This window comes from Drosophila mojavensis, unplaced genomic scaffold, assembly GCF_018153725.1.
Source record: "Drosophila mojavensis isolate 15081-1352.22 unplaced genomic scaffold, ASM1815372v1 contig_74, whole genome shotgun sequence".
NCBI lineage: Eukaryota > Metazoa > Arthropoda > Insecta > Diptera > Drosophilidae > Drosophila > Drosophila mojavensis.
In genome coordinates this window covers 26,817,262-26,946,850 of record NW_025318899.1, presented here as the reverse complement: position 1 = coordinate 26,946,850, position 129,589 = coordinate 26,817,262, and the positions used below count along the sequence as shown (strand labels likewise).

The 129,589-nt window shown below is 38.2% G+C and overlaps 2 protein-coding genes and 1 long non-coding RNA gene across 8 annotated transcripts; 2 read left to right on the top strand and 1 right to left on the bottom strand.

Moving 5' to 3' along the window:
* Positions 1 to 18,170: 18,170 nt before the first annotated feature.
* LOC6583662 (cAMP-dependent protein kinase catalytic subunit 3) lies at positions 18,171 to 107,080 on the top strand. 5 transcript variants are annotated; one of them, XM_002009291.4, is made up of 8 exons: positions 18,171 to 18,287; positions 59,419 to 60,040; positions 66,841 to 67,009; positions 104,873 to 104,982; positions 105,050 to 105,280; positions 105,337 to 105,518; positions 106,641 to 106,718; positions 106,916 to 107,080. In XM_002009291.4, the coding sequence occupies exons 1-8, from the start codon at positions 18,183 to 18,185 to the stop codon at positions 107,039 to 107,041; spliced, it is 1,623 nt and encodes a 540-aa protein (XP_002009327.3). In that variant the 5' UTR covers positions 18,171 to 18,182; the 3' UTR covers positions 107,042 to 107,080. The 5 variants fall into 5 exon arrangements, with proteins under 5 accessions (XP_002009327.3, XP_032586833.2, XP_043865421.1 ...); XM_032730942.2 differs by having other exon boundaries at positions 105,035 to 105,280; XM_044009486.1 differs by lacking the exons at positions 104,873 to 104,982; positions 105,050 to 105,280; positions 105,337 to 105,518; positions 106,641 to 106,718; positions 106,916 to 107,080 and adding an exon at positions 87,017 to 87,056.
* LOC122757447 lies at positions 23,336 to 24,619 on the top strand. Its single transcript, XR_006357482.1, has 2 exons — positions 23,336 to 24,098; positions 24,558 to 24,619. It is a non-coding gene; the product is annotated as an uncharacterized LOC122757447 (long non-coding RNA).
* A 13,186-nt stretch (positions 107,081 to 120,266) lies between the features above and the next one.
* Positions 120,267 to 121,749, bottom strand: LOC116804394. Of its 2 annotated transcripts, none has more exons than XR_006357532.1 (3): positions 121,578 to 121,743; positions 120,504 to 120,678; positions 120,267 to 120,433 (listed from the first exon to the last, which is right to left on the bottom strand). XR_006357532.1 is itself a non-coding variant. In XM_044009706.1 (3 exons), exons 1-3 carry the CDS (start codon positions 121,460 to 121,462, stop codon positions 120,308 to 120,310), a joined length of 459 nt encoding a protein of 152 aa, XP_043865641.1. In that variant the 5' UTR covers positions 121,463 to 121,749; the 3' UTR covers positions 120,267 to 120,307. The 2 variants fall into 2 exon arrangements, 1 of the variants encoding a protein (XP_043865641.1); XM_044009706.1 differs by having other exon boundaries at positions 120,504 to 120,762; positions 121,389 to 121,749.
* Positions 121,750 to 129,589: the final 7,840 nt, after the last annotated feature.

Below are 129,589 nucleotides of genomic sequence, written 5' to 3'. Positions count from 1 at the left end.
AAATCGAAGAAAAATGCTACTAAATACCTATATACCATTAAAATACTTTTGAGCAAAATCGGAGCTGATAAAATACCAAAAAGTATTTAAAATACCATATTCGGTCACCTTGGTTGCCACATGCCTAAAAAACAGCTGTCACTGTTAGAAACATTAGACAAGTAGTGTAAAGCGTTTTGCACACTTTTTTTTCGGGAATTATCTCCCAGACTACTTCGAATTTGCTCAGCTCTTCACTTTTAGGTTCGGGCACGATTGAGTGTTAGTAGGTTATGCCATGTATGTTTGTGAGCACAAAATCGACCAAATGCAAATGCTGGGCTTTAAAATTACTACAAGCAGCAAGAGTTACGCACACAGGCCACTAATGCTCATGTTTCCAGAGACTGCAAGTGTGTGTGTCTGTGTGCACACTCGTCGCGAAAGCATTTCCATGAGTATCAACGCTTTCATACCCTTCCCACGAATAACCATACAAACGCTTACATTTTGTTTGCATGAGCGTGACAAACGCCTTTATGATTTAGGTATACCCTTCACTTCAAAGGGAAAGAGCTCGGATCATCGCGAACAAAATTCAATCAGGCTGATTATTTGTTTCCTTAGGTTTCAATACTCATAACCATACTAAGTTTTCGACTTGACAATTAATACACAAATTTTATTTCATTCTACCGGACGTTTCTGACATGACAGCAGGTGTGAGCAGCAGTGTTGCCGTTTTTTCCGAGAAAAAATAGCTGAATCAAGACAAAAGATAAACAAAAATAAGCTTAATCCCAGAAACAATTAGCTGAAAAATAAGCTAATATATTAGAATTGTTTCTTTTTTTATACGTACAAATGTTGTAACAAACATTTCATACTCATAAAAACAAAACGAAAATAATAGGTAATTTAACATTATACATTTTAAATGTTTACATTGATGATAAATTGTTGAGAAAAACTGTAATCAAAATATCATCATCTCGGCTCAATTCGGATGTAAATTTAAAAAAATATTAGTTTCTGTTTTAATGAGACTGCTATTCTTTAAACCTTTACCTTATGGTTGATATTGAGTTTAACGTATCAATGTTCATCCTATTTCTTATTTAATATTTCATTAAATTGACTTGGCTAAAGACCCTTTCTTCGGCATTCCACCAAGGTAACGAATGTATGCGAAGCACAACAGCAACCAATATATGTTAGAGCTGAAAGTATTGTATAACTTGTGATGTTAGCCTTTAATAGTTGCCAGCTTGTTAGTTTGTCTATTAATCGGTAACTAATATCAGATATTAAACAAAATATGTATTAGCTGATTCGATTCATAAATAAACCAGATTTTCCGCTATCCGCGATTTCTAAATTATTTCAGCAATCGCACTTCAAAATAAGCCAGATCTGACCGAAAATAAGCCAAAACGGCAACACTGGCATCTTTATTGATGAAGGTTCAACATGTACTATATTTGAATGTGTAGGTAAATTGGCATAAATAAACAATACTGCTGCCATTCCTGCTGGCATATTGGCTATTTTGGCCATATCATTGCAGCTTTCGAGAGGCGTCTCAGTTCATTCCATTATATACATTGTTGGAGTGGTGGCGTCACCGATAAGTAAAAAGACCGGGTTGTAGTTTCCTCGTCTTTATTTGTAGGATGGTAGCTGTTCAGCTCGTATAAAAGTGTGAAGATATACATATATAAAACACAAGTGTCAATACCAGGAGTGGCAAGAGACCAGTGGAGGGCAGACGAAGTACTCAGCGGGGCGCTAAGTACAGCGAACCAGTAGGAGAACTGGGTTATGTTATTAACTGAGTGGGTTGTCGGAATCTCAAGTTTCGTCTCTCCCGGAACAGAGACTTGAGTTGTGAAGGAGGAGGCCATTTCCGGTGAAGTTCGTGAAAGTGGGCCAGTCAGTACCTAACCGAAAACAGTCTCTAGACCTAGAAGAGATCCACAGATATTCGGATGGTAACCTCCCTGAATAACAGTCGAAAGGATATCCCCACCTATAAGGACATCAATTTCTGAACTCTTGTAGAACTCGGGATCAGCTAGCTGAATATTCGGAAGCTGGTTCAATAAGAGTTGTGGAATTGGAGATCAATGGAGTTTACCGGCAAGTTTTGGAAGGACGAGAGCAGAAGCTTCGATTCGTAGTCGCGGCTTCGAAGCAGAACCAATGTCAAAGCTGCATAGCTTTTGTGCATGATCTGTAAGTGCTTGATTCAAGTTGGAAACTTAAGTCTGCACGGATTTGAAAGGCAACTTGATTTTGCGGAATAGTCGCTCAGAAATGAAAGTTTCTTCGGATCCTGAGTCGACTAAAGCACGGGCGGGATAGATTGCTCCGGAATGGCATATGTTGATTACCGCCGTGCCGAGGAGGACACCTCGCGTGTTGGCAGTCAGATACGCTTGGACGTTGGACATAGGTTGCGTACGAATTGGGGCTATAGCTGTTGCGGATGCAGCAGCAGTCCGAGGAGTATTGTCCCTATGGAGTAGGGTGTTATGTCGCCCTGTTGGTGCAGAACGATCACCTTCCATAACCTCGAGAGCAAGAGCACGCTCGCTAAGAAAGTAACTAACGTCCTGCCAGGCTGGAATTTCTGTTTTTTGTGTCAGTGAATGCTCCCAGAGAGATCGAGTGTGATCTGACGCATCTATGAATGGTGCCATGCAACTCTCTGAGAGCTGAGTCTGATTCCTTGATGACTTTGGAGAGGTTGAGCAGGATTTTAAGCTGGCTGTTGACTAACAGCCGCTTATTCTCGAGCCGTCGTTTGTGAGAGAATACTCTGCGACTAAGGCATTTGCATTTCTGTATATAAATCTCAGTAAAAAGGTCGCGGAATGTTGGCCAGCGCAAGTAGTCGCCGTGGAACACTTCCGTATCAACGGGTGGAAAGTGACAGCCTCCAGACGAGGCGAAAGTAGCGGACATAGGAGCGGGCGGTGTACTCGATGCGGAAAGTGCGTCGATTTGCACCCCCAGGTGCGTCGTACACCGCTCATACACAGTGTAGCAGTTGTTGAATTTGGCCTCAATGGCTTCAACTTCGCCACTGCTCGTTGCTTGGTTCAACGCTCTGGCACAGACCTTATATTGCTGCTCAGCATCAGCCCACAAGGCCCTGACCCGATCTCGGCGGATCTCGAAGGCCCGGAGCTGAGCCGCCTGGGTGGCGCTAGAATCTCCGGGACCGTCAATGCCGGCTTTAAATTTAATTAGCCTATCCGCAGCCGCGATGAGATCGGACAGAGACATATTGACTGGACTTGCGGGCTTCGGACTGGACCGGATATCGACCGGACTGCGCTTGAAAGTGCTGGTGGCCTGTGGTTTTCCGGACGGAATTGGAGATGCGGAAGCACTGTGTTTAATCAAACGCGAAACGGGTACCTTAAGTTGCGTTCGACCCGAACGATCAGACATGGAGTTCTGCTAAGATAGCGCGTTATGCAAATCTTGGAATGTTGACAGCGAAGGCCGGGCTTGATAACCGAACCGAAAGTCCATAGACAAAATAAAACGAGTTTCGCTTTTGAGCACGTAGGAAATAGTAATTTTAAAATAAAAATAATAATAAAGTGGGGAATATAAAAAAGAAATCGAACAACAAGACAATACAAGAAACTAGAAATAATTGGACCAAAAATTTAAAAAAGTGCACGAAAGAAACAAATAAATGAAAATAAAATAAACTATTTATGGCCAAATATTAAATAAAATATACATTAAAATTAAAATTTTTTTTTCAAAATTTTAATTTTTAATTGTAATGGAAAGTTTTATTTAATTTGTTCAACTATCAGTATTATTTTGAATGTACGATAGTTGCGCGCTCTGATCTTTAGTGAACTATCGCAACGAAATGGTGGCGGCTGTCGACAAATGCCGATGTCGATAGTTCTATTAATTTTACTCGAAGTGCGATCACTGCTGCTTGGACACGGAGTAGCAAATTAAATAATTTTATTGATTTATAAGTGCTGTGAGAAATATATATATATATATATATGTGAAATATTTTATTGTGAGTTTATGTGTCAATTATGTTGCTGCTCTGTTGGAACATTCATATGGATATATGTGCCTACGTATGCGTACATGCGGATGCTTGTATGTTCGTGTGGATAGAGGCAAGCGGAGACACAATTAGCACATAAACAAGTAAAATAAGTAGAAATATAGATATAATTTAAAAAATGAAAAATAAATGGATGAAAGAAAAACAAGGAGGTTATTTTTGGTATTTATATTTCTTTATACTATATTTTTGTTTTGATATGGAATATATACATATGTATATATATGTATGTGAATGCAGTGTGAATGTGTATGAAATAGCAATTAAATTTGCATGATCGGATTCAAATGAGTGCGGACGTGAGTTTACTACAAAACAGGATATTGTGTATTATATTTTAGTAAAACGTAGAGTTGCTCGTGGAAGGAAAGTAATTGAACAGCTTTTTAAGTGTCTAAATATATAATGATATATACAGTGTTGCCGAAACTTTTTTAGCAAAAGTAGCATAACCGAAGGCTGAAAGTAGCTAGAAGTAGCCAACTTTCATCTAAAATAGCTGAAAAAGTAGCAAAAAAGAAAACAGTGCTGTTTTTTCATAAAAAGTCAACTTTATTAATTTAATTCTGATAATATCTCATCTATGACCACCAGCTCGTCATTTTCCAGATCTAGCTACAAAATAGCTGATTTGGCAACACTGGATATTTATAAATATATAGGCATGTAATCGGTGAATAAGTCGCAAAATTAGTACATACATATATATGTATGTATATACAAGGGAATATGGCAGATATGTATATGTATGTACTATTTTACGGAAGTATGGGGTACTTATGTCGACGGACGTTGGAATGCTGGTTTGATTGATGTGGATAAAGCTCCGGCTCGAAGGACCAAATGTTGGAGTGGTGGTGGCGTCGCCGATAAGTAAAAAGACCGGGTTGTAGTTTCCTCGTCTTTATTTGTAGGATGGTAGCTGTTCAGCTCGTATAAAAGTGTGAAGATATACATATATAAAACACAAGTGTCAATACCAGGAGTGGCAAGAGACCAGTGGAGGGCAGACGAAGTACTCAGCGGGGCGCTAAGTACAGCGAACCAGTAGGAGACCTGGGTTATGTTATTAACAGAGTGCTGTTTATAACATAACATTATCTGGTGCGGGAGGAGCAATTCTTGTTAATGGGATCTGGTGTTAACATACTTAGTTTCTCTCTTGTATGGTAATAAAATTAGTGAATGACAATTTTTAAGCTATTTACTATTGAAATTTGCTTATATACATATACTTTAATTTGATTGTTTTGGACCACTTGGTAGATTTCTCCTCAAGCGCCCACCAAGCTTCAGCTAGGAAAATACAGTGTGCCACTAAAGTCACCGTACTCTTGTTATATTTGCGCGAATCACCCTGAAACTTGGCCAAATTTTTGTTAAATTAAAAAATTTTAATGCAGGATTATAAACTAATATATTTTCTTCTAAACTAAAAAAGAACAAGTAAGAGGACTCTAGTCGAGACTGCTCGACTAGGAGATACCCTAAACCCTCTAATCTGACATTCACTCTGCACTTCTTTTCGGCACACATACATACACACGCACGTATTAGAACGCGCTCTGCTAACTGCGCAGTAAGCAGCGACTGCGCTTGGGCTGCGCTGTAGTGTGGGCAACATTATAAGAATTTCTTTGTTGAATAATTTAATTTCTAGACGTACAATCTTAATGCAACTTTCAGAACATAATCATAATGTTCAAATGTATGTACATTCCAAAGCACAAGTCTCTAGTACTTGAAATACGTCTTTTACAAAGGTGAGGGTGAGAGGCTGGATATAAGGGTGGGGGGAAAATTACAACAAAAATCGAAATTATATAAAATATATATAAGTCTACATTTAAAATTTGGAAGCTCTAGCTCTAAAGGTGTAGGAGATATAATTAAATAACTAGCATTCGATAAGGTTTTTGATCGATAATAAAATATCGGGAGTAGTTATCGATATTTAAAGAAAAACTTGATATGCGCGTGATATACACGGACCTAGGAAAAAAAATTTCAAGTCTCTAGCTCTTATATCTTCTGAAATCGACGCGTTCATACATACGGACGGACGGACGGACGGACGGACAGACAGACGGACAGGGCCAAATCGACTTAGCTCGTCGCCCTGATCAAGAATATATATACTTTGTGGGGTCTGCCACGGCTCCTTCTGCCTGTTACATACTTTTAACAAAACCATTATACCCTGATTTCCCATTTTCAATGGGTTCAGGGTATAAAAACAGTGAAATTTCAAACCAAACATAATAATATTAATTGAAAACAAGTAAGAAAGCTCTAGTCGAGACTGCTCGACTACGAGATCCCCTGAACCCTTGGAGCAATAGATATTTCAATACTTTTTCGTGACTTTCAGCTTACACAAGAAACACGCACACACACACACACGTACGCAAACACAGGCATACATACACACACACGCATACAGACACACATACACACACACACGCATACATACACAAACGCATACACACACACATACACAAACACATACACACACAAGCAACCACGCATAAATACGCGTGGGCTGCAGTGTGCGCTTACTATGAGAACTTAATTGTTTAATAACTTTTTTTATGGACATACGATCTTCATGAAACTTTTAGATTATGATTATAACATGAATATGCATGTAATTGCCAAAGCACAAGTCTCTAGTAATTGAAATACGCTTTTTACAAAAGTGAGGGTGAGGGGGAGAATTTAGAGGTGGGGGGTAAATTTTAACAAAAACCGAAATTGTATAAATTGCATATAAGCATACATTAAAAATTTGGAGTCTCTAGCAATAAAGGTGTAGAAGATATAATTTTATAACTGGGTTTCGATAAGGTTTTTTATCGATAAAAAAGATCGAGATGAGTTATCGATTTTTAATGATAAACTTGATATGCGCGCTTTAATTACGGACATTTAAAAAAAAAATTTGAAGTCTCTAGCTCTTATATCTTCTGAAATCGACGCGTTCATACATGCGGACAGACGGACAGACAGACGGACAGGGCCAAATCAACTCAGCTCGTCACCCTGATCAAGAATATATATACTTTGTGGGGTCTGCCACGCCTCCTTCTCCCTGTTACATACATTTCAACAAAACCATTATACCCTGATTTCCCATTGAAAATGGGTTCAGGGTATAAACAATAGGAAAGGCAGATATTGGTCTGCCTCAACAAAAGTCTACGTACTCTTACAAACTAATATAAACTTACTAACTATAAGGAACAATCTTTTTAATTAAACTTCAAATTTAATATCTTGTGGGATAATCCTTCATCTTAATCACCTCTCTGAGGCGATTTGGCATTGAAAGCACCAATTTTTCGATATATGTATGTATTTGGGATCTAACGCACACCACTCCTGGTGTAATGCCTCTCGCAGGCGGTTTTTGTTGCTGATTTGGTGCTTCCTTATTTTTTTTTTTTCGAGCATTTTTCAAACAGGCTCAATTGGATTGATATCCGGGCTCTGTGGTGGCGTCTCTAAAAGGTGTGTACGCGAGATACAACCTAGTATTCATTGCTTTATATTTTGGGTCATTGTCCTGTTGAAACCAGAAATCAGACCCAATTCCAAGTTTCTCGGCGCTGCTCTTAAAATTTTTTTTTTCTTAATATCAATGTACACATATTGGTCCATCACTCCGTCGATGAATTCCAAATTTCCGACTCCTGCTGCAGCTATGCAACCCCAAACCATAATACCTCCGCCGCAGTGTTTTACGGCTTTTATTGTATTTTTGGGGTTCAATGCTTCTCCTGGTCTCCTACAGACGCGGAGACGCCCATCTGAGCCGAAAATATTATATTTAGACTCATCTGAGAAGATGACCTTCCGACAGAAGTCCATTGGCTTGTCCACGTAGGCTTTGGCAAACTCTAAGCGCTTTCTCCTAAAGTCATAGGTTTTAATGGTTCTACGGACTGTTTCCGGGTGAACTTCCTTGTCAATTGTTCGACCCAGCTCTGACGCAATCTGCACTACGCTACAAAAAGAATCCTTGTCCACCAGATGCTTTATTGTGCGCTTGTCACGATCGGATAGTACAGGTGGCCGACCAGATCTCTTGTTGTTTTTGATGCACCCTTCATATTTGAATCTACCAATGACAGTCTGTATAGTAGACCTGCTTCTGGACATGATTTCTGCTATCTCTGCATACGACTTTTGCTCCTTTGTGTGGAGATGCAAAATCTTTCCACGAACTTCAAGCGATAACTCTTTTCGTCGCATTTTTACTGCAAAATTCAAATATTTTGTCCAGCTCAAGCAAAACACGCCAACTATTATGAATTTACTCATTATTGAATACATTTTTCGAAAACCCCCGTTATTTCTAAGAAGAACGCTGACGCCAGACAGTGCAAAAAAATAAGAGTACGTAGACTTTTGTTGACGCAAATATTTGGGTATATTTTCATTCGCTGTAATATTATGGAACTAAAATTAAAAGTAAATGTTTTTAGACTCATTCACGAAATGAAAGAGTATATTGGTTTTGTGCAATTACCGTCTTGCTGTCCGTCCGTCTGTCCATATGAACGCAATCTATTTCGGCGCTATTCAAGCTAGTGACTTAAAATTTGGAACACATACTCGTGTATATCTCCGATTTATAAAGTGTTAAAGTTTTCCCGATCCGCCCACTAGGGGCGTGGCAAATCGGAAAATGCATTTTCCGATATACCAGAAATCATGTTTGTTGAAGAGCTAGAAAGCTGAAATTAGGTATGTAGGTCCGCGCCGATCACCCAAGATCACAAGCTATGGCGGATATATCTCCGCCCATTAGGGGCGTGGCAAATCGGATAAAACGGTATCTCCTAAAGTTATAAACCTAGAATGCTGAAATTTTTCAAGTAAGCTGATGTGTTAATTATATGATGGGTTAAAAAATGATATATCTACGCCCACTAGGGGCGTGGCAAATCGGACCTGAAGATATAGTGATTTTTCGAATTCTGCTATATTTTAGGCACTATTGATGCTAGAGACCTGAAATTTTGTATATATACGCGGGTTGACCACCCACGTCCAACGAGCTATGGTAGATATATGTCCGCCTATAGGGGGCGTGGCAAACCGCAAAAGTTTATATCTACTACAGTTTAAGAGCTAGAAGCTTCAAATTTGGATAGTTAAGTTACTGGTAGCCTCCTCTATCGATGCTCCAAAAATAATTTTTGCGCCTCTTTAGGGGCGTGGCATATCGAAAAATACCCTGTAATTTTCACATTTTTTGAGCGTAAGAATTCAAATTTTGCATTTAGGTTACCGATTGCTCGTTCTAAGAACTGGCTAAAAATGAGGAGTCTACGGCCACTAGGGACGTGGCAATCGGCATTTACAGTGCCCGAATTGCGACATTTATATGCGTCAGCCATCTATTTATGCATTTGTACATATAAATAAGCTTAATAGATATTCATAATTCGAAAAGAAACATTTTTATGAATTAAAAAAAATATAAAAGAAGCTAAAATAACAAAAATTTGCAATTTGCAAAAATTGTTTTCCGCGGGATTTGAACTCGCACAAAACAACCCAAACAGTATGTTTGTCAAAATAGCTCAAATAAAGATCGTCGGGGCTTGAGCCTACAGAACCACCGCGTCGTTTCGATCAACAGTAGTTAAAACGAAATCACATTATTGTTATGACGCCACATAGCAAAGAAAAGCCAGTGTACTGGCTGGAAATTCAAAAACAATGCAATGACAAATCAATCGCAACGAGATTCTTAGAATATGCTAGAGTACGCATTTATGTGTGCATACATACACACATACAAATGAGCGCGTGTATAAGGCTGGAATGCTTGATGCTATGCGTGCAGACTTACATAATGTATGTATTTGCGTATATGTATTTGAGGGCTATTTAAGAAGAAACAAATTTAAACTTATAAAATTATTCGACTAAGAAAAAGGAAAGTATTAAGTGCCATTCACTCAAGCTCGCACCTTCCCAATAAAATATCTATTTTATAAAAAACGAAATATGTATGAAAAAAAAAAATGACATCGAAGACGTTCGAACCTCCCCTACCCTAATATAATTTGCGTCGCCCTTATCACCGACGCCACTGCTTTGCTTGATCAGCTAGTTGCTAAAATAGAATAGCTTAATAAGAGAGCGTCATCAAACAAAATTACAGTAACGGCTAGAAAGTCCAGAAATCAATCGAAATTCTAAGAATGTGAGAAAAGGCGCGCTTCTGTTTGTACGCATAGAATAGACGATGAGTGTGTGCACATGTATAGGAAAATCGTGCTGATCTGCTGCTAGCTTGAAGCCGGTATCCAATATATGCATATAAATATATATTAAAAGTCAAAATTGTATAAATTATATATGTAATTTGAATGCAATGATGATAGCAATAGCTATCGATGATATTCCAATTTTAATGGGATCATGCCCTGTTTTTTGCTGCGCATTAGACTTGCAAATTTCACTATATACTCTGGTTGATAGCGCTTGGGCTGTGAATGAGTCTTCTGAAATCGGTATCGCCCGACTGCAACGTTCTTACTTGTTATACCCTGAACCCATTGAAAATGGGAAATCAGGGTATAATGGTTTTGTTAAAAGTATGTAACAGGCAGAAGGAGGCGTGGCAGACCCCACAAAGTATATATATTCTTGATCAGGGCGACGAGATTTGGCCCTGTCCGTCTGTCTGTCCGTCCGTATGTATAAACGCGTCGATCTCAGAAGATATAAGAGCTAGAGACTTGAAATTTTTTTTCCTAGGTCCGTGTATATCACGCGCATATCAAGTTTTTCTCTATATGTCGATAACTACTCCCGATATTTTATTATCGATCAAAAACCTTATCGAAAGCTAGTTATTTAATTATATCTCCTACACCTTTAGAGCTAGAGCTTGCAAATTTTATTTGTAGACTTATATGTATTTTATATAATTTCGATTTTTGTTGTAATTTACCCCCCTTATATCCACCCCCTCACCCTCACCTTTGTAAAAGGCGTATTTCAAGTACTAGAGACGTGTGCTTTGGAATGTACATACATTTTCGCCATATAATTACGCCCTGAAAGTTTTATTAAGATTATACGTCTAGAAATTAAATTATTCAACAAATAAATTCTTATAATGTTGCCCACACTGCAGCGCAGCTCAAGCGCAGCCGCTGCTTACTGCGCAGTTAGCAGAGCGCGTGCTTATTAGTGCATGTGTATGTATGTGTGCATAAAAGAAGTCAAGAATGATTAGAATATCAGATTAGAGGGTTCAGGGTATCTCCTAGTCGAGCAGTCTCGACTAGAGTCTTCTTACTTGTTTTTTATGTTTTTTATACCCTGAACCCATTTTCAATGGGAAATCAGGGTATAATGGTTTTGTTGAAATGTATGTAACAGGGAGAAGGAGGCGTGGCAGACCCCACAAAGTATATATATTCTTGATCAGGGTGACGAGCTGAGTTGATTTGGCCCTGTCCGTCTGTCTGTCCGTCTGTCCGTCCGTCCGTCTGTCCGTATGTATGAACGCGTCGATTTCAGAAGATATAAGAGCTAGAGACTTCGAATTTTTTTAAAATGTCCGTAATTACAGCGCGCATATCAAGTTTATCATTAAAAATCGATAACTCATCCCGATCTTTTTTTTATCGATAAAAAACCTTATCGAAAACCAGTTATAAAATTATATCTTCTACACCTTTATTGCTAGAGTCACCAAATTTTTTATGTATGCTTATATGCAATTTATACAATTTCGGTTTTTGTTAAAATTTACCCCCCACCCTTAAATTCACCACCTCACCCTCACTTTTGTAAAAAGCGTATTTCAAATACTAGAGACTTGTGCTTTGGCAATTACATGCATATCTATGTTATAATCATAATCATAGTTTCATGAAGATCGTACGTCCATAAAAAAAGTTATTAAACAATTAAGTTCTCATAGTAAGCGCTCACTGCCGCCCATGCGTGTTTATGCTTGTGTGTGTATATGTATGTAATTTTTTGTGTATGTGTGTGTGTGTGTGTGTGTGTGTGTGTGTATGTATGCATGTGTGCGTGCGTGCGTGTGTGTGTGTGTGCGTGTTTCTTGTGTAAGCTGAAAGACGCGAAAAATTATTGAAATAGCTATTACTCCAAGGGTTCAGGGGATCTCGTAGTCGAGTAGTCTCGACTAGAGCTTTCTTACTTGTTATACCCTGAACCCATTGAAAATGGGAAATCAGGGTATAATGGTTTTGTTAAAAGTATGTAACAGGCAGAAGGAGGCGTGGCAGACCCCACAAAGTATATATATTCTTGATCAGGGCGACGAGCTAAGTCGATTTGGCCCTGTCCGTCTGTCTGTCCGTCCGTCCGTCCGTCCGTCCGTCCGTCCGTATGTATGAACGCGTCGATTTCAGAAGATATAAGAGCTAGAGACTTGAAATTTTTTTAAAAATGTTCGTAATTACAGCGCGCATATCAAGTTTATCATTAAAAATCGATAACTCATCCCGATCTTTTTTTATCGATAAAAAACCGTATCGAAAACCAGTTATAAAATTATATCTTCTACACCTTTATTGCTAGAGTCTCCAAATTTTTAATGTATGCTTATATGCAATTTATACAATTTCGGTTTTTGTTAAAATTTACCCTCCACCCTTAAATTCACCCCCTCACCATCACTTTTTTTGACTAAGTTGTCCGCTCTGATGGAGCGGCCCACTGCCTCTTCCAGACGACGCCTCTCCTCCAGGAACCGTCCACATTCGAAAAGAATGTGGTTGGCGTCTTCCACATGCCCTCGCTCGCACCAGGGGCACTCGTCAGATTCCTCGTGGCCAAAGCGCTTCAAATAGCTCCGAAAGCATCCATGACCCGAGAGGATCTTCGTAAGGTAGAAGTTAACCTCGTCATGTTTGCGGTTAACCCATTGTAAGGTTACATTATTTTCCAGCCGGGGTCAGAGTCTCAGTCTGCCCAGGGCCATAACTCACAAGAAATTTGTAAGTAGATACGGGACGTATTGAGTTAGAGAAATGGGAGAGGGGGGGAAGCTGTATAGGTTAGGCGACCACGTGGCCTGAGCTCGCCGACCACGCCCACGCCCACGCGTTTGCACGCGGGAGGGCGGCCGCAATCGAGTGGCGCGATCAAGCGCACTCCAGATTGCGGGGGTCGGGGCTGCGAAGGCGTGTTGCGGAATGTTAGTGGGGTTACTACGATCGGTAGACCGCGGATCGAGGAACGCCCAGCGTTGCCGCCGGCGCTCACTCAAGACCACGCGATTTTACTGCCAGAGTTTTAACCTTCTGGCGAACGGGATTTGCCCTCGTTCAAACTACCAGTTAGTGTTAGTTATGATTAGTAAACTAACAAATTGATTATTAAACTAGCTACGAATAAATACGCAACCATCTCTACGTGCATTTCCTTACTTTATTAAACTTGTCGCCTTATAACCTTTATACCTGCTAGTTAGTTATACCCTGAACCCATTGAAAATGGGAAATCAGGGTATAATGGTTTTGTTAAAAGTATGTAACAGGCAGAAGGAGGCGTGGCAGACCCCACAAAGTATATATATTCTTGATCAGGGCGACGAGCTGAGTCGATTTGGCCCTGTCCGTCTGTCTGTCCGTCCGTCCGTCCGTCCGTCCGTCCGTATGTATGAACGCGTCGATCTCAGAAGATATAAGAGTTAGAGACTTGAAATTTTTTTCCTAGGTCCGTGTGTATCACGCGCATATCAAGTTTTTCTTTTTATATCGATAACTACTCCCGATAATTTATTATCGATTAAAAACCTTATCGAAAGCTAGTTATTTAATTATATCTCCTACACTTTTAGAGCTAGAGCTTGCAAATTTCAAATGTAGACTTATATATATTTTATATAATTTCGATTTTTGTTGTAATTTACCCCCCACCACTATATCAACCCCCTCACCCTCACCTTTGTACAAGGCGTATTTCAAGTACTAGAGACGTGTGCTTTGGAATGTACATACATTTTCACCATATGATTACGCTCTGAAAGTTTCGTTAAGATTGTACATCTAGAAATTAAATTATTCAACAAATAAATTCTTATAATGCTCCCCACACTGCAGCGCAGCCCAAGCGCAGTCGCTGCTTACTGCGGAGTTTGCAGAGCGCGTTCTAATACGTGCGTGTGTATGTATGTATGCCGAAAAGAAGTGCAGAGTGATTAGTATATCAAATTAGAGGGTTCAGGGTATCTCCTAGTCGAGCAGTCTCGACTAGAGTCTTCTTACTTGTTTTTTTTTTAATTTTGTCTAAGTACATAGATAATGAAGCTAATGAAGTTTATGGTTTTCCTGTGAATTATTTAATTTAATTGATATTAGTGTTGAATAAAACTCAACATTAAACAAAAAAATTTGTTTTTTGCAAAAAAGTAAATATTTTTAAATATATTATTTATATAAATAGCTTAGTTAGTTATAATAATATTTAACTGTAATGAATCTTAGAGTAGACATAAGAAATTCATTAAAAGCATATATATTTGTAAGATAAATATATTATTTACAAACTTGAATTTATTTTTGTTACTCTTATTCAACTTTATGTATTTAAAAATTAGTAATTTATATTGTGTAGTCTTGTATTATTATAGCAGTATAATAACGGTATTAATTTGTATTATTTTATTTTAATTATTAATTTATTTTAATTATTATTTTTTTTTTTTATTTATTTAAATTATAATTTTCATTATATATCGACTATATCGACTCAGCTCGTCGTCCTGATCAAGAATATATATACTTTATGTGGTCTGCGATGATTCCTTCTGCCCGTTACATACTTTTCACAAAACCATTATACCCTGATTTCCCATTTTCAATGGGTTCAGGGTATAAATATAAATATAGTCTATGTCTTATTACTATTTTATTATATCAATCTACATCTAAATCTAAAGCTATGTCTTATTATCTAGTTTGTCCTTATTATCGAACTTCTGCTTTGCCAGTCGACCATTCTGGACCCGAAAGCAGTTTCTGTTTGTATTTATATCGGCCTTCTTAGTGGACCCTTCGGTTTTTATAGCATCTGTAAATTAAACATTATTAATTTTTTTGTCATTAAAAATACATGTAAGATGATTTATACATACCAGATACTTCCCTTTAAATTTACGTCCGCACGGCTCAACAATATCAGAAAAGTGACGCGCCGCGGCGGGTAAAACGAAAACAGAAATCATCACACATATGCATTTTTCTACCCTGAACCCATTGAAAATGGGAAATTAGGGTATAATGGTTTTGTGAAAAAGTATGTAACGGGCAGAAGGAGGCGTGGCAGACCCCACAAAGTATATATATTCTTGATCAGCGCGACGAGCTGAGTCGATATAGCCCTGTCCGTCCGTCCGTATGAGTGCGTCGATCTCAGAAGTTATGAGAGCTAGAGAGCTGAAATTTGGCATACTTGTGAGTACCATACGCAGTACAAGTTTGCTTTATTTTTTCGATAAATCGTCCGATAACTTTTTTTATCGAGAATAATCGAAAAATTGATTTTGTTTTTTTCAGCATAATTTGAACATTTTTGGACCTGGAGTCTTCAAATTTGGGTTGTATATAAAGTTTATGGATATAAAGATTTTGTAATTTACAGATTTTGGATACCACGCCGCCTTCGCCCCCAATTTGTAAAAAACACATTTCAAGTACTAGAGACTTGTGCTTTGGAATGTACACACATACCATATAATTACGCTCTAAAAGTTTCATTAAGATCGTATGTCTACAAAAGAAATTATTCAACAAATTAATTCTTATTATATGCCCACACAGCCCAAGCGCAGTCGCTGCTTAGTGCGCAGTTAGCAGAGCGCAGGGTTATGCGTGCGTGTGTATGCATGTGTATGTGTGCATAAAAGTGCAGAATGATTAGAATATCAGCTTAGAGGGTTCAGGGTATCTCCTAGTCGAGCAGTCTCGACTAGTGCCTTTTTACTTGTTGAACTTGTATTTACACTCATTAACACTATACACACAAAAGGAATAGGCATAGACAAAGAAACCAAACGAAAGAAGGCACGCATTCCATGCAAAAAACGGTAATGTCCAAAACGAAATTCGGCGATTTCGTCACGACGCAACGAAAGACGAAAATCGTTTGTTGGTTAGCGGGAAAGGGGCATACAGAAACGAAGTTGACAAGAGCTCAATTCTGTCGTATGAGTAGCACTTTTTATTTTGTACAATACAAATGCGCTGAAAAAAATGTTCATAGGTAATGCATTACTTTTTTCTCGTATGTAATGCATTATTTCAACAGACCTCATTCAGGTCGTCGCCACTGGGCTGTTTGCCTGGCTCTCTCTCTCTCTCTCAAATATGTATATGCATCAGTGTTGCCAATTTTTGTTGAACAAAAAAAGCTGTTCTTAGTGGGAAGATACTTTAAAAAAAAAGCCGAAATTTTGTGAAAAAATCGGAAAAAAAGCTGATGTTTTTTGCTTTGATTTGATTGATATTTAAATATATTTTTAACAACTTATAATCATGGCATCATTTCTTCAAACACCGCAAGCCGTATCTGTGAAGTTTTCTATTGACAAAGAAAGCAATGCAAAAGTGGCCAAGTTCATAAATTTCTTATATCCTATCAAACCCTTAGAACACGCTTCTCAACTCAAAACTTTGTAGCGTCTTGAGTAGTTTCCTACTGAATTGGGTAGATGTTCTTATGCATGAAAAGGAATCAACATTTTTCACTATTTGAAAATTTGTCGGTAACCTTAAACACATAAGTTCTTGTACTACACGCTATCAAAAGAGTTGCATACACTTTTTAATCTTTCTGTTTCGTTAACATCGAATCAAAAAGTTCGATATTGTTGTTCACAATAAGTTGATCTGAATTAAATATATATATATATATATCCTAGTTTAGTTAGTTCCATATTATTACCGTTTGGTTCGTTCATTGAAAATTGAATTACTGAACTATTTGGTTTTAATTTAACTACAATGAAGAAAACTTCAAGCTTCATACGAATTATCCATACAAAATACGAAAATTTCTTCAATGAATAAATAAGCGGAAATAAGCAAATTATTCTTTTAAAAAATCCAGAATTCCCGCTGCCCGATGTTTTGGAATTTTTTCCGAGTCGGCTTTTCATAAAAGCCAGATTTGACGGGAAAAAAAGCTGATTTGGCAACACTGATATGCATGTATGCATTAGAGGTCTGCATGAATGTATTCATTTCCATTTTGCTTAAAAATACTGTACTCATTCCTTGCTATACAGTATATTCAACTGTTAAAAAAAATTCTGTACAACTTTTATACTGTTCACATTTACAGTGACTTCCAGTAAAAGCTGTATTCTTTTGAGTACACTTTTGGCTCTTTCCCACCAGTGATGTCATTTCCGCTTTTTTGCCGTCAGATTTGGCTTTTTTAAAGGTGCGATTGCGGGAAAAATTTGAAAACAGCGGGCAGCGGGAATTCCAGATTTTTTAGCAAATTCAAACCGCTTTTTTTCAAAGTAAATTTTTTCTAAATTTGTACAGCTGTTTTAACGATTTATATGTTAATAATATATTTTACGTAAAGTATCGATATTTACTTTAATCGACTAACCTTCTCTTAAAATTTCATACCGATGTGTGGCTGCGGGCCACAGAATTCAAGGATTGGCTAAGGAAGGACCCCACAGACGCTACACGGGCGTATTGCAGTTATTGCAATTGCACAATAACTGCCAAATTAAGTGACTTGCAAGCGCATGTGGCTACAAAAAAGCACGCAGGCTCAATGGAGGGCTATGTGCAAAAAAACAAATTATCTTTTGTTCAATTGCCCACAAAGACAATTGAGCAAGAGGCAGCGCTTTGTCTATTTGACAAGGATATGATTTATGATGTTTAATAAAAATACCTATAGTTTGGTATTCATATACATATGTAATTAGAATCAGCTTTTTTGTCAGCCTTTTTCCCTTGAATCCAGCTTTTTTCAGCTTTTTTTTTTCCTTGATCCAGCTTTTTTTGCTCAGAAAAAAATGACATCACTGTTTCCCACACGTTGTACACCAAACTTCAATATGATTATAGTAAATGTGATTGAGAACAGCTGTAAAGATATTTTGAACTGCTCTGCTACGGCTGCTAATGAAAATTATGCAAACGCAATAAATGCAAATGAAAGTGTAAGTTTTCAAAATATACTATTATATTTGACCTATTAATGATACATTCATAAGAAATGTGTTATTCTATTAAATATTCGTTTCGTCTTTGTATTTTCATAAAGGAAGTGCTGAATGAGTAGAATATCAGCTTGGAGGGTATCTCATAGTCGAGCAGTCTCGACTAGAGCCTTCTTACTTGTTTGAAATAAATATTTAATAATTAAGTGTATATTGGCCATCTGATTCTGATTTTTGTATGCCCCCTTCATTAAAAATAAATATAATAAAAATAATAACTCGCTGTACAGTGTACAGTAAGTTTACTACACACTAGGGCTGCAAAACCATCGATAGATGCTCCCCTCGATAGATTTCTCCATCGATGGAATGAACCATCGATACTATCGATAGTTCCATCGAAAATTTGAAATTCCTAGAAATACAGAAATTCTCAATAGTTTCAATCATACATCCAGCACATTGTATGTAAATGATTCGTGCAATTTTGTATAAAAATACAATACAAAAGTAATCGGATCTTTATGAGATGGTTGTATATCTAATAAAATATATATTTTATTACATATGGATAAATATGTCAATCAATGCAAATAATTAAATTCTTTTTTATATGCTTCAAGCTGTTTTTATTCTTGTTATATTTAAACACTAACCAGAGAACACATAGACTAGACATCTAGAACAAATTTTTTCACCGGCGAAAAAATGCGCTGAGGAGACTACACAACTTCGTATTTGCTCGGCTCAGTCTCTTGAGGCTCAAGCATTGAAAATAAGGCAAGACAAAATCAGTGTGCTGCGAGCGCTGCCACGAAATGCACGCATTACCAAATGAAGCACGGCTATGCGCTCTTTTTCCCTTGCTCACTCTCTCCCTCTCTTTATGCTCTCTCTCTATGGTCTCTCGAATGGCAGCAGCGCACAAAAATTGAAAATTGTTCGCGACGATCTGAGCTCGTTCCTTTTGAGTGAAGGGTATACCGAAATTTGTAAAGCGTTCGCCACGTTCATGCAAACAAAATGTAAGCGTTTCGATGGTTATTCGTGGGAAGGGTATGAAAGCGTTGATACGCATAAACAATATGATTTCGCGACGGGCAAGTACACACACACTTGTAGTCCCTTGCTTCATGTATGAGCATTTGTGACCTGCGTGCGTTACTCTTGCTGCTTGTAGCAATTTTAAAGCCCAGCATTTGCATTTGGTCGGTCTTATGGACTGTCATAACCACTTTACACAGATGTACTATGTATGAACATACATACATACATACATATGTACATAAGTACATTTATATATTATTATTGCTAATCATGTTTATAAATGTGTCTATATATAATTAAAATTATTTTATACACATTTTTAACCGAAAAAATTATCGTAAAACACTACTAACTTTATTAAATGCTTTGCAATATATGAAATACACATGTCATATTATACTCAAGCTTTACTCATTATGCATTATCATTGCATTAAGTCATAATGGCCCATTTGATAGTCACCCTACGATTCAAATCATACAAAATTTACAAAATAATAATTCCAGAGACAATTAGCTTGCCATCCCATACAAGCATACACATACACAAATGTATGTATGCATGTGCTCACTTCACAAGGCAGACCAACGGCAAATTTTGGGCTTTACAATTTGCACAGCCTGTTCTGCACAGAAAGAATACATTTTCGCGACGAGCATGCACACACACATTTACATGGGCATCAATACTTTCAAACCCTGCCGCAGGTAGCAAGAATAGAGTTGCTTACACAAGCACACAAATGATAGCGAGGGACTGACAATGTGTGTGTGTACTTGCCCGTCGCGAAATCATATTGTTTATGCGTATCAACGCTTTCATACCCTTCCCACGAATAACCATCGAAACGCTTACATTTTGTTTGCATGAACGTGGCGAACGCTTTACAAATTTCGGTATACCCTTCACTCAAAAGGAACGAGCTCAGATCGTCGCGAACAATTTTCAATTTTTGTGCGCTGCTGCCATTCGAGAGACCATAGAGAGAGAGCATAAAGAGAGGGAGAGAGTGAGCAAGGGAAAAAGAGCGCATAGCCGTGCTTCATTTGGTAATGCGTGCATTTCGTGGCAGCGCTCGCAGCACACTGATTTTGTCTTGCCTTATTTTCAATGCTTGAGCCTCAAGAGACTGAGCCGAGCAAATACGAAGTTGTGTAGTCTCCTCAGCGCATTTTTTCGCCGGTGAAAAAATTTGTTCTAGATGTCTAGTCTATGTGTTCTCTGGTTAGTGATTTAAAGCAGTTTCGTCTTAAAAATTAAAGAAAAATATATATATATATATAAAAGGTACATGATTTCATTTTGAGATGCCTCTGATATAAAATTATAAAACTATAAAAATTAAATTATTTTATTAAAAAAAAAAAAAAAAAAATTTCTCAAGGTGGTTTTAACTCTATACTAATTTTATAAAAAATAAATCTAGTTCTCCAGCAACCATTGGTTTTTGTTGATAAACAACAGAATATTTACATTTTTGGCCTTAAGAGCAGCTCGTCGTTGCGAAATTATTTCATTAAAATATTGTTAAAAAAGCTAATCACAAAATAAAATATTAGAAAATACTTACATGTGTTTCTTCGCGCATCCAAGTAGTAAATTATCGATGGATGAAAAAATCCATCGATATATCTTGAGAGTTCAAATCCATCGATACTATCGATAGACTCCATCGATGGATTTGCAGCCCTACTACACACCAAAGCAGTGTACAGTGAAAGCACTGTACAATATTTTTTACTGTACTCATTTAGTACTGTACAGCATGAAGTTAAGTGATAACATAAACTGTTCATATACAGTGCTGTACAACTTTTACTAACCAAGGCTGTCATTTTAGCTTTTTTCCCCGTCAGATCCGGCTATATTTGAAGTCCCATTGTGGGAAAAATTCGAAAACGGCGGGATGCGGGAATTCCGGCTATAAAAAAATTAAATTAGCTCTATTTTAGCTTTATTTAATTTTCATTTATTTATTTTGATTTATTTTGTTTATATCTCTGTCAACACAAAATCATGAATACAAGTATATCATACAATCTATCGAAATCATTTCGTGGTATGAGCAACAGGTCTCGTTTGTCAAAAAAAAAAAAACACAAATGTGCACGAAAGTAAAAATTGATTTTGGGCAAACTCCAACAGACACTACAGAGCAAGACATAGCACTTTGTGCAAGAGCACTATGTGGCAAATCACACATTAATTGCTCCCATCAACAACCTAGGTATTCTCTGCCAAACAAAATTATGCGACAGCATGAGCGTTTAGCGATTTAGACTACGCCGTACTAAATGTACAACATAATTAAACATGCGTTGGCTCCTCATTTTCTTGAGGATCTTAGAAATAAGATTGGAAGCGTTAAATTTATTTTGGCTTTGGACAAATCAAGTGACAAAGCGGCTCGGTAAATAACAATTATTTATTAAACACCTGACCACTCTTTAAAAGATTGAATATTTTATAATTTGTATATATGTATATGCATGTATATCTATAATTTTTACGTTAATGGTGTTTAGGTGTCGTTATTAAATATCTCTGTTGAGAGTGGAGTGATGATTTCGACGTTCCTGATTTTAACATTTCTCTTGAAAGTGCAGATTCCTTGTCTATAGTTGAAGGAATCAAACAATTAAAAACAAATGGATAGTCATAAATGAATTTAATAAAGAAAATAGTGTTTTTTAAACCCAGCTTTTAGTTTGGCTTATTTTTTCTGGAATTTAGCTTCTTTTAGCTTCTTTTTTTTTTTGCCAATCTGGCTCTATTTGCTCGAAAAATTATGACAGCACTGACTAGTACTCATTTAATGCTGTACAGGAAAAAAAGTGTGCTCATTTAAAAATGAATGATTTAATAGCCCTTTTGAATGCATCCATGCTAGTATGCATGTGAGCACAAGCAACAGCTCACGAAAATTGAAATTTCTTCGCGTTAGATTCCCGTTTCTTCTCTTCTGTGTGAAGAGTATACCTAACTCTTCAAATCGGTTGACATGCTCATGCGAAATGTTTGCGTTTTCGTTATTATTTGGGGAAGGATATGAAAGCGTTGGTGCGCATAATGTGCATAAATAATATGTTTTCGCGATGAGCATGCACACACACACAATGTCCCTTGCTACATGTACTTTGAGTATGTAATTTTCGGCTTTACAATTTGCACATGCCACAAATACTCACACATGTTTCCAGAGACTGCAAGTGTGTGTGTGCTTGCCCGTCGCGAAATCATATTATTTATGCACATCAACAATTTCATACTCTTCCCACGAATATCCATCGAAACGCTACATTTTGTTTGCAACAAATTTCAATTTTTTTGCGCTGCTGAGTTAAATGATTTGAGAGGCCATAGAGAGAGAGAAAGTAGGACAAATAGCGTATAGCTGTACTTCATATAAGAATGGGACCATTTCGTTTGAGCGTTTGCAGCGCACTGACTTTGTCGTGCAATATTTTCACTGCTCGAACCTCCAGCGACCGAGCCGAGCAAATACGAAGTATAGTGGTCGACCAACTTAACATTTTCTGCTGTAGAAAATTTTGTTCTACATGTCTAGTCGGTGTTCTCTGGTTGGTGGCTATATGTATACTTACATATATGCGTTTTATACAATTTCGGCTTTTGTCAAAGCTTTCCCCCCATCTCTAATTCACCCCCTCACCATCACATTTTTAAAGGATGTATTTCAAATACTAGGGACTTGTGCTTTGGCAAATGTACTGTCTTTCTTTCTGTCCGTCTGTCCGTATTTTTAAACGCGTCTCAGAAGATATAAGAGCTAGAGACTTGAAAATTTTTTTCCTAGGTCCGTGTATAGCACGCGCATATCGAGTTTTGCTTTAAATATCGATAACTTGTCCAGTTATTTTGTTATCGATTAAAACATTATCGAAAACCAATAATAAATTTATAGCTCTTATATCTTCTGAGATATCTGATCAAGGATATATATACTCTATGGGGTCTGTCACGCCTCCTTCTGCCTGTTACATACAAAACCATTATACCCTGATTTCCCATTTTCAATGGGTACAGGGTACAAAAAGCGTATTTCAAAGACTTCTTCTCCAGCGCATGCACGCATTTCAATGTTATGATCATGATCTAAAAGTTTCCATCGACAAGAAAAGTTATTAAAAAATTAAGTTCCCATAGTAAGCCCACGAAAAATTATTGAAATATCAATTCTTAGAAGGGTTCAGAGGATTTCGTAGTCGAGCAGTCTCAACTAGAGCTTTCTTACTTGCTATTTACGTACATAAATGGAAGCGGACGCATGTACATACATACATATGTATGTATGTCATGTTGGCATGCACCACGGCATATTGATCAACGAGAGAGTAACTTATGCACAACAGGCTACGTCATGTGGCAGATACAGGCATACATGTACATACATACATACATATGTACATGTACATATGTTCATAGTTACCAGAAAAACTCGATTCCACAAACAGACAAACTTGTCGCACATAACCAAGAGCAAAAGTTATCAGCATCTCAGGCATCACCTCAAGTAAACTCATCATCATCCTCGCCATCTACGCCAGTCTCCACAAGCGACGACATAATCGGCTACTATAGCAGCTAATGTTTAAATTGTATATTTCAGTTTCGTGAAATTCGTGGAAGTGGCTGGTCAGCTCTATTTTTTGTTACAAATTAAGAAAATATATAAAATTTATACATATATATATTCATATATAGACATATGAATATACATATATTTTTAAGTTTCGTTCATTGGTAAAAATAAAAGCAAAATATTTATACTTCCTTTTAAAATTGTTATTGAAAGTTCCATTTCCGTTTCGAGAAAGCGTAAATCAGTGCATTGACATTAAACCGGATACTCTGGATACCTAAGTTATTGAAGTGGTTGATTTCATCTATGTAATAGGAAGCAAAAATTAATCTAAAAAATATGTGAAATGTGAACTAGATATGAATACAATATGAAAGTTTCTGATATTGTTAATTTAAAGTTGTAATATGTATGTATGTATGTACATACATATGTCTGTAAACCTACACCTATGTACATACATATGTCTGTACAAATGTCTCAGTCTGCCGAACAAAGCCTGTTTATTTTTGATCGTGGGAAAAGAAAATTGCCAGACAAAATAAAAAAGAAAAATCATGCGCGCCTAAGTACCATATTTATTTTTAACTATTTCGTAACCGTTGAAAATTTTATTCCAGCGCAGCGAAAAGAAAATTCGGAACTGCATAGATACATATACTGGAAGCTACTAATAGCAATATAAATAAGTAAGAAGCACTAGTCGAGACTGCTCACCTAAGAGATCCCCTGGACCCATTCGACGAACTTATATTTCAATAAACACACACTGATATTGAATACACACGCGTGGACTGCAGTGTGGGCTTATTATGGTTTATTATTTGTTTCATAACTTCATGGACATGAAACTTTCAGATCGTGAGAGCTTGGGACTCAACTTTTTTTTTAAATGTACGTTTTTTTGATCGATTAAATACTTTATCGAAAATCTCCAAATTTTACATGTAGATTCAAATGAAATTTATACAATTTTTATTTTTGTTCTATTTTGGATGCAACAGTTTTCTTATACGGGTGCACATATATATTCAAACTTATTCAAGCATATTCTTAACTAGTAAGAACGTTTCAGTCGGGCGTTACCGACTGCAGAATAGTCATTCACATCCCATCAGTAATTTAGCAGCTAAGTTTAGCTCTAATACTGTAGAAAATGCGGGGTTTCCAGATTTGTAACGCCCCTACTGGGCGTAGACACCTAATTTTTGGTCAGTTTTTAGAACGAGCTAACGGTACCCTAACTGCAACTACAGGGAATTTTTACCGAAATTGGGAGCTTCTAGCTATTATACGTTAGGAGACATAAACTTTTGTAGTTTGCCACGCCTTATGTAGGCGGACATATATCCGTCGAAGCTTTTTGGTCTTGGGTGGTCAGCCCGAGTATATATACCAAATTTGAGGCCTCTAGCATTAATATAGCAGAATTTAAAAAAACACTATCTTCAGCTCTGATTTGCCACGCCCCTAATGGGCTTAGACATATAATTTTGATATTAGACTTTATAGAATCATAACATTAGCCTACGTGCGAAATTTTATTTTTAAAACTCTAGGAGATACAGTTTTATCCGATTTGCCACGCCCCCAATGGGCGGTTTTGTGCAATGCACTATGGGCGATTTGTCGATTTTGGCGGCATAAAATCTAAAAATAAAGCCAGAAGCCTTATTTTTGTATACCCTGAACCCATTGAAAATTGGAAATCAGGGTATAATGGATTTGCTAAATGTATGTAACAGGCAGAAGGAGGCGTGGCAGACCAAATAAAGTATATATATTCTTGATAAGGCTGAGTCGATATAGCCCTGTCGTCGATTTCAGAAGATATAAGAGCTAGAGACTTCAATTTTTTTTTTAAATGTCCGTAATTACAGCGCGCATATAAAGTTTATCATTAAAAATCGATAACTCATCCCGATCGATAAAAAACCTTATCGAAAACCAGCTATAAAATTATATGCTACACCTTTATTGCTAGAGTCTCCAAATTTTTTATGTATGCTAATATGCAATTTATGCAATTTCGGTTTTTGTTAAAATATATTATTATTATATATTTTCTTTGATTTTCTTCGGGTCTACCTTACTGTTTTGGGCTTCGCTAGGGGTGCATTTAATTGTTGAGTGGTATCTGTCATTATAGTTTCTAATAGCTTGCTGCATTATTTGATTTATTGTCTTACTTGATCTTTCTGTTTTAAAAGCTACCCTAAATTTTTCAGCTAGTGAATTATGTAGTCTTTCTATGTCTGAATTTCCTGTGTGACTGTTTGGTTTAAAATAGATGTAATTCTATTCCTTCTTGAATTAATAATTCTTTGATTCTGAATGAATTAAACTCATTATCTGCTATGATTTTGTTAGGCTTTACTATTTATGTGAAATGTTCTTCCAGTTGTTCTACTAATGTCAAATTATTTCTGTCACTTAATGAGTATGCTGCTGCGAACTTGGAAAACTTGTCTACTGTTGTTAAAAAATGTGTATTTCTTATTACATATGTGTCAATGTGGACAACTTGATTCTTATCAGATGGGGTTTCTGTTTTCATGAATTTGTTTTTTTTTTTTTATGGGTTTCCTATCATATTTAACTTCTTTGCATAAGTCACATTGGTTAACCACCTTTGCACTAATTCTAATAATTTTGGATAGTAAATTCTGTTTTTTAATTGATTGTAAGTCTCCTGAATACCTGAATGCATGCTTTCTCTTACGTGGTAGAGCGATATTTGTTTAACTGCTTCTGACTCGTATTCAATGTCCTGAGCCCTAAGTGTGCATCTTATGAATTCTATTTGCTCGTCGTTTGAAAACATTTCTATTAATTTTTCTTGTACTATGTTGTAGTCATGGTACGGTAGTTCTGAGTAAATGCCAATTTTTCCTTTGCCTATATATTTCTTGAAAATTTCACCCATTGTTGGGAAGTCATATTTAGCTATGAAAATGATTCTTTTGCCATGTATTATTTTCGTTTTCTCTGTTTTACAATTTGTAATTATCCGTGTTTTGTATTTATTGACTATTTCTTCCTTTATAAAAAAATGAGTGTGTACATTTTCTTCCGCCGAATGTACTGTTGCCAATGACGTGTTATCTTCTTCATCTTCTATGTTTGCTATTATATTTATATCTGATATATTGTCGTTGTTTTTGTTTTGTATGTTATCTTATCCTTTATCTGTATAGTCGTTGTCTTGGAGTCTAGTCAAAAAATCTGCTAATTTGTTTTCTTTTCCTTTTAGATAATCAATCTCAAATTGGTACTCTCCTAGTTTTAATAACCATCTTTGATGTATAGGCGAAATGTCTTTTCCCTTATGCTTTGAGTGTAAAAATTTTATAGGTTGATGGTCGGTCAGTATCTTAAATTTTCTTCCATAAAAGTAGGGTCTAAAGTAATTAACGCTCTATAGAATTGCTAAAATCTCTTTATCGGTTGCCGAATAATTCTTTTAATGATTATTAAGGGTTCTGGATACAAAAAAAACTGGATGACCCTCTTGGGATAACACTGCCCCTATTGCATAATTCGATGCGTCAGTTGTTAGTGTAAAAGCTTTATCAAAGTTGGGGAATCTATGTATGGGATGTGAACTGATAATATGTTTCAGTTTTTCAAATGCTTCTACATAAGTGGGGTCTTTTGTATTAATTTTCGCATCTTTCTTAAGGTATTTTGTTATTGGTTGTGCTACTTTAGCATAGTCCTTAATGAATTTTCTGTAATAGCCCGTTATACCTAGAAAACTATTTATCTGCTTTTCTGTTCGAGGTAATGCTAATTTTTATACCCTGAACCCATTTTCAATGGGAAATCAGGGTATAATGGTTTTGTTGAAATGTATGTAACAGGCAGAAGGAGGCGTGGCAGACCCCACAAAGTATATATATTCTTAATCAGGGCGACGAGCTGAGTTGATTTGGCCCTGTCCGTCTGTCTGTCCGTCTGTCCGTCTGTCCGTCTGTCCGTATGTATGAACGCGTCGATTTCAGAAGATATAAGAGCTAGAGACTTCAAATTTTTTTTAAATGTTCGTAATTACAGCGCGCATATCAAGTTTATCATTAAAAATCGATAACTCATCCCAATCTTTTTTTATCGATAAAAAACCTTATCGAAAACCAGTTATAAAATTATATCTTCTACACCTTTATTGCTAGAGTCTCAAAATTTTTTAGGTATGCCTATATGCAATTTATACAATTTCGGTTTTTGTTAAAATTTACCCCCCACCCTTAAATTCACCCCCTCACCCTCACTTTTGTAAAAAGCTTATTTCAAATACTAGAGACTTGTGCTTTGGCAATTACATGCATATCCATGTCATAATCATAATCTGAAAGTTTCATGAAGATCGTACGTCCACAAAAAGTTATTAAGCAATTAAGTTCTCATAGTAAGCGCTCACTGCCGCCCATGCGTGTTTATGCGTGGTTGCTTGTGTGTGTATGTGTGTGTGTATATGTGTGTGTGTATGCGTTTGTGTATGTATGCGTGTGTGTGTGTATGTGTGTCTGTATGCGTGTGTGTGTATGTATGCCTGTGTGTGCGTACGTGCGTGTGTGTGTGTGTGTGTGCGTGTTTCTTGTGTAAGCTGAAAGTCGCGAAAAAGTATTGAAATATCTATTGCTCCAAGGTTCAGGGGATCTCGTAGTCGAGCAGTCTCGACTAGAGCTTTCTTACTTGTTTATAATAGCTATTTTATTTGGATTTGGTTTAATACCTTCCTTTGTCAGAATGTGTCCTAAAAATTCTGTTTCTCTTTTCATAAAATTGCATCTATCTGGATTTTTATACTCATTCACGAAAGTGAATCAGTATATTGGTTTTGTGCAATGTCCGTCTTGCTGTCCGTCCGTCTGTCCGTATGAACGTAATCTATTTCGACGCTATTGAACCTAGAGACTTGAAATTTGGAACACATACTCGTGTATATCTCCGATTTATAAAGTGTTAAAATTTTCCCGATCCGCCCACTAGGGGCGTGGCAAATCGGATGAAAATGTATATCTAAGAGTTTTACAGCTAAGGCGCTGAAATTTTGCACGACAGCTAATGTTATGATTCTATAAAGTCTTATGACAAAATTATAAGCCTACACCCATTAGGGGCGTGGCAAATCGGACCTGAAGTGATTTTTCGAATTCTGCTATATTTTGGATACTATTGAGATCTCAAATTTTGTATATATACTCGATCTGATCACCCAAGACCAAAAAGCTTTGTCGGATATATGTCCGCCCACAGAAAGCGTGGCAAACCTAAAGTATAATAGAAGCTTCAAATTTGGATAGTTGAATTTTTATGACTCTTTAGGGTCGTGGCATATCGAAAAATACCCTGTAATTTTCACTTTTTTTGAGGGTAAACATTCAAACTTTGCAGTTAGGGTACCGTTATCACGTTCTAAGAACTGACCAAAAATGAGGTGTCTACGGCCAGTAGGGGCGTGGCAAATCGGAAAAAAGTGTATTTTTTACAGTATTAGAGCGAAACTTACCTACTAAATTGTTGATGGGATGTGAATGAGTATTTCGCAGTCGGTAACGCCCGACTGCAACGTTCTTACTTGTTAAATTTTTTTCTTCGAAGATTTGGAAAATTTCGGTAATTGCTTGAATGTGTTCTTGCAAAGATGTGCTAAATATTAGTATATCGTATAGATATACAACGTATTTTTTGTTTATGTGATCCTGTAATCTATTACATTTCTGTATTTTCTCTTTCCCGAATTATCTATTTTCTTTGGGATTACTATGAGGGGGCTTGAATCACGAGAATTACTTTTCCTAATTATTCCTTGCCTCTCCATTTCTTTGATTTGGTTCCTAACTTCTTCCTCATGTTTTGGAGGGTATCTATATAATTTGGAATTTAACTGTTCATCGGTAGTCGTTCGTATCTCGTGTTCTATTTCTGTCGTGCTAGTCAGGTTGTCACCCTCTCTAAAAAATAATTTTGCAAATTTTTCGATTTTTTTTGTATTTCTTTTCTTTCTTCCGTATTTAGATGTCCCAGTTGTAAATTTTCGAACGTCGTGTCTGTCTGTTCTAATGTACTTATTTCTTCATATACGTACGGATTATTGATAAAATAGCTTTCTTTTTTTATACCCTGAACCCATTTTCAATGGGAAATCAGGGTATAATGGTTTTGTTGAAATGTATGTAACAGGCAGAAGGAGGCGTGGCAGACCCCACAAAGTATATATATTCTTGATCAGGGCGTCTGTCCGTCTGTCCGTATGTATGAACGCGTCGATTTCAGAAGTTATAAGAGCTAGAGACTTCAAATTTTTTTTAAAATGTTCGTTATTACAGCGCGCATATCAAGTTTATCATTAAAAATCGATAACTCATCCCGATCTTTTTTTATCGATAAAAAACCTTATCGAAAACCAGTTATAAAATTATATCTTCTACACCTTTATTGCTAGAGTCTCCAAATTTTTAATGTATGCCTATATGCAATTTATACAATTTCGATTTTTGTTAAAATTTACCCCCACCCTTAAATTCACCCCCTCACCCTCACTTTTGTAAAAAGCGTATTTCAAATACTAGAGACTTGTGCTTTGGCAATTACATGCATATCCATGTCATAATCATAATCTAAAAGTTTCATGAAGATCGTATGTCCACAAAAAAGTTATTAAGCAATTAAGTTCTCAGAGTAAGCGCTCACTGCCGCCCATGCGTGTTTATGCTTGTGTGTGTATATGTATGTAATTGTTTGTGTATGTGTGTGTGTGTATGTGTGTATGTATGTGTGTTTATGTATGCCTGTATGTGTGTGTGTGCGTGTTTCTTGTGTAAGCTGAAAGACGCGAAAAATTATTGAAATAGCTATTACTCCAAGGGTTCAGGGGATCTCGTAGTCGAGTAGTCTCGACTAGAGCTTTCTTACTTGTTTTGGTTAAGTGTTATTATTTTTCGTTCTAAATTGATAAAAGTGTTCAAATAGTTTAATAGATCTATCCCTATTATGAAGTTATACTTTCTGCCTTTCAATGGTGCTATTTTCCATCTGATTCTAGCATTTCTAGGTAAATTAAACTCTCTTGGGGCTGTGGTATGTATCTCATAGTTAATTACTTCTCTGCCTGTTATGGTGCTATATGGTTCACTTCTGCTTCACCATTGTGAGGTCTGGTTTGTTCGTAGTTGGAAACAGTTCGTCCGTATTGATTGTCTTCGTATCTGTGTTATGTGTTATGTGCTTCTACGTTGTCTATTTCCATTGGTACTACCTAATTTGATCTGAAATTCCTACTCTGTCCGGAACCTGATCTTTGGGTCTGCGTTTGTTGATTATTATTGCCTTGATAGTAATTGTTATTCTGTCTACTTTGCACTATGGGTCAAAAGCCCGATTTTTTGGAAAAAAGTCTTATTTTCAAGTTGAAAAAATTTACAAAATTTTAATGCCAATCCATTAAGAATACCCTATATGTAAATGTTACATACTCAGAATTTTAACAGAGGCGCGATCTGCTAACTAAACTGCTGTTAAACAGAGCTGTTATGCATGACACGCACATTATCATTTTGTAAAAAACTTTCTATGAATTTCAATCGCCAATTGAAATCAAAATAATGACAATTAATTTAAAATTTTTGGTGGAAAATACGGAATTGGGCTTGTTCTTTATGTTTACGTGTTTGTGTTGTCCAAAATCTGTATGTAATGTGAAGTTTTATGTAAGTCAAAAAACTGTCTTTGACATCATTAAAAAAAAAATTTTTTGTCTTTGATAAGAGAAAACTTGCGTTTGTAGCACTTTGTAGCAATGAAACTACGCTCATTTTATAGAGTATTCAATTCTGAACTAACACCTATAAGTTCAACATGCACTTTTGCGCACTTTTTACGCAATTTAATTTTTCAGCAACTAACCTCGTCGCAGACGAGGAAGAGGAAAAAGCCATTTCCGAAAGGCAGGACTTTTAAAATTTTGAGGTGTATGGCATGCTAGCTTCAGATAATGAAGAATACGATGATTAACAATAAAAGAGATATATTTTAATGTTATTTGTGCTTAAAATCATAAAATATAACCTTTTATTCCTTGAAAAAATTTTTTGTCAACTTCTACATACAAAAACTATATGATATAGTTAACCGATTTTGATAATTTTTTTACAGGATCTTTAAAACATGAAAACACATCTAATATGTGAATTTGGTGTAAATATCTTAAAAAGCAAAAAAGTTATGACAGCTAATAATATGAAAGAGAGGCGGTACCACACCCATTTTTTCACCAAAAACGAGTGATGCGAACGAAAGTCAAATGCAAAAAAACAAATTTAATTATCTTGACTAGTTCAAAAGTTATTAATTAATTCCAAAAAATCGGGCTTTTGACCCATAGTGCTTTGTCTGATTGATTTCCCTTGAAAAGATTTTGCTGCCTTGGTGTCTCTTGATATCTCTGAGGCCTATTGTTTTGATTGAACTGGTTCTGTTGACCGTAATTATTATTTTGTGGCGGAACATTATTCCTATTGTAGCTATAGTTATTATTTGCTTGGTTCTGATTGCGTCTACCTGATTGATTATTTTCGATTGGAGTCTGATTCATTCGGTTTTTCCTATATTGATACCTGATACAGCTATTTTCAAACCTCCTGCTTGTCATAATTCTCATAATGTTCCCTAATTCTTTTTATACCCTGAACCCATTTTCAATGGGAAATCAGGGTATAATGGTTTTGTTGAAATGTATGTAACAGGCAGAAGGAGGCGTGGCAGACCCCACAAAGTATATATATTCTTGATCAGGGCGACGAGCTGAGTTGATTTGGCTCTGTCCGTCTGTCTGTCCGTCTGTCCGTCCGTCCGTCTGTCCGTCTGTCCGTATGTATGAACGCGTCGATTTCAGAAGATATAAGAGCTAGAGACTTCAAATTTTTTTTTAAATGTCCGTAATTACAGCGCGCATATCAAGTTTATCATTAAAAATCGATAACTCATCCCGATCTTTTTTTATCGATAAAAAACCTTTTCGAAAACTAGTTATAAAATTATATCTTCTACACCTTTATTGCTAGAGTCTCCAAATTTTTATACTCATTCACGAAAGTGAATCAGTATATTGGTTTTGTGCAATGTCCGTCTTGCTGTCCGTCCGTCTGTCCGTCCGTCCGTCTGTCCGTCTGTCCGTATGAACGCAATCTATTTCGGCGCTATTGAAGCTAGAGACTTGAAATTTGGAGCACATACTCGTGTATATCTCCGATTTGTAAAGTGTTAAAATTTTCCCGATCCGCCCACTAGGGGCGTGGCAAATCGGAAAATGCATTTTCCGATATACCAGAAATCATATAAGTTGAAGAGCTAGAAAGCTGAAATTTGGTATGTGGGTCCGCGTCGACAACCCAAGATCACAAGCTATGGCGGATATATCTCCGCCCATTGGGGGCGTGACAAATTGGATTAAACTGTATCTCCTAAAGTTGTAAACCTAGAATGCTGAAATTTTGCATGTCAGCTAATGTTATGATTCTATAATGTCTAAAAATAAAATTATAAGTCTACACCCATTAGGGGCGTGGCAAATCGGACCTGAAGATATAGTGATTTTTCAAATTCTGCTATTTTTTGGACACTATTGATGCCAGAGATCTCAAATTTTGTATATATACTCGGGCTGATCACCCAAGACCAAAAAGCTTTGTCGGATATATGTCCGCCCACAGGGGGCGTGGCAAACCGCAAAAATGTATATCTTCTAAAGTATAATAGCTAGAAGCTTCAAATTTAAATAGTTGAGTTACTGGTAGCCTCCTCTATCGATTTCCCAAAAAAATAATTTTTACGCCTCTTTAGGGGCGTGGCATACCGAAAAATACCCTGTAATTTTCACTTTTTTTGAGAGTAAGCATTCAAACTTTGCAGTTAGGGTACTGTTATCTCGTTCTAGAAACTGACCAAAAATGAGGTGTCTACGCCCAGTAGGGGCGTGGCAAATCGGAAAAGCCTGTATATTCTACAGTATTAGAGCGAAACTTAACTACTAAATTGTTGATGGGATGTGAATGAGTATTCCGCAGTCGGTAACGCCCGACTGCAACGTTCTTACTTGTTTATGTATGCTTATATGCAATATATGCAATTTCGGTTTTTGTTAAAATTTACCCCCCAACCTTAAATTCACCCCCTTACCCTCACTTTTGTGAAAAGCGTATTTCAAATACTAGAGACTTGTGCTGTGGCAATTACATGCATATTCATGTTATAATCATAATCTGAAAGTTTCATGAAGATCGTACCTTCATAAAAAAAGTTATTAAGCAATTAAATTCTCATAGTAAGCGCACACTGCAGCCCATGCGTGTTTATGCGTGGGTGCTTGTCTGTGTATATGTTTGTGTATGTGTGTGTATGTGAGTGTGTGTATGCGTTTGTGTCTATGTATGCATGTGTGTGTATGTATGCCTGTGTGTGCGTACGTGCGTGTGTGTGTGTGTGTGCGTGTTTCTTGTATAAACTGAAAGACGCGAAAAAGTATTGAAATATCTATTGCTCCAAGGGTTCAGGGGATCTCGTAGTCGAGCAGTCTCGACTAGAGCTTTCTTACTTGTTCTTCATAGATTTTGTCTAATAAGGCACCCTGCGTCATCTCCTTTGCGGTATTTACTAAAACACTTTCTACGTTGCTCAAATCTATAAAATTATCATGCTTATGATATACAATTAATTCATCTGTCTTATATTTAATATTTTGTAGCTCGATGGCCAGCTCGCTCACCGTATTCACTTTCAGATGACAGATCCTTTGGTAGATTTTGTGCGGCTCCGTGTCTGGTCTGTAGCTTAGCTTTTATCATTTCCCAATCGTCCGGGGCTGGTATATTGATGACGACATCCTTCGCTTGTCCTTGAATAGTCTTGTAGTATATTGATCTGGTCGCTTCTGTTTTTAGTTCAGGGTCAACTATACTCCCTAGCAAGTGTTCCACACTGCTGAAGAATGAGTTGATAGTTATGTCCCCAGTGCCGGTAAACGTCGCCAGATGGTTAATGTTTTTGAACAGCTTTTCTTTCTGCGCTGTGTCCATTGTTAGCCTGGAGTTGTACATATGCTTGTTGCAATTGCTCCAGTTGGCGCTCCCTGATGGCCAGTTGTTCCAATAACTCTGCCTGAGGAATTTGGGTGTTGTTCGTTGCCATTCTTGCCTCGTTGTATCTCTGAGCCCTCTGTAGTTTCCTCAATGCCAGGTTGGAAATTGTTTATATTGGCCCTGCCAATTTATTTGTAGTTGGATTTTTGTGTATCTGCACTGATTTGTAGTTCACAGTTGCACTTGCCCACTTATTTGTAGTTGGATAGGCACTGATCTGTAGTTGTTCACAGTAACATTTGCCCACTTATTTGTAGTTGGGTTGGCACTGCACTGATTTAAAAAAAAAATGATTTTCCGTCGGCCGATAAATATATATATTTATGGTATTATACCCTGAACCCATTTTCAATGGGAAATCAGGGTATAATGGTTTTGTTGAAATGTATGTAACAGGGAGAAGGAGGCGTGGCAGACCCCACAAAGTATATATATTCTTGATCAGGGCGACGAGCTGAGTTGATTTGGCCCTGTCCGTCTGTCTGTCTGTCCGTATGTTTGAACGCGTCGATTTCCGAAGATATAAGAGCTAGAGACTTCCATTTTTTTGAGTATAAGTGAATCAGTATATTGGTTTTGTGCAATGTCCGTCTTGCTGTCCGTCCGTCTGTCCGTCTGTCCGTCCGTCCGTCTGTCCGTCCGTCTGTCCGTCTGTCCGTATGAACGCAATCTATTTCGGCGCTATTGAAGCTAGAGACTTGAAATTTGGAACACATACTCGTGTATATCTCCGATTTATAAAGTGTTAAAATTTTCCCGATCCGCCCACTAGGGGCGTGGCAAATCGGAAAATGCATTTTCCGATATACCAGAAATCATGTTTGTTGAAGAGCTAGAAAGCTGAAATTTGGTATGTAGGTCCGCGTTGACCACCCAAGATCACGAGCTATGGCGGATATATCTACGCCCATTGTGGGCGTGGCAAATCCGATAAAACTGTATCTCTTAAAGTTGTAAACCTAGAATGATGAATCTCTGAGCATTTGTGGCCTGTGGTCGTAACTCTTGCTGCGTGAGCAAATTGTAATGCCCAAAATTTACCGTTGAGAGTAAGAGAGACTGCAAGTGTGTGTGTGCTTGCCCGTCGCGAAATCATATTCTTTATGCGTATCAACGCTTAGCAAATATGAAGTTGTGTAGTCTCCTCAGCGCATTTTTTTGTCGGTGAAAAAATTTGTTCTAGATGTCTAGTCTATGTGTTCTCTGGTTAGTGTCAGTGGGCAAAATGGGATGCGATTTTCGATCCCTAGCACCCGTTCATACATGTACATACATATGCAGTTGCATGCAAGTAAAAAAACTTAGTTAGTCAGCTACTTAAATATAAGCGCGCCTCTTCAATTAAAATCCAAAATCGTTCACACCATTCTAAGTTGTGGTAGGCACACGCTAATGTTCATTTCCCATGCATACAAACAAACACATACACACACGCACATGAAAAGGCACACAGGCATACAAATGATTCTGCAAGTGATATCCCATAATTGTAAGCATCACATCCCATGCGTACACACAATCAAATGTATATACATACATACATACATACATACAATATGTATGTGAGCACTTCACAAGATCGACCAAGTGCAAATGCTGGGATTTAAAATTGCTATAGGCAGCAAGAGCTTCGCACACAGGCATACAAATGCTCATAGTACATGTAGCAAGGGAGAGTGTGTGTGCTTGCTCGTCGCGAAAACTTTTTCATTATGCGCACCAACGCTTTCATACCCTTCCCACAAATAATAACGGAAACGCATGGCAAACGGCTTGAAGAGTTCGGAATACTCTTCACTCAGAAGGGAAGACATGGGTTCTCGCTGCGAAGAAATTTCAATTTTTGTGAGCTGCTGCTTGTGCTCACATGCATACATACATACATATACATATTGGAGAGAGCAGAGAGCATTGAGAGAGAGAGAGAGAGCAAGGGAAACATTGAGCACAGAGGGATCTTTTGTTCAACAGTCGACCATCTCGGCCGAGCGCATGAAGCGAAAAGATTTTGTGTTCCCATATTTTCGTTGCCCGACCCGAAAAGTGAGGAGCCGAGCAAATACGAAGTGGTCTGGGAACTAATGCTCGAAAAAAAGTGTGCAAAACGCTTTACACTATGTTGAGCTATCGAGATTTTTCGAATAGCTTTACATTATTAAACGATTGAATTTACTTAATGATTAGTTTATTAGCGATTATTAGAGTTTACAGAGTTTATGTGATAGACGCGAGCAAGCGCCTAGGCTGTCGTGCTGTCCGCTACTATGTTTGTAATAGTCAATCTAACACTGCATCTGCTCTAAACAAGAGTTAATTGCATACTAACTACAATGTACGCGAGCCGGCGGATTAAGCTGAGCCGGTGCGTGGGTGAAAGAGACAACGCAAAAGGGAGAGCGTGTTACAAATTCTCTTAAATGATAACATATTCTATGAACTGCCGCTCTTAATTACAATGAAGCGATGATTGCTGAGCCCAACATCCTCCCCCCGTTGAAGACTTAGTCTTCAACAGAATATTTAAGGGGCAGCAAGCACAGCTTATTTGTAGCTCTTCTAATCTCGCCGGCTTCAGTTTTTAATAGGGCTACCCGTGCAACGCCATCACTTCCAGGGATAAGTTCGATTATTCTGGCTAGTGACTACTTAAGTGAAGGTAGATTCTCATCCTTTACAAGGACTATGTTGCCAACAGCCAAGCCAGGCTTGGAGGTTCTCCATTTCGCTCGATGTTGTAACAAGTTGAGATATTCTTCCCGCCAACGAGTCCAGAACACCTGCTGGAGATAGCTTACGCGCTGCCAAGCATCCAAACGATTAAAATTGAGCCCTGTCAGGTTTGGCTCACTGAAGGACGAAGGAGGGCCACCGTTGAGGAAATGCGTTGAGTCAACACATCTATGTCTGATGGGTGCTCTGAAATCGAAACTAAAGGGCGTGAATTAACGACAGCAGCGATGTTGCAAACCAGTGTGCGAAGTTCATCGTAAGTTAGGACGGAGGACCCAACACATCGGTAAAAATGATGCTTCGCTGTCTTCACTGCAGCCTCCCACAAGCCACCAAAGTGAGGCGATCGTGGAGGGATGAAATGCCATTCGATTGAGTCTGCCAAACAGAAATCCTTCACAGCCTTCTGGTGGGTGTCTGACAGAAATAGGCGCTTCAACTCCTCAAGCTGGTTGCGGGCACCAAGAAAGTTTGTGGCGTTATCCGACCAGATTTTACTTGGCTTTCCTCTGGTGCATATGAAACGTTGAAGTGCATGCAAAAATGCCGCGGTAGTTAAATCCTTGACTAACTCCAACCAAATTGCCTTCGTAGCAAAACAAATAAACACACAAACGTAGCATTTCACAGGCGCCTTGTTTCGTGCCTCAGGCTTGTAAAAGAAGGGTCCGCAAAAGTCGACTACAGTCACTCCAAAGACCCGATAGCCGCCGACTCGATCCTTGGGTAGATCTGCCATTATGTGTTCAACGAGTCGAGGCCTTGCACGAAAGCAAATTACGAATCTACCTCCAATTGGCCAATATTGGGAACGAACCAACGCTAGCACTGCTCGGGGACCAGCGTGCAAGTTTCGCTGATGGAAATGCATTATGATGGCTCTAGTTACTGGATGAACTTTGGGCAAAATAATTGGATGGCGACTATCGAAGTTTAAAGTTGAGTTTTTGAGACGACCATCGACACGTAGCAGCCCAATTTCATCAAGGAACGGTGACAGCGAGGCTAGACTGCTGGATGACGGAACCATTCCTTTATTTCGAAGAGCATTTATGTCGTCTGAGAGATGTGTCCGTTGAATCATTCTTAACAGTATATGCGTGCCGTTCCGGATGTCTGCTGGGGTTACTCCTGGACCATGACTTTTTTTAATAAACTTTGATACGTATGCCAACGTACGCTGCAAGCGGCTGAAAGAATTCACAAACTTGCAGTCCATAGAGACATCATGGACTGCGTCCTTTACAAAAAGCACAGTTCTTCGACGCTCAATTGAAGTTCTTTCTGGAAGTGCTGAGACTGGCCACTGAGATCTGGGCTTACAGAGGAAACCTGGACCGTTGAACCAATGTAATGATGCATTTAAATCCGAGGGCAATGCACCCCGAGATAATATATCCGCGGGATTCAGTGTTGTAGGTATATAGTGCCATTCCATTGCTGATGTGAGATCTTGTATCATGGCGATGCGATTTGAAACAAAAACGTTAAATCGTCCAGGTTCGTCATTGATCCAAGAAAGCGCAACAATAGAGTCAGACCAACAATGAAACTCGCCTGCGAAAATGCCTAAGCGAGCCACTTCATCCATTAGACGCGCAAGCAACTCTGCCCCGCATAGTTCCAGCTTGGGAACCGTGAGCGTTTTTAGAGGCGCAACTCGAGACTTAGAGCAAAGTAACCTGCTGATGGTATGCTGACTTCTGGATACAATATAAATGCAGGTTCCGTATGCCTCGATGCTGGCATCGCAGAATCCATGGACCTCAACCTTCGATCCTGGTATTAATGATAGCCTGGGAAATGCACTACTAAGACCATTGCCAAAGTTGCTGCAAATGTCTAGCCATGCAGTGTGACATGCAGACGGGAGACTCTCGTCCCAATCAAGTTTATGCCTCCAGAGTTGTTGCAAGAAAATTTTAGCCTTCGTTATTACTGGGCCGACCAGGCCGAGGAATTTATAAAACCGAGCAATAGACGAGGGAACAGAGCGCCTGGAGGGCTTAGAGGCTGAATTCAGGGCTAGATATGAGAAAAGAAGTTGATCAGATGCCGGATCACAAGGCCAAGTGTCTTTGTAATGTCGCTGACATCATTGAACCTAATGAGCGATTCCTTGTCGCAGTCTGTTACGCCGTCCAGTACCATGGGATGGCTTGAACACCACTTTCTCAATTTAAACTTCCCACATGCCAAGATTCCAGCTGTCTCTTGCATAACAAGTCTTGCTTCTTCGACTGAATTTCCTTCACTAATCAAATCATCAACATAGAAATTGCGAAGCAGTACGTCTGACCCGACTGGGAATGCGTTCCTTTCATCTACGGCAGGCTGATGCATGGCGCGCACAGACAAAAATGACGCTGGTTTTGTTCCATATGTTACCGTATCAAGCCTGAAAACCAACTCATCATCTGGCGAATTCCTCCATAAAATGCATTGTAGATAGCTGTCCGGCTCAGGTACCTTCACGCAACGATACATTTTGCAAATATCGCCGGTGAGTGCAACTGGATAAGATCGGAAGCGCAATAATATGTCGACTAATTTTGGCTGAATGACGGGACCTGACATTAGAATGTCATTCAACGAATGCCCAGTTGTTGTAGATGCAGATCCATCAAAGACGACGCGAAGCTTGGTGGTTGTGCTATCATCCTTCAGAACGCAGTGATGAGGAAGAAAATATCTGCATAAATGGAATGAATTTAGAGGAACGTGTGACATGTGACCAAGTTCAAGATACTCTTTCAGAAATGCTGAGTATTGAGACTTTATATGCGGCAAACGACTCAATTTCTTCTCCAAATTGAGAAACCGATGTCGCGCTTGCTCATAAGAATCTCCAAGAAGCTCGCAACAAAGCTTAACAGGCAGGCGTACTGTATATTGGCCACTAGCCAATCGATTGTAATGCCTCGCAAAATGCGTTTCGCAGTCTGAGTCTTCCTTGCTGAACTTTACAATGGAATCGCTGCAGCGCTCAACTTCCCAAAAGCGACGAACGAGACTGTCCAACTTGATATCAGCACAGGAGTCTGTAATCGGATCCGAAGGCGCCTTTGAAGCTATTAGCACGGAGTTGTGGTTGGGAGCCTCGCCACCTGATACAACCCAACCAAGACGAGTCTTCTGTAACAATGGAAGTCCAGGCATCAACTTGATTTGTCCCACACAGAGCAAATCATAAAACAGGCTAGCTCCGATAAGCAGATCTACTCGTTGCGGCCTATGGAAAGCAGGATCCGCCAGCACTATATTTTGCGGTATGCTCCAATTGCTCGTATTCACATTAGAGCTGGGCTGCCTGCCAGTTATATTTGTAGCTACCATAGCCGTTATGCTAGTTGTATAGTCAGATGCATGAGCTTGAAGAGTGAGGCAAATGCTGCTTCCATCCATGGCAACATTGGAGTCGACTACGCCGCTTACAGATGCAACCGATTTTGTTCTCTTAAGTTGCAGGAGATTCGCAAATCTGGCTGTAATGAGATGTAGTTGAGAGCCTGAATCTAAAAGTGCACGACAAGGAACAAGTACGCCAAACCGATTCCTTGCCAGAACCACTGCGGTAGCCAGGAGCACAACATCGCTGTGCCGATCCTTGGATAAGAGAGTAGTGGCTGGTGCTGAGGGTTTGCGAATCTTGGGCATTTGTAGACTTTGTGCTCAAGATCATTACAAAAACTTCAACTGTGCGTACTGTGGCCGGTTATTAGAAATGCTGATCTGCTGGTAGCAACCTTACTGCAAGAATTCATCGGCTTACTTGACGAATAGTTTGTAAGAGCAAATTTCATCGATTCCAAAGTACGGCAACGAAGCTCAAGAAACGAAGAGACTTCTTCATATCTGGGTATCTGAAGAGCCATCTCTGAGTTGTCCAATTTCTTTTCCCATTTAGCTTGTGAGGCCTCATCAAGCTTCTGTAGCAGTATCTGAGCAATCATGGCACTGGCTATCTGCTCTGTTGTGCCCAGACTACTGAGCGCACGCATATGAACATTGAAGCTGTCAGATAGCTCACGCAGCTTGGTTATGGATCCATTTTCTACTCTTTTGAGACCTAAGATCTTTACGATGTGATCCTGGAAGATTAAACGTCGGTTATCATATCTCTGCTTCAATAAATTTATGGCAATTGTATAATTATCAATAGAAATTTCCAAAGAGCGAACCGTATCCAACGCTGCGCCATCGAGGCAGGACCGGAGGTGCTGAAGTCTTTCCATATTGCTGATTTCTGGCCGACTTTCAATGATTGTAGAAAAAATTGAGTTGAGTCAGCCCAATTAGCATATCCACCGCTGAACGTAGGTAGCTTTAATGGGGCAACGCAGGTGCGGCCTGCAATCTGGGAGCGGATGCGCGAGGAGGGTCACTTGGACGACTGATTGTGGAACTATGATGCACTTGAGCAGTACGACTTTGCATTTCGGACATTATTGTTGACTGCATGACCATTATTAAATCATCAAAGTCAGTGCGCAAATCGCTGGACATCTCAGTAAAGTCGAGCTCCTCTAGACTTTCATGGGCCTTGCTAAAGGAGTGGCTTAGCTTGTCGATATGCTCCAGTAGAACATTTAGAGTGTTGTCACTGTGATCGGCAAGAACATCTGAATCGACCTTGGATTGTAGCTTTTTTACGCGTTCAAACACCGACTGTACCTTGAGCTTATAAAACCGCACGCGATCTTCGGGAGCAACTGCACTAGCATCTAAATTCGCCATGACGAGTACAGCACAAGAGTAACACGATAGAGTTCAAAGTCGTTGGTGCGAGCGCGATTGCAAGAGTAAAGTAAATGTATGTATGCTATAGCGCAGACACAAAACTTGGAATAAGTCGTATTTGTTGAGCAGAGCACTTGCAACTTTAATAAACTGCCAAAGAATTATATTATGGTACTCAAATAATATACACGTATGAATTGTTGCACACCGGTACGATTATTATGGACGCGCTCGTATCGCAGCCGTGGCGAAAGAGTGCAATGTCAACGAAGAATAACGGCAAGCCTGTAATTACACTGTGCTTATGCAAACTTAATCACTTATAGATTGAAGCTATAGAACTTACAGTCACTAACCATAGACATAGTTCAGAAATTAGCTGATTCTTTATTAGATTGTCATTTGCAGAAGTTTTCGCATGTGCACTATTATGGGCGCCAGTGTATTGCAGACCGAACGAAAGAGTGTCTGGCGAATTGGCAAAGTAACGGCACGCAACTAATCGATATATACACTGCTTATGTTCACGGGTGTATGTATGTATGTGATGCTGTCAATATATATATATATGTAAATATGTAGAAAGAAACGAAAGATATCACGTCGGGGTCACCAAATGTTGAGCTTCGAGATTTTTCGAATAGCTTTAAATTATTAAACGATTGAATTTACTTAATGATTAGTTTATTAGCGATTATTAGAGTTTACAGAGTTTATGTGATAGACGCGAGCAAGCGCCTAGGCTGTCGTGCTGTCCGCTACTATGTTTGTAATAGTCAATCTAACACTGCATCTGCTCTAAACAAGAGTTAATTGCATACTAACTACAATGTACGCGAGCCGGCGGATTAAGCTGAGCCGGTGCGTGGATGAAAGAGACAACGCAAAAGGGAGAGCGTGTTACAAATTCTCTTAAATGATAACATATTCTATGAACTGCCGCTCTTAATTACAATGAAGCGATGATTGCTGAGCCCAACACACTACTTGTCCGGTCTATGTGTTCTGTGGTTAGTGGTAATACCCAAGTACCTGACATTTGGTTCCCATTTCATATATTCCGAGCCCAATCTGATGTCAGTTGTTGGAACGTAGATATCTTTTCAGTCTTGGCCTTTTCTGGGCAGACTAAAATTTTCCATTGGGAGAAATATGGATCTAAAGAGTTTCTAGCTATGTCAGCGGAACGAATTCCTCCACAAAGAATTGCCGTATCGTCCGCAAAAACCGAGGTGGTGCATTGGGGTAATGTTGGGAGATCAGATATATATTATAAAGAATAGGCGACAGACATGAGCCTTGGGGGCAGCCTGCCGAAATATTGACTGCTGTGGATGAAGCATTTCCCAAATATACGAAGTAGGATCTGTTTTCTAGATAATTTTAAACAATTTTTATGGTCGCAAAATGAAAATTAAAATGTAACATTTTGTGAATTAGGCCGTCGTGTCAAACTGAGTCAAATGCGGCTTTGACGTCCAGCAGGACCATTCCCAATGACATAGATCTACCAAAATTATTTTTAATAACTTTTTTAATTCTACAAAGCGGCTGAACAGTATTTTGTTCGCTTCTAAAGCCAAACTGATGACTTGGAAGGTTATTATTATAATCAATAAAATTAGTTAATTTATCTTTAATATTCTTCTCAAGGATTTTGCTGACTGCCGACAAGAGACAAAAAAGGCCTATAGGAAGAGAGACACTCGACAGGCTTATTTTGTTTTAATATAGGAACAACTTTGGCACATTTCCAGACAGACGGAAAATAACATAGCTCTAGGCATTTATTGACTATGCAAGTAATAAACCTTATAACCTTCGGAGGTAGGGCTTTTATGCATAGATTGTCAATTTTATCAATCCCTGGTGACTTCCTTTTTTTTAAGCCTACTCAGTATGCCTTTTATAACGTTGATGCTAACAAGGGAGTCATTTAGTGGCCCTATAATTGTGCGACTAAGGCATCGGCTGCTGCATTAGTTACGGGATCACCAAGCCCAGCAGATATCGTATGGTTTAGTTTAAAGGATTGAGCTAACGCCTCGGCCTTATCTTCGTCCGACGAGCGACTGATGTTATTATTGACTAGCGTTGGAATGTTTGGGTGTTTCTTTCTAATAATTTTGCAGAGTTTCCAAAAAGGGGAAAAACCTTTCTCTAAGGCTGCAAGAGTAATATTCCAGGACTTATTTCTAAATTCTAGTATTGCTTTGGTGATCAACTTATTTAGTCACTTGACTAGGATGAGAGTGAGTGATCAGAATTTAATGTGTGTAACACTCGTTGGCTAGATAGATAAACGGGACGATTGGTAAGGAAAATGTCTAGAGTTGAGGGTCGCCCGTGACATCCTGCGGGGTAATATGAATGCTCTGAGGGATGCATTAAATAAAAGTTTCTGTCTACCTTGTATTTTAGTAAGTTACCCCATGAGCTAGTCTAGTCTAGAGCATCCCCATGACTGATGTCCGCAATTAAAATCCCCTCCCTGAACGAATGTTCCATTTGCATTTCTTAACTTATGTATGTCGGCTTAAAAAGGCTGTTTATACCCTGAACCCATTTTCAATGGGAAATCAGGGTATAATGGTTTTGTTGAAATGTATGTAACAGGGAGAAGGAGACGTGGTAGACCCCACAAAGTATATATATTCTTGATCAGGGCGACGAGCTGAGTTGATTTGGCCCTGTCCGTCTGTCTGTCCGTCTGTCCGTCTGTCCGTCCGTCCGTCTGTCCGTCTGTCCGTATGTATGAACGCGTCGATTTCACAAGATATAAGAGCTAGAGACTACAAATTTTTTTTTAAATGTTCGTAATTACAGCGCGCATATCAAGTTTATCATTAAAAATCGATAACTCATCCCGATCTTTTTTTATCGATAAAAAACCTTATCGAAAACCAGTTAGAAAATTATATCTTCTACACCTTTATTGCTAGAGTCTCCAAATTTTTAATGTATGCTTATATGCAATTTATACAATTTCGGTTTTTGTTAAAATTTTCCCCTCACCCTTAAATTCACCCCCTCACCCTCACTTTTGTAAAAAGCGTATTTCAATAACTAGAGACTTGTGCTTTAGCAATTACATGCAAATTAACTTCTTGGCTTTGCAAGTTGATAAAAAAATAATTTTATATTTAGTGAACTTAGTGTTCTTTTATTAAACTCCAAAATTGAACTGATTATAAGATATGATCTTATGCTGCAAGTCAGCAAATGTTTATGCTAAAGCTTCCCTCATTAAAGCTCAAAGCTCAAAAGCTCCCAAGATTGGCTTACGTGATTATACTCATTCACGAAAGTGAATCAGTATATTGGTTTTGTGCAATGTCCGTCTTGCTGTCCGTCCGTCTGTCCGCCTGTCCGTCTGTCCGTCCGTCCGTCTGTCCGTCTGTCCGTATGAACGCAATCTATTTCGGCGCTATTGAAGCTAGAGACTTGAAATTTGGAACACATACTCGTGTATATCTCCGATTTATAAAGTGTTAAAATTTTCCCGATCCGCCCACTAGGGGCGTGGCAAATCGGAAATGCATTTTCCGATATATTAGAAATCATATAAGTTGAAGAGCTAGAAAGCTGAAATTTGGTATGTATGTCCGCGTCGACAACCCAAGATCACAAGCTATGGCGGATATATCTCCGCCCATTGGGGGCGTGGCAAATCGGATAAAACTGTATCTCCTAAAGTTGTAAACCTAGAATGCTGAAATTTTGCATGTCAGCTAATGTTATGATTCTATAATGTCTAAAAATAAAATTATAAGTCTAAACCCATTAGGGGCGTGGCAAATCGGACCTGAAGATATAGTGATTTTTCAAATTCTGCTATTTTTTGGACACTATTGATGCCAGAGATCTCAAATTTTGTATATATACTCGGGCTGATCATCCAAGACCAAAAAGCTTTGTCGGATATATGTCCGCCCGCAGGGGGCGTGGCAAACCGCAAAAATGTATATCTTCTAAAGTATAATAGCTAGAAGCTTCAAATTTAGATAGTTGAGTTACTGGTAGTCTCCTCTATCGATTCCCCAAAAAATAATTTTTACGCCTCTTTAGGGGCGTGGCATACCGAAAAATACCCTGTAATTTTCACTTTTTTTGAGAGTAAGCATTCAAACTTTGCAGTTAGGGTACTGTTATCTCGTTCTAGAAACTGACCAAAAATGAGGTGTCTACGCCCAGTTGGGGCGTGGCAAATCGGAAAAGCCTGTATATTCTACAGTATTAGAGCGAAACTTAACTACTAAATTGTTGATGGGATGTGAATGAGTATTCCGCAGTCGGTAACGCCCGACTGCAACGTTCTTACTTGTTTTATATCGGAATTGTGAAATTAAGATTTGTTTACATCAAAGCTGGGTTGCCGGCTCTATGGGCTCATGGAAACAACGCAGGGAGATCTTATGTTTATATTGAGGCTAAAACTGCTTACTCTGTGGGAATAGTGCAAGAAGCTTTTATGTCTGGGCTGAGTGGCGTGATACTATAGAGGGAATTATGTTATTTGAAAGTTGTTTACATTTGTCATAAGATTTGCCTGAGTTGCGTGGTGATAACTCCCCCCTTTCTTAAGAAGGATCGTCCTCGATTCTTAACGATTTCTCATTAGAAATTCGATTTGATTATTTATGGCATTTAGTATATCAGAATTTTGAATATTTTGATTATTTGACGGGTTTGAAAATAAAAATGTAATAGGGTTGAAATTGTTCCTTGAACAAAATTTGAGAAGCTTTATCATAATGAATGTAAAAATTATTAAAAATATAATGAATGTTATTTTTGTGTGGTTGTTTTCTAATTCTATTACAATTTTTGATAGAGTGTTAGTATTTTCTAATCGTAATTCGGTGTCATTAGAGGTTTTATATTCAGTAATTAAATAATTTGTAAATTTGTTATGTTTTACATAATTAAGCAGTTTCTCTTTTTCGTTTGTGTAAGTAATATTGTTTATGGTTACAATGGTTTTGAAAGTTATGAGATAAGTGCCTGTAAGCCAGGTGTTATTAACGCAATTTTTTCCTGATATTAAAATTGCACCATCTGTAATTACTTCTATTGGCTTATTTTTTTCTGATATTTTTGTGCAGCTTGTGAATTGCTTGTTAACTAAATCGATGAAGCAGTTCTTTTCGTAGACAATTTGAGCAAAGGTATTATAAATTTCGGCTTTAAAGTTTTTTATAAGATAAAAAGTGTTCTTACATTTAGCGATCTTATCGTCTATAAATAGTTTTCCATCTGATTGGGAAATTGCTTTAGCATGGTATAACTTACAATTATGGTTAATGGTTGGATATTTTATGAAAACTATAATTAAACCTTGGTATGAGATAATTGAAAAAGAGGATACGTCTAGGAGGTCAATAAGAGTAATATTGAATGCTTCGTGATTAAATATGTTTGTCATGTCTTGTTTATTTAAAATTTTTGGGTTTATTATGTTGGCTTTTGAAAATGTAATAGTGTCGAGCAGATTTTGTAGGTCAAGTGATAATAGTTTTAATCGATATTTTTTCAATAATATTTCTTGATTGAATTTAATATTTTCTAGAAGATTTGTTATTTTAGTAACTTCTTTAAAAATTGCAGAATTAATTTGATTTTGTATATTATTATTTTCAATGAGTTCGTTTATTTTATTTTGAATTGTTAACATGTCATTATGGTCTGGTGTTCCTGTAATCCATTTAAAAATAGTACCTAATTCATTGATACTTCGCTTAGAGACTCTATGGGGTGTAAGTTGAGAAAGAAGGGTTTTAATTAAATTTAGTTCCATAGTTATTTCCCAGTCAGTAGAGTTACTTCTATTACTAAAAAATATTAGCTCTTTTTCAAATATGTCATTATAAAAACTTAAATTAGTAACGTGGAAGACTTCTCCGAATGTTTCGTATAATAAAAAATTGTCAACGTCCTCAAGTAAAACGTAGTCGTCATTGGAGTAGTTTATGATATCGGGGCGGCAGAAGGGCAGTAAAGTGATTAGTACATATAAAATGGTCATGCTAAAAATTAAAAAAAAATTGTTTTATTAAGATCTTATATTATCTTTATGAATTATGCGGTCTCTATTATTTATTTTTACTGTATTTCCTAAATCTTCTTTGACTACTTGTTTTTTATATTTCGGCTGTAATTTATTTCTTTCGCCATGTTTTTTTTCATAAATGACTTGACCTACTTGATAATTTTTAGATATCCTTTTTTTGTTATGGTATTCTAGCATTTTGGATTGAGCTGATTCTAGTTTTTCGGGTAATTCAGAATGATTTTTTTTTGTTGAATAGAATTTCGCATGGTTTTTGCTGGGTTGTTGATTGTATTGTGTTATTATATTCTTTAACTGCGCGGTATATGACTTCAGAATAGTTAATTATATTAAATTCTTCTTGGATGCATCGAGAAATTTCAATAAGTGTTGAGTGAACTCTTTCTACTTGACCGTTACTAAGGCTGTGTCTGGGGTCTGTATAATAAATAGTTATGCCTGAACGGGACATTGTTGATTTCAAGACTGCAATGGATTCCTGTAGTTATATTTGGCTGTAGAAACTCTTTAAGTATTGTGATTAGGTTGTCTAGTGTATCATATTCTATAATATGTCTAGTTTTATTGAATGGGTTACATTTTTCGTGGATAGTGAAACTGTTTTTTGAAATTAGTAGTTGCTGTTTAAATTGGTTTAGTGGTTTTTTTGTTTCTTCTAATATGTAATCATGACTGCTGTCGGCTGAATGTATGGTTTCTATATCGGATGAAGATTCATTGTCAGACGAGGGTTTGTTATCGGACATTTGATTGTTTTCAGTGGAGATGTGGTTTATTACTACTCTGGATAATGCGTCAGCAACAACATTGGTTGACCCAGGTTTATAGAGAATGGTTGGGGAAAATTCCTCAATGAAAGCGTGCCATCTTTTCATTTTTATACCCTGAACCCATTTTCAATGGGAAATCAGGGTATAATGGTTTTGTTGAAATGTATGTAACAGGGAGAAGGAGGCGTGGCAGACCCCACAAAGTATATATATTCTTGATCAGGGTGACGAGCTGAGTTGATTTGGCCCTGTCCGTCTGTCTGTCCGTCTGTCCGTCTGTCCGTCTGTCCGTATGTATGAACGCGTCGATTTCAGAAGATATAAGAGCTAGAGACTTCAAATTTTTTTTAAAATGTCCGTAATTACAGCGCGCATATCAAGTTTATCATTAAAAATCGATAACTCATCTCGATATTTTTTTATCGATAAAAACCCTTATCGAAACCCAGTTATAAAATTATATCTTCTACACCTTTATTGCTAGAGTCTCCAAATTTTTAATGTATGCTTATATGCAATTTATACAATTTCGGTTTTTGTTAAAATTTACCCCCCACCTCTAAATTCACCCCCTCACCCTCACTTTTGTAAAAAGCGTATTTCAAATACTAGAGACTTGTGCTTTGGCAAGTACATGCATATTCATGTTATAATCATAATCTAAAAGTTTCATGAAGATCGTACGTCCATAAAAAAGTTATTAAACAATTAAGTTCTCATAGTAAGCGCACACTGCAGCCCATGCGTGTTTATGCATGGTTGCTTGTGTGTGTATGTGTTTGTGTATGTGTGTGTGTATGTGTGTGTGTGTGTGATGCGTTTGTGTATGTATGCGTGTGTGTGTGTATGTGTGTCTGTATGCGTGTGTGTGTATGTATGCCTGTGTTTGCGTACGTGCGTGTGTGTGTGTGTGTGCGTGTTTCTTGTGTAAGCTGAAAGTCGCGAAAAAGTATTGAAATATCTATTGCTCCAAGGGTTCAGGGGATCTCGTAGTCGAGCAGTCTCGACTAGAGCTTTCTTACTTGTTGAATTAGGATTTCGTGCAGAAACCGCGAAAGAAAGTGGTTGATGGTCTGTTTGAATTTCTAGATTTGTAATACCATATAAGTAATTACGAAGATTTTTTAATGCCCAGACAATGGCATATAATTCCCTTTCGTTTGTTGCATAATTATACCCTGAACCCATTTTCAATGGGAAATCAGGGTATAATGGTTTTGTTGAAATGTATGTAACAAGGAGAAGGAGGCGTGGCAGACCCCACAAAGTATATATATTCTTGATCAGGGTGACGAGCTGAGTTGATTTGGCCCTGTCCGTCTGTCTGTCCGTCTGTCCGTCTGTCCGTCTGTCCGTCTGTCCGTCTGTCCGTCTGTCCGTCTGTCCGTATGTATGAACGCGTCGATTTCAGAAGATATAAGAGCTAGAGACTTCAAATTTTTTTTAAAATGTCCGTAATTACAGCGCGCATATCAAGTTTATCATTAAAAATCGATAACTCATCTCGATCTTTTTTTATCGATAAAAAACCTTATCGAAACCCAGTTATAAAATTATATCTTCTACACCTTTATTGCTAGAGACTCCAAATTTTTAATGTATGCCTATATGCAATTTATACAATTTCGGTTTTTGTTAAAATTTACCCCCCACCTCTAAATTCTCCCCCTCACCCTCACTTTTGTAAAAAGCGTATTTCAAATACTAGAGACTTGTGCTTTGGCAATTACATGCATATTCATATTATAATCATAATCTAAAAGTTTCATGAAGATCGTACGTCCATAAAAAAAGTTATTAAACAATTAAGTTCTCATAGTAAGCGCACACTGCAGCCCATGCGTGTTTATGCGTGGTTGCTTGTGTGTGTATGTGTTTGTGTATGTGTGTGTGTATGTGTGTGTGTATGCGTTTGTGTATGTATGCGTGTGTGTGTGTATGTGTGTCTGTATGCGTGTGTGTGTATGTATGCCTGTGTTTGCGTACGTGTGTGTGTGTGTGCGTGTTTCTTGTGTAAGCTGAAAGTCGCGAAAAAGTATTGAAATATCTATTGCTCCAAGGGTTCAGGGGATCTCGTAGTCGAGCAGTCTCGACTAGAGCTTTCTTACTTGTTTTTCTCTGTTTTATTTAAAGTTTTTGAAATGAATGTTATTGGTTTATTTTCTTGTGAAAGGACGGCGCCTATAGCGATGTCGGAAGCGTCTGTAGTAAGAACGAACTTTTTGGAATAGTCTGGTTGGGTTAATTCAACCTTTGTAGCTAAATGTGATTTTAAAGTTTCGAATGCTGAATGGGCTTCGTCGTTTAGAGATATTTTTGTTTTTTTCGACATGTGTTTTGAAATCATACCATTATGTCCTTGTAGCAGTTTTGTCAGTGGCTTGGCTATATTTGCGTAGTTTTGTACGAATTTTCTGTAATAATTAGTTAGACCTAGAAAGCTTCGTAATTCTCTCAAGTTATTGGGAGGGGGATATTTCAAAATAGTTTCTATCTTTTTGGGGTCGGTTGCGATAGTGTTATGAGATACCATATATCCTAAGAATTCGATTTCTTTTTTAAAGAATTTAGATTTTTCTAGAGATATTTTCATATTGGCTTTAAATAATATTTCAATGATTTCTCGTAGGTCGTTGAAATGTTGTTCGATATTTTCTGAAAAAACTATTATGTCATCTATATAGATGTGGCAAGTTTTGCCAATTTTGTCGCGTAGAATATTGTCCATTGCTCTTTGGAAAATGCTAGGTGCGTTCGCAAGTCCAAATGGCAAGCGAAGAAATTCATATTTTCCATTATTAATGGAAAAGGCGGTTTTTTCAATGTCTGCGTTTTTCATCAAGATCTGATGAAAACCAGACTCTAGATCAATAGTTGAGAAGAACTTTGCTTTACCTAAATTAGATAGTATTACCGAGGGATCTGGCATCGGATATCTATCAGGGATTGTATTGCTATTCAGTTTTTTATAATCAATAACCAACCTGTGTTTTGGTGTGCCATCTTCATTAAAACCCTTTTTTCCTACAACCCATACTGGAGAGTTATAAGGGCTTTTACTTGGCCTTATTATATTATCGTTTAGCATCCTATTAATCTCTTTATTAACGAAGTTATTAACTGAATGCGGGTAAGGGTATTGTTTACTATAGATTGGAGTATCTGTTACCGTTCTGATTTCACCTCTTATATCTGTTCTAAAAGGAAGAGATATTTGTATTTGGGAGTGTTTGGTTTTAATTTCCTGAATGATTTGTTCTTCAAGATTTGCGAGGTTAACCATTTCATCAATGGAATGGTTTACTTTGCATATAGAAGTACTTGTAGAGGATACCGACAATTCTTGTTGCCTGCTCTTTTTAGCTTTCTTCATTTTATGCTTATTTCTCTTGAAGTTTAGTTTGGGGCAATCAGAGTCACTTGATGACGATGATTCTATGTCAGATACATTGAATAATGAATCGGATTTGAGAGTTTCATAATTTAGATAAGGAATGGCACAATGCTCCTTATCTAGATTTGAATTTACTAAATTAATTTTTTCCGTTTTATTATTATACTGCAAGGAACCTTTTGATAGGTCAATTATTGCATTGATATCTTTTAATAGATTATAGCCGATTAACAAATCAGCTTCTAGGTTACTGATTTCATAAAATCTATAACGTTTGCCAAAAATATTTATATTATGAAAGTGTGTTATGATGCTGTATCCGTTTACAGTTTTTACTCTTTTTTTAATAGCTAGCTCCTCTGGGTTATCATATATTCCCTTTTTAATATAACAACATGTAGCACCTGTATCTATTAGTACTTTTAATTGTTTGTTTATTTTTTTATCTATTCTATAGATGAATGGGAGGTCTCCCCTTGCTCCTCTAAAAAATGATCCTCCTGAATATTATTTACGCGCATAACCTTTTTCGGTTGTTGAATTGTTTGTGAAGAGAATCCTCTTTTATTGGCTTGCTCCAAATTTGGATTCTGTTGAAAGGACGGGTTTTGTATTTGAATGGATCTATCTACATCCATCGGTTCTTGAGGGGGTTGAGCGTTTGGATGTTTCTGATTTTGCGAGCTTTGATTGAATCGCAAGCGGTTATCATATTTTTTATAAGGTTGATCAGATTTGTTTTGCTTCGTTTGTTCCGTTTTATTCGCATATGATTGTTGCGAATTAAAGGAATGGTTATAAGCGAAATTAGCTCTTTGATGATTCGCTTCTAGTTCTTGAGCTTTTGCTAAAGCATTTGGAAGGTTTTCTGGGTTAAGAGAAAACAAAATGTTGGATAATGAGCCGTTAAGGCCTGTAATGAAAACTCGCAAAGCGTTATCCCTATTTTTAGTATTTAATTCGTTAATTAAATTAGCTTTATCGCCGTATGTCATGATAGTTTTGTTTATTATCTGAGTTAGTTTTTTGTTGACCAGATTGTAATAGTCAAGAACTGATAAGTTACCCTGTCGTAATACGCTTAATTCTTGTTCCAAAATATGCATCGGACGCTTGTCACTATATGCAAAATCTAATCTAGCAAGTATCGCCTCAAAGTTAAGTACGGTTCCATGATTGGTTAGGACATCGTTTACCCTACCAGTGACCTTGTTTCGAAGTATTGTTAAAGCACCTACGTATCTTCTACTGCCTTCTTTATACATTCGCATAGCGCCGCAAGCTGCTTCACGCCAGCTTACATACGCGTTATGGCTTCCTGAGAACTCAGGTAAAGATTTAATTATATCAAACGATTCATCGCATCGAATCGCTTCATTGATAACTGTTGCTCTAAACTCCTGTTCATTAGTAGATGATAGTGTTAATTGGGATTTTAATTCTGAAATTTGATCTTGCAGTGCTCTAGTGTGAGTCGCTATCAGTTGAGCTATAATATCTGCTGTCAGATTATTGGCCATTTTTGAATTATCTGTAGTCACCTTTAATTTTCCTAAATTTTCAATTAACTCGTCCAGGTTTAGTACAATTTTAAATGAATGTTGGTTTAGTACAATTTTAAATGAATCAATATTTTTAATACTATTTCTTATTTAAAAAATTCACGATCGCTCACGTAGTAGTGCTTCTTTCTGGGGGTTTCAGCAAATTGGGTAGGTCGTCCTTCCTTCCTTCCTTCCTTCTTAATCGTCTTTTTGGTCGCAGATTTTTGTTGTTTACTTTTAGTTTTTGGTTTGGCCACAGTTTTTTGTTGTTTACTTTTAGATTTTGGTTTGGCCACAGATTTTTGTTGTTTACTTTTAGTTTTTGGTTTGGTACTTTTACACCTTGTTCATTGAATATTCTATATATTAATAATCGATTCTTTAACTTTTGTTAACGTTATGGTTTTTTTGGTAAGCACAATTGTTTTGTTCTTTTATCAAAACTTTTTAATGCACTTTTTGGTTGAGTTCCAGAAACCTTTTGTTTCTGTTGGGTTTAATTTCTTTAACACTTTTTAGTTCACGTTTAAAATTTCGGCGGCGTACGATTACATTAAAAGGTTTTTATATTCTTTCAATGTGTTTTCTTATTTAACGTAGGCCCCACGTTGGGCGCCAATTAACTTCTTGGCTTTGCAAGTTGATAAAAAAATAATTTTATATTTAGTGAACTTAGTGTTCTTTTATTAAACTCCAAAATTGAACTGATTACAAGATATGATCTTATGCTGCAAGTCAGCTAATGTTTATGCTAAAGCTTCCCTCATTAAAGCTCAAAGCTCAAAAGCTCCCAAGATTGGCTTACGTGATTTTATATCGGAATTGTGAAATTAAGATTTGTTTACATCAAAGCTGGGTTGCCGGCTCTATGGGCTCATGGAAACAACGCAGGGAGATCTTATGTTTATATTGAGGCTAAAACTGCTTACTCTGTGGGAATAGTGCAAGAAGCTTTTATGTCTGGGCTGAGTGGCGTGATACTATAGAGGGAATTATGTTATTTGAAAGTTGTTTACATTTGTCATAAGATTTGCCTGAGTTGCGTGGTGATAACTTGCATATCCATGTCATAATCATAATCTGAAAGTTTCATGAAGATCGTACGTCCACAAAAAAGTTATTAAGCAATTAAGTTCTCAGAGTAAGCGCTCACTGCCGCCCATGCGTGTTTATGCTTGTGTGTATATGTATGTAATTGTTTGTGTATGTGTGTGTGTGTGTGTGTGTATGTGTGTATTATGTGTGTGTATGTATGCCTGTGTGTGCGTGCGTGCGTGCGTGTGTGTGTATGTGTGCGTGTTTCTTGTGTAAGCTGAAAGACGCGAAAAATTATTGAAATAGCTATTACTCCAAGGGTTCAGGGGATCTCGTAGTCGAGTAGTCTCGACTAGAGCTTTCTTACTTGTTTTTAGATGGATTTTCGCGGCCCCCTGGGAAATAGCATGAGAAAATGGACATCTCTGTATCATCGTTAATAAAGATTTTTACGCCAATTGTTTCAATACCTTTGGTATTTGGGAGAGGAAGCAATGAGTGGCGAATATTTCCTTTAATGAAGATTGCTACCCTCCCCTTCTGCTAATCGTACGATCGTTCCTGTAACAGCTGCAATTACGAATCTTAAAAGAGGTCTCATTTTTTAGCCACCTTTCAGATACAAGGCAAATGTCGATGTCATAGTCAAGCAGACATTGACAACATTTTTTATACCCTGAACCCATTTTCAATGGGAAATCAGGGTATAATGGTTTTGTTGAAATGTATGTAACAGGCAGAAGGAGGCGTGGCAGACCCCACAAAGTATATATATTCTTGATCAGGGCGACGAGCTGAGTTGATTTGGCCCTGTCCGTCTGTCTGTCCGTCTGTCCGTCTGTCCGTCCGTCCGTCTGTCCGTCTGTCCGTATGTATGAACGCGTCGATTTCAGAAGATATAAGAGCTTCAAATTTTTTTTTAAATGTCCGTAATTACAGCGCGCATATCAAGTTTATCATTAAAAATCGATACCTCATCCCGATCTTTTTTTATCGATAAAAAACCTTATCGAAAACCAGGTTTAAAATTATATCTTCTACACCTTTATTGCTAGAGTCTCAAAATTTTTAATGTATGCTTATATGCAATTTATACAATTTCGGGTTTTGTTAAAATTTACCCCCACCTTTAAATTCACCCCCTCACCCTCACTTTTGTAAAAAGCGTATTTCAAATACTAGAGACTTGTGCTTTAACAATTACATGCATATTTATGTTATAATCATAATCTAAAAGTTTCATGAAGATCGTACGCCCACAAAAAAAGTTATTAAGCAATTAAGTTCTCATAGTAAGCGCTCACTCCCGCCCATGCGTGTTTATGCTTGTGTTTGTATATGTATGTAATTGTTTGTGTATGTGTGTGTCTGTGCGTGCGTGCGTGCGTGTGTGTTTGTGTGTGTGTGTGCGTGTATCTTGTGTAAGCTGAAAGACGCGAAAAATTATTGAAATAGCTATTACTCCAAGGGTTCAGGGGATCTCGTAGTCGAGTAGTCTCGACTAAAGCTTTCTTACTTGTTTCTTTTTTAATTAAGAAAGAAACTTGAACGCAAGTGAGGTAATTACGTCAAACTGATCAGTCTTGGATTTACAGTTTCTGAGATTGCTAATGAGCTCAAAAGTAAGACTTTTTAGCTCATCTAGTGAAAATAGATCAGTACTACTTAAGACTGGTTGGCTGGCCCAGGTTCATGGTTCAGATATCTGCCCATTAAGATTTGGAAAAGATTTAAGGCAATTTATCTGTGGTGCCTGTGATGGCGTTCTGACTACCCGTTCTTTGGTGATGCATTTTCCCTTGCCTTTACATAGTTCATTCTGCCTTGGCACTCCAGTGAATTACCTTTATGAGAGCAGTAACAATTAGCGCACTTAATGGGAGACTTTTCTGGGCACTCTATAGTTTTGTGGTTACCAGCGCAATTCATACAATATGGCTTAACACTACAATACGACGATCCGTGCCCGAACATCTGGCAATTGTAGCATTGAGTGACGGTGTTTGATCTGCGTCTTTGGTAGTCCCATTTGACTCTGATATGGTCAATAACAGAGTAGTTTTGCTTTAGCTTGTTTATGCTTGTTGATTTGTTGACGAAGTAGACTACATACAGTGAAAAATTGCTGTTGTTGGGTCGTGTTCTTCCGGCATCAGCCGGAGTGTCATCGAGGCCCGTAAGTACCGCTTTGTATGGTTTATTATGTTTTTTTGCAAAGGAGAAGAACTCATAAATAGAGCTTTGCATGTGGGCGCAGACATTGGCAAAGTCTGCCTCTTCTTCGCAGTGCAATTTGACTCCGATAGAATAGTCAATGACATTTAGCGATTTGCAAATACCATGCAGTTGTTCAGCGCCAATTTTAATAGGAGGAATGTGGCTTTGTTGACACTTACTTCTTCACAAGTGTCGTCATCAGTTTGGTCATCTAGCGCTTGTAGTGTTGATAGCAGTTGTTGTTGCTCTGCCGTTAACCAGTGTCGATAACCTTTTTATCGAGAATCATCGAAAAATTGATTTTATTTTTTCAGCCTAATTTGAGCACTTTTAAACCTAGAGACTTCAGATTTACTGTATACAGCTGATCGATACAAAGAGTTTGTAATTTAAAGATTTTGGATACCACGCCCCCTTTGCCCCCAATTTGTAAAATACGCATCTAGTACTAGAGACTTGTGCTTTGGATGTAAATACATTTGATCATTATGATTACGTTCTGAAAGTTTCATTAAGATTGTACGTCTTGAAATTAAATTGTTCAACAACTAAATTCTGATAATATTGCCCAAATTACAGCACAGCCCAAGCACTGTCGCTGCTTACTGTGCAGTTAGAAGAAGTGTAGAATGATTCAAATATCAGCTTGGAGGGTTCAGGGTATCTCCTAGTCAGGCAGTCTCGACTGGAGCCTTCTTACTTGTTTAAGCTTATATTAATAGTTTTTTAATTTTTATACTCATTCACGAAAGTGAATTACAAAGTGTACAAAGTCTTTTCTATTAGCTAACCTTAGGGAAATCACTCGCAGTGCCCAGGCATAAGTGATTTCTCAATCCTATCCTATACTCTATTTTGGCTCTTCTTTTATTCTTTTCTTTTATTTCTTATTCTCTGTTCTTTTCACTTTTCTTGCAACAACTTGTTTTCTTTCCTTTTTATACCCTGAACCCATTTTCAATGGGAAATCAGGGTATAATGGTTTTGTTAAAAGTATGTAACAGGCAGAAGGAGGCGTGACAGACCCCACAAAGTATATATATTCTTGATCAGTGCGACGAGCTGAGTCGATTTGGCCCTTTCCGTCTGTCTATCCGTCCGTCCGTCCGTCCGTATGTATGAACGCGTCGATCTCAGAATATATAAGAGCTAGTGACTTGAATTTTTCCTAGGTCCGTGTATATCACGCGCATATCAAGTTTTTCTTTATATATCGATAACTACCCCCGATATTTTATTATCGATTAAAAACCTTTTCGAAAGCTAGTTTTTTAATTATATCTCCAACACCTTTCGAGCTAGAGCTTCCAAATTTTAAATGTAGACTTCTATGTATTTTATATAATTTCGATTTTTGTTGTAATTTACCCCCCACCCTTATATGCACTCCCTCACCCTCACATTTGTAAAAGGCGTATTTCAAATACTAGAGATTTGTGCTTTGGTATGTACATACATTTGAACATTATGATTATGTTCTAAAAGTTTCATTAAGATTGTACATCTATACTGGCAAATAAAATACCTCCGTCGGGTTGGTGATTGTCATTATTGCTGTACTTCAGGCTATTTTAATTTAAGTTGACTCTAGCTTTGTCAATATCTTTTATACAAATAAATAAATAGAAATGTAAAATCTCTAGCTACTACAAAATCTACAATTGTTTATAAACATAGCTAACGTAATGCAGATTTATACATACACTACTAAAACGCTTTACACTACATGTCCGGTCTATGCGTTCTCTGGTTAATGGTTCAGGGTATCTCCTAAAAGAGCAGTCTCGACTAGAGTAATCCTACCTGCTAACTTATTTACATTATTTACATTATTTCTTTATAGAATCTAGCTCTGAAGGAAAGGGTTGTCTTTATGTCAATATCAACCTGTGCGCGATTTTGCAGTTCACTCACAGGTATGAGCAAAAATTTAGCATCATCTAAAAACGGTTCCTCGTCCAAGCTAATAGAAGGAGCTGAAACATGCGTGACACAATGGGCAGCTCTGCAGAACAAAAAAGAAATTCCAACAACAAGCACCTCATCAGATAACACAGAGGCAACATTTACATTTAAATTGGGCCGAACAACCGGCGGTGATTTGAGCAGTAACCTCAGTGTGACCTCTAGTGAATCTTCGGATATTCTAGAATCAGACTATAGTGAGAAAAGTGGAGAACAAAATTCACAAAAATTGCAAAGCCCGTATGTCGGTGTCAGAAGTTCTAGTAACAACAACGTCACAACATTTGTTGATCATAAACTCGTTCATAAAGAAGAAAAGGACGAGAGTCATGATGCAGCTGACATAAAATGTAAGGATTCCGAAAAGAGCGAACTAGATGACGGAAATGACACTGATGAAGACGAAACAGACAATGAATCCGAAGAGAGTAGCAGCAATCACACTGAAAAGAGTGGACGTAAATATAATTTTGATCATTTTCAGATTATTAAAACCGTCGGTGAGTAATTTATATATTGTATGGTCTGTAAAATATTTAAAAACCTTGTACCCATTCACGAAAGTAAAAGGAGAAGGTTGTATTTATACTGTCTGTCAAGCTGTCTGTAAAAAGATCCGTACGCAGAGCTTTTTATACTCATTCACGAAAGTGAAATGGTTCTGTGCAATGTCCATGTTGCTGTCCGTATGAACGTAGTTTATTTCGGCGCTATTGAAGCTAGAGACTTGAAATTTGGAACACATACTCCTGTGTATCTCCGTATGCTTGAACGCGTCGATTTCAGAAGATATAAGAGCTAGAGACTTCAAATATTTTTTTAAATGTCTGTGTATACCACGCGGATATCGAGTTTCGCTTTAAAAGTCGATAACTTGCCCCATTATTTTGTTATCGATTAAAAACATTATCGAAAACCTGTAATAAATTTATATCTGCTACATCTTTAAGGCTAGAGTCGCCAAATTTTTAATCTAGATTTATATGTACTTAATAGAATCTCGGTTTTTGTCAAAATTTACCACCCAACCCCTATATCCACCCCTTCACCCACAGATTTGTAAAAGGCGTATTTCAAATACTAGAGACTTTCGCTTTGGCAAATGCATATCCATGTTATAATCATAATGTGACAGTTTCATGAAGATCGTATGTTCACAAAAAATTATTAAACAATTAAGTTCTCATAGTAAGCGCACACTGCAGCCCATGCGTGTTTAGGCGTGGGTGCTTGTGTGCGTGTGTGTGTGTTTGTATGTGTGTGCGTGTGTCTTGTGTAAGCAGAAATACGTGAAAAATTATTGAAATATCGAAGGGTTCAGGGGATATCGTAGTCGAGCAGTCTCGACTAGAGCTTTCTTATTTGTTATACCCTGAACACATTGAAAATGGGTAATCAGGGTACAATTGTTTTGTTAAAAGTATGTAACAGGCAGAAAGAGGAGTGGCAGACCCCACAAAGTATATATATTCTTGATCAGGGCCACGAGCTGAGTCGATTCGGCCCTGTCCGACAGTCTGTCTGAACGCGTCGATCTCAGAAGATATAAGAGCTAGAGACTTGAAATTTGTTTCCTAGGTCCGTGTATATCACGCGCAAATCGAGTTTTTCTCTATATATCGATAACTACTCCCGATATTTTATTATCGATCAAAAACCTTATCGAAAGCTAGGTATTTAAGTATATCTCCTACACCTTTTGAACTAGATCTTCCAATTTTTAAATGTAAACTTATATGTATTTTATATAATTTCTATTTTTGTTGTAATTTACTCCCACCCCAATATCCAGCCCCTCAACCTCACCTTTGTAAAAAGCGTATTTGAAGTACTAGCGACTTGTGCTTTGGAATGTACAAACATTTGAAATGATTATGTTCTAAAAGTTTCATTAAGATTGTACGTCTAGAATCTAAATTATTCAACAAATAAATTCTTATAATGTTTCCCACACTGCAGCGCAGCCGAAGCGCAGTCGCTGCTTACTACGCAGTTAGCAGAGCGCGGTCTAATACGTGCGTGTGTATGTATGTGTGCCGAAAAGAAGTGCAGAGTGATTAAAATATCAGATTAGAGGGTTCAGGGAATATCCTAGTCGAGCAGTCTCGACTAGAGTCTTCTTCTTATACCCTGAACCCATTGAAAATGGGAAAAAATTTACCCCCACCCCTATATCCACCCCGTCACCTTCACCTTTATAAAAGGCGTATTTCAAATACTAGCTTTTATTTTGGAAAGTGCACGCATTGCATTGTTATAATCATGATCTAAAAGTTTCATGAAGATCGTATGTCCACAAAAAATTATTAAACAATTAAGTTCTCATAGTTAGCGCACACTGCAGCCCATGCGTGTTTAGGCGTGGCTGCTTGTGTGTGTGTATGTGTAAGCGTGTGTGTGTGCGTGTTTCTTGTGTAAGCAGAAAGACGCGAAAAATGATTGAAATAGTTATTGCTCGAAGAGTTCAGGGGATCTCGTAGTCGAGCAATCTCGACCAGAGCTTTCTTACTTGTTTTAGCTTCTTTTACATTTTTTAAATATCATAAAAATGTTTCTTTCCGTATTATGAATATATATTAAGCTTATGTATATGTACAAATACATAAATAGATGGCTGACGCATATAAATGTCGCAATTCGGGCACTGTAAATGCCGATTGCCCCTAGTGGCCGTAGACTCCTCATTATTGGCCAGTTCTTAGAACGAGCAACCGGTAACCGAAATGCAAAATTTGAATTTTTACGCTTAAAAAAATGAGAAAATTACAGGGTATTTTTCGATATGCCACGCCCTTGAAGATGCGTAAAAATGATTTTTTGGGAATCGATAGAAGGGGCTACCAGTAATTCAATTATCCGAAATTAAAGCTTAAATCGGAAAATGCATCTTCCGATATACCACAAATCATGTTAATTAAAGAATGTAGTATGTATGTGTGGTATGTAGGTCCACGTCGACCACCCAAGATCACGAGCTATGGCGGATAAATCGGATGAAACTGTATCTCCTAAAGTTGTAAATCTAGAATATTGCAATTTTGCACATGAGCTGATGTTTCGTATCTACAGTGCTTATCATAATTATAGCCCACCCAGCAACTTAAGCTTTGCGCCAAATTTAACAAAATTTTTAAGGGTTTTCAAAAATAAATTTTACAGCACTTTGTAGACTGGAGCATGTTTAGTAGATTTTATTGAAATTTTAGTTCAATTTATGGAAAACTAAGAAAGAACCGTTAACTTTTGCTCTGTTCTAGCATTTTTGCTTGCATTTTTGTGTATCATAATTATAGCCCACTGTCGCAAATTTGAATTTATTAAGTGCGGAACAGACTTTTAGCTTTACAGACATTGTAATTAAGTAAATTTAGATGGTTTTTAAGAGATGCCGGTTGGAAAACAATTATCTTATTATGAAAAGGGCCGTATTTTCTCTCTTTTTGAGTCAGGAGAGTCTATTTCGAGTATTTTACAAATTTAAAAAAAAAATCAAAGTGTAATTAAAATTTTTTTGGATAACCCCGAAGAATAAGGATCAAGAAGGCGCACTGGGTGAAAACCGTTACTAATTGCGCACGATAAACGCAAAATTATGAAGAAAACCAACAACAGCTCAACCGCTTGTACAGCTTTGGCCTCACATGTGGGCGAATCTATGTCAGCGATGGCTGTTTGGCGAGTACTTAAGAGCTCAGGAATCATAAATAGGTCTAAACTGACCAAAGCATCCATGTTGCTAAGTCGCCACAAGGTTGCTCGACTTGGTTTTGCCGAAGGACATACTGCGACCGATCTGACATACGCGCGTTTGAATCATCGTCTTTTGGCTTACAGTATATTTAAAAATTTTTACCCTAACAGGTCACATTTTCTGATGGGAAGAAGTTTAACCTGGATGGTCCTGATGGGTTTGATACTTATTAGCATGATTGGAGGAAGGATCTATGTTTTTTTCAAGGACAGACTTTGGAGGTGGCTCCGTCATGATTTGGGGTCCATTTTTTTAATTTGGTACCTGGGAATTGAAGTTTGTAATGAACCGAATGAACAGTGAAGAGTATATTCAGGCTCTGGATAGTAGTCTCATTCCATATTCAAGGGAATAAGGTGAGAAACCAATGGTTTTCCAACAGGATAATGCCTGAATCCATGTGAGCAGACGTACAAAAGAGTGTTTGGAGGAATGTCATGTTGATGTCCTTGACTGGCCAGCATGTTTTTCGGATCTCAACCCGATAAAAATGTCTGGGGTAATCTTGCAATACGTGTGTATGCCAAAAATCGCCAGTTGGAAACAGTTGGATATCTTAAAACGCAAATTCTAAATGAATGACAAAGTTTCGAAAAGGACCTTTTATTAAATTTTGTGGTTTCAATGAGGAAGAGAATTTTTAAGTTAACTAAGGCAAATGGAGGCCGGACTAAGTATTAACATTAGTTTTTTCATCAATCCGCAACAAATTCGGATTTTTTTTACAAAAATATGAATATGGGCTATAATTTTGATACAGAAAATGGTGCTGTTTTTCTTTGTTTTTTACTTCTTTTTAAGAAATCATTATTAAATCGTGAATTTTAAGTGAAACAGTTTTTTGCCATTCATAATTGAAATATTGAACTACTCATTTTTGAAGATTTTGAGGAAATATGCCATTTGGGAAAAGTTTTCAGCCGATTCGTTTCAGTGGATTCACTGTATAAAGATGGGTGAAAAAATTATATAATTACGCCCAAATGGGGCGTGGCAACTCGGACCAGAAGATATACTGATTTTTCGAATTCTGCGTTAGTATATATACGCGGGTCGACCACCCAAGTCCAATGAGCTATGGTAGATATATGTTTGTCCATAGGGGGCGTGGCAAACCGCAAAAGTTTATATCTCCTACAGAGTAAGAATTCAAACTTGGCGTTTATGTTACTGTTAGCTCGTTCTAAGAACTGGCCAAAAATGAGGAGTCTACGGCCACTAGGGGCGTGGTAATCGGCATTTATAGTGTCCGAATTGCGACATTTAAATATATATAAATTATATATTCATCAGACATCTATTTATGTATTTGTCCATATATGTAAATATTTAAAAAATCTGAAAAATATAAAAGAAGCTAAAATAACAAAAATTTGCAATTTACAAAAATGCGTTTTCCGCGGGATTTGAACTCGCACCCAAGCCAAATGTGTAGCATGTTTGTCAAAATAGCTAAAAGAAAGATCACTGCCGCTTCTGGCTACAGAAACGACGCGGTGTTTCGATTAACAGTAATTAAAACGAAATCACATTATTGTTATGACGCCATATAACACAGAAAAGCCAGTGTAGCTACTTGAAATTCAAAAACAATGCAAAGATAAATCAATCGCAACTGAGATTCTTAGAATTGTTAGAGTACGCATTTATGTGTACATACATACACATATACAAATTAGCTGCGTGTATAAGGCTGGAATGCTTGATGCTACGCGTGCAGACTTATATATATACATGTTTATGTATTTGAGGGCTATTTAAGAAGAAACAAATTTAAATTTATAAAATTATTCGACTAAGAAAAAGAAAAGTATTAAGTGTCATTCATTCAAGCTCGCACCTTCCCAATAAAATATCTATTTTATAAAAAACGAAATACATATACATGTATGTTGTAACGTTACTTTTCTTAGGCCTGGGTAAGAGATTCAGTCTCACCAGGGCCAGAAATTACAAAAAATTTGTAAGTTTCTACGTGACATTTAGTGTTAGAGAAATGGGTGAGGGGGAAAGGTACCATTTGAGGTTAGGCAGCCACGCGGTGTGAACTCGCCGACCACGCCCACGCATTTGCACGCGGGAGGGCGGGTTTGGTAGTTGTTGACAGTCCCGGAATGGGCTCCCAGATGGTCACTATATACTAGGGCTGACAGCGTTTGGGTTGTGAATGAGTATTCTTTATCTCAAAAAAAATCGATAACTCATCCCGTTATTTTGTTAGCGATGAGAAACTTATCGAAAATCAGTTATAAAATTATATCTCCTACATCTTTAATGCTAGGGTGTCCAAATTTTAAACATATATTTAGATGCATTTTATACAATTTCGGTTTTTGTTAAAATTTACCCCGCACCTTTATATTCACCCCCTTACACACATTTGTAAAAGCCGTATTTCCACGTCTACCACGCGCATATCGAGTTTTGCTTAAAATATCGATAGCTTGTCCCGTTAATTTGTTATCGATCAAAAACATCATCGAAAACCAGTAATAAATTTATATCTCCTACATCTTTAAGGCTAGAGTCACCAAATTTTTAATGTAGATTTATACTTTTTTATTCAATTTCCTATTTCAAATACTAAAGACTTGTGCTTTGGCAAATATATGCATATCTATGTTATATTCATAATCTAAAAGTTTCATGAAGATCGTCCATCGACAACAAAAGTTATTAAGCAATTAAGTTTCCATAGTAAGCCACCACTGCAGCCAATGCGTGTTTAGACGTGCGTGCGTATGCCTGTGTGTATGCATGTAAGCTCATGTGCGAATAATTATTGAAATGTCAGTTGTCAGGGGATCTCGTAATCGGGCAGTCTCGACTGGCGCTGGATAGAGTGGTGGGGGTTAAATTACAAAAAAAATCGAAATTATATGAAATACATATGAGCCTATGCATTTGAAATTTGCAGACTCTAGCTGTAAAGGTGCAAGAGATGTATTTAAATAGCTATATTTCGATAAGGTTTTTAATCGATAACAAAATAGCGGTAGTAGTTATCGTTTTTTGGAGAGAAACTCGATATCCGCGTGATATATACGAACATTTTAAAAAATTTGAAGTCCCTAGCCCTCCTTATATATTCTGAGATCGACGCGTTCATACATACGGACGCACGGACGGACGGACAGACAGACGGACAGGGCTAAACTCAGCTCGTCGCCCTGATCAAGAATATATATACTTTGCGGGGTCTGCCACACCTCCTTCTTCCTGTTACATATATTTCAATAAAACTATTATACCCTGATTTCCCATTTTCAATGGATTCAGGGTATAATTACATTTTCATGAGGATGGACAATTATCATGAAAATTTTAGACCGTGGTTTAGTGGTAAGGGGGTGAATGTAAGGGTGGGCTGAATTATAAAAAAAAAAATCGAAAAGTAAAGTTCATCTATCTTAGGCTGGGAGATCAAAATCCATTAGATATAGATTTTCCAACGTGTGATTTTTTAGCAATCGGTATCGTCCGACTGCCATGTTCTTACTTATTTTAATTTTTAAATATTTAATTTAGTTTTTAAAATTTTGATTGCAGGCACTGGTACATTTGGACGTGTCTGCCTCTGTCGTGATCGTGTTTCGAATAAATATTGTGCCATGAAAATTTTAACAATGGCGGAAGTCATTCGACTAAAACAAATTGAACACGTAATAAATGAACGAAATATATTGCGTGAAATACGTCACCCATTTGTTATATCTTTGTAAGTAATATACATTTTTTTGTGCAAATTTGTATATCATATCTTAACATATTGCTGTATATATTTAGGTTAAATTGCGTAGTATAGTAAGATTAATTACTGCTATATTGTTACTTTAAATTTGAAAGTTTCAATAAAAAGCTTTCGACTACGAGATGCCCTGAACCCTTCGAGCAACTGACATTTCAATAATTATTCAAACATGCACACACACAGGCATACGCACGCACGCATAATAACGCATTGGCTGCAATGGTGGATTACTATGGGAACTTAAAAACTAAATTCAATAACTTTTTTGTGGATGTACTTTTTTCATGAAACATTCAGATTATGATTATAACACGGATATGCATGCATTTGCCAAAGCACAAGTCTCTAGTATTTGAAATACGTACTTTACAAATATGTGGGTGAGGGGGTGAATATAGGGGTGGGGGTAAATTTTAACAAAAATCGAAATTGTATAAAGTGCATATAAGTATACAGACCCTAGCTTTAAGATGTAGGAGATATAATTTTAAAACTGATTTTCGATACGGGTTTTTATAGATAAAAAAAATAACGGGATGAGTCATTGATTTTTGGTGATAAACTCGATATCCGCGCTGTATATACTGACATTTTAAAAAAGTTTGAAGTCTCTAGCTGTGTTCAAACATACGGATAGACAGACGGACCGGGCCAAATCAACTCAGCTCGTCGCTTTGATAAAGAATATATATACCTTGTCGGGTCTGCCACGTCTCCTTCTGCATGTTACATACATTTCAACAAAACCATTATACCCTGATTTCCCATTTTCAATGGGTTCAGGGTATAACAAGTAAGAAAACTAGTCGAGAGTGCTCGACTAGATACTACCCTGAACCCAACTAATAAAAATGCCCATTTACTATGGCTAAAATTTCAATTTCGATGTATTTAAAAATATAAATTTAATTAGAAAACTCATTTTTGAAAATATAAAAATATTTTGAAGCAATTAAAAAAATTACCATCAGTTGCACCGATCGGGTTTTGAACCGCGACTTCTCGATCGACCGTCATGCAGCTAACACACTACGCCACCTCACTTCTAAAAGCTTTGCTGACAAAACCCAAATAGATTCACTGCTGCAGCGCCATCTACCAAAACTAAACCAAACTATCAGCTGATGTGATTCAAAGAATGTTCCAGAAGAAGTTTGAATGTATGTGTGCACACGTATACGATGCTGTTGTAGCTGCTGCACGTGCGTTTGTTAATTGGCCAAATATTTGATGATTTTTAATTAATTTTTGACTGAACGGAATTTAATGAAACTTTCAGCATATGATCTACATATTATATTGAATATTTAAGAAATTTAAAAAAATGAAAAATCATTCACAATTAGCTATAGTGGCATCTGACTTGAACTTGAATGTTTTTACTCGTTAAAAACATAACGGGATGATTTATCGAATTATAAAAGCAAACTCGACGTCCGCGCTGTATATACGGTCATTTAAAAAAAAAATGGAAGTCTCTAGCTCTTATATCTTCGGAAATCGATGCGTTCAAACATACGGACAGACAGACGGACAGGGCCAAATCGACTCAGCTCGTCGCCCTGATCAAGAATATATATACTTTGTGGGGTCTGCCACGCCTCCTTCTCCCTGTTACATACATTTCAACAAAACCATTATACCCTGATTTCCCATTGAAAATTGGTGCAGGGTATAAAAAACAAGTAAGAAAGCTCTAGTCGAGACTGCTCGACTACGAGATCCCCTGAACCCTTGGAGTAATAGCTATTTCAATAATTTTTCGCGTCCTTCAGCTTACACACACACACGCACGCACGCACACACAGGCATACATACATACACACACACACACACACATACACATAAACATTTACACACACATACACAAACACATACACACACAAGCACCCACGCATAAACACGCATGGGCTGCAGTGTTGGCTTACTATGAGAACTTAATTGTTTAATAACTTTTTTTTGTGGACATACGATCGGCATGAAACTTTCAGATTATGATTATAACATGGATATGCATGTATTTGCCAAAGCACAAGTCTCTAGTATTTGAAATACGCATTTTACAAATGTGATGGTGAGGGGGTGAATATAGGGGTGGGGGTAAATTTTAACAAAAACCGAAATTGTATAAATTGCATATAAGCATAAAAATTTGGAGACTAGCAATAAAGGTGTAGAAGATATAATTTTATAGCTGCTTTTCGATAAGGTTTTTTATCGATAAAAAAAAGATTGGTATGAGTTATCGATTTTTAATGAAAAACTCGATATCCGCGCTGTAATTACGAACATTTAAAAAAAAATTTGAAGTCTCTAGCTCTTACATCTTCTGAAATCGACGCGTTCATACATACGGACAGACGGACAGACAGACAGACGGACAGGGCCAAATCAACTCAGCTCGGCGCCCTGATCAAGAATATATATACTTTGTGGGGTCTGCCACGCCTCCTTCTCCCTGTTAGATATATTTCAACAAAACCATTATACCCTGATTTCCCATTGAAAATGGGTTCAGGGTATAATAAACGCATATTCTCTTTATGTAAATACAGTTTTGAGCTGTCATCCTGAGTATATTATATTAGTGCTAAAAATATAGCGGAATTTTTTAAAAACGCTTTATATTCATATCAGATTTACCATGCCCTTTTTGGGCGTATACATGTCATATTTGGTCAATTTCGTATAATTTTAACACTGTTTCTCTTCTGGAAGGCCCTGAGAGCGCCGGCAGTTCAGGAGACCGTGGATTCCTTTGCATATTCGGTACTGGAAGGAATTGGATCCGGTAGGCCTGCTACCTTCTGACAACGGCATCGATAGAGTAGGAAGGTGAATAGCTTGTTCGTAAGAATACGACATGAAAGGTAGCTGAACATCGCAAGGAGCACGGGGGTCTGGTTGGAATGTTGAGCCTGAATGAATCATTCTCACTTTCTAAGTGCGGTTGGGAACTCGGAATGGAAGAATTTCCTCATAAGACATGGTTAAATAAAACTCAGGAGACCGCTTTCAGTGTCGTCTGTGAAAGTAGACCTAGAAGAGATCCGAAAATATTTGGTTAATAGCCTCCCTTAATAATAGCCGGAAGCATATCTGGGTATATAAGGACAACAATTTCCGCTCGGGGTAAATTTGCTGAATTTTCTGAGGTTTATTTAACAGGAGTTTTGGAATCGGAGACGAATGGTGGTTAGCAAGATCTGGGACGATGAGAGTAGAAGTCTTAGTTTTAAGAGAGACAATCTCTAAGGAAAGTGGATTCTGTAAGAATTTCACCTCCATGCCTTTAACTTTCTCTACTACCAGCTCCCTGGCTAAGTGCTTTGGATTGTACTTCATAGTGCGGTTCAAACTTCTCCCACACGACGGGGACCTAAGCCCATCGGCTTAGAGCTGAGCCACCAGAGTGGAGCTCTGAAGAATCAACTTGATGAGCCTATCGTAGGCGAGATAGAGTCAGAAAGCGACGTGCGGGTTGCAATGTACCACTTACGACTGGAGTAAGTTTGCGATTTTCTAGACGGAAGTTAGATGACGGCGATTTCTGATTTGGTTTATAGTTTTAAGCCACTAACCATAGAACACATAGACCGGACAAGTAGTGTAAAGCGTTTTGCACATTTTTTTAGGTTCGGGCTACGAAAATATGGGAACAGAAAATCATTTCTATTCGTTGCATTGGTACGCATTATGAACATGTTTTCGTGTCGCGCATGCACACACACAGTCCCTTGCTACATGTACTATGTAAATTTGTATGCCTGTGTGCGAAGCTCTAGCTGCCTGTAGAGCCCATACATATTTAAGTTAACGACAGACCCTACAAAAGGGCATTATACCGACCCAATTATATCACGGCCCCAGTGCATGCACTTTCGACACGTGCGCTATGTCAGCACAACCAAACCAGCAACGCAACCGCAACCGTGGGAGCCTATCGTCAGCAGTAATATCAATGCACTTAGCCCACGTTTGCATATCCGCCACGCGCGCCGAGTCAGCACCACCGTGAGAGCCATCGTGTCATAAGACACCTATCAGCAGCACCAGCAGTGACCACGGCGGCAGCGACGCCAATACCAGCAGCGGCAGCTTTCATATAAATACTACTTGTATAATTATTCTTAAGTTAGTTCTAATCCAGCTCCGAAGGTAATAAAATGTTTGTTTTCTTTTTTATTAAAAAAAAGCGCTTTCGAATATTTAATTGGCGCCCGAGCAGAGACCCGCGAGCATAACCACGGAAAGTTTACTCGTCGGAAAACATAGTACAAACTATTGTTCGCGAGAGCACCTATAATAGCTGCTTGTGAACGTGACGAAATCGTTAGTGCCTAATCCGCAACTATCGAAAACGTTAGTGCCTAATCCGCAACCAACGTTAGCAACGAATATAAATAGTGCCTAATCCGCAGCTAAAAATAACGTTAGCAACGTCTGAACATTCGAACGAACAGTGATAGTGCCTAATCCGTAGCTACGACGTAATCGTGAAAAAATCTATTCAAAAAATACGTAAACAAGGTGCAATCGTGGTCAAAAAAAAAGCATTCTTGCCACCTATAAGATCTTCAGTAGCAGATAACCACTAATCCTGGAATCTGAGGAACAAGAGCAATCCGCACCATCCTCACGGGTGGCAATAATGTTAAAAATTATATTGTTAGTATTGTTAGTAAGAATTGTTAAAATAAACTAAATGAGAATTAATGAAGTAAAACAAATTAAAAAACCATTTTTTTAATACAATATTAACAAGTAAGACCGTTGCAGTCGGGAGTTACCGACTGCGGAATACTTATTCACATCCCATCAAAAATGTGGCAGCTAAGTTTAGCTCTAATACAGCATAAAATGCAGTTTTCCCGATTTACCACGGCCCTACTGGGCGTAGACACTTAATTTTTGGCCAGTTCTTAGAATCAGCTAACGGTACCCTAACTGCAATATTTGAATGCTTACGCTCAAAAAAAATTACAGGGTATTTTTCGAAATGCCACGCCCCTAAAGAGGCGCAAAACTGATTTTTGGGTCATCGATACAGGAGGTTACTAGGAACTCAACTATCCACATTTAAAGCTTCTAGCTATTATACTTTAGGAGATATAAGCATTTGCAGTTTGCCACGCCCCCAGTGGGCGGACATATATCCGACGAAACTTTTTTGTCTTGGGTGGCCAGCCCGAGTATATATACCAGAACTGAGGTCTCTAGCATCAATAGTGTCCAAAATACAGCAAAATTTTGAAAATGTCTATATCTTCAGGTCCGAAATGCCACGCCCCTAATGAGCGTAGACATTAGAGAATCATAACATTAGCTTACGTGCAAAATTTCAGCGGTCTAGCTGTAAAACTCTTGGAGATACAGTTTTATCCGATTTGCCACGCCCCAATGGGCGTAGATATATCCGCCATAGCTGTTTGATAACTTTTCTTGTGGATGGACTATCCTCATGAAGATTATGAATATAACATAGATATGCATGTATTAGCCAAAGCTCAAGTCCCTAGTATTTGAAATACGCCTTTTACAAATGTGAGGGTGAGGGGGTATTACATACATATAAATTTTGGAGACTACTTTTAAAGATGTAGGAGATATAAATTTATTACTGGTTTTCGATAATGTTGTTAATCGATAACAAAATAACGGGGCAAGCTATCGATATTTAAGGCAAAATTCGATATGCGCGTGCTATACACGGACCAAGAAAATTTCAAATCTCTAGCTCTTATATCTTCTGAGATCGACACGTTGAAACATACGGACAGACGGACGGACGCACAGACGGACAGAGCTAAATCGACTCAACTCGTCGCCCTGATCAAGAATATATATACTTTATGGGGTCTTCCACGCCTCCTTCTACCTGTTACATACATTTAACAGAACCATTATACCTTGATTTTCCATTGAAAATGGGTTCAGGGTATAACAAGTAAGAAAGCTATAGTCGTGACTGCTCGACTACGAGATCAACTGAACCCTTGGAGCAATAGCTATTTCAATCATTTTTCACGTCTTTCACATACAAAGCTATTAAACAATTAAGTTCTCATAGTAAGCGCACACTGCAGCCCATGCGTGTTTATGCGTGGGTGCTTGTGTGTGTATGTGTTTTTGTATTTGTGTGTATATGTCTGTGTATGTGTGTGTGTGTGTGTATTGTGTGTGTGTATGTATGCCTGTGTGTGCGTGCGTGTGTGTAGGCTGAAAGACGCGAAAAATTATTGAAATAGCTATTACTCCAAGGGTTCAGGGGATCTCGTAGTTGAGCAGTCTCGACTATAGCTTTCTTACTTGTTTTGTATATATTTGTATACCCTGAACCCATTTTTAATGGGAAATCAGGGTATAATGGTTTTCTTGAAATATATGTAACAGGCAGAAGGAGGTGTAGCTGAGTTGATTTGGCCCTGTCCGTCTGTACGTATGTGTGAATGCGTCGATTTCCGAAGATGTAAGAACTAGAGACTTAAATTTTTTTTTTTAAATGACCGTATATACAGCGCGGATGTCGAGTTTGCTTTTAAAATTCGATAAGTCATCCCGTTATGTTTTTATCGATTAAAAACATTCAAGTTCAAGTCAGATGCCACTACAGCTAATTGTGAATGATTTTTAAATTTTTTTAATTTCTCAAATATTCAATATAATATGTAGATCATATGCTGAAAGTTTCACTAAATTCCATTCAGTCAAAAATTAATTAAAAATCATCAAATATTTGGCCAATTAACAAACGCACGTGCAGCAGCTACAACAGCATCGTATACGTGTGCACACATACATTCAAACTTCTTCTGGAAAATTCTTTGAATCACATCAGCTGTTAGTTTGGTTTAGTTTTGGTAGATGGCGCTGCAGCAGTGAATCTATTTGGGTTTTGTCAGCAAAGCTTTTAGAAGTGAGGTGGCGTAGTGTGTTAGCTGCATAACGCTCGATTGAGAAGTCGCGGTCCGAATCCCGATCGGTGCAACTGATGTTAATTTTTTTAATTGTTTCAAAATATTTTTATATTTTCATAAATGAGTTTTCTATTTAATTTATATTTTTAAATACACCGAAATTGAAATTTTAACCATACTAAATGTGCGTTTTTAATAGCAGATTCTTAGAATCACAACCGAGTGGTGCGGGTTATATTAATTTTTATACTCATTCACGAAAGTGAATTCTTATACTCATTCACGAAAGTGAATTAGTATATTGGTTTTGTGCAATGTCCGTCTTGCTGTCCGTCCGTCTGTCCGTATGAACGCAATCTATTTCTGCGCTATTGAAGCTAGAGACTTGAAATTTGGAATACATACTCGTGTATATCTCCGATTTATAAAGTGTTAAAATTTTCCCGATCCGCCCACTAGGGGCGTGGCAAATCGGAAAATGCATTTGCCGATATACCAGAAATCATGTTAGTTGAAGAACTAGAAAGCTGAAATTTGGTATGTATGTCCGCATCGACCACCCAGAATCATGAGCTATGGCGGATATATCTACGCCCATGGGGGGCGTGGCAAATCGGATAAAACTGTATCTCCTAAAGTTGTAAACCTAGAATGCTGAAATTTTGCACGTCAGCTTATGTTATGATTCTATAAAGATATAAACTAAAGATAAAATTATAGGTCTACGCCCATTAGGGGCGTGGCAAATCGGACCTGAAGATATAGTGAGTTTTTATGTTCTGCTATATTTTGGACACTATTGATGCCAGAGACCTCAAATTTTGTATATATACTCGATCTGATCACCCAAGACCAAAAAGCTTTGTCGGATATATGTCCGCCCACAGGGGGCGTGGCAAACCGCAAAAGCTTATATCTCCTAAAGTATAATAGCTAGAAGCTTTAAATTTGGATAGTTGAGTTACTGGTAGCCTTCCCTATCGATTCCTCAAAAAATAATTTTTACGTCTATTTAGGGGCGTGGCATATCGGAAAATACCCTGTAATTTTCACTTTTTTTGAGGGTAACCATTCAAGCTTTGCAGTTAGGGTACCGTTATCTCGTTCTAAGAACTGACCAAAAATGAAGTGTCTACGCCCAATAGGGGCGTGGCAAATCGGAAAACCTGTATATTCTACAGTATTAGAGCGACGCTTAACTACTAAATTGTTGATGGGATGTGAATGAGTATTCCGCAGTCGGTAACGCCCGACTGCAACGTTCTTACTTGTTTCAATTGTTTCAAAATATTTTTATATTTTATTAAATGAGTTTTGTACATCATTTATATATTTAAATACATCGAAATTGAAATTTTAGCCATACTAAATGGGCATTTTTATTAGTTGGGTTCAGGGTAGTATCTAGTCGAGCACTCTCGACTAGAGTTTTCTTACTTGTTTTTCTTTTTTTTTTTTTTTTGAAGATTTGAATAAATACAAAATTAAAGCCTTGACAACCGCAAGAGTCTCGTACCAACTCCCTTTTATTTGGATTAAGTCTGTACGGTCTTCTTTGCACAGTTTTTCTGGGCTCTATTAATTTAATTTTCATTTCTCCTGTATTAACTCTCAAAGAAAGAATCCCCTTATAAAAGATTTTGAATATTTTTCCAATATGGAGGTTAGCATATCATTATGTTTGTCTGCACGATCGGTATTCAATTCAGAAAATATATCATTACTTGAGCAATGGTTTACGATTTCCGGTCTAATAATTCCAAATTTTTCGGGGGATATGAAATCCATTAGAAAATATTTCTCAACCAATCACAATATAATTTTCAAGCTTTCATCTCCCACATTGCCAATACGTTTTAACATAACTACATTTTAAATTCTTTTACCGACTAACTTATCTTGACCAATGAACATTCCGCCTCAGAGTCGAACGTTGTTGTGAAGGTTTATCCTTGATGACCCATCACTCCTTTGGGTTCGACGACTTCGCAAGCACTCGTTTCACCTGATGCGTACCCTTGTCCTTTTATGGGATTTTCCGCCAAGATGATATTTACTGTAGCGCAACACGCTTCTGTGTCGGCGCCAGCAAGTTTTGCGTTGAGTTTTGGCAACACTACTATCTTATTTGTTGTTTCAGCTGCCGTTGATTAAAAGGCTTTTACAAGCTCGATTAAATTTTTATTCTGTTGCTTCTGTCTGATGTTGAAGCACCAGAATTTGTCTAAGCACCAGCATTTTCTTTATTCATTTCCATTGTGCAGCGAGTTTCGGCGGCGGACAAGTACTAAACGTTACTGAACTCTCTCTCTCAACCATTTTTTGTGCTTGCCACCGAACCACACTCGGCGACAGCATACAGACACTGTTGCCGAGCTACAACGGGACATTTCTTTGCTACAAATCATATTCGACCAATTGCAACCTAACGGCTGATGCAATATTTATGTAGAATTACAACAGTCGCGGAATCCTGAGAATAGCAAACTCATCCGACTTCACATACTGACCACCAAATTCCTCACTATTCAAGCTGCGCTCATGTGAGACCAAACCAATCACCATATCTTGCCAAGCACACACATTCACATTCTTTGTTCAAGGGCATCGAACACTCAGGCACGACTCACACGCGCACATGGCGGAAGGCAGGCATAACGGAAAATAAACAAGTAGGTAGAAGCACAATTACAGTACGCGCCAATATATAACTAACTAACCGATAACTTTAAAAGACTTATACAAACTTCACAATCTTTTTTTGCAACAGATTATGCAGAAGATAGCCAGCAAAATATAGTAATGCATTTGCATTAAATGAATTTTGTATATGAACAGTCGTGGCATCTAATGGCAATTCTATTTCTAAATCAGCGTCTAAAGGTTAAATATCTGTACGTGACGTGAATTACATTGGTCATGAAATACATATAGTTGAGAGCCACTATCTTTTATGATACTGGCCAACATAAATACAATTTCCCGACACAGAAGCAGAAGTCAACATTTTCAAAGATAACATTAAATAATATATATTTATACTCATTCACGAAAGTGAATTATTATACTCATTCACGAAAGTGAATTATTATACTCATTCACGAAAGTGAATTAGTATATTGGTTTTGTGCAATGTCCGTCTTGCTGTCCGTCCGTCTGTCCGTATGAACGCAATCTATTTCTGCGCTATTGAAGCTAGAGACTTGAAATTTGGAATACATACTCGTGTATATCTCCGATTTATAAAGTGTTACAATTTCTCGATCCGCCCACTAGGGGCGTGGCAAATCGGAAAATGCATTTTCCGATATACCAGAAATCATGTTAGTTAAAGAACTAGAAAGCTGAAATTTGGTATGTATGTCCGCGTCGACCACCCAGAATCATGAGCTATGGCGGATATATCTACGCCCATTGGGGGCGTGGCAAATCGGATAAAACTGTATCTCCTAAAGTTGTAAACCTAGAAGCTGAAATTTTGCACGTCAGCTAATGTTATGATTCTATAAAGATATAAACTAAAGATAAAATTATAAGTCTACGCCTATTAGGGGCGTGGCAAATCGGACCTGAAGATATAGTAATTTTTTTAATTCTGCTATGTTTTGGACACTATTGATGCCAGAGACCTCAAATTTTGTATATATACTCGATCTGATCACCTAAGACCAAAAAGCTTTGTCGGATATGTCCGCCCACAGGGGGCGTGGCAAACCGCAAAAGCTTATATCTCCTAAAGTATAATAGCTAGAAGCTTCAAATTTGGATAGTTGAGTTACTGGTAGCCTTCCCTATCGATTCCTCAAAAAATAATTTTTACGTCTATTTAGGGGCGTGGCATATCGGAAAATACCCTGTAATTTTCACTTTTTTGAGGGTAAGCATTCAAGCTTTGCAGTTAGGGTACCGTTATCTCGTTCTAAGAACTGACCAAAAATGAAGTGTCTACGCCCAGTAGGGGCGTGGCAAATCGGAAAACCTGTATATTCTACAGTATTAGAGCGACACTTACCTACTAAATTGTTGATGGGATGTGAATGAGTATTCCGCAGTCGGTAACGCCCGACTGCAACGTTCTTACTTGTTTCTAATGGGTATTGGTTAAAGTTTGATGCGGCAACAAAGAAAGAATCATTGCTGTCACTCCAAATATTTTTCGCCAAACCATTGTAATAATCATCCCATCAAAGCGGTATACCTTGTGTGGATAATGCAGATTTTGGAAGTACTCACGCATTTCCAGAAGGTACTCGTGGACATTATTTTTCTTTCTAAGGGCACATCAATTAGGATTGCTATAAAATACATTTAAGTAATCAAAAAGAGAATTTTTGTTTTCAATAAATATTGCCGTAGCAAATCACTTTCTTTGCAACCGGCAAACCCACCTGAATCGACAACTGTTCATATCGCTTGTATTTTTTCAAAACAATTCGGACGGACATGTTTTAAGCTCAAATTCGAAAATAGTGTTGTTTTAGCTATGGTTTTGAAAAAAAATAAAATAAAAAAAACATATACATATATAAATATTGGCACGATTCTTAATAATAGAAATAACATTGAAGTAATAAAAACCTCGTTTAAACTCTCTCTGCAGATTTAATTATCATCAAACACTCTATTGAGCATGATTAGTCCTTTGAAGACTTTGATATTCCAGAAGGACCAAGAGGCAGACAAATGCTACATGTGCCAAGAGACTGCAAGTGTGTGTGCAGCGCTTTCATAACCTTCTACAAATAATCATCGAAACGCTAACATTTTGTTTGCATGCGCGTGGCAAACAATTTTAAGATTTCGGTATACTCTTCACTCAAAAGGAAAGAGCTGAGATCGTCGCGAGCAAATTTCAATTTTTGTGCGCTGCTGAGAGTGAGAGTGCTGGGAGAACATAGAGAGCGAGAGAAACTGAGGGAGGGAGAGTAGGACAAATAGCACACAGCTGTGCTTCATATGGGAACGAGACCATTTCGGTTGAGCGTTAGCAGCGCGCTGTTTTTATTATATCCAGCAACCGAGCCGAGCAAATAAGAAGTATAGTGGTCCGCCAACTTGATATTTTCTGTTGTAAAAAAATTTGTTCTGCGCGTCCGGTCTATGTGTGGTCGCACTCTGGCGTCAAAGTTCTTCTGAAACATAACGGAAATTTGTTAAACATGTATATGTACATATATGTACATACGCATATTTATATATTTATAAGGAATTATACCAAATAAAAGGCACTAGATTAGACTGCTCGACTAGGAGATACCCTGAACTCTGCATTTAACAGATATTTAAGGCATTCTGGACTTCGTTTATACACGCATACAAAAACACATGCACATATACAGTGTGCCTCGCTGAAACTCGTACCCTTTGTAATGCATTCTTTAGAGTATAAAAAAATGTTTAAAAATTTAGAAAAATATTGAAAACTAACATGGTTTCATTGATATGTTTACTTCATAGTGAAATAAAATAACAATGAAATTTAAGATGAAAACATTTTAATAAAATCATTTCATATTCAGACCACAAAATTGCATCGTTTGTCGAAAATCGTACCACTAAGTTTCTTAAAAAAAAGTTTAACAAATGTAATCACCTATTTTAGTATAATGTTGCTCCACGATTCTAACAATTTCGGTTTTTGTTAAAATTTACCCCCTACCTCTATGTCCACCCCCTCACCCTCACTTTTGTAAAAAGCGTATTTCAAATACTAGAGACTTGTGCTATACATGTACATATATTCATGTTATAATCATAATCTGAAAGTTTCATGAAGATCGTATGTCCACAAAAAAGTTATTTAACAATTAAGTTCTCATAGTAAGCGCACACTGCAGCCCATGCGTGTGTATGCGTGGGTGCTTGTGTGTGTATGTGTTTGTGTGTGTATGCGTCTGTGTGCCTGTGTGTGTGTATGCGTGTGTGTGTGTGCGTGTTTCTTGTGTAAGCTGAAAGACGCGAACAATTATTGAAACAGCTATTGCCCCAAGGATTCAGGGGATCTCGTAGTCGTGCAGTTTCGACTAGAGCTTTCTTACTTGTTTGAATGTAGAATCACTAACGTCCTTTTTATGGCGACGAACTGAGCCGATTTAGCTCTGTCCGTCAGTCCGTATGCTTGAACGCGTCGATTTCAGAAGATATAAGAGCTAGAGACTTCAAATTGGGTTTTAAATGTCCATATATGCAGCGTGGATATCGAGTTTATCACTAAAAATCGATAAGTCATCCCGTTATTTTTATCGATAAAAAACCGTATCGTATTTTATAATCAGTTATAAAATTTTATCTCCTACATCTTTAAAGCTAGAGTCTCAAAATTTTAAATATATACTTATATGCATTTTATACATTTTCGGGTTTTGTTAAAATTTACCGCTACCTCTATATCCACCCCCTCACATCCTCATATTTGTAAAAGGCGTATTTATAATACAAGCAAATATATGCATATCTATGTTACATTCATAATTTAAATGTTTCATGAAGATAGGCCAACCACAAGAAAAGTTATTAAACAATTAAGTTCTTACCACCACTGCATAATTTCCAGAAAAACGGTGTTCGAAGTAACAGTTTGCAATATACATACATATGTATGCATATATGTTGAGTGACATAAAAGCTAAGCCGAAAACGGTGAAAGAGTGCGCTCGTACATATATGACTCAAGGCAGAATATTCAGCCGAGCAAAAAAGAATTGAAGGAGTTGGAATGTGAGTGTGAGTACATGAGTCGATAAGTTCGCATACAGACGCAAAAAATGATCATACATGTAGCAAGGAACTGTTGTGGTGTCGCGAACAGATTTCAATTTGTCTGCGCAATTGCTAAGGAGACAGAAAGTAACAGACAGTAAGTGAGAGAGAGTAACGCAAAAATAGCGCATAGCATGTGAAGATGTGATTATGTATTTCCGTTTTAAGGCTTCATTTATTCTCTCTTATTTTATTCAAGGTCGTAAGATATGACGCCTTGAGCTCGCTCCAATGTATAATCACTAACGACGTTTTTGGCCTATCACCCACTCATTCACTTTTTCGTTAATTATCGTTTTTTCACTTTTGTTAATTTACATGGCTAATCAGTTATGAGTGACAATAAACGACATTGTTTAAATCTATCTAATCAATACATACATATGTATGTATGTATATTAGCGCTAGAATTTTTGGGGCAATTTATAGTTCACATCATATCAGTTTTTATACCCTGAACCCATTGAAAATGGGAAATCAAAGTATAAAGTATATATATTCATGATCAGGACGACGAGCTGAGTCGATATAGTTCTGTCCGTCTGTCCGTCCGTCCGAATCAGCAAGCCGATCTCAGAAGATATAAGAGCTAGAGAGCTGAAATTTGGCATGCATACTCGTTTTTCGTTTCTTTTTCGATATGCCGCGCCCCTAAAGAGTCCTAAAAATTATTTTTGGGTCATCGATAGAGGAGATTACTATTAGCACAACTATCTGAATTTGATGCTTTTAGCTATTATACTTTAGGAGACATAAACTTTTGCGGTTTGCCACGCCCCCTGTCCAAAATACATTCCAAATTTCAAATTTCTAGCTCTTCAACTAATTTGATTTCCGGTATATCGGAAAATGCGTTTTCCGATTTGCCACGCCCCTAGTAAGCGGATCAGGAAAATTTTAACACTATAAATAGGAGATATACACAAGGATGTGTTCCAAATTTCAAGCAAGACTCTTTGGGTTCTACCCTTTAAATAGGATGAAATCCAGGACACAAGCCTAGGTGAAAATCCTTAGCGTTCAAGCTTTAGAATTAGTATCTGATGATGTACTGAGTCAAATGCTTTACTGCAGTCAGTATAAATAACATCAGTTTGCATTTTTTTTCGAAAAATTGTCATTAACAAGCGAAGTAAACTCAAGTAAATTAGAGGACGTTGACCGATTTTGAACAAAACCATGTTGAGATGGTTGAATAATCAATTTGCAAAAATGTTGCAAGGCAGATGTTATAATTTTTTCAAATAACTTCGGAATAGCAGATTATTTCGCAATACCTCCATAATTGGAGATATCAGATCTACCACCTTTTTTATAAAGGGGAATAGTGAAAGATTCTTTCCAAATTGAAGGGAACACAAAGACAAATTAAACAATTTTAGTAATTGTGACTGAAGAGAAACACTGCACTCTTTAATCACACAACTTGGAATATTATCGGCACCAGGAGAGAAAAATGATTTCAACGGCGCAATGGCTGCAGCCAGAGAGGTTGCAGTGACCTTAGGAGAATTGATAGACCCAGGAAGTGCATATGGATATGAGTTGCTGTAGAGATCAGCAGAAGAATAAGTTGATTGAAAAAAAATCTGTAAATAGATCAGAGGAATCCCGATCATTGCAAGTTTTTTCACCATCAAGGACAAATGAGGGCGACAAACCAGAAGATTTACGCTTCAAGTTTACAAATGAGTAAAATTGTTTAGGATCTCGGGCAAACTGACGTTTGCAACGTATAAGATAATTCTCATAGCAACTAGAATTTAAAAGATTGAAATTTGACTTGGCTATGGAATTCATTTAGACACTTAAACCAGACGTGTTATAATTTTTAAAACATTTAGTTTTAATGTTTCTTAAGTTCGAAAGAGTCTTAGTAAACCAAGGTGGCTTATTTGAAACAGGCGAAATACGACAGAATAGAGTTTGAGGTAGTATAAAAAAAACGATACTGCCAAATTAATATCAACCGCCTCATATAAAAGAGAGTCTGCTGAATTAATTAATTCGTTAAGCAAAGCAAAATTGCATTTACGATAACAGTTACTTAGTTTAGAAGGCAAAGGAGTATAAATGAGATGATTATCAACAACTAATTAAACCTCTAAAGTGGGGTGGATTTTATCCTCAGGTGAGCAGAAAGGTGTTGCTCTCACGACATTAATGAGCGAATCATGATTAATGACCACAAGATCTAGTAAGCGATTTAGATGATTAGAAATAGCTCTCATCTGAAACATAGACAGGTTAAACAATTCATTAAAAAGATAGTGATTAATTGTCGGAATGAAGTAATTTGCATCACAAGTTGATGACCAAGAAGTGTTTGGAATATTAAAATCACCCAACACAAGAAGCAAGTCTCTATCAGTTACATGCTCATAAATTTCTTTAATAGAAAACTTGCACATCAGAAGAGGGAGGGATATAAGAACATATGATAAATAATGAGCATGATTGGAGGGTTAATTAAACCCCTATGATCTCCGCATCATAAAGGGACGAACAGCAATTAACACCCCTCCACCTCTACGCATCGAACGGTCAAGTCTATAAATAGTGAAATTACCTGAAGGGATCTCACTGTTATGAATGCTATTACGTAACCATGTTTCAGTGAAAGCGATAAAACTATGCAAGAGTAGCTGTTTAAGTTTAGAATTTAAGCCGCGTACATTTTGATAAATCAGGAAAAGCTGAGAAAAAGGATTTATAGTATTTAGTTTTTTTGTATAATGTTCGATGATGAAGGTAGACTTAAGGAAACAGGAGTCGATTTGTTACGATCCTTGGGTTCGAATTCAAGCACAACTACATGAGGTGGCCACAATTTAGGATCACATATAGCTGTAAAATATTCCATCGGCCCATTAATCTTAAGTGAAGCAATTTCTCGCGGAGTTGCGAAACTTTGATACGCTTGTGCAGAATCAGTTGCTGAAAGTGCAAGATTTTTTGCAGCAACTCATATTGGCAATTGGGATCAAGCCTTATTACAGAATGAAAACAGAAATATTATAAAGACAAAGAGAATTATAAATATGTTGAGAGAGCGAGTCCAACAACAAACAGCCGTTACAGAGCGGAACGAAAGTACACAGCGAGAGAGTATACTTGCACAGCACAAGATCAAAATCAAGAGAGGCAAATACAATAACAATAGTTAGTGAGGGCAATTATGCAAGCACTCACACTAAGAAACTGAAATAGGGAGAGCGCCAAAAAAATAGAAACGCAAAAGCAAAATGCAAATAATGTAAATACTAAACCGACGCTGCGCCAAAATATCACAAATTAAACAAGTAAGAAGGCTCCAGTCGAGACTGCTCGAGTAGGAGATACCCTGAACCCTCTAAGCTGATATTATAATCATTCTGCACTTCTTTTATGCACATGCATCCACACGCACGCATAAGCCCGTGCTCTGCTAACTGCGCAGTAAGCAGCGACTGCGCTTGGGCTGCGCTGCAGTGTGAGCAATATTATGAGAATTTCTTTGTTGAATAATTTCTTTTGTAGACATACGATCTTAATGAAACTTTTAGAACGTAATCATATGGTGAATATGTGTGTACATTCCAAAGCAAAGACTCCAGGTCTAAAAGTGTTCAAATTAGGCTAAAAAAACAAAATCAATTTTTCGATTATTCTCGATAAAAAAGTTATCGGACGATTTATCGAAAAAATAAAGCAAACTCGTACTGCGTATGGTACACACGAGTATGCATGCATTTCAGCTCTCTAGCTCTTATAACTTCTGAGATCGACGCACTCATACGGACGGACGGACGGACAGACGGACAGGGTTATATCGACTCAGCTCATCGCGCTGATCAAGAATATATATACTTTGTGGGGTCTGCCACACCTCCTTCTGCCCGTTACATACTTTTTCACAAAACCATTATACCCTGATTTCCCATTTTCAATGGGTTCAGGGTATAAAAAGAAATTATTAAAAACACAGCGAATCACAGATCAAACCTTTCACAGGAATATATAAATATTTGCAAATATCAACCGACCGCAATTATGTGCTGCAGTAAGATATTGCTACCAACACCAATGCCACACAATCCCCGCCGCAGCGACGAGCTGAGTCGATTTGGCCGTGGATTTCAGAAGATATAAGAGCTAGAGACTTCAATTTTTTTTAAATGTCCGTTATTACAGTGCGGATATCGACTTTATAACTAACAAGTAAGAAAGCTCTAGTCGAGACTGCTCGACTACGAGATCCCCTGAACCCTTGGAGCAATAGATATTTCAATAATTTTTCGCAACTTTCAGCTTACACAAGTAATACGCACACACACACACACACGCACGTACGCACACACAGGCATATATACACACACACGCATACAGACACACTTACACACACACACGCTTACATACACAAACGCATACACACACACACATACACACACACATAAACAAACACATACACACACAAGCAACCACGCATAAACACGCATGGGCTGCAGTGTGCGCTTACTATGAGAAGTTAATTGTTTAATAACTTTTTTATGGATGTACGATCTTCATGAAACTTTCAGAATATGATTATGACATGAATATGCATGCAATTGCCAAAGCACAAGTCTCTAGTGTTTGAAATACGCTTTTTACAAAAGTGAGGGTGAGGGGGTGAATTTAGAGGTGGGGGGTAAATTTTAACAAAAACCGAAATTGTATAAATTGCATATAAACATACATTAAAAATTTGGAGACTCTAGCAATAAAGGTGTAGAAGATATAATTTTATAACTGGGTTTCGATAAGGTTTTTATCGATAAAAAAAGATCGAGATGAGTTATCGATTTTTAATGATAAACTTGATATGCGCGCTGTAATTACGGACATTTTAAAAAAAATTTGAAGTCTCTAGCTCTTATATCTTCTGAAATCGACGCGTTCATACATACGGACAGACGGACAGACAGACGGACAGGGCCAAATCAACTCAGCTCGTCGCCCTGATCAAGAATATATATACTTTGTGGGGTCTGCCACGCCTCCTTCTCCCTGTTACATACATTTCAACAAAACCATTATACCCTGATTTCCCATTGAAAATGGGTTCAGGGTATAAAAATTGATAGCTCATCCCGACCTTTTTATCGATAAAAAACCTTATCGAAAATCAGTTATCAAATTATATATTCTACATCTTTGGAGCTACAGTCTCAAAATTTTTAATGTATGCCTATATGCAATTTATACAATTTCGGTTTTTGTTAAAATTTTCCCCTCACCCTTAAATTCACCCCCTCACCATCACTTTTGTAAAAAGCGTATTTCAATAACTAGAGACTTGTGCTTTAGCAATTACATGCAAATTAACTTGTTTTCTTTCCTTTTTATACCCTGAACCCATTTTCAATGGGAAATCAGGGTATAATGGTTTTGTTGAAATGTATGTAACAGGGAGAAGGAGGCGTGGCAGACCCCACAAAGTATATATATTCTTGATCAGGGCGACGAGCTGAGTTGATTTGGCCCTGTCCGTCTGTCTGTCCGTCTGTCCGTATGTATGAACGCGTCGATTTCAGAAGATATAAGAGCTAGAGACTTCAAATTTTTTTTAAAAATGTCCGTAATTACAGCGCGCATATCAAGTTTATGATTAAAAATCGATAAGTCATCCCAATCTTTTTTTATCGATAAAAAACCTTATCGAAAACCAGTTATAAAATTATATCTTCTACACCTTTATTGCTAGAGTCTCCAAATTTTTAATGTATGCTTATATGCATTTTTTACAATTTCGGATTTTGTCAAAATTTTCCCCCCACCCCTATATCCACCCCCTCACCCCAACCTTGGTAAAAGGCGTATTTCAAGTACTAGAGTTGTGTTTTGGCAAGTGCATATTACTGATATAATTACGATCTAAAAGTTTCATGAAGATCGTATGTCCACAAGAAAAGTTATTAAACAATTAAGTTCTCATAGTAAGCGCACACTGCAGCCCATGTGTGTGTATATATATGTGTGTGTGTGTATGCGTGCGTATGAGTGTGTGTGTGTGTTGGTGTGTGTGTGTTTTCATTTCAATCTCTTTAAGTAATTAACTTTTTTTATTACTCTTTGGACCGTTGATAAGCTCGTCTTAACACCGGGTTTATCCCAAATCTTTGTGGTCGATTCGTGGGAATTCAAAGCTTTCCGAAATAATGCTCTTCTATCTGCTTGTGAAATCACTTGATTATTGCCGCCAATAAAATTTTTTCCATAGCTTTCCTTATTTTAAGAAAATTGTCAATTGGTTTTCTGTTTTTTCCTGTCTTTTCAGCAATTTTATTGTAGCATAGTCCAGATTCAAAGTATGCCTCAATCTTTGATTTTTCAACCAAAGATAAAACTGTTTTTTTTTACCCTGACTATAAATATATTGAATCCTTTGAGCTTCTCAAGAAATTTGGTGAGTGTAATTGCCGAAAAATAAGCAAGATAACTATAACCGCATTTGGGGGCGCTAATCTGATGACGCAAAATAAATGCAGGCATTCTTTGCGGACGGACAGACAGACGGACAGGGCTAAATCGACTCAGCTCATGGCCCTGATCAAGAATATATTTAACTTTGTGGGGTCTGCTACGTCTCCTTTTGCCTGTTACATACATTTCAACAAAACCATTATACTCTGATTTCCAATTTTCAATGGGTTCAGGGTATAAAAAAATGAAAAACAGTCTACGCCCACAAGAGGCATGGCGAATCGGCATTTGTAGCGCACAACTAAGAAATTTATAATCGTTTTCCACTTATACATTTATATAAAGAACCATAATAGATATTCATAATACGGGAGGCAATATTTTTATGAGACTTAAGAAATATGAGAGAAGCTAAAATAAAAATTTGCAATTTACAAAAAAGAGTTTTCCGCGGGATTAGAACTCGCATCTAAGGTGAATAGCATGTTAAAATAAAGATCGCCAGCGCCTCTGCCTACAACACCACCGCGTCGTTTTGTACAACAGTAATTAAAATGAAATGACGCCATATTGAAAAGTAATTATATACATATATATGTATGAATATGTGTATATGAATTTGAGGTCTATTTAAGAAGAAGAGAAGTATTAAGTACCATTAATTCAAGCTCGCACCTTCCCAATAAAGTATCTATTTGATAAAAAACGAAATATGTATGAAAAACAAGTAAGAAGGCTCCAGTCGAGACTACTCGACTGGGAGATACCCTGAACCCTCTAAGCTGATATACTACTCATTCTGCACTTATTTTATGTACACATGCATACACACGCGTCCACACGCACATATAATCACGCGCTCTGCTGACTGCGCAGTAAGCAGCGACTGCGCTTGGGCTGCACTGCAGTTTATTTCGGCGCTATTGAAGCTAGAGACTTGAAATATTGAACACATACTCGTGTATATCTCCGATTTATAAAGTGTTCAAATTTTGCCGATCCGTCCCCCAATAGGAGCGAGGCAAAATGCATTTTCCGATATGCCAGAAATCATATTAGGTGAAAAGCTAGAATGCTGAAATTTGGAATGTAGATCCGCGTCGGTCATCCAAGCTCACGAGCTATGGCGGATATATCTACGCCCATTGGTGGCGGAAAATCGGATAGAACGCTGAAATTTTGCACGTAAGCTAATATTATGATTCTATAAAGTCTAATGACATAATTATATGTCTACGCCCATTAAGGGTGTGGCAAATCGGACCTGAAAATATAGTGATTTAAATTATGCTATATTTTGGACGCTATTGATGCAATATGATATATGAGCTCGGGCCGACCCACCAAGACCAAAGAGCTAAGGCGGTAAACTTAATTTTCTACAGCTTTAGAGCTAAACTTAGCTACAATATTGCTGATGGGATGTGAATGAGTATTCTGCAACTGGTATCGTCCGACTGCAACGTTCTTACATGGTATAGCCCATTTTCAATGGGAAATCAGGGTATAATGGTTTTGTTAAAAGTATGTAACGGGCAGAAGCAACAGTCGTAAAATTTTGTGCGTGCTGTGCTTCTGCCCAACAGTTTTCGCAGTTCTATTGTTGCTTGAACTGTTGCTGCGTGCATTTTCGACAGTCGCAGTCGCAGCAAAAGCAAAAACATTTCTTGATCTGCAGCGCACCTTTATATATAGCGAGTTTACCTTTAAAAAACAATAAATCATCACGTTATGTTTTTATCGATTAAAAACATTATAGATCAAGCCACTATAGCAAATTGTGAAGTCTCTCGACGTTAAAAATGAAGGAATGTTGGCCAACTAACAAATGCACGTGCAGCAGCTACTACAGTTTTCTTATACGTGTGCACACATACATTCAAACTTATTCTAGCATATTCTATTCTTAAAATCACATTGCGATTGTTGTGCTAAAGTTCTCAACAGTTAGTTTAGTTTAGATTTGCTAGATGGCGCTGCAGCAGTGTATCTAAAAAATTAAGTGGCGCTGTTTCTAGTGGCGCGACGCTCAATCGAGAAGTCTCGGGTTCGACTCTAGAGCGCGCAATTTATATTTATTTTAACTGTTACAAAATATATCATGTTTATACCCTGAACCCATTTTCAATGGGAAATCAGGGTATAATGGTTTTGTTGAAATGTATGTAACAGGCAGAAGGAGGCGTGGCAGACCCCAGAAAGTATATATATTCTTGATCAGGGCGACGAGCTGAGTTGATTTGGCCCTGTCCGTCTGTCTGTCCGTCTGTCCGTATGTTTCAACGCGTCGATTTCCGAAGATATAAGAGCTAGAGACTTCAAATTTTTTTTTAAATTTTCGTAATTACAGCGCGGATATCGAGTTTATCATTAAAAATCGATAACTCACTACGATCTTTTTTTATCGATAAGAAACCTTATCGAAAACCAGTTATAAAATTATATCTTCTACACCTTTATTGCTAGAGTCTCCAAATTTTTAATGTATGCTTATATGCAATTTATACAATTTCGGTTTTTGTTAAAATTTACCTCTCACCCCTGTATCCACCCCTCACCCACATATTTATAAAAAGCGTATTTCAAATACTAGAGACTTGTGCTTTGGCAAATGCATGCATGTCCATTATAATTATAATCTGAAAGTTTCATCCACAAGAAAAGTTATTCAACAAGTAAATTTCTATAGTAAGCCACCTCTGTACTGCTCGACTATGAGATCCCCTGAACCCTTCGAGCAACTGATATTTTAATAATTATTCGCATATACACAAACGAATAATTATTAAAATATCAGTTGCTCGAAGGGTTCAGGGGATCTCATAGTCGAGCAGTCTCGACTAGAGCTTTCTTAATTGTTTTCTTTTATTTTTTTACGCAATGTACAATGAAGCATTGATTGCTATTAGACATCTGCATGGATGCATTCAAAAGGGCTATTGAATCATTCATTTTTAAATGCACACACTTTTTTTCCTGTACAGCATTTAATGAGTACTAGCACTGACCAGAGAACACATAGTATATACATGTAGTACAAAGTTTTTCAACACCAAAAAATCGGTCTCCTAAGGCCTATCAATTTCGTATTTCGGGCTACGAAAATATGCGAAAGCACAATCATTCCGCTTCATGCGCTCGACCGAGATGGTCAAATGTTGAATAAAAGATGCCTCTATGCTCAATTTTTGTTCTAGCTCTCTCGCTCTCTCTGCTCTCTGCTCTCTCAAATATGTATATATATGTATGCATGTGAGCACAAGCAGCAGCTCACGAAAATTGAAATTTCTTCGCGTTAGACTGCCGTTTCTTCCCTTACGTGTGAAGAGTATTCCGAACACTTCAAACCGTTTACCAAGCTCGTACAAAATATTTGCGTTTTCGTTATTATTTGTGGGAAGGGCATGAAACCGTTGGTGCGCTTAATGAAAAAGTTTTCGCGACGAGCATGCACACACACTCTCGCTTGCTACATGTACTATGAGCATTTGTATGCCTGTGTGCGAGGCTCTTGCTGCCTGTAGCAATTTTAAAGCCCAGCATTTGCATGAGTCCGAGTCTGCTGATCAGGGCTCAACGAGCACTGAAATTGTTTTAGTTACAGAGGAAGAAATATCAGTAGTTCTCCGAGGTCTTAGAACCAACACAGCTCCAGGGCCGGACGGGATCCCAAATCGCGTGCTAAAGCTAGCCCTCGCCTTGCACCCAAGTACGTTCGCATTATTATTTAACGAATGCCTCATCCAAGAGACGTTCCCGGCAAAATGGAAAGCCCAGAATCTGGTATTGCTACCCAAGGCTGGCAAACCACCGGATGAGCCATCTTCGTACAGACCGATCTGTCTCTTAGACACCATGGGAAAGGTGTTTGAGAAACTGATCTGCTCTAGGCTGGAGACTGCGATTGCAAGCGCCGGAGGCCTGTCACCAAACCAATTTGGATTCCGGAAGGCCCGGTCAACAACGGACGCGCTTAACAAAGTTGTCGGTCTGGCCACTTCCGCTATTCAAGGCACCAGATGGAGGGACGGGACGAAGGAATACTGCATCATCGCGACCCTGGATGTAAGGAATGCCTTCAACACAGCTAGTTGGGATATGATACTGAATGCGCTGTCACAATATAATATCCCTAAATATCTAAGAGAGATAATAAAGAGCTACTTCAGAGGAAGAACACTGGTATACAACACGAGCGAGGGTCCCCAAACTCATACAGTGTCAGCTGGAGTACCCCAAGGCTCAGTGCTGGGGCCTCTCCTATGGAACATCATGTACGACGGCGTACTGCGCTTGGAACTACCAGCAGGCGCGCACACCATTGGCTTTGCTGATGATGTAGCTGTCGTAGCCATAGGAAAGGAGCTCAAAGATACAGAGGATATGTGCAGCGAAAGTATCAATCGCATACGAAGCTGGTTGACTGGAGCTGGGCTCGAGCTAGCGGCACACAAAACCGAAGTTGTACTAGTCAGCAGTCGCAAAAGAGTGGAAACTGCCAATATAAAGATCGGCAGCGTCACCATTGCGTCAAAGAGGGCGATAAGATATCTTGGTGTTATGATAGACACAAGATTAACTTTCCGCGAGCACTTAGAATATGTGCATAAAAAGGCAGCTCTCTCGAGAATCATGCTTAACACGCGGGGACCTAAACAGCAACGACGTCTCCTCCTAATGAGCGTCATTAGGTCTGTCATCCTCTATGCTGCGCCAATATGGGCAAGAGCGATGGCAACGCCGAGCTACAGCCGAGGCATTTGCGCGATCTACAGGCTGAGCGCAATCAGAGTCAGCTGCGCTTTCAGGACTATCTCCGATGACGCGGCGCTCGTCATAGCCGGTATGGTGCCACTGGAGTATTTGGTCGCCGAAGCCGTGGAGCGGAATTCGCACGGGCCTACGCGACTCAACGCTGTCAGGGCGAACAGCATCGCACGATGGCAAAGAAAGTGGAATAGCTCAGCTAAAGGGCGGTGGACGCACAAGCTCATCACGGAGCTTGAACCATGGGTTAACCGCAAACATGGCGAGGTTAACTTTTACCTTACGCAGATCCTCTCGGGTCATGGATGCTTTCGGAGCTATTTGAAGCGCTTTGGCCACGAGGAATCTGACGAGTGCCCTTGGTGCGAGCGAGGGCATGTGGAAGACGCCAACCACATTCTTTTCGAATGTGGACGGTTCCTGGAAGAGAGGCGTCGTCTGGAAGAGGCAGTGGGCCGCTCCATCAGAGCGGACAACTTAGTCAACGCCATGCTGGAATCGGAGGAAGCTTGGGAACTAACAAGCGCCTTCGCGGCCACGGTGATGATGGAGCTCCGCAGAGTCGAGCGACTGAGAAGACGAGCTGTCCCAGGCTAAAGTAGCGCATAGTGCTTGCGAAGCAATGCTTTACGGCCGTCCCGCAAGCACCGCGCGCTATCCTAGCCACCACGCAACTTGCAATTTGTTAAAATTTGTCAATAAATGAATATAAAAAACACACACACACGCACATACACAAACAATTATATACATATACACACACAAGCATAAACACGCATGGGCGGCAGTGAGCGCTTACTATGAAAACATAATTGCTTAAAAACTTTTTTAGTGGACGTACGATCTTCATGAAACTTTTAGATTATGATTATAACATGGATATGCATGTAATTGCCAAAGCACAAGTCTCTAGTATTTGAAATACGCTTTTTACAAAAGTGAGGGTGAGGGGGTGAATTTAAGGGTGGGGGGTAAATTTTAACAAAAACTGAAATTGTATAAATTTCATATAAGCATACAATTAAAATTTGGAGACTCTAGCAATAAAGGTGTAGAAGATATAATTTTATAACTGGTTTTCGATAAGGTTTTTTTATTTTGATATGCGCGCTGTAATTACGGACATTTTAAAAAAAATTTGAAGTCTCTAGCTCTTATATCTTCTGAAATCGACGCGTTCATACATACGGACAGACGGACAGACAGACGGACAGGGCCAAATCAACTCAGCTCGTCGCCCTGATCAAGAATATATATACTTTGTGGGGTCTGCCACGCCTCCTTCTGCCTGTTACATACATTTCAACAAAACCATTATACCCTGATTTCCCATTGAAAATGGGTTCAGGGTATAAAAATCCAGAATTCCCGCTGCCCGCTGTTTTGGAATTTTTTCCGCAATCGGCTTTTCAAAAAAGCCAGATTTGACGGGGAAAAAGCTGATTTGGCCCCCTCAACTTTTAATGGTGTGAACGATTTTGGGTTTGTCACTTTAGTTAGTCAGCTATTTAAATAAAAGAGCCCTTCTTCAAACCTAAAATCGTTCACACCATTAAAAGTTGAGGTAGGCACACGCCAATGTTCATCTCCCAAACATACAAACAAAGATATACACACACCCACATGTAAAGGCACACAGGCATACAAATGCTTCTACAAGTGATATCCCATAATTGTGAGCAGCACATCCCATGCGTACACACAATCAACTGTATATTCATACATACATACATATGTATGTCTGTGAGCACTTCACAAGATCGACCAAATGCAAATGCTGGACTGTAAAATTGCTACAGGCGGCAAGAGCTTCGCACACAGGCATACAAATGCTCATATTACATGTAGCAAGCGAGAGTTCGGAATACTCTTCACACGTAAGGGAAGAAACGTCAGTCTAACGCGAAGAAATTTCAATTTTCGTGAGCTGCTGCTTGTGCTCACATGCATACATATATATACATATTTGAGAGAGCAGAGAGCAGAGAGAGCGAGAGAGCAAGAACAAAAATTGAGCATAGAGGCATCTTTTATTCAACATTTGACCATCTCGGTCGAGCGCATGAAGCGGAATGATTGTGCTTTCGCATATTTTCGTATCCCGAACCTAAAAAGTGAAGAGCCGAGCAAATACGAAATTGATAGGCCTTAGGAGACAGATTTTTTGGTGTTGAAAAACTTTGTACTACATGTCTAGTCTATGTGTTCTCTGGTGAGTGGAGATACCCTCCAAGCTGATATTCTACTCATTCTGCACTTCCTTTATGAAAATACAAAGACGAAACGAATATTTAATAGAATAACAGATTTCTTATAAATGTACCATTAATAGGTCAAATATAATAGTATATTTTGAAAACTTACACTTTCATTTGCATTTATTGCGTTTGCATTATTTTCATTAGCAGCTGTAGCAGAGCAGTTCAAAATATCTTTACAGTTGTTCTCAATCACATTTATTATACTCATATTGAAGTTTGGTGTACAACGTATGGGAAAGAGACAAAAATTGTACTCATTTAAAAAGAGTACAGCTTTTACTGTCAGTCACTGTAAATGTGAACAGTATAAAAGTTGTACAGAATTTTTTTTTGACAGTTGAATATACTGTACAGCAAGGCATGAGTACAGAATTTTTGAGAACATTTTACTACTGTACAGTACTATGGTTTTAGAAATGAATACATTCATGCAGACCTCTAATTGCGATTGAGGATCTTTGCATTGTCATTGAAAATTTACGCAGTAGGCTTGATAACAGTGACAGTTTTCAGAATACGTGAACGTGATCAATCTAAATCTTTTTTTCATTTAAAAGGTAACGTCACTGTTTATCACCAAACGGTTTTCAACATTTATTTTATTTTATTTACTTATTTTCTTAAAGCTATTGACAAAAACGAGAAACAGAATATAATTTTAATAGTACATCGACCCGATGGGGGTATTTTATTTGCCAGTCTGGCCAGCTATGCCCACGTCTCACAGCCAAATATGGTCAGTGATACTAACGAAGCTATAAAAGAAAGTGTTAGTAAGAAAACTTAAAAAAAAATATATTAAATGTATATTTATTAACTATATCTAACATAATAATTAAAATAATTCTTAAAAAAATAAAAAAATAAATAAACAAAAAACAAAATAAAAATTAATAAAAAAAGAAAAGGTAAAATAAAAAGAATTTAGTATAGAACAAGTAAGAAAGCTCTAGTCGAGACTACTCGACTACGAGATCCCCTGAACCCTTGGAGTAATAGCTATTTCAATCATTTTTCGCGTCTTTCAGCTTATACAAGAAACACGCACACACACACACAGACACGCACGCACGCACGCACACACAGGCATACATAAACACACATACATACACACACATACACACACACACACACACACACACATACACAAACAATTACAGACATATACACACACAAGCAAAAACACGCATGGGCGGCAGTGACCGCTTACTATGAAAACATAATTGCTTAAAAACTTTTTTTGTGGACGTACGATCTTCATGAAACTTTCAGATTATGATTATAACATGGATATGCATGTAATTGCCAAAGCACATGTCTTTAGTATTTGAAATACGCTTTTTACAAAAGTGAGGGTGAGGGAGTGAATTTAAGGGTGGGGGGTAAATTTTAGCAAAAACCGAAATTGTATAAATTGCATATAAGCATACATTAAATACATGGAGACTCTAGCAATAAAGGTGTAGAAGATATAATTTTATAACTGGTTTTCGATAAGGTTTTTTATCGATAAAAAAAGATTGGGATGACTTATCGATTTTTAATCATAAACTTTATATGCGCGCTGTAATTACGGACATTTTAAAAAAAAATTTGAAGTCTCTAGCTCTTATATCTTCTGAAATCGACGCGTTCATACATACGGACAGACGGACGCACGGACAGACGGACAGACAGACGGACAGGGCCAAATCAACTCAGCTCGTCGCTTTGATCAAGAATATATATACTTTGTGGGGTCTGCCACGCCTCCTTCTGCCTGTTACATACATTTCAACAAAACCATTATACCCTGATTTCCCATTGAAAATGGGTTCAGGGTATACAAAGGTGGAAGAACTGATATTTCCAATTATAGAGGCATTGCGAAATTATCTGCTATTCCAAAGTTATTTGAGAAAATCATAATATCGGCCTTGCAGCATTTTTGCAAATGGATTATTCAACCATCTCAACATGGTTTTGTTCAAAATCGGTCAACGTCCTCTAATTTACTTGAGTTTACTTCGCTTGTTAATGACAGTTTTTCGAAAAAACAGCAGACCCCACAAAGTATATATATTCTTGATCAGGGCGACGAGCCGAGTGTGTGTTTATGCTTGTGTGTGTATATGTATGTAATTGTTTGTGTATGTGTGTGTGTGTATGTGTGTGTATGTATGTGTGTGTATGTATGTGTGTGTATGTATGCCTGTGTGTGCGTGCGTGCGTGCGTATGTGCGTGTGTGTGTGTGTGTGTGCGTGTTTCTTGTGTAAGCTGAAAGACGCGAAAAATTATTGAAATAGCTATTACTCCAAGGGTTCAGGGGATCTCGTAGTCGAGTAGTCTCGACTAGAGCTTTCTTACTTGTTTATATAAGGGAATAATGAAAGATTCTTTCCAAATTAAAGGGAACACAGAAGTATCCAAGGACAAGTTAAACAATTTTAGTAATTGTGACTGAAGAGAAACACTGCACTCTTTAATCACACAACTAGGAATATTATCGGCACCGGGAGAGAAAGATGATTTCAATGTCCTAATGGCTGCAGCCAGAGAGGCTGCAGAAACTTTAGGAGTATTCATAGACCCATACTCAGGATGTGAATATGGATATGAGTTGCTGTAGAGATCAGCAGAAGAATAAGTGGATTGGAAAAAATCAGCAAATAGATCAGAGGAATCCTGGTCATTGCAAGTTTTTTCACCACCAAGGACAAATGAGGACGGCAGACCAGAAGATTTACGCTTCAAGTTTACAAAAGAGTAAAATTGTTTGGGATCTCGAGCAAACTGACGTTTGCAACGTATGAGATAATTCTCATAACAGCTAGAATTTAAAAGATTGAAGTTTGACTTGGCAATGGAATATTTGGACCAGTCAACACTAGAACCAGACTTTTTATAATTTTTAAAACATTTAGTTTTAATGTTTCTCAAGTTCGAAAGAGTCTTGGTAAACCATGGTGGCTTATTCGAAACTGCCGAATTACGGCAGAGAGGGACACAAACATCCAGAATAGAGTTTAAAGTAGAATAAAACAAGTAAGAAGGCTCCAGTAGAGACTGCTCGACTAGGAGATACCCTGAACCCTCCAAGCTGATATTATAATCATTCTGCACTTCTTCTGCACTTATAAGCATGCGCTCTGCTAACTGCGCAGTAAGCAGCGGCAGTGCTTGGGCTGCGCTGCAATGTGGGCAATATTATGAGAATTTATTTGTTGAATAATTTCTTTTGTAGATACACAATCTTAATGAAACTTTAGAGCGTAATGTGTGCACAAGTCTCTAGTACTTGAAATGCGTTTTTTACAAATTGGTGGCGAAGGGGCGTGGTATCCAAAATCTGTAAATTACAAAATCTTTGTGTCCATTAACTCTATATACAACGCAAATTTGGTTTAAAAGTGTTCAAACTAGGCTGAAAAAACCAAGTCGATTTTTCGATTATTCTCGATAAAAAAAGTTATCGGATGAGTTATCGAAAAAATAAAGCAAATTCGTACTGCCTATGGTATATAATAGTATGCATACCAAATTTCAGCTCTTTAGCTTTTATATCTTCTGAGATCCTTTTGCTCATACGGACGGACAGACGGACAGGGCTATATCGACTCAGCTCGTCGTCCTGATCTTTCTGCCTGTTACATACTTTTCACAAAACCATTATACCCTGATTTCCCATTTTCAATGGGTTCAGGGTATAAAAACGATGCTGCCAAATTAATATCAACCGACTCATATAGAATAGACCAGTCTGTTGAATTAATTAATTCGTTAAGCAAAACAAAATTGCATTTACGATAACAGCGACTAAATTTGGAAGGCATTGGAGTATTAGTGGGAGGATTATCAACATTTAATAAAACCTCTAAAGTGGGGTGATGTATATCCTCTGGTAAGCAGAAAGGAGTTGATCTCGCGACATTAATGAGCGTATCATGATTAACAAACACAAGATCTAGAGTGCGATTTAGATGGTTTAAAATAGAGTTCATCTGAAACATAGACAGGTTTAACAATTCATCAAAAAGATAGTGATCAATTGTCGGAATAAAGTAATTTGAATTACAAATTGATGACCAAGAATTGATGACCAACACAAGAAGCAAGTCTCTATCACTTACATGATTTATTTATATTTGATTTACAGACAACAACGCATACGCAGGCATACGCACGCACGCATAAACACGCATTGGGAAATTAATTGTTTAATAACTTTTCTTGTCGATGGACTATCTCAATAAAAAAGATCGTGATCATAACATTGAAATTCATGCATGTTCTAAAGCACAAGTCTCTAGTATTTGAAATACATATTTTAGCAATATGTGGGTAAGGGGGTGGATATAGGGGTTTAGGTTAAATCAAAACAAATATCGAAATTGTATAAAATACATATAATTCGAAATTTAATGTTTGGAGACTTTAGCTATAGAGTTGTTGGAGATACAATTAAATAACTAGTTTTCGATGAGGGTTTTAATCGATAACAAAATATCGGGAGTAGTTATCGATTTTCGGAGAAAACTCGATATGCGCGTCATATATCCCAGACCTAGGAAAACAGTCTCTTTAGTCTTTAGCTCTTATATCTTCTGATCAAGTTGTTGTTTATATAGTCTGCCACGCCTCCTTCTGCCTGTTGCATCATACCCTTGTGAGGAGCAATATTGGTATTAATGTATATGAAGTTGCTGTGCGTTTATACGCATGTGCGTGCATATCCATGTTGCTCCACCCAGCGACGCGAGTACTGTAGGAGCGACCCTCGCGACTATAGTCAGCCTCTTTCTCTCCTACATATTCAGCAATGGGCTCGCGCCGCACACACGTCGACCATCGAGGACCGTTAGCCGAGGTGCCGTTCCGGCCGGGTGATAGTGGTGGACACTTTCACTCGTGGAGCACCAACGTTACTTCGGCCAATGGGAGGCTGCCACGCAATTTGGCGCGAAAGTGGCGTCACCCAGATCACGCCAATTTATCGTTTTTATGGGTACGAACGGCAGAAAGGCCCTGCTCCAGAGCCGAACAGGCCCTGTTACCACCCGAAGCAGGCCCTGTGGCTGGGCTATAAAAGGCCACCGGCAGCTCTATACGAGGAGTTGGAGTAAACAAGTAAGAACGTTGCAGTCGGGCGTTACCGATCACGGAATACTCATTCACATCCCATCAACAATATAGTAAAGTTTCGCTCTAATACTGTAGAATATACAGGTTTTTCCGTTTTGCCACGCCCCTACTGGGCGTAGACACCTCATTTTTGGTCAGTTCTTAGAACGTGATAACGATACACTAACAGCAAAGTTTGAATGCTTACTCTCAAGAAATGTGAAAATTACAGGGTATTTTTCGATATGCCACACCATTAAAGAGGCGTAAAAATTAATTTTGGGTCATCGATAGAGGAGGTTACTGGTAACTTAACTCTTCTAACTTTGGAGCTTCTAGCTATTATACTTTAGGAGATATCAACTTTTGCGGTTTGCCACGCCCCCTGTGGGCGGACAAATATCCGACAAAGTTTTTGGGTCTTGGGTGATCACTGATCAGCCCGAGTATATATACAAAATTTGAGGTCTCTGGCATCAATAGGGTCCAAAATAGAGCAGAATTTAAAAAATCACTATATGTTCAGGTCCGATTTGACACGGAAAGCAGGATCGTCAGCGGCACCAACAAGGACCTTGGTGCAGCCCAGCAGCTTAAGCGAGGCCTGCATATCTGAGTAAGTTCAAGTAGCCGTGCGTAAGAGAAGTGTTATGAGTGAAACGAAGCTAGTGTTTTGCTGTGAGCGAGTGGAATAGTAGGAGAGATCTGTATCGCCGACCGAACCGCCGGAGTTCACAGACCCAAATCCTGGCGTTTCCGAACCGTTCCACTGAAACTAGCGTGTTTTAGCACAACACTCTCCCAGCCGGAGTGCGTTGAACCAGCACTCAGCCGGTGTGCCTTGCTAAAGCGAACCAGCATAGAATCATAAAATAAGTGACGTGTAAATTTACCAGCTTATATTCAAGAAAATATACTTTACGGTATAAACCAAATCACAAGTGACTAATTCTTCAACAAATAAATTTGTTGGCACGAATCCACTGTCAGCTGAAACTAGCCCAGCTTAGACTCGGGATAAACCGAAGGTTCGTTACACGCTTAATTCACATTTTCAATGGGTTCAGGGTATAAAAAGATTAAACTGAACAAAAGTTAAACTGAACAATGAAAACAAATTTAATCAAATGCATATCTCTTTAGGCTTAAATTAAATCTTGGTCAGGTCCTGGACCTGAATCCGCTAAATTTTACAAAACATCAGGGCATATCACTTATCAGAGTAAAGTGTCCTCATAAATGGTCCCTTCTTTGTTTTTCTTTAATCACTGACCAAAGAACACATAGATGAGACATGAAGAACAAACTTTTTCACCACCGAAAAAATGTGCATTAGGGACTACTCACCTTCGTAGTTGCTCGGCTCCGTCTCTTAAGGCTCGAGCAGTGAAAATACAACACTACAAAGTCAGTTCGTTGCGAGCGCTCAAACGAAATGGTCCCATTCTTATATGAAGCAAGGCTATGCGCTATTTGTCCTACTCTCTCTCTCACTCTATCTCTCTCTTTGGTCTCTCAAATCACCGAACTCAGCAGCGCACAAAAATTGAATTTTTTTCGCGATGATCCCAGCTCTTTCCCTTTGAAGTGAAGGGTATACCTAATCATAAAAGCGTTTGTCACGCACATGCAAACAAACTGTAAGCGTTTGTATGGTTATTCGTGAGAAGGGTATGAAAGCGTTGATACTCATGGAAATGCTTTCGCGACGAGTGTGCACACAGACACACACACTTGCAGTCTCTGGAAACATGAGCATTAGTGACCTGTGTGCGTAACTCTTGCTGCTTGTAGTAATTTTAAAGCCCAGCATTTGCATTTGGTCGATTTTTTGCTCACAAACATACATACATACATGTATATACATATGTATATGTATATACATTTGCATATGGGTATGTATGTATGGAATGGGAAGATAATTGTCTCTCGATTGAATAGTTTGTAAATTATGTATGGTTTGCATTGTAAAGTGACTGTCAAATGGGCCTTTATGACTTAATATGACATGTGTATTTCATGTCCCATTTGAAGTATATATATTTATAGTCTGCAACCCGAAATATTCCAAAGCATATACATACATATGTTCATATGCAATTTTTAAAATAAGCATATGTTTATACATATAGAGGTCAAGATGACATAAAAATCATGCAAGTAAAAAACAAATATCAAAAGTATTAGAAAGTGCACTTGTCACTTTAGTTAGCTAATTAAATATTTCTATGTATGTACATAAATGCGATTCTGCAATTCGTATTTCGAACTCTAAATCGTTCACACAATTTTAGATTGAGGTAGGTCCACGCCAATGCTCATATCCCATGCATACACACAAAGACATATGTACACATACGCACATGTAAAGGACAGAGGCATACAAATGCTTCTACAAGTGATATCCCATAATTGTGAGCATCGCATCTCATGCATACACACAATCAAATGTACATATGTATATACATGTATGTCTATATGTTTGTGAGCAAAAAATCGACCAAATGCAAATGCTGGGCTTTAAAATTACTACAAGCAGCAAGAGTTACGCACACAGGCCACTAATGCTCATGTTTCCAGAGACTGCAAGTGTGTGTGTCTGTGTGCACACTCGTCGCGAAAGCATTTCCATGAGTATCAACGCTTTCATACCCTTCTCACGAATAACCATACAAACGCTTACATTTTGTTTGCATGAGCGTGACAAACGCTTTTATGATTAGGTATACCCTTCACTTCAAAGGGAAAGAGCTGGGATCATCGCGAACAAAATTCAATTTTTGTGCGCTGCTGAGTTCGGTGATTTGAGAGACCAAAGAGAGAGATAGAGTGAGAGAGAGAGTAGGACAAATAGCGCATAGCCTTGCTTCATATAAGAATGGAACCATTTCGTTTGAGCGCTCGCAACGAACAAACTTTGTAGTGTTGTATTTTCACTGCTCGAGCCTTAAGAGACGGAGCCGAGCAACTACGAAGGTGAGTAGTCCCTAATGCACATTTTTTCGGTGGTGAAAAAGTTTGTTCTACATGTCTCATCTATGTGTTCTTTGGTCAGTGCTTTAGCTAAATTTTACGTCTAGAAGTAGTCTATTATATTTAATTATGGGCTTAAAGGAGTAATAATAATATCCTTAATAAAGCTAAGTATCACCGGAGCTATCATGACAAAGACATTATCTAGCTACTAGAATTATTTTCCAATATGACTATCGTCTGAAAGAATGGCATCATCATTTAGGATACTCAAATATTGAACTTATTTTATTACGTCAGTGATAGGAATGAAATATAGCCCATTGAATACAACATATCCTTAGTGCATGACAAAGCCTCTGGCATTTTTCTCTGCGAGCCATTGCAATCCTTACTAAAGACGCCGTTTTAACCTTGGTAGGACTTGATGAGCGACACGTCTTTGCTCCTATTTGTCCCAAAATTTATTTTATTTCAACGTCAACACAGTCCTTTCACAAATTATGTTCTTGGCCGTCAAATTAAAAAAAAAATTGCAGCATTTTGAGGCCTTAGAAAAATATTTCTTCAATATCCCGTAAAAGGATTCTGCCTGCAATGCACTATGGGGAATTTTGCCGCTTTTCGGGTATTTAGTCATTTTTGCGAAGTATGAAAATTTATAATTTTTTTATGTTAACATCTTAATAAAACTCCAGACTTTAAGGTACTGTACCCAACATGTTGAATAACAGTCCACTGTTAAGCCTAACTAACTAACTAACTAAGCCTCAGCTTACAATTTGTGGTAGCCGATTTTCAAATCATCGTTATTCAATGACCAGACATTATTTTTGAGAAATTTTAAAAGGATATGAATTTTTAGGGCTGCTACTATGCGTTGGCTTAAATAACATTTGATGTTTGAGCTTATTTTATTCATTTATTGTAAAATTAGCAAGTGTTGCTAATGACATTTCTTGTAAATAAAATTAAACTTTGCAAAGACATATAAAACAGCCATAAGGGCGCATAAGTATAATTCCAATTGCATGTTATAGAGTAATTAATTGGGATCTCAATGCCTTTGTCTCAATGTGCACTTTTGCGCACAACCGGCGCAAATCAATTTTTAGCAGGTGACTGAGCTGACCTGTGTGATATTTGGCTCAATGAAAAAGACAACTCTAACCAAGAAATAGTAATTGTGATTTCTTTTTAAGGCGAAACTAAATAAGACTAATATTGATTGAACTTATTAATGATATTAAAAAAGCAAAAGACGCTTTTTTGCCAAAATATAAATGCCAAATGGAAGAAATGCAGCAGGAACAAAAACTAGCTGACAACTATGAATGACTGCCTATGACAGCAAATGTTTATAAAATAATTGTTCATTTGAGGCAGATTATGGAAAATACTGTTCATCCTGTAGGCATTTTTGGCAAGGAAGCGTCTGATTTGCCCAACCAGGTCTATAAATCAGACTAATTTTATCATGCATGGAAGGATAGCAGAATCCATAATTTCACTGATGGTTTTTAGCAATGGATACATCTGATCAGATTATTTCTTCGGCAAATCTTAAGAAACGAGTTGGAAAGCATAAAGGTCGCTGTCTAATGAAGTTGTAGGTCTTGTATTATGTAAAGTTGAAGGCACAATTAAATCAGTTGAAGAACCCGAATTTTTTCAGCGGATCAATATTTCTGGCTGATCTAGAACTCGAAACTGAAGAAACCTAATTTCGATTTTATGAAAGTTCGATTGTTTTCAATTAAAATTATTATTTTAAAGTATAAACAAGCAAAATTCTTTGAAAAAAATTTTTTTAATTTGTTTAATTAATTTTTTTTTTAATAATACAAAAACCGGATCAAAAAAACTGGCTTAGTTTTCAAGTTATTAATTAATACCCGATAATTTGGATTTTTCCCCATAAGGCAATGGTCATATGTTATGCTTGGCTGCTGAAGATTTATGGGTCATTATGCTTTTAAAACATATTAATTTGATAGATGAGAGTTTGGCGACAATTGAAATTCATTTGCAATGCGTTTTATAGCCGTGCTGGGGTTAAACCTTGCGCCATTGAAGGTCTGGAATATATGCTCAAATTTTCTTAGATTTTTATAACTTTTATTATATATTGATTTTTTTTCACCAATAATACCAATTCAATTTTTAATACCAAAATTATTTGGTTGTCAACTGCTCAAAAGTGAATAGACAACTAAAAAAAGCTTTTGTCAAATTACTTATGGTATTAATTAATTTTCTTAGCTTAGATCCAAATTTTCGCTATTTAATTTATCGGTACTATGAAATGCCAATTTCAATATTCACAAAACGATTGTGTCAAAATATGTATATTTTATAGAATAACCTTTATTTTCTTCCAACCTTTTCTACATACCTTGGGCATTAATTATTAGAGTAAGTGAAGTAGAATGTACATATAGCTCACAGGCTTCAGACAATACTGGGTGTGTACATACATATGTATGTATGTATATTCAAGTCTATCAGAATTAAAAGCCAAATGTTAATAATACATTTCTGTGTAATCGTTCATTTTATGTTTGTACATAACATTTTAAGTTATACTAACCAATTTTTAATTTTATAGAAAATGGTCTACAAAAGATGATTCCAACCTATACATGATCTTCGATTATGTTTGTGGAGGCGAGCTGTTCACATATCTGCGAAATGCGGGGAAGTTTTCTAGCCAAACTTGTAAGAAAAATATTCGTTCAGAGTTAAATAAATTATTAATTTTTAATTTCAGCTAACTTTTTTGCAGCAGAAATTGTAAGCGCTCTTGAATATCTACACTCACTACAAATTATATATCGAGACTTGAAACCAGAAAATCTGTTAATAAATAGGGATGGTCATATAAAGATAACCGATTTTGGATTTGCTAAGAAACTCCGTGATCGGACGTGGACATTATGCGGCACACCCGAGTATATAGCACCAGAAATAATACAATCTAAAGGCCATAATAAGGCAGTCGACTGGTGGGCGTTAGGTATGATACTGTTTACACGGATTCACAATATTATATTCTTATAAATCTGTTTATAGGCGTATTGATTTATGAAATGCTTGTGGGCTATCCGCCTTTTTATGATGAGCAGCCATTTGGAATCTATGAAAAAATATTAAGCGGCAAAATTGAATGGGAGCGCCATATGGATCCCATTGCTAAAGATTTAATAAAAAAGTTATTGGTGAATGATAGAACAAAGAGGCTGGGGAATATGAAGGTAAGGTTTGATATTATTTTATATTATTATTATACTCGAAAGTGAAATGAGTATATTGGTTTTGTGCAATGTCCGTCTTGCTGTCCGTCCGTCTGTGCGTCTGTCCGTATGAACGCAGTTTATTTCGGCACTGTTGAAGCTAGAGACTCGAAATTTGGGACGCATACTCTTGTATATTTCCGATCTGCAAAGTGTTAAAATTTTCCGGATCCGCCCACTAGGGGCGAGGCAAAATGCATTTTCCGATATACCAGAGATCATATTAGTTGAAAAGCTAGAAAGCTGGAATGTAGATCCGCGTATATCTACGCTCACTAGGAGCGTGGCAAATCGGATGAAGATATAGTGATTTTTCAAATTCCGCTATATTTTTGGCAGTATTGTTGCCAGAGACCTGAAATATATATACTCGGGCTGATCACCAAAGACCAAAGAGCTAATGCGGATATATGTTCGACCATAGGGGGCGTGGCAACCCGCAAAGGCTTAAATCTCCGAAACTATAAGAGCTGAAAGCTTCAAATTAGGATAGTTAAGCTACTAGTAACCTTCTCTATCGATGAGCCAAAAGTAGTTGTTATGCCTTTTTAGGGGCGTGACAAATCGAAAAATACCATGTAATTTTCATATTTTTTGAGCGTAAGTATCCAGCGAAAGCAAGCATTTAGGTTACCGTTACCTCGTTCTAAGAAGGTGTCTACACACAGTAGAACGTGGCAAATCGGGAAAAACTACATTTTCTACAGTATTAGAGCTGAACTTAACTACCAAATTGCTGATGGGATGTGAATGAGTATCCCGCAGTCGGTAACGTCCGACTGCAACGTTCTTACTTGTATACTATGATGGATTTGTTAAAAAGAATGTTAAATACAAAAGAAGGCGTGATTGAATCCATAAAGTATATACATATATTCATGATCACAAGAACGAGCTCATTGGATTTAGCACTGTCTATATGTCCGTATTTTTAACTTCATATACAACTTTACAGCTAATCCGAATTTATTTATCTCAGAAGATACAAGAAGATATTGTATTTTACTTTTTCGATTACTTATCCCATATCTTTTTATTGTGAATAATCATTAATTATTAATTTTATATTTATTAAATCCTCAGAATGGAGCTGATGACGTTAAGAGGCATCGCTGGTTCAAGAACATTAATTGGAATGATGTATATAATAAAAAACTAAAGGTAAGTTTTTCATTGTATAACAAAGGTTCACAGCAAAAATAAATATTTATAAATACATATAATTTTAAATAGCTTTAATAGTCACTGCAAACAATGTTACCAATAAGCCTCAATAAATAATTTTTTATAAGTCTTTCATTGTAAAAGGATTTATTTATTTGATATAAATTGAATAATTAATTGTTTTTGTATTGCAGCCCCCAATTTTACCTGATGTACATCATGATGGGGATACAAAGAATTTTGATGATTATTCCGAAATGGATTGGAAGCCTACTATTGCAATAGACCAAAAAGATTTTAAATTATTTAATGATTTCTAAAAATAATAATAAACTTCTACAAAGGAATTTAAGAACAAATACAACAAATTATAATTTATGAAGTAAATATTATTAGTGGCAATGCCAGAGTTGAAGATAATACCGACCTGTTTTCAAATATACGGCAGAAGTATAGGCATATTATATTTATCGAAGTACTCAACTAGGAGATCATCTGAACGCCGAATGATCTGGGCTGTCTGTCCTTCCGTCTGTCCATATGAGCCCCAATATCTCAGAATATATAACAGAATTTGAAATGCATATGAATATCAACATATTGATATTGGAGCTCGCATGTAGAGTACTGGTGAAAAGTTGGCTTTATACTGCGAAAGCAAGACTCGCTGGGCAAGTGATGGTATATGTAAATTCTGAAGAGCCAGTAAAACCTAAGAACAAGTGTGAAGTGATCGTACGGATTGAAAGGACAAACCCGTTTAGCTGTTCACTAAGAAGGTTATCATATACTGAAAAAAGAGGCGAAATAATTTATACTGGTTCCCCAATATGAACAAGTAAGAAGGCTCTAGTCGAGACTGCTCGGCTAGGAGATACCCTAAAGCCGCCAAGCTGATATTCTACGCATTCTGCACTTCTTTTATGCACACATGCATTAACACCCATCCACACGCATGAATAATCGAATAATCGGCTCTGCTGGCTGCGGAGTAAGCAGTAAGCAGCGAATGCGCATGGGCTGCACTGCGGTTGGGCAATATTATGAGAATTCGATTGTTGAATAGTTTCTTTTGTAGAGCGTGATTATATGATTAGAATCACAAGTCTCTAGTAATGGAAATACGTTTTTTACAAATTGATAACGATGGAGCGTGGTATTCAAAATCTGTAAATTAAAAATAAAAAATCTTTGTATCCATTAACTTTATATACAACGCAAATTTTAAGTCTCCAGGTCTAAAAGTGTTCAAATTATGCTGAAAAAACAAAGTCGATTTTTCGATTATTCTCAATAAAAAAGTTATCGGATGGGTTGTCGAAAAAATAAGATAAACTTATACTGCATGCCAAGTAGATAATTTTATATCAATGATCGTGGGTTTGCCTATCAGAATGATTCTTTTTTTTATACCCCGAACCCATTTTCAATGGGAAATCAGGGTAAAATGGATTTGTTGAAATGTATGTAACAGGCAGAAGGAGGCGTGGCAGACCCCACAAAGTATATCTATTCTTGATCAGGACGACGAGCTGAGTTGATTTGACCCTGTCCGTCTGTCCGTATGGATGAACGCGTCGATTTCAGAAGATTTAAGAGCTAGAGACTTCACTTTTTTTTTTTAAATGTCCGTAATTACAGCGCGCATATCAAGTTTATCATTAAATTATATGCAATTTCGGTTTTTGTTAAAATTTATCCACCCCTCACTTTTGTAAAAAGCGTATTTCAAATACTAGAGACTTGTGCTTTGGCAAATACATGCATATCCATGTTGTAATCATAATTTCAAAGTTTCATGAAGATCGTATGTCCACAAAGAAAGTTATTAAACAATTGAGTTTTCATCCTAAGCGCACACTGCAGCCCATGCGTAGGTGCTTGTGTGTGTATATGTTTGTGTATGTGTGTGTGTTTGTATTTGTGTGTGTATGCGTGTGTGTGTATGTATGCCTGTGTGTGCGTGCGTGTGTGTGCGTGTTTCTTGTGTAAGCTGAAAGACGCGAAAAATTATTGAAATAGCTATTGCTCCAAGGTTGCAGGGGATTTCGTAGTCGAGCAGTCTTGACTATAGCTTTCTTACTTGTTTTTAATTGTAGTACTTGATTAATCCCAGTGGGCAAATTGGAATGCGATTTTCGATCCCTTGCACCTGCACATATACAGGTGAAATTTACCTTTTTAATAAGAAGCATATGTACATACATATACTAGTGGGCATCTGTTAGATGTCATAAATATCATGCAATTAAAAAATACATATAAAAGTAATGGGAAGTGCACTTGCTACTTTTGTTAGTCAGCTACTTAACTATAAACGCGATTCTCCAATTAAAACCCAAAATCGTTCACACCATTCTAAGTTGAGGGAGGCATACGCCAATATTCATGTCCCATGCATACAAACAAACACATACAGACACGCACATGTAAAGGCACACAGGCATACACATGCTTCTACAAGTGATATCCCATAATTGTGAGCATCGCATCCCATGCGTACACACAATCAAATGTGTATACATACATACATACATATGTATGTGAGCACTTCACAAGATCGACCAAATGCAAATGCTGGGATTTAAAATTGCTACAGGCAGCAAGAGCTTCGCACACAGGCATACAAATGCTCATAGTACATGTAGCAAGGGAGAGTGTGCGTGCTTGCTCGTCGCGAAAACTTTTTCATTATGCGCACCAACGCTTTCATACCCTTCCCACAAATAATAACGGAAACGCATGGCAAACGGCTTGAAGAGTTCGGAATACTCTTCACTCAGAAGGGAAGACATGGGTTCTTGCTGCGACGAAATGCTGCTTGTGCAAAACGCTTTGCACTACTTGTTCGGTCTATGTGATTAGTGCTAGACATCTATAACAAATTTATTCCACGCCGAAAAATGTGTCTCGTAGGTATTTTTTGGCTCGGGTAATGAAAGAGTGAGAGTTAGCAGACGTGTTTACTTTGTGCTCTTTAAATTTGCTCGTTTTTATCAATTTAAATAATTGTATTAAATTTGCACATAATTGGGGTCGGTTGATATTTGCAAATATCTAGATATTCCTGTGAAAGGTTTGATCCGTGGTTGCTGTGCTTTTAATAATTGATTTTTTAATTTGTGAAGTTTTGGTGCAGCGTCGGATTAGTATTTACATTATTTGCATTTTGCTTTTCTGTTTCTCTTTTTTGGCGCTCTTCCCATTTCTTTGTGCTGTGCAAGTATACTCTCTCGCTGTGTACTTTCGTTCCGCTCTGTAACGGCTGTTTGTTGTTGGACTCGCTCTTTCAACATATTAATATCTCTCTTTGTCTTTATATTTCTGTTTTTATTCTGTAATTTGGCGTAATCTCAATTTGGCAATATGAGTTGCTGCAAAAAATCTTGCACTTTCAGGCAGGCAGTTGACTCTGCACAAATATTAAATCAGTATAGCTTTGAAAGTCTCTCTCAATTGGAGACTCCTTCGTTATTGGTAACTCCTTCCGGAATAAGAAGGTCATCTAATTCGCTTGCCCCTCCCTCACCTTGTGCTTCTGTATTGTCAGCGGCTCCTAATTCACTCGATCCTACATCACCAGGTCCCCAATCTATTGTTTCTCCTATTGATGCTGTTATTGAAATTCAAGTCCCTGTTCAGCCACTCCTGGCATCACCTTATCTGTTGTCTTTTCTCGAAAGCAAGTATTTTTATCTAGACTTTCATTTGATACGTCATGTGAGGCAGTATCTGCTTTTATTTCAACCAAGATTTCAGCCAATGTTTTTATATCGATGTTTAGTTTCGCAACTCCGCGAGAAATTGCTTCACTTAAGATAAATGTGCCGTTGGAAAACTTTACAACAAAATGTGATCCTAAATTCTGTCCACCTCATGTAGATGTGCATGAATTCAAACCTAAGAATCGTAACAAATCGACTTCTGTTTCATTAAAATTACCTTCGGTGAAATCATCATCGAACATTACACAAAAAAAAAACTAAATACTATAAATCCTTTTTCTCAGCTGTTCCTGATTTATCAAAATGTACGCGGCTTAAAATCTAAACTTAAAAAGCTATTCTCGTATAGTTTTAGAGCCTAATATGATATTATCGCTTTCACTGAAACATGGTTAAGTAAGTAAGCATTCATAACAGTGAGATCCTTTCACGTAATTTCACTATTTATAGACTTGACCGTTCGATGCGTAACACCCGTTCGGGTGTTAATTGCTGTTAAATCCACTATCCTCTCTGAACTGTTTAGCTTTTCGTCCCTTCATGATGCGGAGATCATAGGGGTTAAATTAACTCTCCAATCATGCTCATAATTTATTACATGTTCTTATATCCCTCCCTCTCCTGATGTGCAAGTTTATGCTCAACATACAACTTGTATTAATGAAATAAATGAGCATGTAAATGATAGAGGCTTGCTTCTTGTGTTGGGTGATTTTAATATTCCAAACACTTCTTGGTCATCAACTTGTAATGCAAATTACTTTATTCCGACAATTAATCACTATCTTTTTGATGAATTGTTTAACCTGTCTATGTTTAAGTTGAACTCTATTTCTAACCATCTAAATCGCACACTAGATTTCGTGCTCATTAATCATGATTCGCTCTTTAATGTCGTGGGATCAACTCCTTTCTGCTTTTCAGAGGATATACATCACCCACCTTAGACGTTTTATTAACTGCTGAAAATCCTCTCATTTATACTCCTTTGCCTTCTAAACCATGTCGCTGTTATCGTAAATGCAATTTTGTTTTGCTTAACGAATTAATTAATACACAGACTGGTCTCTTTTATATGAGTCGGTTGATATTCATTTGGCAGCATCGTTTTTTCATACTACCTTAAACTCTCTTCTGGATGTTTGAAGTCAGCTGAAATTCGCCCAGCTTAGACTCGGGATAAACCGAAGGCTCGTTACAACCTGTGTGCCCTACGGATTATCCTTTGCATAGTACGTTTCATGTTCTTTGTGTTATTTTTAATAAATATTATCACGTTTTTTCCTTAGAGCTCTCTCTTCCTAAAATAAAATCTTTGCTATTAGCTTACCTTAGGGAAATCATTCGCAGTGCCCAGGCATAAGCACTGGTAGACATTACGTTGCAAATGTTGTGTAGTGATTTCTCAATCCCATCCTATATTCTATTTTGGCTCTTCTTTTACTCTTAAAAGATATTTCTTATTCTCTGTTCTTTTCACTTTTCTTGCAATAACTTGTAATACTTTCCTTTTTCTTTACACAATTTTTTGTATCTTAAGAATTATTAGATTAACTATATTTAAGCTCTCATAATATTTATTTATGTTTTCTTTTTAACACTTTCCTTTCATAGTTTCAATAGTATCACTGAATATATTTGGCTGTGAAGTGGGGCATAGCTGGCCGGACTGGCAAATAAAATACCTCCATCGGGTTGGTGATACAATAGCATTATTACTGTACTTTTTGTAGGCTATTTTAATTTAATTTAACTCTAGCTTTGTCAATATCTTTTAAATAAATAGCACGACAAAATCAGTGCGCTGCCAGCACGCAAACAAAATGGTCCCGTTGTAGGCGTTATTTGTCCTACTCTCTCCCATATATATCTCTCTTCTCTCTCTCCACAGCGCACAAAATTGAAAATTGTTCGCGACGATCTAAGCTCTATCTTTTTGAAAGTATACCGATACTCAAAAGTATACCGCAAACTTAAAATCGTTTGCCACCTCACGCAAACAAACTGTAAGCATCTCGATGGTTTGTAAAGAAGTAAAATTTATACCTGGGGCAGACTCAGTCTGCCTAAGGTACTCCCACTGAAATTTATTTATTAAAAGAAATGTGGAACACCAGGGGGGTTTTCGGGAAGCAGGATTTCTCGACAGGTTAGTGGGGCAAAGGAGGGGAAGGGGAAAATAACACAAAATACGACTCACGTGCACCACCTTTATTTCGAGTATCTGCCAGCTTTCGCCTCTTCTCTCTTATTGCCTTCCAATCAGACCCACGAACACGCTTGTGATTTTTCCGTTTTTCACTTTTATTTCTATTACTTTACAGACACTTCAGCTCACACTATACTTACCGCCTTCTTGACTTCTAGGTTTTTATATTTTGAACCGTGTGCTGCGGTGCCGCCGGCCACAAGCGTCAACCTCCTTTTTCATTAATTCGACGACCTCTTTCGTCAACGCTGCGCCGGCCGACCGCAGTTTCGTGGGATGAGCGGGAACATCGATCGGAGGCGAGGTTCTCTGCCCATCATCAGAAACGCAGGCGTGAATCCAGTAGAGTCTGCAATACTAGAAGTGACCGCCAACGATATCTCCGGCAACAGTTCGTCCCACGAGCTCTGGTGTCCCTCTATATACTGCGCCATCATAGTCTTTACGGTGCGATTCGTCCTCTCGGTGGGATTTTCCTGTGGGGAATATGGGGCTGTGAACTGCAGCTTTACACCCAGGGATTCCATAAACGACCTCAACATTCTGCTCGCAACATGCGCGCCATTATCGCAGACGACCATCTTAGGTACCTTGAATCGAGTCAAGATACGCTCTCTAAACACCACCTGCAGCAGCGCTGTGGTGGCTCTCTTCAGAGGTACCAGCTCCACCCACTTGGCGAACGCGTCGTGGAACACTAACAACATTGTGCTTCCACGCTTCGAACGAGGGAGGGGCCCACGAACCCGCACACAAAACGGCCATGGGCTCTGCTACCTGCCTGGTCAGCATTCACCCTGCCGGCCTTTGCCCTGCCTTTGAACTTCTGGCCAGCGTTTGAAAATTCTACGCTACTCCGTAGTTTTTCGTTTTGCTCTTTTGCTCTGCTCTGCTCTCGTAGTTTGTTGTGTTAAAATCTGTAGCGATACCAATAGCACAAAACGAAATGATGTGCTTCGCTCTGCCGTAGCGGTAGCTGAAAACGGATAGCGAAAGCGATAGCTGAAAACAGAGAGCGAGATGAAATCATAGCAAGATGAGAACAGAGCCAGATGAGAACATAGCGAGATGATAACAAAGCGAGATGAGAGTAAAACAAGTAAGAAAGCTATAGTCGAGACTGCTCGACTACGAGATCCCCTGAACCCTTGGAGTAATAGCTGATTCAATAATTTTTCGCGTCTTTCAGCTTACACAATATATACGCACACACACACACACACGCACGCACACACAGGCATACATACACACACACGCATACACACACATATACACACACACATTTTTTAAATGTCCGTAATTACAGCGCGCATATCAAGTTTATCATTAAAAATCGATAACTCATCCCGATCTTTTTTATCGATAAAAAACCTTATCGTAAAATTATATCTCCTACACCTTTGTTGCTAGAGTCTCCAAATTTTTTATGTATGTATATATTTATTATATGCAATATTTAATTTATGTAATTTCGGTTTTTGTTAAAATTTACCCCCACCCCGACATCCACCCCCCACCATCACATTTCTAAAAGGCGTATTTCAAATACTAGATACTTGTGCTTTGGCAAATACATGCATATCCATTTTGTTATCATAATCTGAAAGTTTCATGAAGATCGTACGTCCACAAAAAAAGTTATTTAACAATTAAGATCTCATAGTAAGCGCACACTGCAGCCCATACGTGTTTATGCGTGGGTGCTTGTGTGTGTATGTGTTTGGGTATGTGTGTGTGTATGTGTTTGTGTATGTGTGTGTGTATGCGTGTGTGTGTGTGTGTATGCGTGTGTGTATGTATGCCTGTGTGCGCGTGCGTGCGTGTGTGTGTGTGTGTGAGTGTTTCTTGTGTAAGCTGAAAGACGAAAGACGAAAGATGAAATAGCTATTACTCCAAGGGTTCAGGGGATCTCGTAGTCGAGCAGTCTCGACTAGAGCTTTCTTACTGTGTGGAGTTCGAGTTGCGTTTTCACGGAGTGCGGCCGATGTCATCGTGATCCATCGTAGACAATAGCTTGAACTGTGTTTTCCCCTGTGAAAGTGGAAAGAACTGAAGTCAACGTGTTTGCTGTGGGCGCGGCGTACCCAGCAACCTCAAAAAAAAATACCAGAGACTTACTGCGCGGCGGTTCGTGGGCGCGTAAATTTTGTTACTTTAGGCGTCACACTTGCGCAATAATAAAAATCAGGTGCATTCACTCTAACAGCTGTTAGTAGTGCTGGAAATTGCATCGGGCAATCAGCTGCTCACTAACGTTGGTGAGTTGCTAAGCCTTAGCAAAGACAGCACCCTAGCTGCTGGAGTGAAGTAGCAGTTTTTAATAGTAGTGCATACTTTCGGGCTCTCGCTTTAGTCAAGTTGAGTTTAAGTTACTGCGGGTTGTAAACTCAGATTATATTAGTAGCCATTGCCCACTACAGGCTTCACGCCGTGGTAGTCGGAGCAGAAATGGATGCCATGATGGAGGACGAGCTGCAAGCTTTTGCGCGTCGTTCCTCGTTGCAGCGATCGCCGCAGCAACAACAGAGGGCGTTGGCGCAGCCGTCGACTTCTAATCAGGCTCCAGTGGCTGAGTGCCAGGCACCCAAGTCACTAAAAGAAGCGTTAGCTCAAATAGGAGCTACACTAGAGGGTTTGTCTGCCTTATTTGGGGGTCAGCGGCATATAAATGCCTTAATGAGAGAGGAGCTGGCTAGGCTGGTCAGCCTTCACAAGACGGCCGAAGCGTTCTGCAACCGTTCGGTTAAAAACTGTGAGGTGCAGACCACGCCACTCAAAAAAGTAGGCGAAAATGTTTAGGCAGCGAGCATTAGTGCTACTGTAGGTAGCAATATGCCCAAGCGGTCGAGGGAAGTTGCCTCCGAACAGAGGAAAACTCCCTCAAAAAGAACCAATGGCTCTACGGGCTACAGCTGAAACTTCAAACCAGGCCGCTCGACAGACAAACTGGAGCAGCTGGACAGTCGTTAAAGGGCGAAAGCCTATGCAAAAACGTCCCAGGACTGACGCGATTGCGATTTCAGGCGTAGGGGGTTGCAGCTATGCGGACATGCTTCGTGTAGTTAAAAGCGACCCAAACTTGAAGCATCTGAGCAGCGACGTTCAATGCATTAGGAAGACAGCTAAAGGGGACCTTCTATTGCAACTGAGTAGGAAGCCGGAGCATAGCGCTGAGGCTCTGCACGAAGCTGTAGGCAAGGCCTTGGGAGACCGAGCGGTAGTTAAAACACTTACCGAATCGGCTCAAGTTGAGTTTCGCGATCTAGATGAGTTAGCGACCAAAGAGGAGATCTTGGAGGCAATTAGGGTGGAGTTGAAGGATAGCTCACTCCCCATTGAGGCTATCAAATCGCTTCGGCCAGCTTTCGGTGGACAGCAAAGAGCTACGGTTGCTCTTCCAATTGCGAAAGCTAAAACTCTGCTCGAGCTGTCCAAAATTAGAATAGGATGGGTAGTTTGCCGTATCCGAGCCTTGGAGCAGCCTAAACGCTGTTTCAAGTGCCTCGATTACGGTCATATGGCAGCAAACTGCGGCAGCGACTGTGACTTAAAGGGCGCCTGTTTCAGGTGTGGAGAGATGGGTCACAGTGCCAAAGCATGCACCAAGCCACCAAAATGTAGCCTCTGCATCCGGAAAGGTGAAAAGCAGACGGACCATTCAGCAGGCAGCTTCAAGTGCCCATCTTACCGTGAAGCTGCTCGTAAAATGAAATGTTAAGGTTTTTGCAGCTTAACTTAAATCATTGGGTTGCTGCCCAAGATCTTCTAGAGCAGACCATTAGGGAAAAATGTATAGACGTAGCTTTTCTCAGTGAGCCTCACCACTGTAGAACCAGCTGCCCTAGGACATGGTCAACAGACGTTAATGGCAAAGCTGCGTTGTGGGTATGCGGCAACTCAACGAACGTACTTTCGAATGTTGTCATTCAATGGGCTCGTACGTGGCCGATATGGTACCTTATGGCTTTACAGTTTCTATCTGGCCCCCAGCATGCAGCTCAGTGAATTCACGACGGTGCTCGACGAGCTTGCCGAGGATGCTAGGGGTCGAAAGGCCATTATAGCTGGAGATTTTAACTCCTGGGCGCTAGAATGGGGTAGCCCCACAACAAATGCCAGAGGTCCTACTGGAGATCTTCGCGACACTAGATGTTGCACTGCTCAACACTGGCCATGAGTACACCTTCAGTCGGGCGGGATACGGGTCTGTTATCGACATTACTTTTGTCACTTCATCCCTCTTTCGGGGAGCAACATGGAGCCATTGCGTTAGCTATACAGGCAGCGATCATACGGCACTTCTGTTCACAATAGGTGAGCCACCTGCCAGGGCGTCAACATTGTGGAGGGAGTCGTATCGGCTAGATACTTTTGATCCCGCGGTCTTTTCAGAGCCCATTCAGTCTCTGGGTACAATTGGTAATGCTGAGGCCAGAGCATGCCAAATGGTAGCCCAAATACAGAGTGCCTGCAATAGCAGCATGTTACGCCGCAAGCAGTTCACGCGACAACATGAGCCTACGTATTGGTGGAATACGCAAATAGGTGACATTCGTCGCAAATGCATCCAGGCGAGAAGAAGCTACCAACGGGCTCGCGGTAGGTCAACGTTTTTTGAGAAACAGTTAGCTTACCAGGCAGCTAGAAGACAGTTGAAGAAGGCCATTCGGGCAAGCAAAAGAGAATGTTTTTTACAGTTGTGCGACTCAGCCGAATATGACCCTTGGGGCAGGGCATATAAGATAGTAGTTAAAAGACTATACGCAGGTAGACAGGTGCAGTCTGTAGCTTAAATCGATTGTGGAAACACTCTTTCCAGAAAGTTTAAGCTCCATTCACGCCCCTGAGTCCGAGTCTGCTGATCAGGGCTCAACGAGCACTGAAATTGTTTTAGTTACAGAGGAAGAAATATTAGTAGTTCTCCGAGGTCTTAGAACCAACACAGCTCCAGGGCCGGACGGGATCCCAAATCGTGCGCTAAAGCTAGCCCTCGCCTTGCACCCAAGTACGTTCGCCGAATTATTTAACGAATGCCTGATCCAAGAGACGTTCCCGGCAAAATGGAAAGCCCAGAATCTGGTATTGCTACCCAAGGCTGGCAAACCACCAGATGAGCCATCTTCGTACAGACTTATCTGTCTCTTAGACACCATGGGAAAGGTGTTTGAGAAACTGATCTGCTCTAGGCTGGAGACTGCGATTGCAAGCGTCGGAGGCCTGTCACCAAACCAATTTGGTTTCCGGAAGGCCCGGTCAACAACGGACGCGCTTAACAAAGTTGTCGGTCTGGCCACTTCCGCTATTCAAGGCACCAGATGGAGGGACGGGACGAAGGAATACTGCATCATCGCGACCCTGGATGTAAGGAATGCCTTCAACACAGCTAGTTGGGATATGATACTGAATGCGCTGTCACAATATAATATCCCTAAATATCTAAGAGAGATAATAAAGAGCTACTTCAGAGGAAGAACACTGGTATACAACACGAGCGAGGGTCCCCAAACTCATACAGTGTCAGCTGGAGTACCCCAAGGCTCAGTGCTGGGGCCTCTCCTATGGAACATCATGTACGACGGCGTACTGCGCTTGGAACTACCAGCAGGCGCGCACACCATTGGCTTTGCTGATGATGTAGCTGTCGTAGCCATAGGAAAGGAGCTCAAAGATACAGAGGATATGTGCAGCGAAAGTATCAATCGCATACGAAGCTGGTTGACAGGAGCTGGGCTCGAGCTAGCGGCACACAAAACCGAAGTTGTACTAGTCAGCAGTCGCAAAAGAGTGGAAACTGCCAATATAAAGATCGGCAGCGTCACCATTGCGTCAAAGAGGGAGATAAGATATCTTGGTGTCATGATAGACACAAGATTACCTTTCCGCGAGCACTTAGAATATGTGCATAAAAAGGCAGCTGATTCTTGTAGAGCTCTCTCGAGAATCATGCTTAACACGCGGGGACCTAAACAGCAACGACGTCTCCTCCTAATGAGCGTCATTAGGTCTGTCATCCTCTATGCTGCGCCAATATGGGCAAGAGCGATGGCAACGCCGAGCTACAGCCGAGGCATTTGCGCGATCTACAGGCTGAGCGCAATCAGAGTCAGCTGCGCTTTCAGGACTATCTCCGATGACGCGGCGCTCGTCATAGCCGGTATGGTGCCACTGGAGTATTTGGTCGCCGAAGCCGTGGAGCGGAATTCGCACGGGCCTACGCGACTCAACGCTGTCAGGGCGAACTGCATCGCACGATGGCAAAGAAGGTGGAATAGCTCAGCTAAAGGGCGGTGGACGCACAAGCTCATCCCGGAGCTTGAACCCTGGGTTAACCGCAAACATGGCGAGGTTAACTTCTACCTTACGCAGATCCTCTCGGGTCATTGATGATTTCGGAGCTATTTGAAGCCTTTGGCCACGAGGAATCTGACGAGTGTCCCTGGTGCGAGCGAGGGCATGTGGAAGACGCCAACCACATTCTTTTCGAATGTGGACGGTTCCTGGAGGAGATGCGTCGTCTGGAAGAGGCAGTGGGCCGCTCCATCAGAGCACACACATACACAAACACACACATACACAAACACAAACACACAAACATACACACACAAGCACCCACGCACAGACGGACAGACAGACAGACGGACAGGGCCAAATCAAGTCAGCTCATCGCCCTGATCAAGAATATATATACTTTGTGGGGTCTGCCACGCCTCCTTCTGCCTGTTACATACATTTCAACAAAACCATTATACTCTGATTTCCCATTGAAAATCTACTAATCTTCATTTTCAAACAAGCTTAAATTATCGATAGCACTATCTAAATGATTCGAATTAAGCCGAACCACTGACCAGAGAACACATAGACTAGACATGTAGTACAAAGTTTTTCAACACCGAAAAATCTGTCTCCTAAGGCCTATCAATTTCGTATTTGCTCGGCTCTTCACTTTTAGGTCCGAGCTACGAAAATATGCGCTCGACCGAGATGGTCAAATGTTGAATAATATCAAATAATCAAATATGTATATGTATGTATGCATGTGAGCACAAGCGGCAGCTCAAGAAAATTGAGATTTCTTCGCGTTAGACTGCCGTTTTTTCCCTTACGTGTACAAAATATTTGCGTTTTCGTTATTATTTGTGGGAAGGGTATGAAAGCGTTGGTGCGCATAAAGAAAAAGTCTTCGCGATGAGCATGCACACACACACAGTCTCGCTTGCTACATGTACTATGAGCATTTGTATGCCTGTGTGCGGAGCTCTTGCCGCTCGTAGCAATTTTACAGTCCAGCATTTGCATTTGGTCGATCTTGTGAAGTCCTCACATACATATGTATGTATGTATGTATATACATTTTTATATACGCATGGGATGTGCTGCTCACAATTATGGGATATCACTTGTAGAAGCATTTGTATGCCTGTGTGCCTTTACATGTGCGTGTGTGTATATCTTTGTTTGTATGCTTGGGAGATGAACATTGGCGAGTGCCTACCTCAAGTTTTAATGGAGTGTTCGCGCATGAAGCGGAATGATTGTGCTTTCGCATATTTTCGTAGCCCGAACCTAAAAAGTTAAGAGCCGAGCAAATACGAAATTGATAGGCACTAGGAGACAGATTTTTCGGTGTTGAAAAACTTTGTGCTACATGTCTAGTCTATGTGTTCTCTGGTCAGTGGCCGAACTAAAAGTATGTTCTCCAAAGTCTCATGACTTAATCGATTTCGATTATCGGACAGCACCAGTTTCAACGAGGAAAAAGCTCTCTCTATGGTAACCTGCATGTGTAAAGAAATGTATATATTGTTTTTATCTTTATTTTGTATTCATTCAAACACAAATACTTACTTGAGTTGGCGGTATAGCAAAACATACTTTGCTTAGGGCATAAAGTTCGGGATCGGTTGACTTTCTGTATTTCCAGAAACATAAAACATCTGTATTCGCTTTCATCACTGGTGACTTTAATGTTTCAATCTTTGCATAGACATTACTTGACTCACTTGGAAGAACCATTCTAGCACTTAAAAAATCGTCCAATAGCTTGAAATTATTGTCTTTGGTGTGTCCAGAGTCCGTATCCAACGAATTAGTCGAATATGGCATACTGGGATTGGGACCGAAAATTTTTATTTTTCCTACAATGTCTTTAAAAAATCGATTGCTCTTTCTTTTTGTAAATTGTCTATAATATTATGGAATCTGGGGTCCAAATAAAGGCAAGTGTCGAAGCCCACGTTTGACACTAATGTTTTGGTCCGTGCTTCCATACTTTGAAGAAGATTGTTTGCAATTATAGAAATTATTTAATCCTTATTTGAAGAGTATGTCGATAAAATCTGATTAGTGGCTAGTTTGCAAGTTAGCCAAATTGAAAATTTTTAATTTCAAATAAATCACGGCAGCCGTTTGAAGACTTTCGAATGTATTTTGTAAGGTTGCGGCATTGAAATAAACACTTCTTTATAACTGTGTGTTTGGTAACATCAAGTGCCCAAAGCTGTGCAGTGTGGGCTGCACATCGGCATATTTGTATATCAGCCACAAACATGTTTTCGTTTTTTTTCAAAATTATAAATTTGTCTTGCGTACTCAATATTCTTTTGCTCAATAAATGTTTCGTCCAAATCTTCATCGCTTGTGTTCATTTGTGACAAAATTTTTGAAGGTTTTAACATATTGGCCCCATTATCCGATGTTATTGATACAATTTGGCTCAGAGATATTTCGTACTTTTCTAAAACAGAAATAATTTCCTTAGCAAGATTTTTAGATTTGCTGGAGTCAGCTCCTTTAAGTTCCACCATGCCAAGAATTTGTGATTTTATTTCATTTTTGCTTATGAATTGGGCACTGATGCCAAAAATATTTCGCCCAAGCCGCGTTGCACTATCATTTTTTAAAGTAATAAGCGATTTTTACTGTCTTGTTTTATTTCAAGTCTAACATTCGCTGCCACGTGTTTAAGAACAGACTTGCATTTGCTTCCATTCAACTTAAAATTTATTCCATGCTTTGTTTCAAGCCCTTGACATATGGGGTCAATTATATTGCGCATATTAATTGAATTAAGCCCATGGAATGGAACGCTTTCTTCAGTTACAAGACCAATATATGACCGAATCAATGTTTTTCTGTTGATTTTCACTTTTACTAGTTGATGTTTTAAATTTTTAGAAGTGGCAACAGAATCACTAACCTCACTTCCTTTATCATCGATTTCAATTTCGTGCAACAATAAATGCTTTTTTAAATTAAAAACGCGATCTTTTTTTAAAAAGTCTTTCGCATTTTTTGCATTTAATGTAATCGTCATCACTTGCATCGAAATTCATGTTTGCACATTGAATCAATACTTTGAAGTGCCACATTTTCAGTCTACTACAAAGCAATATTAAACAAGTAAGAAGGCTCTAGTCGAGACTGCTCGACTAGGAGATACCCTGAACCCTCCAAGCTGATATTCTAATCATTCTGGACTTCTTTTATGCACACATACATACACATGCACTTATAAGAACGCGCTCTGCAAACTGCGCAGTAAGCAGCGGCTGCGCTTGGGCTGCGCTGCAATGTGGGCAATATTATGACAATTTATTTGTTGAATAATTTCTTTTGTAGACATACAATCTTAATGAAACTTAGAGCGTAATCATATGGTTAAAATGTGTGTACATTCCAAAGCACAAGTCTCTAGTACTTGAAATCCGTTTACAAATATAGGGCGAATGGGGCGTGGTATCCAAAATCTGTAAATTACAAAATCTTGGTATCCATTAACTTTATATACAACGCTAATTTTAAGTCTCCAGTGTTCAAATTAGGCTGAAAAAACAATGCCGATTTTTCGATTATTCTCGATAAAGAAGTTATCGGATGAGTTATCGAAAAAATATGATAAACTTGTACTGCCTATGGTATACACGATTTCATCTCGCTCTCTGTTATCAGCTATCGCTTTCGCTATCCGTTTTCAGCTACCGCTACGGCAGAGCGTAGCACATCATTTCGTTTTGTGCTATTGCTATCACTACAGATTTTAACACAACAAACTACGAGAGCAGAGCACAAACTTTTTTTGTTAGGCTACGGCAATATTGCATAGCACAATTTTTATTGCTATTGCTGCTACAAAGTAGTTTTTGCAAACGCTGCTTCTGGCATTCCTCGCACCGCCTCACATACCTGGCTGCATCCCAGAACATGCCCGGCCAGTAGTATCTCTGTGCCAGTCTCATGGCCGTCTTCCTCACGCCTTGATGTCCTACCGTGAGAGCATCATGGCACCCTTGCAGTACTCTCCTCCTCTGGTGAATGGGAACACCCAACTTCCAAGGAATAAAATCCTCCTCGTCCGTTCGGTGGCCCAGGTTACGGTATAACTGTTCTGCTTCTGGTAGGCGCAGCGCCAATTTCACCTTGGTTTCCGTCGAGTAGTTGTTGCTCTGAACAAATGCTGAGAGCCTCTTCCTCAAATCTTCTACTCGTCCCTCTCTGTCTATCCTGAAGTCCCGAGTTATCACGATCAACTCCTCCTTGCACCGCTGGTAGATTCAACCGACGCTTAATCCTGGGTTATGGTACTCGGCATCTTCCATTTTGGTGCCTCGATGGTTTCTTTACTCTTATCCGATTATTCTAGTCTTATCCTATTACAGCTTATTTTATTTACTTGCTTATTCTATCTTTATACGTTTCTATTTTTTTTATACCCTGAACCCATTCAAATTGGGAAATCAGGGTATAATGGTTTTGTGCAATATATATAACAGGCAGAAGGAGGCGTGGCAGACCCCATAAAGTATATATTCTTGATCAGGACGACGAGCTGAGTCGATATAGCCCTGTCCGTCTGTATGAGCAAAAGGATTTTAGAAGATATTAGAGCTAGAGAAATTTGGCATGCATACTCGTATTTTTATACCCTGAACCCATTTTCAATGGGAAATCAGGGCGACGAGCTGAGTTAATTTGGCCCTGTCCGTCTGTCTGTCCGTCTGTCCGTCCGTCTGTCCGTATGTTTGATCGCGTCGATTTCAGAGGATATATGTTATGTTATGTTTTTAACGAATAAAAACATTTGAGTTCAAGTCAGATGTCAGTATAGCTAATTGTGAATGATTTTTAATTTTTTTTAAATTTGTCAAATATTCAATAGAATATGTAGATCATATGCTGAAAGTTTCACGAGAGTTCTCAGTGAGAGTTAACAGACGTGTTTACTTTTGTGCTCTTCAATTATTCTTGTTTTCTTAGTTAATTATTCTTATTAAATTTCACATAATTGCGGTTCGGTTGTATATAGTAAATATCTATATTTTTCCTGTGCAAGGTTTGATCCGTTGTTCACTGTGTTTTTAATAATTTGCTTTTTTAATTTGTGAAGCTTTGTGTGCAGTGTAGGTTCATTAGTTTCATTATTTGCATTTTTGCTTTAGTGTTTCTATTTGTTGGCGCTCTCCCCAAGTTTGTGTGAGTGTGTGCATAAGTTGGTTGCTCTCACTATCTACGGTTGTTGTATTTGCCTCTCTTAATTTTTGATTTTTGTGCTGTGCAAGTATACTCTCTCGCTGTGGACTTTTGATTTGCTCTGTAACGGCTGTTTGTTGTTGGACTCGCTCTCAACACATTTATACCTCTCTTGGTTTTTACATTTCTGTTTACATTCAGTAATTTTGTGATCTATCCCAATTGCCAATATGAGTTGCTGCAAGAAAGCTTGCATTTTCAGGCAAACAGTTGATTCTGCACAAGCGCAATTTATAAGTTGCTGGCTGTGTGATAACTTGATGCATACTAAGTGTGCAGGTCTTACTGGGCGTGAATATGACAAGATTATGTCTACTACTAAAGCTGGTAGTGGAGGCATACGCTGGTCTTGTCTGATTCGCTTGGAAAAGCAGATAAACTTTTCTAAAATGTATAGTGCTGTGAGGGCCCAATTTTTAAAACTGAAGAAGATTTCTATGCAGTTGACCAGTGACATGGCTGCTGCTGAAGAAATATTAAATCAGTATGGCTTTGAAACTCCTCTCTCTCAATTGGAGACTCCTTTGTTGTCGGTAACTCCTTCTGTAATAGTACCGTCACCTAATTCACTTGCTCCTCCCTCACCTTGCGCTTCTGTTTTGTCGTCGGCTCCCGATTCTCTAGATCCTCCTTCACCTTGACCCATATCTGTTTCTCCTATTGAGGCTTCTATTGAAACTCAAGCCCCTGTCCCAAATTTGGTTACTACTTCTATTGTTGCTCAAACAAAGAGTGACAATAAGTCAGCCTCTCCTAGCATTACCTTATCTGTTGTCTCTCCTAGAAAGCAAGTTTTCATATCTAGGCTTTCATCTGACACTACCATTGAGGCAGTATCGGCTTTTATTTTAAATAAGATTCCGGCTAATGTTTTTATATCGAAGTTTAGTTTTGCGACACCGCGTGAAATTGCTTCGTTCAAAATCAATGTGCCTGTAGAATACTTTAAAACCCTTTGTGACCCTAATTTCTGGCCACCTCATGTAGTTGTTCATGAATTTAAACCCAACAAGTAAGAACGTTGCAGTGGGGCGATACCGATTGCAGAAGACTCATTCACAGCCCAAACCCTGTCAACCAGAGTATATAGTGCAATTTTCAAGTCTAGTGCGCAACAAAAAACAGGGCATGATCCCATTAAAATTGGAAAATCATCGATAGCTATTGCTATGATCATTGCATAATTGCATTCAAATTACATGCATATGTATATAATTTATACAATTTTGACTTTTAATAATATACATGTATTTATATCCATATATTGGATACCGGCTTCAAGCTAGCAGCAGATCAGCGTGATTTTACTATACATGTGCACACACTCATCGTCTATTCTATGCGTACAGACAGAAGCGCGCCTTTTCTCACATTCTTAGAATTTCGATTGATTTCTGGACTTTCCGTTACTGTAGTTTTGTCTGATGACGCTCTCTTATTAAGCTATTCTATTTTAGCAGCTGAGTGCTCGAGCAAAGCAATGGCGCGGGTGCTAAGGGCGACGCAAGTAACGTTAGAGTAGGGAGGTTCGAACCTCTACTATGTTTTTTTTTTTCATACATATTTCGTTTTTTATAAAATAGATATTTTATTGGGAAGGTGCGAGCTTGACTGAATGGCACTTAATACTTTTCATTTTCTTAGTCGAATAATTTTATAAGTTTAAATTTGTTTCTTCTTAAATAGCCCTCAAATATATATATGCAAATACATACATATGTATATATGTAAGTCTGCACGCATAGCATCAAGCATTCCAGCCTTATACACGCGCTCATTTGTATGTGTGTATGTATTCACACATAAATGCGTACTCTAGCATATTCTAAGAATCTCGTTGCGATTGATTTGTCTTTGCATTGTTTTTGAATTTCCAGCCGCTACACTGGTTTTTCTTTGCTATGTGGCGTCATAACAATAATATGATTTCGTTTTAACTACTGCTGATCGAAACGACGCGGTGGTGCTGTAGGCTGAAGCGCCGACGACCATTATTTTAGCTATTTTGACAAACATGCTGTTTGGGTTGGGTGCGAGTTCAAATCCCGCGGAAAACACTTTTTTGTAAATTGCAAATTTTTGTTATTTTAGCTTCTTTTAAATTTTTTTAAATTCATAAAAATGTTTCCTTTTGTATTATGAATATCTATTAAGCTTATTTATATGTACAAATGCATAAATAGATGGCTGACGCATTTAAATGTCGCAATACGGGCACTGTAAATGCCGATTGCCACGCCCCTAGTGGCCGTCGACTCCTCAATTTTAGCCAGTTCTTAGAACGAGTAACCGGTTACCTAAATGCAAAATTTGAATTCTTACGCTCAAAAAATGTGAAAATTACAGGGTATTTTTCGATATGCCACGCCCCTAAAGAGGCTTAAAAATTATTTTTGGGGCATCGATAGAGGAGGCTACCAGTAACTTAACTATCCAAATTTGAAGCTTCTAGCTCTTTAACTGTAGGAGATATAAACTTTTGCGGTTTGCCACGCCCCCTATGGGCGGACATATATCTACCATAGCTCGTTGGACTTGGGTGATCAACCCGCGTATATATACCAAATTTCAGATCTCTAGCATCAATAGTGCCTAAAATATAGCAGAATTCGAAAAATCACTATATCTTCAGGTCCGATTTGCCACGCCCCTAAGAGGCGTAGATGTATAATTTTTTCACTTATCTTCATAGAATTAAAACATTAGCTTACGTGCAAAATTTCAGCATTCTAGGTTTATAACTTTAGGAGATACAGTTTTGTCCGATTTGCCACGCCCCTAATGGGCGGAGATATATCCGCCATAGCTTGTGATCTTGGGTGGTTGGCGCGGACCTACATACCAAATTTCAGCTTTCTAGCTCGTCAACAAACATGATTTCTGGTATATCGGAAAATGCATTTTCCGATTTGCCACGCCCCTAGTGGGCGGATCGGGAAAATTTTAACACTTTATAAATCGGAGATATACACGAGTATGTGTTCTAAATTTCAAGTCTCTAGCTTCAATAGCGCCGAAATAGATTGCGTTCATACGGACAGACGGACAGACGGACAGACCGACGGACAGCAAGACGGACATTGCACAAAACCAATATACTCATTTCACTTTCGTGAATGAGTCTAAAAATCGTAACAGATCGTTGCCTATTTCAGTAAATTTACCTTCGGTGCAATCTTCATCAAACGTTGTACCAAACAAGTAAGAAAGCTCTAGTTGAGACTACTCGACTACGAGATCCCCTGAACCCTTGGAGTAATAGCTATTTCAATAATTTTTCGCGTCTTTCAGCTTACACAAGAAACACGCACACACACACACACACACGCACACACGCACGCACACACAGGCATACATACACATACACACACATACATACACACATACACACACACACACACACATACACAAACAATTACATACATATACACACACAAGCATAAACACGCATGGGCGGCAGTGAGCGCTTATTATGAGAACTTAATTGCTTAATAACTTTTTTGTGGACGTACGATCTTCATGAAACTTTCAGATTATGATTATGACATGAATATGCATGTAATTGCCAAAGCACAAGTCTCTAGTATTTGAAATACGCTTTTTACAAAAGTGAGGGTGAGGGGGTGATTTTAAGGGTGGGGGGTAAATTTTAAGAAAAACCGAAATTGTATAAATTGCATATAGGCATACATTAAAAATTTGGAGACTCTAGCAATAAAGGTGTAGAAGATATAATTTTATAACTGGTTTTCGATAAGGGTTTTTATCGATAAAAAAAGATCGGGATGAGTTATCGATTTTTAATGATAAACTTGATATGCGCGCTGTAGTTACGAACATTTTAAAAAAAATTTGAAGTCTCTAGCTCTTATATCTTCTGAAATCGACGCGTTCATACATACGGACAGACGGACAGACGGACAGACAGACGGACAGGGCTAAATCAACTCAGCTCGTCGCCCTGATCAAGAATATATATACTTTGTGGGGTCTGCCACGCCTCCTTCTGCCTGTTACATACATTTCAACAAAACCATTATACCCTGATTTCCCATTGAAAATGGGTTCAGGGTATAAAAACTAAATTACTTACAAACCTCTTCTCAGCTGTCCCTGATTTATCAAAATGTACGTGGCTTAAACTCAAAACTTAAAAGTCTTTTCTTGCATAGTTTCAGTGTACAATATGATATTATCGCTTTCACTGAAACATGGCTAAGTAATAATATTCATAATAGTGAAATTCTTTCAAGTAATTTCACTATTTATAGACTCGACCGTTCGTCGCACAGAGGTGGTGGGGTGTTAATTGCGGTTAAGTCCATTATACACTCTGAATTGTTTACCTTTTCGTCCCTTCATGATGTGGAGATTATAGCGGTTAAATTACATCACATGTTCTTATATCCCTCCCTCTTCTGATGTACAAGTTTATGCTCACCACATAAATTGTATTAAACAAGTTAATGAACATGTATATGATAGAGATTGTCTTCTTGTGTTGGGTGATTTTAATATTCCGAACACTTCTTGGTCTTCAACTTGTAATGCAAATTACTTTATTCCGACAATTGATCACTATCTTTTTGATGAATTGTTTAACCTGTCTATGTTTCAGATGAACTCTATTTCAAACCATCTTAATCGCACTCTTGATCTTGTGTTTGTTAATCATGATTTGCTCATTAATGTCGCGAGATCAACTCCTTTCTCCTTACCTGAGGATATATATCACCCCCCTTTAGAGGTTTTATTAACTATCGATAATCCTCCCTCTACTACTCCAATGCCTTCTAAACTTAGTCGCTGTTATCGTAAATGCAATTTCGTTTTGCTTAACGATCTAATTAATTCAACAGACTGGTCTATTTTATATGAGTCGGTTGATATTAATTTAGCAGCATCGTTTTTTTATTCTACCTTAAACTCTATTCTGGATGTTTGTGTCCCTCTCCGCCGTATTTCGGCAGTTTCAAATAAGCCACCTTGGTTCACCAAAACTCTTTCGAACTTAAGAAACATTAAAACCAAATGTTTTAAAAATTACAAAAAATCTGGTTCAAGTATTGACTGGTCCAAATATTCCATTGCCAAGTCAAACTTCAATCTTTTAAATTTTAGCTGTTATGAGAATTATCTTACACGTTGCAAACGTCAGTTTACTCGAGATCCCAAACAATTTTTCTCATTTGTAAACTCGAAACGTAAATCCTCTGGTTTGCCGTCCTCATTTGTCCTTGGAGGTGAAAAAAACATGCAATGATCAGGATTCCTCTGATCTATTTGCTGATTTTTTTCAATCCACTTATTCTTCTGCTGATCTCTACAGCAACTCATATCCATATTCTCTTCCTGAATATGGATCTATAAATACTCCCAAAGTTACTGCATCCTCTCTGGCTGCA

What these genes read in the sequence shown, in the direction of transcription:
- LOC6583662 (XM_032730942.2), top strand. Translation starts at nt 18,183, where the DNA reads ATGATTATAGTAAATGTGATTGAGAACAGCTGTAAAGATATTTTGAAC. An exon ending in CACCCATTTGTTATATCTTT is followed by an intron (nt 67,010 to 104,872) that starts GTAAGTAATATA and finishes TTAATTTTATAG; the next exon opens with AAAATGGTCTACAAAAGATG. An exon ending in GAAGTTTTCTAGCCAAACTT is followed by an intron (nt 104,983 to 105,034) that starts GTAAGAAAAATA and finishes TTTTAATTTCAG; the next exon opens with CTAACTTTTTTGCAGCAGAA.
- LOC116804394 (XM_044009706.1), bottom strand. Translation starts at nt 121,462, where the DNA reads ATGGTGGAACTTAAAGGAGCTGACTCCAGCAAATCTAAAAATCTTGCT. An exon ending in ATTATTTCTGTTTTAGAAAA is followed by an intron (nt 120,763 to 121,388) that starts GTACGAAATATC and finishes TCCCAATCCCAG; the next exon opens with TATGCCATATTCGACTAATT. An exon ending in TTGCTATACCGCCAACTCAA is followed by an intron (nt 120,434 to 120,503) that starts GTAAGTATTTGT and finishes TTACACATGCAG; the next exon opens with GTTACCATAGAGAGAGCTTT.